This window comes from Aquarana catesbeiana, linkage group LG03 (assembly GCF_042186555.1).
Source record: "Aquarana catesbeiana isolate 2022-GZ linkage group LG03, ASM4218655v1, whole genome shotgun sequence".
In the NCBI taxonomy this organism is placed as follows: domain Eukaryota; kingdom Metazoa; phylum Chordata; class Amphibia; order Anura; family Ranidae; genus Aquarana; species Aquarana catesbeiana.
In genome coordinates, this window is record NC_133326.1 from 608,051,916 (window position 1) to 608,196,094 (window position 144,179).

The 144,179-nt window shown below is 43.4% G+C and overlaps 1 protein-coding gene across 1 annotated transcript; it reads left to right on the top strand.

Moving 5' to 3' along the window:
• Positions 1 to 43,316: 43,316 nt before the first annotated feature.
• SLC25A37 (solute carrier family 25 member 37) lies at positions 43,317 to 82,861 on the top strand. The gene is made up of 4 exons (XM_073622214.1): positions 43,317 to 43,619; positions 70,159 to 70,387; positions 70,737 to 70,793; positions 76,348 to 82,861. The coding sequence occupies exons 1-4, from the start codon at positions 43,440 to 43,442 to the stop codon at positions 76,842 to 76,844; spliced, it is 963 nt and encodes a 320-aa protein (XP_073478315.1). The 5' UTR covers positions 43,317 to 43,439; the 3' UTR covers positions 76,845 to 82,861.
• The last annotated feature ends 61,318 nt before the right edge of the window (positions 82,862 to 144,179 follow it).

Below are 144,179 nucleotides of genomic sequence, written 5' to 3' on the forward strand. Positions count from 1 at the left end.
CCTCTTATTTGCCCTTTTACTCGAGCCCGTCGCCCAGTACATTAGAACAAACCATACTATAACTGGCATTGAAGTAGGAGATATTACACACAAAATATGTATATTTGCAGATGATATATTGCTTTTCCTATCATCACCACAGGTTTCAGGTCCCAATCTATTGCCCGTCCTTGATGCATTTGCAGCCATCTCCGGCCTTATGATTAACCCTAAGAAATGCCTAGTGTTCAACATTTCACTATCAAACCCTGTACTAATTCCGGCAAAGGTTGCACTCCCATTTACCTGGGCAGAGAAATCAATCCCATACCTTGGAATTCAATTAACAGCATCTCATTCTGACTTATTTTCAGCCAATTACACTCCTTTACTGAGACAGATAACAATCTTATTAAAACAATGGTCACAACTTCCCTTATCCTGGATAGGAAAGATTAATGCAATTAAAATGACTATCCTGCCTAAATTACTATACCTGTTCAGAGTTCTCCCTATTCCAATTCCTTCCTATTTTTTGAGACTAGTGCAAAAAAGAACAACATCATTTATATGGGGTTCTTCCAAACCACGTATACCTATACACACATTACATCTTCCCAAAACTAAAGGAGGCCTGGGATATCCTAACTTTACAAACTATTACAAAGCAGCTCACTTGGCCAGTCTCTCCAAATATCACGCAAAACAGGAAATCCCATTATGGGTATTTATAGAGGCTTCAGAATGTGACCCTCTATCAATATCAAACTTGTTATGGCTTGAACCCAAAGACCGTTCCAAAATACATAATCCCATAACTAAACACTTTTTATCTCTCTGGGATAAACTAAAAATCATATTTCAATTACAATCTCCACACAATCCCCTCCTATCATTTATCAGAAATCCGGCCTTCTATCCGGCATGGATCTACCCGAAATCAGTTAAAGCTTGGACAACAACAGGTATTCAGACACTACACGATTTTGTTGCATCTAAATCATTCCTTTCATTTCCAACGCTTAAAGAAAATTATGATCTACCAAACTCTGAGATATTTAGATATCTCCAAATTAAAAACTTCTTTACACCATTCCTAAATGTGGAAATACCCTTGTCTCAATTATCCACTTTTGAATCAATCTGTAAAAAAGACCCATTTGCTAAAGGAATAATTTCATCACTTTATAATCAACTATTTGGAGTCACAAATTTCGACAAACCTACTTACGTTCGGAAATGGGAGGAGGATCGGGGCAAACTTTAGAGGACACGGAATGGTCAAGTATATGGCTCACATCTAAATCATCTTCGCCCAATGTTTTGGCATTGGAAGCAAACTATAAAGTTCTAACCCAATGGTATCTTGTACCTGCCAGAGTTGCTAAATATTCACCTAATACCTCAGCCCTTTGTTTTCGAGGCTGTTCAGACATAGGCACACCCTTTACATATATGGTGGACGTGCCCATTAATCCAAATTTTCTGGAAGGAAATTTTTGTGATTGCATCTAAAATGTTCAAAAGGGTAATACAACCAGACCCATTCATAGCTTTGCTTAACTTGAAACCGGAATGGTTAACATTTTCTCAATACAAACTTATGGTCCAACTACTAACGGCTGCAAAACAAACAGTGGCCAAGGCATGGAGATCCCCTACATTGGTACTGGCTGAAACAATTCAAAGAATGAATAACACAATGTCTCATGCCAAGATGGCAGCTATCGATCATAACCAAATCCCAACATTTGAAAAATTATGACATCCTTGGATAAAACATCAATTTCTGTCAAATTTCAATGACTCTGTCCTTTTGCCATGGTAGCAGATTATGTGACTTATAGAAACATTCATTTCTATGCTTCATGGAGAAGCCAATGGACGATAAACTGACGAACGGATCGACCTTGTGGACTATATCTTTGTCTTTCTATCCTTTTTCTTCCTTTTCTTTCCTTTCCCCCACCTTATGATCAAAGCTCTTTTTCAGAATACATCTGATCCGTACACATATTACTAACAGTTAATACTTATAGGTGGTATAGATTTCTCAAATACCTCCAAAAGAAATTGATGTATTACTTTCCACCTTTATTTTAGGTTTTGTGTACCTGATTTTTAATATTTGAAAATTTCATGTTAAATATTTATATAAATTCTAATGTATAACAATAAGCTTACTTTATATATCCTTGTAAACGTACTTCATGCATCTTTATATTACTGTATGTTCAATAAACTTTTTTGACAAGGAAAGGAAATTATCAGAGACCACACTCAATGAAGAGCAAGAAATCCCCTCTTGTGACCCCACTCACCAGAGCCTGTAGACCCTTAGCTTTGCAGTCCAGGGGTCAAAAAACACTTAGTAGAGTCACAATGGTAAATCCAAGGTCGGAGGAGCTCCCACAGATAATTAGTATGCAGACCAGGGAAGAAGATATACAGTATCTCACAAAAGTGAGTACACCCCTCACATTTTTGTAATTATTTTATTCTATCTTTCATGTGACAACACTGAAGAAATGACACTTTACTACAATGTAAAGTAGTGAGTGTACAGCTTATATAACAGTGTAAATTTGCTGTCCCCTGAAAATAACTCAACACGTAGCCATTAATGTCTAAACCGCTGGCAACAAAAGTGAGTACACCTAAGTGAAAATGTCCAAATTGGGCCCAAAGTGTCAATATTTTGTGTAGCCACCATTATTTTCCAGCACTGCCTTAACCCTCTTGGGCATGGAGTTCACCAGAGCTTCACAGGTTGCCACTGGAGTCCTCTTACACTCCTCCATGACGACATCACAGAGCTGGTGGATGTTAGAGACCTTGTGCTCCTCCACCTTCCGTTTGAGGATGCCCCACAGATACCTAAAGTTTAGGTCTGGAGACATGCTAGGCCAGTCCATCACCTTTACCCTCAGCTTCTTTAGCAAGGCAGTGGTCATCTTGGAGGTGTGTTTGGGGTCGTTATCTTGGAATACTGCCCTGCGGCCCAGTCTCCGAAGAGAGGGGATCATGCTCTGCTTCAGTATGTCACAGTACATGTTGGTATTCATGGTTCCCTCAATTAACTGTAGCTCCCCATTTCCGGCAGCACTCATGCAGCCCCAGATCATGACACTCTCACCACCATGCTTGACTGTAGGCAAGACACACTTGTCTTTGTGCTCCTCACCTGGTTGCCGCCACACATGCTTGACCAAACCAAAGCTTATCTGAACCAAATAAGTTTAACTTGGTCTCATCAGACCACAGGACATGGTTCCAGTAATCCATATCCTTAGTCTGCTTGTGTTCAGCAAACTGTTTGTGGGTTTTCTTGTGCATTATCTTTAGAAGAGGCTTCCTTCTGGGTTGACAGCCATGCAGACCAATTTGATGCAGTGTGAGGCGTATGGTATGAGCACTGACAGGCTGACCCCCCAACCCTTCAACCTCTGCAACAATGCTGGCAGCACTCATACGTCTATTTCCCAAAGACAACCTCTGGATATGACGCTGAGCACGTGCACTCAACTTCTTAGGTCGACCATGGTGAGGCCTGTTCCGAGTGGAACCTGTTCTATTAAACCGCTGTATGGTCTTGGCCACCGTGCTGCAGCTCAGTTTCAGGGACTTGGCAATCTTCTTATACCCTAGGCCATCTTTATGTAGAGCAACAATTCTTTTTTTTTCAGATCCTCAGAGAGTTCTTTGCCATGAGGTGCCATGTTGAACTTCCAGTGACCAGTATGAGAGAGCAATAACACCAAATTTAACACACCTGAGACCTTGTAACACTAACAAGTCACATGACACCGGGGAGGGAAAATGGCTATTTAGGCCCAATTTGGACATTTTCACTTAGGGGTGTACTCACTTTTGTTGCCAGCGATTTAGACATTAGTGTCTGTGTGTTGAGTTATTTTGAGGGGACAGCAAATTTAAACTGTTATACAAGCTGTACACTCACTACTTTACATTGTAGCAAAGTGTAATTTCTTCAGTGTTGTCACATGAAAAGATATAATTAAATATTTTCAAAAATGTGAGGGGTGTACTCACTTTTGTGAGATACTATATATTAAAAGAAGAGAGAAAAGGCATATAGTGAAGCACTGCCGACACTGGCTGACTGCGCATTGACACCACTCAAGTCACTGCTTGAAAAACAGGCATCAGTGTGTCCCGGGTTCGCAACCGCAGCGTAGGTTCCGCATGCATTCCACGGATACCGGAAGATGATGCCCTAGAGGAGGGGCAAAACGCATTGACGCATTTCTGGTTTTATGTACCAGTGACGCTACTTCTGGTATCTGTGGAACGCACGCTGCGTTTGCGAACCCGGAACACACTGGTGCCTGTTTTTCAAGCCATCTCGTGAGTGGCGTTTTGCAAATGCGCAGTCAGTCAGTGTCGGCAGTACTTCACTATATGCCTTTTCTCTCTTCTTTTAATATATATTGTCTTCCCCGGTCCGCATACTAATTATCTGTGGGAGCTCCTCCAACCTTGGATTTACCATTGTGACATTGTGAAGTGTTTTTTGACCCCTGGACTGCAAAGCTGAGGGTCTACAGGCTCTGGTGAGTGGGGTCACAAGAGGGGATTTCTTGCTCTTCATTGAGTGTGGTCTCTGAACATTTTCTTTCAAGCCTGATACTTGAATTGCCGCTGGAAGCACTTGGCACTTTACACTTATATTTTCACTGTATTATTCCTTACCATTGAGTACTTGCTTTATAGCACTTTGCATTTATTATGTTACACTTTTTCCATGAGTGTGTCAGAAATCTGTACTCACCGAGGCCAAGATGCAGAGAGTGGTTCACTCTTGCGATTAAGTGCACTCCACCCCCTGGAGATGGTACAGAGGGTGAATCATACAAGAGGCACAAGCTACCAGCAGGACGGGCAGATCTTGCATGAAGGTCAGCGAGGAACTTGATAGCCGTGCAAGGGTTGGCAGGTGTTGGACCCAGCAGGTAGGCAGGAAAACAGAGTCCAGGGTAGGCTGGGGGACCAGCTTTAGAGACAAGTCCGTAAACAGGCCGGGAGCCAAGATACAGAGTCAAGAGGAAATCCAAGAGCAGGCCGAGGGTCAAACACAGGAGACAGCAGACAATCCGGAAACAGGCAGAGGGTCAAGGCACTGGAGACAGGAGACAATCCGGGTCACAGGCTGAGGGTCAAGGCACAGGAGACTGGAGGCAAAATCCGGGTACAGGCTGAGGGTCAAACACCAGAGATAAGCAGAGTCCATTAAACAAGCCAGAATTCAGGTCCAGGGGAGAATCAGAGTAGGTCAAGCCAATCCGGGTCACAACAGGCAATCGAATAGCAGGAAACAGGAACAAGTTCACAAGGAAGCTAAGAGATAAACCAGCAATTTGTTTGAACAGTCAGGCAGCTTTTATAGGCCAGCAGGGGATGCACGTTATGCGTGCGCTAGTGCGCATGCGCGCGCTGTTCAGCTGAGCCGCGAACGCGCATGCGCCGGGAATCGGCGAGACTGACAGGGTTGATTCTGGCTTTTTCTCTGACAGAGCGCTGTTAGGCCTTATACATCCCTTTTTAAGGTCTAGTACCTTTCCAACAGCTGCTGTGGTCTCTATCAGTTATTAAATTTGCACTATATATAGTTGCGCGAGTTTTAGTTTGTTTTATATATACTTATATTAGATTGGAGGCTCCAGCTCTGTCTACTTCTGTCTAGTCTTGTAGGTTGCCCCTATACCCCTAGATACAGGTTCACCAGACAAGCATACTGTATATATATGTTTTCTGTTTTGGTTTGGTTGTTGTTTTCCGTATGTGTTGTAATGTCTATATGTATCTCTCCTGGATATGTGTTAAAGTAATTACTGTTGTGCCTATACAGATGTATACAATATGTAATATTTATATACACTTCTTTTTTGCTCTGTTTTTAAATATACCAGCACCTACCCAGTATACGTCCTGAGGAAGCTAATGTCTAGCAAAACGCGTTGACAAGCAAGTTTTGGAGGCGATATTGGATCGAACCTTCTCTATTAGACATACTACTAAGTCAATTTTTTCTAATTTAGATCCAACCTTCATAAATGCATTCTTATTGGGTAACTGGTAACATGTGTCCATATGGGGTGTTGTTTGTATATTTTCTATGTTTTTTAATCATGTTGTAATAAAATTTATAATTTTTTAACTAGTTCTTCTCTCATTTTGTGCCCACAAAGTCCACCTATTTTTTGAGTTTCTCAATCCTTTTATATATATCTCGGAAGTTGGCATGGTGAGGGTCTTCCCTTCCTAATTAAAAAATTTACCTATTCCGACTTACAAACAGATTCAACTTAAAGGGGTTGTATACCCTCATACCCTGCCCGTTGTCTCGGCTCATGATTGGATAGATTGATAGCAGCACAGCCATTGGCTCCCGCTGCTGTCAATCAAATCCAGTGACACGGGCACCCGGGTGCTGGGCCGAGTCCTGCATTCTGTGTGAATGGACACAGAAGCAGGACTCGGGAGTGTGCCCGCACGGGTGTCCACCTTAGGAGAGCCCCTCTCCAACGTGGGCACTCAATGCGGGGAGGAGCTACCAGCCCCGCCGGGGGACCCCAGAAGAGGAGGACCGGGACCACTCTGTGCAAAACGAACTGCACAGTGGAGGTAAGTATAACATGTTTGTAATTAAAAAAAAAAAAAAAACGAGGGTTTACAACCCCTTTGGGAACAAACCTACAGACCCTATCTTGTTTGTAACCTGGGGACCGCCTGTCTTTGGTGTGTGGGAGGAAACCGGAGTACCCGGAAGAAACCCATACAGACACAGGGAGAACATGCAAACTCCAGGCAGGAATACATGATGCACTTACTGTACCAGCTTATGACAACAAAAGTTTAGTGTGAAGGAAATCAAATGGCCTACACTTATAAAATGTCATCGTTAGTACCTGTCCTCAGAAATAACTGAATGAAGGCAGATTTCTACAGGCAATCTACAGAATCACGAGAAACCTTCCCAGAAGAGTGAAGGCTGTCATAGCTGCAAAAGGAAGGGGACAACTCTTTATAAGTTCCCATGGTTTCAAATAGGATGTCAAACAAGCTCATATAGGAGTGACTGCACAAAGGTTTTTGGCCATATAGCGTAGGTCAAGGCAACCTGTTACCAATAAATTCAGTGGCTTCATGGTTTCGATAGAATTTGTTGGTGGTTTTCTTAAACTCTTCAGTTATTTTTAGTTTACTAAAACCTTATTGAAAATGCATAAGTAGAGAATTCATAAAAGAGCAGATACAGCACTTCTACCACTTATAAAACAATCACTAAATCTAACTAAATTGTTAATACATCATAGGTAAATATGTAAGAATGTAAAAAAAAGGCCCATATTGTGTGGTAGGCAATTAAAAATGCAATAAAAAAAAAAACAATGTTAGCACTGAGGTGCTGGTGCATATCACAAATCACATATCATCACATATGAATCTAACCACTTTACCTTTATATTGGCAAGCATGACTTAATGGCGCTTTCTCCCCAGCCGGTGCGTTTCATCCTTTAGACTCTGTCAGGGTCAGTGTGCTGCTTTTCTTGAACATTTCCAATAAATTACCTACTACACTATATGGGCTTCTTTTACAATTTTTTTCTCATAAAGTTTTATTGAATTTCCAACATCACAAAAAATAAAAGGACACTGAACATAGGTTATAATACAGCTTAGGTAGCTGACATTTCAAAAGATGACATATATATAATACACTTTAGGTAAAGAAGCATGCATGTCATGTGAAAACAGACTGTACCCATCCATTGGTAAATATCAACATATAATCATTACAGTAATTAAAATATAAACCTTTTACATGAAAATGTAGTTAAACTTACTTTTACAATATTTTTTTATTGGAACATGGACGAATTCTGTTCAGTTGGATACCTATATGACATTTAAATGTGCATTAAATTGGCCCTAATATGTGTATGTATTCATATGAGATAGGGACCTTAGATTGTTGGGCAGAGACTGATGTGAATGTACAAAATGTAAAGAGCTGCATGAATTGTCAGGGCTATTTAAATACTTATAATAAATCATTTGTTAGGTGTATTAGTGGTAGAAGCACTGTTTCCGCACTTTTACAAATCATACAGAGAGAGAGAGAGAGAGAGAGAGAGAGAGAGAGAGAGATGGTGCAAGGAATCAGAAGAAGCAGTTCGGTTTAGGCCTGGTCCACCTTGGCAGGTCTGCCTAATGCCGTTACTGGATTCTGGAGGGCCAGTATCATACTGAAGTCAGAGCTAGATTGCAGACATGGACTCAACCAATATTGGACTTTTGCTCAAACAAGTATGCTGGACCAGTCACAATCCTGTAGTTACATACTTGCAGACAGTCACAATTTTCCCGGGACAATCCCGATTTTTGGGACCCTCGTCCCGATTAGAGGCCGTCCCGACTAAAATCCCTGGATTTTGCTTTTGTCCCGGGAAATCGGTAATGTTTTTGGCACCACAGCTGCTTCTGGCTCCAAAAAAATGGCCGCCACCACGAGATCTCGTTCTGGACTAGCAGGTTCTTTCCCCCTGTGTTCAGTGGAGAGGGGAGGGGCCTCCGATCCATGCAGCCAATGAATCGGCTTCTCTCTTCACAATTCACTTGTACACTGAAGCCGGGGTTAGCTGCACGGATGGGCCCCTCCCCTCTCCACTGAAGGGAACGAGACAGACAAATGGAGCTGCCGCCAACCCTCTGTCCCATGGCCTGCTGCTGCGGTTGGAGTTTTTGACGGGTTGGAGCTTTTGACAGAACACCGATCTGTGAGAGGCAGACTGCACTGAGGACACATGATGTAAAGAGGCACTCCACTGGGAACACATGATGTAAGGAGGCACTCCATTGGGGACTCATGATGTAAGGAGGCACTCCACTGGGGACACATGATGTAAGGAGGCACTCCACTGGGGACACATGATGTAAGGAGGCACTCCACTGGAGACACATGATGTAAAGAGGCACTCCACTGGGGACACATGATGTAAAGACGCACTCCACTGGGGACACATGATGTATAGAGGCACTCCACTGGGGACACATGATGTAAGGAGGCACTGCACTGGGGACACATGATGTAAGGAGGCACTCCACTGGGAACACATGATGTAAGAGGGACTCCCCTGGGGACACTGATGTAAGAGGGACTCCGCTGGGGACACCTGATGTAAGGAGGAACTCCGCTGGGGATGCCTGATGTAAGGAGGAACTCCGCTGGGGACGCCTGATGTAGGGAGGGACTCCGCTGGGGATGCCTGATGTAAGGAGGGACTCTGCTGGGAATGCCTGATGGCATCTGGTGGCAGGCGACGTGGCAAGTGACACTCAGGGCTCCCACTGATTCTATATTATGGTGAGCTGAACTATTTAATTTTATATTACAATGTAATTATTAGATTGTAAGCTCTTCTGAGTAGGGCCCTCTTAATCCTCTTGTATTTTATTGTATTATAACTGTATTGTCTCACTTTTATATTGTAAAGCGCTGCGTAAACTGTTGGCGCTATATACAGTAAATCCTGAGTAATAATAATAATAATAATAATAGTAATAATGCGCTTTAATCATCCTGACACCATAACAACCATGGTGCTGGGATGATTAAAGAGTTAACACTAGGTGTTTGGATTATCTTTATTTGCTGATTGTTAATCTTTATGGAATACACATTTCTATTGTGGTGTAGGATCTGGGCCTGCTGTCCCTCCATTCCTCTTTATTTCCTTCCTTCTCTTTCCTTCCCTCCCTATTTCTTTCTTTCTCCCTCCATCCTTCGTTCATCTCAGACTCGGTCCACACCCCTTTGAGTCACACCCCTTTAATCCATGCCCACGATTCCATTGAAACCACGCCCATTCTTCGTTACACCTTAAAACGAATGCCCCACCCCCTAATTATAATAAGACTCCGCCTACAGACAAAGTGTCCCTATTCATTTTTTTACAGTAAACCTTTTGAAACTTTGCCTTTGCCTGATCTGAAGTTACTAAAGGGGTGCAATACAAGTAACCGGCACATATAGTCAGCAGCTTGGGTCACTAAACACACTGGAGTATTAAGACATCAGTACAAGAGTTAATACAGTGTGAAGATACAGTGGTTACGAAGGGTAACAACGTTTTCTCTAGCAGCCTGTCATAAGCGCATACATGTGGCAGGTGAGATAGCCTCTTGCAGCGAGGGAGATTTTGTCGGTACTCCTTCGGCAGCGATCAGTTTCCCATAGCAACGGGAGCAGATCTGCACTGCCCTCATCCTGTACACAGGTACGGAAGAGAAAGAGTTAAGTGAAGTGCATGCCTGGAGTCCACGCTAGGTGCTCGAGAGGACTCCATACAGTTACTGGGAGTGATGTAGTGGTGATGCGCTGGACAGGTGGAGAGGGCAAGGGCTCTGTGTGTCCATCATAAATGCACAAGAAATCGTGGTGAAGCTTAGTACATCAAGAGAATTTATTAGAGTTCATTTATGTTTAGTCATCTGCCTGGGTTGTGAGCGTGGCTCACGTAAAGGCACCCCATGTGTAGGAGAGTGACCCTGTACAAAGTGCCTAGCATAGCCCAGGCTTGCTTGGTGCCCAACAAGAAGGGAAACATGGAGGACGTGATGACCACCTTGTCAACCTGACCTGCCCACATGGTGACCTGCTTAAATAAGATATTCAATTTATATGTAATCAGGTAGTTACATGTATCCATGTATCGTTCCCATATAGACTAATAAGCAATATTGGGGACTAGTCCTTTGCCATATTTTTTGGGCGCAGCTTTTAGGGTTCTTTTCTATTTTGAGGTTTTATGGTGTTTTTAAGAATAAATTTAAAGTTTTCAGAGGGTTGCTGAAGCTGCTTTCAAATATCTTAGACCTGTGCTTGTGACATATTTTATATAAATTATAAAACTACTATATTTTACTATTTTCACATAAAGATAGAAAGTAACAGACAGTGAAAAAAAGTTAAGTACAATTAAACACAAATGAAAAGACCAACTAAATTACCCTAAATGCCCCCAAAATGTAATACTCTTTAGCCCTGGTTCACATTGATGCGATTTGGCATGCAATTTGACATGTCAATTCACATTCCAAATCGGCGGCAGTTCCGAATCGGTGCGGCGCCACAACGTTTCCCAAAAGTAGTTTCTGTATTACTTTTGGCGATTTCGGGGTGCGATTTCCATTGACATCTGTGCAGAAACCCACACAGATGTCTCTGAAATCGCCCACGAAGTCGGAACTGACATGCGGGAATGAAATTGTGCGAGTTCAGCTGAAATCGCGCAATTTCATTCCCGCTGTCAGTGTGAACCTGGGCTTGATTAAATTTTTTTCTCATGTAAGTTTTGCCTAAGTAGCTTAATGAGCAGAACTGGGAGTTTCCACTTCAGCAAAAATTTAGCAGTATGAGAAATCAGTAATTTTGCAGTAAAATCAGTTTTGATGAATCATTTTGCTTATTCCTAATTTGAAGACAGGACACAGGAGACATGCTTGGTTCATCCAAACTGTATTGGCAACAGGACAAAGATGACTCCAACTCTGCTGACTACAGACATCACATGTTCACCTCAGTATGTTGACAATAGTTGACATTTATCCTTGTTATCCAGGGAAAGTACCTGTTCTGAGGGGCCTGTCCCCAGCAAACAAACATCCCCGGTATGTCCCCGGCAGCAGTGGTGTACAGCAGAGCTGCACTGGTCTTGGAGTAATAGCAGTCACTCAGGGTGGCTTGGCTGAGACTATTAGTTCCACTGCATTCCACAGCAGATGAAGAACTACATTGCTGTGGTACATTAGTACCTTTGCAATGGGTAGAGTTCACTATCATTGCCAGTCCATTAGCAGCTGAGCTGATGACGCTGTCCATTCAATAATTTCAGGGCCATGCTGCCCATGAGGCCAACTGAGGCAGCATTCTCAGGCAGCACCCATACAGACACTCAGTCCTCAGCGCAGTTCAGTAAAATGTACCTTTGAGAAAGCCATGGGCGGATGTCACGAAACGCGTCAGTGTGGAGCATTGTGGCATCGCCATGTTAACCCTGAAGTGACCCAGTAAGGTGATGCCGAATCCCCAAGCCTTAAGGGGGAAATCTGGTGACATTTAAAATGAGATCATCATAACGTACTCGAGTATATAGTGCACTTTGTGAGTGGCTTTCTTATTGTGCTTTATTATATTAAAGGGTGAAGTGCTATGATGGTCTCCCTTTGTATTTTGAGCTGAAGAGCTGTTTTTAGATACTGATTCTGGGTGTTGTGATAAAAACCAACTGAAGAAAAGGTGGAGGTGGATGATACATTTGGCGATAACATCGAAATAGCCCCTTGAATAGGGACCAATGTATGGTGACCTACTAAATCTATAGGTTTTGGCAGAGAAATTCGATTTAGTATAAACTGGACAACATTTCTGTGGATATGTTAAAGCGGTGTTCCAGCCGTAATTTTTTTTTAAAACAGAGAACCGGGGTGTTCTTATCACTACGTTTTTTAAAAAGCTAACTATATGCAAAGTCGCTGTAGTATTATAGTATTTTTTTTTATAAAGCGAACCTTTATAATCCTTTGGCTGTGTGCTCCCATCTTAATTGTGGGCATGTGAAGCCCGCTAGTGTAGTCTTCCGGGATAAGGTGCTGCTGGTTACCCAGCATGCACCTCCCGATCTTGCGCATGCGCATAAAACCCGAGACGCACGATTATATTTCTGGTTGCCATCACAATGGCAGCGTCGTAGGAAGGTCCCGCCCATTGTTGACTCCTGGGAATGATGACACACATCTCCCAGGAGCCAGGGCGCCGCAGGATATGACGTACCTCGCCGCGGCGCCCTGTACAGCAAGAAAAAAGAATACACCATGAAAAGAAGGTAAAGAAAGCTCAAAAAAAAAATATGCCAACGTTGTTCTAACTTGCTGGATTGAAGAGGATAATGGAAAGTAGAAAATGTGGGTGGAATTCCGCGTTAAATGAGATAATAACATAGGTCTCTAATAATGTCTGTCTTTCATTACAGAGAGATTAACAAAATTGTTTCCTGTTGAGAAGAGTAGTCATTCTGTTCTAGCTTCATATGCTTATGCCAGTGATATTTATCTTGTGGACCAAGCTGTCCGTCCACCCCAGCATTATTCATATCTGCTGGAGCAGGAGATGGAGCTGAACCAGCACTGAAGGGCTCCGCCTAGATACTCTTCACAGGACAGAGATAAAAGAACCACAAGAGCTGACTTTTGGCTGTTCAGCAGAGTATGGCGTCCATGAACCCTACCAGTTTTCTATAAGATACCATCAAAACGAGCATGTATGAAACACAAACAGTTATGCTGGAGCACAAAAAGTTGACCCCCAAAATTGCAGTTTTGCAAATTTCAATCTATATTTTCTTTGATCTGCTGGTGTATTTGTTTGTCCCGTGATTTCTGGTGTATAATTTTAAAGTGGAGTTCCACCATTTCATTTTTTTTTTGGGGGGGGGGAGAGTGGGTACCTAGTTTTGACAGGTACCCAGCTCCCACTTCCACTCAGGCCACCTAGGCAACTCCCCCTCTCCCCCTAGGCGGCCCCTTCCTCCCTGCAATATTCTGGGACATGTCACAGGTCCCAGAAGATTGCACGGCCATTCACGGCACGCAGCACGACTCGTGCACGCGCAGTGTGCACCCGGCTGTGAAGCCGCAAGCTGTCACAGCCGGGTGTCCACAGTACTGTAAATTATAAACAAATATATACCGCGCTGTCTATAAAAGAAATAAAAAAAAAAACTAAAGCAGCCAGCACAGCAATGGATAAAGTTGCAAAAATGACAAATTGGGTGAAATGTGCAGCGCTTATTATTATTAATATTATTATTCAGGATTTATATAGCGCCAACAGTTTACGCAGCGCTTTACAATATAAAAGGGAGACAATACAGTTATAATACAATAGGATTAAGAGGGCCCTGCTCAGAAGAGCAAGCTTATGTGATCATATAAACCATAACAAATAATATGAGTACAAAAAACGTGAATAATAAATGATGCGCTCAAAAATACTCCAAGCAGTCCTCTATTATGACATGTGATGTCTATAAACAGAGGAACTTGGACGTGTGATGTCCAAAAAAGAAAAAAAATCAGTGACAAGCTTCAATCGTGTGATGATAATCCTCAACCACATGTGGATATAATATAGTGAGTCTTTAACTTCAAATATGTATGATGTAATAACAGTTAATAGGGTGTCCAGGGTGTCCACAGTAGATGCAGATGAATATATATATATATATATATATATATATATATATATATATATATATATATATATATATATATATATATATAGTAGGTTGTATTGATAGTGCTATGTGGTTATGCCTGTGGCCTGGAGATGTGTATCCACGCTATTGGGTTGTCACCTTTAGCCACTTATTATGGTGGCTCTTGGTGTATCCAGTGGTGGGATATTCTGCTTTGTATATATGGAAATGTTTAATAGTTAGCCTATCGACCCGCTCCCTTGTTATCTACCCTTCCTCTTTCCTCTTTTTCTTCTATATGTTCTTTCTTCTCTCTTTTTTCTTTTCTTTTTCTTCCTTTTCTTTTTGCCCCCTCTTTTTCTTTCTATGATCTTGTATGTCCCTACATATATGATGATATATGTTTGGCCCTATAGATAATCATTGGTTTAATACTATCCTGCCTTGGATACGATCCAATGCCCAACAGACCATTGCGGTGACTCTGACATCACCGTTCAATTACCGGATGAGGGTCCATTCACTCTACTTTGATGATGCAGTCGGTACAGAGTTAATGTTATAGAATTTGGTGAGCACTGATATTACTGTTAAATATATTTTGTATATATATATATATATATATATATATATATATATATATATATATATATATATATATATATATATAATGAGTACATTCATTGTAATTGATACTAATGTTATCTTTCTGTAACTTGAATAATGATATAGATTTATGTTGAGCTGCCCAGAAGAAGCAGATAAGAAGTCTGCGAAATGCGTCGGCTTACTGTACATACAAGCATCTCTCAAGCTTTTATGGATTGAGTATCATTTTTGGTCAACTTTGTATATGGCCTAATGCTACCATCGATTAAATTGTTATATTGTGTATACTTTGTAATAAATTCATATTTTATTATCATCCATTGTGTATGTGCTTACCTCAGAGACAGTGACATATCTCGGAAAGTCCCATCACCTCATGGGGGGGGGGGTGCTTGCTCTAATTTTGTTTTAGTAGATGCAGATGAATTGGAAAAACAGCGCTTGTAGGATAAGTGCAACAAAGCCCTAGGGCAATGTATAATGAAAACAATATTTTGCAGCAGCTATCACATGGGTACTAGACCCTAGAATATGAAAAAAACAATATAAACAGCGCTTGCAAAAACATGAATAATTACAATTAATACACCATAATATACATGATTTGCATGAATAACTCTATAAATAAAGTGCAAAGTGCTCAAAAAGTGCTTCAATGTTATCCAATCGGATCAATTAGGAGACAAATGTTTTCTCTGGAGTCTCTGACTGTGCTGATTTCCATAAGTGTTCAAAGGTGCTCGATCATAATTATGTGAGAGACAGAGAAGGAACCGATAGTGAAGTACTGTATTTAAAAGTAAAATTTGCGCTGGCTCGGCTCTACTTACAAGAGACCAAAACAAAACAGGCATCAGCATGGAGCTCCGGGTGTGCCACTGGTCAGCATGCATTCTACGGAGGGCGGAAGTGATGTCAGTGGTTCGGCAGACCGGAAGTGCGTCAACGGGTTTCGCCCCTCCTCCAAGGCATGATCAGGGACATGTGTAGTAATGCCGGCACCGCGAGGAGAGGAGCAAGACTTCGGACGTCCGCATCGCTGGACCGTGGGACAGGTGAGTGTCTGTTTATTAAAAGTCAGCAGCTATACTTTTTGTAGTTGCTGATTTTAATAAACACAGAATATGGTGGAACTCCGCTTTAAGAATGTGCTTATAGAGCAGAGATAATAGGAATGGCTGTAGTGCCGGTTCACACTGATGCTGTGCAAATTCTCTGCGAAGTCTGTGCAGATTCCTAACCGCATCCCAATCACACCCTACGGATGTGTATGTTAAAGTGATACTAAAGTCTCATTTTTTTCTTCTATAAAATTAACAAACATGTTATACTTACCTGCTTTGTGCAGTGGTTTTGCACAAAGCAGCCCTGATCCTCCTCTTCTCGGGTCCCTCGCTGGCTCTTCTGATCCCTTCCTCCTGTTGAGTGCCCCCACAGCAAGCAGCTTGCTATGGGGGCGCCCGAGCCGAGACGCAGCTCCGTGTATCAGTTCAGACACTGAGCCACGGTTTGGCCCCGCTCCCTCTCTTTCCTCATTGGCTAGCTGACTTTGGTTGACAGCAGCGGGAGCAAATGGTGCCGCTGCTGTGTCTCAGCCAATCAGGAGGGAGAGTCCTAGATGGACGAGGCACTCGTGGACATCGCTGGATCGAGAGTGGGCCAAGGATAAGTATTAGGGGGGCTGTGGGGGTCTGCTGCACACAGAAAGCTTTTTATCTTAATGCATAGAATTCATTAAGAAAAAAAAACCTTCTGCCTTTACAACCACTTTAAGTTAACGATAGCCAGAAATTGGTTCGCAAAACGCAGTGCAATTTGTAGAATTTGTAGAATCGGATCGTATGGGTGTTCAAAAAAAGGGTCCTGTAAGTTTTTGGTGTGGATTCTGTGCAATTTGAGCTATACAGAATAATGGCTCAAATCACACTGCTGAAGAGTTGCATGTGATTTGAACAGGAATGCGGTGGGATTCCTGTTCAAAATTGCATGCGGTTTCCGTACTGCATAGTGCGAACCAGCACATTGATTATAAAGGTAAAATAAAAAAATAAAAATGAAATGACAAACATGTAATACTTATCTGCTCTGTGCAATGGTTTTTCACCAAGCAGCCGCAATCCTCCTCTTCTGGTGTCCTCCAAATCCGATGGCATTCCTGGCTCTTCCTTCATTCCAAATGTCCCCACAATAAGCCACTTGCATTGGGACATTACCATGGGCTCGGTCCCGACACACACAGCGCATCTCTGCCCCACCTCCCGCTCTCTCCTCAAAGGTGTGATTGACAGCGGCCGAAGCCAACATGGAGGCTGGAGCCTGCTCACCTCCTGCTCTAACCATCAAAATGCTGACCCATCGTGCCACAACCTCATGCATTGCAGGCATTCTAATCGCAGTAGGTTCCTGCTGAACTGGCCCAGATTCGAACCGTCTATGGCCGGCCTTAGTCAGTAATAAAAGTCAGTATGCTCAATTCACAAAAGCATAACATAAACGGTATTTTCTTTCTCATGTTTTGTTTGCTTTTTTTTTTTACAGTCATAAATTAATATCTTCAGTTTGCTAACGCTATTAACCCGCAGATCACCTTAATTTACGCAAATTAGTTATTTCTTTTAATAATTATAAAGTTGGTCATACACCGAGAGAACCTGGGTGGTTTCTGATGAACCTGCAGAAATTTTCTTCATGGATTGCTGTGCTGGCACCTTCCCACCCAACATACTTCGACTGAAAAATTTCTCGTGCATTAATTCCCCTCAATGAGTTTCTTGAGTGTCCTGTCTGTGATTGGTGGATTTGCTTGATATAGAGAAAGCACAACAGCATGCCTAGAGTGGGGCTGTCAGTTGCAGAGACCTGGAAAACAAAAATGTATGTGTTTAGTCGTTCAAGACAGCAAGTTCATGAGAAATTTCCATTTAGTTGGTGTTCCCTCAACCCAGGAGAGTATGGCTTCTTTGGGTGTGTTTTCCCTGGAAATAGATTAACAGGCTTTCTCTGTGGAGTTAAGGTAAGGAGGAAAAGTCATAAGTTCTCTGAGTAAAAAAGTGGATCCAGTGGAAACAGTGGTCCTGATACAAGATTATTATTGAATCTTGAAACATTGAAGAATTGTTGTTCTGCCAACTAAAGTTCCACCAAAAAATATTTGATAGTTAAATGCATTTAGGTGGACACTGATCTCTTCTAACTCACCATGAAAGAACACTATAGTAGGAGACATGATTGATATTTGTTACAGGTAGGTGAATGACATTATGGGGTTGATTTACTACAGTATAAGCAAATAGTAAAAAAGTATCCCAAACAGGTGGGGAAAGAGAAAAGCAGGGTTAAATGGAAGAGCAATGACCAAGTTTAAATAGAAAAAAATAGCAATTTATTGGCATGAACACATATTAACAGGTAGCAGGGTGATGACCCAGTGCAGTACTGTGATTATAAAAAGTGCCGCCGACCACCTATGGGGGTGGATCTGCCGCGTCCACAAACAGGGGGAATAAAATGACATAGAACAAAAACATATAACAAAACAAAACCAGCGTCCGGACGCATAATGAGTTGATGTCAGTCCTGCTGTCAAATGGGGCGTATATGAGCCAATGCTCAGTAGGGCTACAGGGCTGACATCAATCCCAGAGGTGGAGGGGCACAGGGGGAGGAAGGGGAAGGAGGAAGGGCAGGAGGCTATTGTAGGGATCTTGAACAGTCCATGAAGCATCTGAAAGCTGATGGTTATATCAAGAGATTGTTGACTTGCTGATGTGCATCAGATAATATGTCCATATAGTCAACAGTGAAGGCCATATGGTATCTGAGTATCCTGCTGTGTGGAAATGCATCACATTTGCAACAGCAAGTAGCAGGAAAACGTTCATCAATTTATGAAGATTTCAATACATTGGGCTGTATAGACAGAGCAGTAGAAAGACCGGATTACTTTACCATCTCAGACGGGTGCCATCGTATATGTACAAAAGCTGGCGTCCACCGCGCAGAATCGCTGCACCGCTATGCGGTATTCAAGGTCCTTGCGCTGAGTGCAGGGTGCACATAGCTAAACATTCCTGAGAGGTTCAAATGGTCGTTTCGGTATGCAGTCTCAGCGGTCTCCTCCTCCGTTCCTCCTCAGTACCCTGTGATCACATGATCGGATTCCTCCCATTGAGTCATGTGCCCCTGAGCACCAATAGGGAATGGTGCCTGAGCATGGCGTCCGGGCGGAAATGACGTAACGCGTTTCACAACCAAGAGTGTGTAGCTTCGTCTGACGTGTATAAGCAAATAAACTGTTCACTTTGCAAGGGAATTTTCCACTGAGCTTGGTGAATGTGGTAAATTTTCACTTTGCAAGAAATACCCAATCACATGGAAGAAAAAAAAAAACAAAAACATTTTTGTTTGCATATAACTGGGTGATGCACATCAGCAGAACTTCATCACTATCACTTAAGCCTTGTACACATTAGTTTTTTTTTCCGTTCAACCCAGCAGGGCTGAAGGAAAAAAACCTGAGAGGTCCGGAGGAGCCACTGTATTAACCATGCGATGTTAGTACAGCGATCTCCCCTGCTGTATTATTGTGTTCTGACAGGGGCACGGACCCCCGCCAGAACACTCCGGACAGTGCTCCCAGCCATTTGCTAAGAACACTGATCTCGGGCCGATCGGCAGAACTTTTTCAGTTAGGCCCCTTCTTTCGGTCAAGCACCGGCTGCAGTACACACGGGCTGAATGTTGGCCGGTTTCTATTGAACCGGCCAATGGTGCCCGACATTCGGCCCATGTGTACTAGGCTTAAGCTTTGAGGAAAATTTCCCTTGCAAAGTGCAACTTCCCTTCCAAAGTGAGCAGCCTATTTGCCTTTAGTAAATCAACCCCAATAAGAAATGCAGCAGGGTTCAAAAGACCTGAGAATGATGGCTGACATGCTCTCTATGGGAGAGGTACAGGTGCAGTGGGAGGATCCTGTAGCCTTCTGGGGTCCTATCCAAAGTGAGAAAGAAAAACATAAAGTGTCAGACACACTAAGGAGGTATGGCCAAAAAGTTCAAGAGACTCATCTGGGTTACTGCAGTGAGAAGATGCCTTTAGAGAAGCATCTGGAAAAGAATGCTATGCCATGGCGTAGGTACCACAAGAGATGGCTTTCCCTCTGCTGTACCACCTTCCCCATCCTGTAAATCAAGGGTTACATAAATATCAGTAGTAGGGAAGGATATCAGGTGATGGGGAGCAGAGGGCAAGCTTATAAGGTGACCCATAAGAGGAGATTCCACCAGTGCAGGAACAATGTTCACAAAGAACTGGAAAGATCAAGAGAGCGGCTCGGTGGTTAGCACTTGCATTTCCATATAACAATGTAGTACTGTGATCAGTTACCTTTAGAGATTCTAAGTGTATGCAGTCTTGCTGTTTTCTCTGACTATGTTGGAGTTTGCTCTCCTTTCCTCCCAAATCATACACAGTGGAGGTTTTTTACGAAAGGCAAATCCACTTGGCACTGAAAGAGGGGGACATGCAAGGAAAATAAAAAACAGCATTTTAGCTTGCACATAATTGGATGATAAAATCAGCAGAGTTTCCCCTCATTTCAGATCTTCCCCTCAGATTTACAGCGACTGCACTTCCAAGTGCACTTGCAGTGCAAAGTGGATTTGCCTTTCGTAAATGACCCCCAGTGTTCTTTAAGTGTATTAGGGACAGTAGAATGAAAAGTCCTAGGGGGGTAGGGACTGATGTAAATTGTCCTTTGTACTTGAAAACCCTGTAATAAAGGAAGCTTGAATAAAGCCCTGAATCATGCTGTGTAGGGTAAAAAGGCTGCAGTATGTGGAAAACCTGTCTAACCTGAATTTGCAAGGTAGTGAAAACATCTATACATCCGACTGTAAAATGCAGGTTTTGTTGCCCTTATGTATCAACACTAAGCATGACTAGTAACGTGTATGGCATGGCCAGGTCTTCATCATTGTTAAAACAGAAAGGGGCGTTTTTGACCCCTTCAAACCTTGGCTAGCTTCTGGATCCAACCGCCAAAAAGCTCAGCTCCACATTTAACAAGCTTTGGGGTTCATTTACTAAAATCGAAGAGTCCAAATTTTGGTGCAGCTCTGCATGGTAGCTAATCAGCTTCTAACTTCAGCTTGTTCAATTAAGCTTTGCCAAAAGAACGTGGAAGCTGGTTTCTGTGCAGAGCTACAACAAATTTTGCACTCTCCAGGTTTAGTAAATCAACCCCTTTGTGTCACTTTCTTCTTCTTGCAAAGCACAGGCTAAACCACCCTATTGGTGTTGATCACCCTCAGAGCATTAAAAGTGTGAGTGAAGCAGGACATTAATATGGGTACTGCATACTCTGGTTTTGTAAATACTATCTCTGACTATCTCTGTAGATCCAGCCTAACACAAGTCCGTGTAGTACAACTGCTTGAAGCCTGGAGTGCCCAGAAGCCTTTTGGAGATTTTGTTACAAGGCCCTGCCTAGGTGCTTTTAGTGAGTACAGAAAATCAAGATGATATATATTTTTTTAGATTGTGATATTTAATACACCTGCTTTTTTAAAAAAAAAAGAAGATATTATTTGTAAAAGCCAGTGTTGCAACTCACTTTAAATCTAAACAGTGCCCTACATAAATCTACAGGTGCCCCTACATAAGATTTTACAGTGGTGTGACATCCGGTTCACTTATTTTTGGCACATGTGGCTTTAGAAGTTTTGGCCACCTGACCTGAACAATGTTAACATTTCTAATGCTGTAAATTGAATTCAGCCGCTCACGAATCCCTACACATTAAGTATGTTTAAGTCTATCTGGATTTTTCAGTCGGTAAAATGTATTCTGACGTATTGCACATTTTCCCTGTGCCTGTCCCACCCCTGTTATCTCCAGCACACATAAGAAGGTGCACTGTATGTTCTTTGGACTCTCTGTAGGTCCAGATAAGTTAATTGGCAGTGCACGCCCAACTTTTGGTATCTGTCAATACATGGAGCATCTGACAACCATCATTACCCCCACCTGCTGATGTCAGTCAGTTTAAAAGAGACTCCCAATTGTCCCTCCTTTGGAACAAAATCCATCTGTCTTTTCCTCCTCAATTTTTCAACTTTAAGCCTTTCATAAAATCACTTTAATTTGTCCATACAAATACTATTTTTTTTTACATTTTTTTATAAAGTATGAAGGAAATGGAGCAGTGAAAAAACAACGTAAGCAATTATTTTGTATGCTAATTCTTTGGGGTTGCATAATTGTGGACGTAGCCCCCCCCCCCCCCAGTGTAGCTCTCGCCTGTATAGATCTCCTCCTCTTAGTCCAGCTCTTCCCTAGAACAGATCCCCCCAGCCTTAGTACAGCTCCCCCCAGTACGGATTCCCTTCCTTAGTACAGCTCCCTCCTCCCCTTTAGTATAGCTCCCCCCCAATACAGATCCCCCCCCCCTCCAAATACAGATCTACCCCACCTCCTTGGTAAAGCTTTCCTTGGGAAAGATCACTCTATAGATATCCCCCTCTATGAAACCCACTCTCCTGTCAAACCAGGCAGTTCAGAGTGAAGGGAGGTCCTCTCTCTGCTGTGTCATGTGACTGGACTCCCTTTTTTCCCCTTTCTATTCCACTGCTTCTTGACGCTCTCACTTCAGCAGACTGTGCAGGAACTTATAGTCTTGTTCCTTCTAAATCCTTGCAGTATCCTGCTTCCCTAGTATACAGTGTCATCCCATGTGACATCAGCCTCTGCTGTTACTCCATCTCCATGAGTATATTGTGTCTCTTCCTGTTCTCAGATTGTCGTTTTCAGCTCCATTTTGCTAGCTTCCAGTGTCTGCTGGTGACCCTCAGGGAACCAATACCTTGCTGTGTCTCCTTTGAGGTCTGAACCTTGATGCAGTGTTATGTACCTATGCATGGAACTCGAGATGATGAGGGTGGCTGGCCTCTCCTACAATTCCTGTACAAGCAACCCTGGAAGTGGAGACAGGGACAGCTAGAGCAGCGAAAGTGTGCAGGTGCCAGGAAGCTGGATCCGCGAATTTGAAAGTGCTCATGTCAAAGGGGCAGTAGCATACAGTCAGGTCACAAGCCAGATTCATTAAAAGGTCGGGTCGGAGAGGTACCAAATTATGAACAGAGTCCCAGTCAGGGTTAGGCAGGGGTTGGCAGCATGCTGGCAATGAAGTACAAAATCGAAACATAGAAAACTCATCAAAAGTCTAGGTCGGGGTTGGTAACACAGATGAGCAGCAGACATGAACAGGCAAGGGTAATCCAGAGAAGAGTAAATCATAGCCGAGTCAGGAACGGAGGCAGTCAGGTTTCAGGGACACAGATACCAAAGGGAATAAGCTGAAAGACCATTTAGTTACAATGCAGGCCTCAGGTTTAAATAGGCCATCAGGCACCAGGATCTGTGTCGGACGCACCTGTTCATCCACATGTTCATATGTGCGTACCCATGTTTGCACGCTTAGTTAAAGTGGTTCTAAAGGCAGAAGTTGTTTTTTTACCTTAATGCGTTCTCTGCATTAAGGTAAAAACCTTCTGTGCACAGGATCCCCCCCAACCCCCCTTATACTTATTACCTGAGCCCGATCTTGATCCAGCACTGTGTGTGATGGCAGTGGATTTTTTCCTCCTCACTGGACAGATAAGCAACAGTGGGAGCCTTTGGCTCCTGCTGCTGTTAATCAAATCCTGTGATGAAAGAGTGAGGGCGGGGGCTGAGCTGTGCTGTCTGTGCCAATGGATGTAGACAGTGCAGCTCGGTATCGCCACAATAGAAAGTGGCTTTCTTTGGTGGCACACCAAGAAGAGGGGGAGCTAGGAGTGCCGGTGTGGGACCCTAGAATAGGATTGGGTCTTCTCTGTGCAAAACTATTGCACAGAGCAGGTACTGTAAGTATGACATTTTTTTTTTAAAGGTTTACAATAACTTTAAGCGCTTATGCCTAAGAGTATGTGCACATTTGTGCACACATGCATAAAAACGAGCACAACTTTTCCGACGGCCAACATGAGGTTCCAGACATGCCGCCCCAGTTTCCAACCACCTGATTACTGGATATCCTGTTCCTAGTGGACACAGATTACTGTCCTTGCCAGTGAAAGTTATCCACCCAGTGGCGGAACTACCAGGGTCCCAAAGGTCGCATTTGCAATCTGGCCCTGGCTTCCCACCGCTATCAAGGGGCCCCAACGGGGTTGCTGCACACAGAGTTTGGAGATAAGAGCGTCTCTCTTATATATCCAAATGTACATATCTAGATTTGGACACAAGGAGTAGGTAGACTTCATAACAATGATTCTCTAAGGCTCCATTCACACTAGCGCGTTTTTTGATGCATTTTGCATTTTGCAGAAATGCACGGGAATTTTTTAACATGGGTTCCTATGGAACATGTTCACATCAATGCCTTTTTGTTTCTCTGCATTTTTGGAAAGGGTCAGGGACTTTTTTTCATGCAAAAAGCAGCGTTTTGCATGTAATGGATTTCAATGGACAAGCATCAAAAACGCAAGTGCACCGTTTTTGCACCGTTTTTGCACCGTTTTTGCAGCGTTTTTGCAGCGTTTTTGCCGTTTTTTTTTTTTTTTTTTTTTTTAATTTTTTTTTAGACTAAAAAAAACTGTAAAAAAAAAAAAAAAAAAACGCAAAACGCAAATCGCGGCAAAAACGCGGCAAAAACGCCACAAAAACGCTGCTCAAAAACGTGGCAAGCATGAAAAAAAAACCTCCAAAAACGCTCAAAAGTAACATGCATAGGTGTGAATCGAGCCTAAAACTATTAACAGTAGAAGTAAATGCAAAACATTTCTTTCCTTTTTAGCTAGGGTAAGAGAGGGTGTCAGGATTTTCTTGCCACCTGTGTCCGATTGCGGAGATACCTTCACTTCATTCCCCATAGTCAAAACAGAAAGTGAGAGGAAATCCCTCCAATGTGAGGAAACGCATGGAAATGCATGGCTGTCCCTAGGAATGTACCAATACCAGTACTGATACTTTTGGTCAAGTACTCGCCGATACCGAGTACTGATACCTTTGCAGTGCGATTTGAGGCCATACAAAAAGAATGAGCTCATATCACACTGCAAAGAATCGCATGCGATTTGACCAGGAATGCGGTGCAATTCCTATACGAATTGCATGCGGTTTCCCCCACCGCTCCTGTGTGAACCCAGTATAGAAAGACAGGGAAGCACCATTTAAGTGCAGCAATGCTTCCTTCCTACATCTTCTCCAGTCCTGTGAGCACCGCAGGCGGCTGTGGTTTTCCATCATTGGTGGGACGGGGACACTATGACGATTCAGATTTGGATTTGACATGCAAGATATTTACTTTTAATATATGAGTTGCTTTGTCACTGAATAGGCAACACAATAGCAAAAAAGCCCCTGGAGGTGGCAAACCGATCCATGCATCTGGGCTACATGGCTTTATCTAGGCAGATGGCACATTATGACCATGCTGGCACCACCAGCCCGATTCTCTGCCATGCCAGGCTAGCCCTACTACCAAGGAACTGGGGGGGGGGGGGTACAGCTGGCAAAGTGGGGTATAAAATGTCCAACATGGAGCAGGAGGGTAGGGGCAGGCTGACATGTAACAGAAGAGGTTGAGTCTTGAATACACAGGGAGGGAGATCACCAGGGCCCAAATTGGGCCCAGAAGAAGCCCAGAAGATTGCACCTCAGCCAACTTCAGCATCCCCACATCTACTTGTGTCACCAGCCCCTTTGCCAAACCCCACCCCCTCCTCTTTATTTACATACAGCAGACAACGCTCCCCTCCACCATATCCCCACCCCCCCACCCAGGAGGGTGCACATAACAGGGGGTGCAAATTCCAGGCAGGTGGTGTTGTGGTCGGGATTTGAACCAGTGACCCTATTACTGCAAGGTGAGAGTGCTACCCACTACAACACTGTGCTGCCCCTCAGTGCCCTGTGTGCCGCCCCCTATCCCTCCACGCGCCTGCGACTGCCTCTCCCGGGCTGCTTGGGCACTTCACTCATTGGAGCCTCACACTGGAAACTATCACCCTTTTGCAGGTGCCTTCTGCATACCCAAAGCGCCATCACTGAGAACCGCATGCGATTCAGACATGAATCGCAGGGCTTTCCTGTTCAAATTGCATGCAATTCTTTGTAGTGCGATTTGCACCCATTTATTTTGTACGGAAACAAATCACACCGCAAAGTATCGGTTTCAGGAATCGGACCATTTTCACGAGTACTCCACCTGTCCTGTCCTCAGCTTGCCTTAGTAGACTTTGCTTATGTTCATCTGCCTGATATCCTGTTGCCAACCTCTACCTGCATCTTGATTATTCTCTGCCTGCTGTGTATATTTTTACCTGATCATCCATTGCTGACCTGTTTGGCTGACCCTGCATCCAGTCATCCGTCTGTCCTGCTCTGCATTGTGCCTGGTGACGCTGGTCCTCCATTCGCTGTGTACTGCCAGCCTTTCTGCATATGCTACCAGCTGCTACCTACCCAGCATGGGGTCTGCTGTTCCTGTTGCCATCCGCTGCTTCAGCTATCCAGCCCAATCTGGTGATGCACCTTCCACGCACCTCTGCAACCAACGGAAGACACTCTTACCTCACCACGCCCTCACGGCCACTGTTGAAACATCAGTGGTCCTTGAGTCGGGGCTGTATGAATAGTCTCCCTCTACACGTCAGGCTCTGCCACAAGGTACGTGACACCCCTGCACTCTGCATTACATCCTACAGACCCCTGCACACTGCATTACATAATATTGACCTCTGAACTCTACTTTACTACTGATCTCTGCAATCTGTGTTACATACTGTTAACCAGTGCTTCATATTCTACTTGTAGCGGTGTCCCCGACCCCTAAAGGCCTAATGGTGACCTCCAGAGTCAGGGATTGCTGACATCCTTCCTCAAAGTGTGGGTTATTAGGCATGGTGGGTGTAATACAAGTTGGAAACATTGGTGCCAGTCACTTTTTGAATGCAAGAAAAAGAGATTTATTGTCTCTTATTTATTGTTTATTGCACCTCAGCCAACTTCAGCATCCCCACATCTACTTGTGTCACCAGCCCCTTTGCCAAACCCCTCTGGTGGAAAGAGGGTTAGGGCCAGGACAGAAAAACAGGAAAAAAGCAGAGCTATATAAGTGTAGCAATTAAGACATTTAATGAATTAAAAACATACTGGGAACACTCACAAACTAGTAGTATTAAACAGCATAAATATTGGGGTCATCAGCGCCATCCCAGGGACTGCCTGGTGCCTGGTGTCGCTGGCTATAATGTTCGTGTGACTGTCCGTTATCCGGTTGCCATGGTGGAGCCCAGCGCTCCCGGAAGGCTGGGACAGGGATCGGCGATGCACAGGAACACGGCAGGGTTACGTCACTTCCGGGTACCCCCTGACCCTTTACCCAGAAGTGACGCTGTGTTCCTGTGCAAGGTGGCGTCACTTCTTGGATAAGCCCTCCACCTGCAGACCCCGACAATCACCAGCCAGGGTTGTCGGGAAGAGGCCCTTGTCCCCATAAACAAGGTGCTCACTCGCCCCCCCCCCCCCCATCCTGAACTGACAGGCTGCATGCTTGGATAAGGTTCTGGTATGGATTTTGGGGGTGACCCCACACCAAGTTTTTTTCTACATTTTGGCATGGGGTTTAAACCTTAAACCCCTTAAAATCCATATCAGACCCGAAGGGCCTGTTATGGACTAGGGGAGGGGGGCTATGGCATTTTTTTCATCTATATTGCCAGGAGCTGGCAATACATTTCCAGCCGCGAGCAAGTTTAAATGACATTTTTTCCTTTAGAAATGTCATTATTGCTGCGGCATGCTTTATACATTGCACAGATGCGCCACTTTACAGGCAGACCAAGGGGACCCCCCAGGCACGATATTTAAAGGAATATTTCCCTTTTAATGTTTCACTTTAAGCATCATTAAAATCACTGCTCCTTTAAAAACAATAGTTTTAAAAACATTTTCTTTGCATTTGCATCTTGTGGGTATAGGTAAAAATTGGGCATGGTCAGTAGGGTGTCCCCAGGTTTCATTTTGAAAATCTGGTAACCTTAGTCCAGAGCAATGATGTGCAGCTGATGGTAGATCAAATACATGTGGGCAGGAAGTAGCTAGAGGAGATCAACAGCACTGAGATGGAAAAAAGTTTTAAAAAGGGAAAACAGAATTGCATAAATAAAAAGGCATGAAATTTTTATGACTCTTAATATACTCAGTGTTGTCCAGTAAGGGATTAGACCTACTGTACTTACTGATAGCGTTAGACTAAAAATTAAGATTCTAGCTCAATCTGACTCATTCTCTTTTAGATTTCTTTAGTACAAGGCACCAACATTAACCTGAATAAGCCCTTCTGATGCCCTTTCACCATTAAATGTCGTGTTAACCTACTTACAAGTTCTCAAACAAAAGGGCATTTCTCCAATAACACTCTCCCATAGGATGGAATGCAGCAGGCCATATAATAATCTATCCTCATCCTCCTTTACAGGGGCAGACATGTGAGCATGCCTTGTGACCTGCATAGCATTTAAAGGAATTAATATCTTTACTGACCTCCTTGAGCATAGAGAATTGTTGTTTTTATAAATCTACATCTTGTTATAACGTGAATAAAATGGTGACACAATAAGCAGATATAAGATCACTTATATTTCATAAACCACCTTTGTATTAAAATATAAAACCTAGAAACTCACTTGTGGACTTATGTTGTGTTTCAAGGTGTAGATCAACTCAATTTAAAATGGAGCTCTGGGCAGTAAAACAAATAAATAAATACTGGTATTCCCCTTTCCCCACATATACTAGATATACTTCTTTTAAGTTTAGGGGGGCTCCAATACCCTCCATGGTTCCTCTCCACCAGCATTCCTCTCCATCAGACCACCGATCCTCTGAAGCTGATCCTCTTTTCTGGTTGTGTGGTGGCTCTCAAAGCTAATGAAAAATAAATAAAGCTAAATAATAAATAAATGAATTAATAATAATAATAAAGCTAAAGAAATTGCTACCAGGGGACCAAGATGGAAGATAAGTATTTGTTTCTATATGTTATGCATAGGAGATATGAGGGTATATGGGGTAGGGGGTTTACCATAAACTATATTTAGCATACACCCAGAGGTAAAATAATAAAATGTTTAGTTTTGGAGAGAGTTTAGTCTGTGACACTATAGAGTAGACTACCCCCTGACTATGACACTAGGACAATAAGTAAAGGCACAGAAAGCAAAAAAAAAAAAAAATTATCTAACCCTTTCTCACACTACTAAAATGCTACTGGGTTTTGTGGAAATCTCTCCATGCTTGGTGATGGTGTTTCTGGTCTTGGTGCCTCTAGTACATTCTGTGCAGTTGTTGTAAGATCTTTTTTCCTGTATATCCATACATAAGCTGCGGCTCAGGGAATGAACTGGCTTGCAGCTCATTGAAGCACAAAAAGCATAAAGTTGGAGTTCAGCTTAGATATTAGTTCAGAAGGCACCTGAGCTCAGTTCTATTCAAGATGTACCTGGTCCAGTCTATCATTCCCCTTATACATAGACTGGCCATGCATGGCTCGAATTTCAGACCATTCCTGCTGCATCGGAGGAAATTCAAGCTGCGGCTCTATTGGCACTTATGCCAGCTTTAGACCTTGGGGGGCCTAGGGCACTTCAAGTTCCGGGGCCCCTCAAAATAGAAAATAAATTTGTTTATTTGACAAATAAAAAAGTGAACTGAAATGAATGATAAACCACATTTGTTCTAAAAAAAAAAATAAGTTAGGTTCCGAAGAAGAAAAGACAAGATTCTTTCTCAGTTTTATTGATTGTGAGAATACACATTACACAGGTAACTGGAACTGGCAAGTGATACAGTACATCACATGTATTTATGACACTACAATATTAACAAAAAGTCTTTCTTCCTGTACTTAGCATCTGAAAAATATTTAACCAACTCATCAAACTGTATTATCTTGAGGACACTGCTCTCGACAGCCAGATGGTTCTCAGATAATTCTTTATCAGTGCCAATTTTCTGAATGACCTTTCTCCTGAACAACTAGTGGTCATCATGCTAAAATATATTCTAAGAACTGCATTAACTCCTGGAAAGGTATAAGTAAGCCCTTCATCGTGTAATAAAACTGCCTGTTGGGATGGATTCTATGCATTAAGGTGAAAAACCTCCTGTGATGCAGCAGCCCCCCAAAGCCCCCCTTTTATGTGCCTGAACCCGGTCTTTCCAGCTCCCGCTGCTGTCAATCAAATCCAATGACGCGGGAGCTGGGCTCGGGGCTGAGTCCTGCTGTCTGTGTCAATAGATGCGTGCAGCAGGACACAGGGGCCCGCACCAGTGCCCTGAGGGAGAGCGGCTCTCCAACAGGGCACTCGAGAAGTGGAGGAGCTAGGAGCGCCGCTGAGGGACCCCAGAAGAGGAGAATCGGGGCCACTCTGTGCAAAGAGAAGCAGTGGTGTACCAAATGGGGGGGGCGGGCCGCCCCTGGTGCCACACACTAGGGGGTGTCAGGCCGGCACCCCCCCTCCATAACTGAAGCGGTAACAGCGGGGCAGGTTAGAGCAGGGAGAAGCGAGCTGCAGTGGCGTTGCAAGCGCGGTGACACCACTGCACCAACTATCCCCTTCTCTCGTGGCCGCAGGTTGTCTGAGTGGTCCCGGATGTCTCACACAACCGAGCAGAGTGAAGCCCTCTCCCCCTCCTCTCTGTTTATGTGTACACAGGGGGAGGGGACCTGCTGTGAATGTGCCGCGCTGATCTCAGGTACATTATGGGTCTGTACTGTACTGAAGGGGGCGTCTGTACTGAATAGGGGGTCTGCACTGAATGGGGGGGTCTGCACTGAATAGGGGGTTTGCACAGAGTGGGGGAGGTTTGCACTGAAGGGGGGTCTGCACTGAAGGGAGGGGGTCTGCACTGAAGGGGGGTCTGCACTGAAGGGGGGGTCTGTACTGAAGGGGGGGTCTGTGTAACATGCAGGGGGTCCAGAACTGTTAGGGGGGGTCTTTGTAACATGCTGGGGGTCCAGAGCTTTGGGGGCTGTATAAAGTAAAGGGGTCCAGAGCTGTGGGGGCTGTATAATGTAAAGGGGTCCAGAGCTGTGGGGGGCTGTATAATGTAAAGGGGTCCAGAGATGCAGGGAGCTGTGTAATGTAAAGGGGTGCAGGGGGCTGTGTAATGTAAAGGGGTCCAGAGGTGCAGGGTGCTGTGTAATGTAAAGGAGTCCAGAGGTGCAGGGTGCTATGTAATGTAAAGGGGTCCAGAGGTGCAGGGGGCTGTGTAATGTAAAGGGGTCCAGTGATGCAGCGTGCTGTTTAATGTAAACGGGTCCAGAGGTGCAGGGTGCTGTGTAATGTAAAGGGGTCCAGAGGTGCAGTTGTGGAGAGGGGGTACACAGTAGTGGCAAAGAGATATTGAAGTATGCAGAGGTATGCAGGGGGCACAGTGGGGTGTTTTTACATTTTACCGTGGGGGGTGCCAGATATAAGATCCGCCCCGGGTGCCAATGCTCTAGGTACGTCCCTGCAGAGGAGGTAAGTATGACATGTTTGTTTTTGTTTTGTTTTTTAAAACGAACCTTTAGTGAACACACAACTAAAGTCTCAAATAAAAGCACTAATACATTTCTTAGCCTCAGTTTTTATCTCTGCATCAGGTAGACTGCATAGGTTGGCTATTACTTTGAACCTGTCGTGCAATGATTGGTATGCTACCCTGCACCGGATATGCCAATTCTTTATTAAAGTATCAAAAGTTTAAAATAAGAGACATCACAACGCAAGAGCACGACAGGTAAGAGGGTAATCTCCTACCTGTGTATGCCAGTGTGCTGTTATGTCTTTGATATTGAATTTTTGATACTTCAGTAAAGAATTGGTGTTTCCAGTGGAATGTGCGGCCATCCTATCTTCATATATGTTGCATCTCGGAGGTGAGTCGGATGAGCACCTCTATTTACCCTTGTGTGGACTGGTATGCTAGCCTGCCCTCTTGTAAGGCAACAGACAACTGATCTAAAAAAAATGTAAAGTTTCACATCTGAATTTTCCTCTGGGAGAAAAAACTGATGCAGATCCATAGGCTGAAAGGTTCTCCAAATGGAAAATCACTTGTTGGAAGTTTAGTCAAAGGATTCGGGACACGGAAAAACCCCACTGTTTAGGAGTCAACTTTACTACTACACTTGGTCCAAGAATTTTGGGAAAAAAGTGCTAACAAAGTTTTACCCTTTTTGGGATCATAGAGTGTTGATTCACCCCTTGACCCAATCAGGGTTAAGCGGGGGATTGGGCTTGTCTCACTGCAATAAATCAATGCTAGTCATTAACCACTTGACCACTGGGCACTTAAACCCCCTTCCTAACCAGACCAATTTTCAGCTTTCGGTGCTCTCACACTTTGAATGACAATTACTCAGTCATACAACACTTTACCCATATGAAATTTTTATCCTTTTTTTCACACAAATAGAGCTTTCTTTTGGTGGTATTTAATCACCGTTGGGCTTTTTATTTTTTGCGCTATAAAAGAAAAAAGACTGAAAATTTGGTAAAAAAATGAATTTTTCTTTGTTTCTGTTATAAAATTTAGCAAATTAGTAATTTTTCTTCGTAAATTTTGGCCAAAATTTATACCGCTACATATCTTTGGTAAAAATAAGTACAACTTGGTGTATATTATTTGGTCTTTGTGAATGTTAGAGAGTCCAAAAGCTACGGTGCCAATATCTGAAAATTGATCACACCTGAATTACTGACGGCCTATCTCATTTCTTGAGACCCTAACATGCCAGAAAAGTACAAATACCCCTCAAATGACCCCTTTTTGGAAAGAAGACATTCCAAGGTATTTAGAAAGATGCATGGTGAGTTTTTTTGAAATTGTCATCTTTTCCCACAATTCTTTGCAAAATCAAGATTTTTTTTTTCTTTTTTTTTTTTTCACAAAATTGTCATATTAGAAGGTTATTTCTCACACACAGCATATGCATACCACAAATTACACCCCAAAACACATTCTGCTATTACTCCCGAGTATGGCGATACCACATGTGTGAGACTTTTACACAGCGTGGCCACATACAGAGGCCCAACATGCAGGGGAGCACCTCCAGGCGTTCTGGAGCGCCCAGGCCAATTCTGACATTTCTCTCCTACATGTAAAAATCATAATTTATTTGCTAGAAAATTACATAGAACCCCAAAACATTATATATATTTTTTTTAGCAAAGACCCTAGAGAATACAATGGCGGTTGTTGCAACTTTTTATCTTGCACGGTATTTGTGCAGCAATTTTTCGAACGCGTTTTTTTGGGGAAAGAAACAGTTTTGTGCTTTAAAAAAAAACAAAACAGTAAAGTTAGCCCAATGTTTTTGCATAATGTGAAAGATGAAGTTACGCCGAGTAAATAGATACCCAACATGTCACCCTTCAAAATTGCACACTCTCGTGGAATGGTGCCAAACGTCGCTACTTAAAAATCTCCATAGGTGACACTTTAAAATTTTTTCCTGGTTACATGTTTTGAGTTACAGAGGAGGTCTAGGGCCAAAATTATTGCTCTCGCTCTACCGATCGCAGCGATACCTCACATGTGTGGTTTGAACACCGTTTTCATATGTGGTCGGGACTTACGTATGTGTTCGCTTCTGCATGCGAGCACACGGACATGGGCGCTTTAAATTTTTTTTTTTTTTTTTTTATTGTTTATTTTACTTTATTTATTTTAGTTTGACACTTTTTCCCCCCCAAAAAAATTTTTGATCACTTTTATTTCTATTACAAGGAATGTAAACATCCTTGTAAAAGGAATATGGCATGACAGGTCCTCTTTACAGTGAGATATGGGGTCAATAAGACCCCACATCTCACCTCTAGGCTGGGAAGCCTGAAATAATAATAAAAAAAAAACGATCTTGGCTTCGATCGTAGCGGTGAGTCGGTAGAAGCACCGGAGGGTGGCGGGAAGGGGGGGGCGTCCCCTCTCGCCTCCCATAAGAATGATCAAGCAGTGGAACAGCAGCTATGATCATTCCTATGGTGTAGGAAATCGCTGGCTGAAAAAGCTGATATCTGAATGATGCCTGTAGCTGCACCCATCATTCAGATATACCCGCTCAAAGTCAGGGATGTCATATGACTGTGGGCGGGAACTGGTTAAAAATTGCGGAGTATTGCGGGCTATTGCAGAGTATTGCGGGGTATATTGCAGAGTATTGCGGGGTATATTGCAGAGTATTGCAGGGTATATTGCAGAGTATTGCGGGGTATATTGCAGAGTATTGCAGGGTATTATGCAGAGTATTGCAGGGTGTTATGCAGAGTATTGCAGGGTGTTATGCAGAGTATTGCAGGGTGTTATGCAGAGTATTGCAGGGTATAGTGCAGAGTATTGCAGGGTGTTATGCAGAGTATTGCAGGGTGTTATGCAGAGTATTGCAGGGTGTTATGCAGAGTATTGCAGGGTGTTATGCAGAGTATTGCAGGGTGTTATGCAGAGTATTGCAGGGTATAGTGCAGAGTATTGCAGGGTGTTATGCAGAGTATTGCAGGGTATAGTGCAGAGTATTGCAGGGTGTTATGCAGAGTATTGCAGGGCGTTATGCAGAGTATTGCGGGGTTGGCTGAGCATTGAGGGATGGATGGATGTGACTGTATTTGTCACTGAGCACCGCTGTGAGCACTACACATGCAGCCCACAGCGGTGCTGCCATCCGATCCCTCCCCCTCTCCCCTCGCACGGTACAGAGAGGGGAGGGAGGAACCGGCGTCATGAGATGACGCCGGTCTGTTGACATGTGATCGCTCCGTCATTTGACGGAGCGATCACATGGTAAACGGCCGCGATAAGCGGCCGTTTACCGTGATCCGTGATGCGCCGGGTCCTCTGGACCCGGCGGTCACGGAAGTTCTCGGGTGCGCGCCCCAGGGGGCGCGCGAGAGCAGTATTCTGGGAGGACGTCCATGGACGTCCACCCAGAACTAGCCGACCGCGCTGTAGACGTCTTTCGACTATGGCCCGGTCGGCAAGTGGTTAACTTCACTCCCACACGATGGGTTCAGGGCTGTTGCCTGGCACTTTCTGAACATTTTTGGAACTTTTCCCTTGTCCCAACCACTTGTCTCTCGTAAACAAGGCAATAAATTCCATGACACAGTCATGGTAAAACAAACATCTTGAATAGTAAAATAATATGAGAAGTTGAAATGTAAAACATCTGCCAGAAGCCCTCATCCTTTTCTTTTGCTCCTGAAGTCAGGCTTAACCACTCTGGTAGGTGGGCCCAGGGCAATTGCCCCTTTTGCCCTCTTATAAATCCAAGACTGGTTGGCATCGCTCAGCTTGACAAATGATGACTGAAAAATGGAAGGTGCCACCATCCATGCTTTAGTGTAGGTGGCTTAACAAGAGAAAATGTGCATGGCTAGCTTAAGATTTTTAAAGATCATAAGGGATACATACATGAAACGGTGACTGCAAAGGAGTAAGTATGCAAGAGCATGTGGTAAGAAGGGATATCACTAATAATAGCCAGCCTTCTGGAGATAAAAGAATCCAGTTAGTGTTTTCCTACCACCATCCACTCATAACCGAAGTTTTACGTGGAATGCATCTTATGTTCATATCAGCATCAATAAATTCATCTGCAAAATGCCTGCTTGTATAACATCATAAGCTAATTTGCACACCACTGCATCTAGGAGTGGCCTTACTTTCAATCGACTGGATTACACACTCATTCAGGCAGAATTAAATATTACCACGTGAGGAAAACAGGTTTTCAGGTACAGCTGCTGTTTGTATGTTATATAAATCATGTAGTCTTTTATAAGACATGACATTACAAAATCGTTTTATAGTGCATTATTCAACACATAACGCTGATGGGGAGTATTTGTTATTTCCTCCTGCCATAAAAACACATTACCTGCCAGATGCAATTCAGGTGGAGGATATGCAGCATCTATTGGAGGGGGAACAGTACTATACAAGAGAGCAATAGCCGCAGAGCACAGGAGTTGGAAGACTTTGACCGACTTATTACCATGATAGCATAAAACAGAAACTATTATATCAAGTACTGTATTTGTACTTTAATTTATTAGCAAACAACTAAATACACAGATTAAATACACATGAGGGAGCTGCTGGTTTTATTGCATTTATGACTATCCAGTGCTGAGATTTACACAGCTTTACTACAAGCAAAGCCTAGTCGAATGCCGCGTACACACGATCGGAAATTCGGCCAGCAATAGACCGATGAGAGCTTTTGGTCGGAAAATGCGACCGTGTGTATGCTCCATCGGACTTTAGCTGGCCGAATTCCAGCCAGCAAAAGATTGAGAGCACGTTCTCAATTTTTCGGTCAGAAAAAGTTCCTATCCGAAAATGCGATCGTCTGTAGCAATTCCGACGCGCAAAATTCCTACGCATGCTCAGAAACAATTTGACACATGCTTGGAAGCATTGAACTTCATTTTCTCGACTCGTCGTAGTGTTGTACGTCACCGCGTTCTTGACGGTCGAAAGTTCAGCGAACTTTTGTGTGACTTTGTGTATGCAAGGCAAGCTTGAGCGGAATCCCGTCTGAAAAGCCATCATATCTTTTTCCGACGAGAAGTCCGATCGTGTGTACGCAGCATAAGAGGGCAAGAGTGCTGATTTTTTATTTCCTCTGCCCCAGGTAAAAGACACTTAAAGGTCTTATTCCTCCCGTACTGTCTGTAGAAGAAATAGCACACTAATGGGCTCTACTCTCTGTTCTCTCCTCCTATCAGTATGTCCCTTGTTAGAACATAAGCACTGCAGCACAACTTACAGACTCTTTTTGCTGCTTCTCCTTTTCTTAGTCTGAGAAAAAAAAATGTAGGGCCCAGCCACGACATTGCATTGTAATAGCACATATGTTACTGTAATACTGCATTGGTGCATTGCAGTGCCATTTATTTTGAAAGGCTCCACGATGCCGCTACTGTGTGTTGCGGCGCACTGCATTAGACAAAACGGTGCTTGTGCTTTCTTATGTGTTAGTAGCCCATTTAAATGAACTGTCTGCATTAACGCATGGTATACGGTGCTTTAAGACAACACACCAGAATATGAACCAGTATTAAGTCGGATTTTCAGCCCCCCCCCCCCCCATATTTTTTTTAACAACCCCTGCTTACCTGGTGGTGTGTTTAGCACATTTCAGATACTCACTCACCCAGTGTTTCCCGCACTGCATTAGTGTGAACCTAGGCTAATACAGGAGATGTGTTACTGGCCAAATCATCAGATGAAACCAAAGGGAAAAATCCTAAAAAAAAGTAAACTAATGCAGTCACCATATCTAATGATTGGTAATATGCAATATATTATATTTTTGGTTTTGGGTTTTATACAGCGTTAAGGACTGTGACAGTATGTTTTCCGTCATGGTGTTTGTTGCCCAGGATCCTCAACAAGGCAGGTTAAGGGGCTCCAGGACGATTGTGTAATTTGGATGAAACAGTTTTTTCTGTTTTACTCCATGGTTGGTAGAATTCGGTTTGAGACCTGGAGCCTGGAGATTTCATAGTGATCCGTGCGGGAGGAAATCTCCAATCCTAGGACCAGGTCTTGGGAACAGCCAGCACACTGATTGTTCAGGTGTGTGTGGGTCTTTTTGTAGAGTCAGGACCAGGGTTCTGTGTTCCACCATCCCGAGGATTCCATGCATGCAAGCAAGAAGATAGAAGGCTGGTGCAGTCTGTTATAGAAGGTCCAAGCCTGAGGGCCGGAGCAGCAGGGAAGCTGTGAGGAAAAGAGCTAACTGAGGTACAGCATTCGTACAGTAACGCATGGATGCTGTTACAGGGTCAGAAGGACCAAGGCACATAGCCTGAACAGTGGTGGTGCTGCATGGGCAACTATTTGTTTTGATTGACTTTATTCTTTGTCTTTAATAAAAGTGGGCCAACAAGCCCTTAAACGGCATAATTTGTGTGGACTCTGCTCACTGGTAATCTCTACATTGAGTTAAACAACCCCTAAATGTTACAGAACATGATACAAAGCTACATTCACTTGGGACTATTATCTGCCTTGAGTTCAGCTTTACCTCAGGGTGTTTGGAATTGTGTACCTACAATAATTGAGGGTATGGGAAAAGCAAAGTGAAAGTAGTAGGGTATTGGGAGATAGTAAAATTAATGTCCGATCCTGACTGGAACTTCTGCCAGCCATTTGGTGCATACTTTCTTTAGTATAAACTCATCTGAGCTATCCTGCCAGGAAGCTGTAAAAATGGACAGCCAGTCATAGGTGGGGAGGCATTCCCTGCTCCTCGCCTTGTATACGTGTAGCAGCAGGTGTGCAGCATGCCTCTGCCACCAATGATTGGCTGTCTGTACTGACAGTGGAAGGAGCTGCAGGACCAGTGAAACCCAGGAATGCATTATACCAATGGACTTTCATTAAGTCATGCAAGTGATCTTATAAATCAGTGTTCTCCAAATTGCACCCCGGGGGCCCGATGCAGCCCTTTGATTGATACAAGACACCATTCCTTCCACTAATAGAAGACACTATTCCTCCCACTGACACCAACAGTGGGGCATAATTCCTGTTACTGACACAACAACAGGGCACTATTTCTCCCACTGACACCAATGATGGGGCACTATTCCTCCCCCTAAAGCTAGAAATGCACTGTTTACTCCCACTGACTCCAGGACTATTTCTACTCCCAATGGCCACAGTCCAGCCCCCCTAAAGTCTGTAGGGCAGTAAACTGGCCCTTTGTTTAGAAAGTTTGGAGTCCCCTGTTCTAAGTCATGCAAGTGATCTTTTATGTGCACTGCAATCATTCATTTTCTAAAGAAGTATCACCACTACATAAAGAATCCTTGTTGAATTCCCCAGGGGAATCATTGCATGTAGCACTTGATCCCATTTTGATTTATAACCCCCCATTGTGTATTAAAAGCTTGTTTTTTGTCTGTTTGTGCTGACTGTAGCTCCACCCCAGGCTTTAGCCCAATTTATGGCTGTTCCTATGAGGAAGTTACAGCACAGCACTAGGCATTGCCCCCTTCGTAAAAAGGATTTTGTGCAGTGTTCCAGCTTGCCCTGCCAGCACTGGCTGTGTGTCAGAACAGTTTGTATAACTTCCCTGAGACATATCCAGGCAACTGAGGTTGCTGAGAAGGAAGTTAAACAAACTGTTCAGCTGCTGGCAGGGCTATGTGATCGGCTGCTATTAAACATCCGGAATCCCCAGTGACCTGGACGTGTCTCAAGGAACTTCTGCCAAAGTCAGCACAGCGTATGTTTTACTAGCAGCAGGCCAATCACACAGCTCTGTCGGTACTCAATGTGGCAGAATATTTTACATAGCTCCCTCCTCAATTGTCTGGACACACCTCCAGAAGTTATCTGTTTCCTCCCTTCATTATCAGACCATTTTTCAGTTTTTAGGGCTGTGATACTAGGGTGACCACATTTCCAAACTGCCATTCAGGGACAATTTTGCCAAGGACCGGGGGGGCGGTTGTGTTGAATGTAGTCTAGGGGGTTGACGGGATTTCGGCAGCGAGTGATTTGTCGGGTGAAACACCTTGCTTTTATCATCACTTATATCATCCCAACACCATGCTTGAAATGTATTTCTATTATTACATTGTAATAATAGACCTCCCTCCCTTAGTACAGACCCCCCTCTCATAAACTATAGACCCCCTCCCTCAGTATGGACCCCCTCTCCACTATGTATAGACCCCCCTCCCTCAGTACTGATCCCCTCTCCACTAACTATAGACCCCCTCCCTCTCTACGGACCCCCTCTCCCTCAATACGGACCCCCCTCCACTAAGTATAGATCCCCTCCCTCAGTACGGACCCCCCTCCACTAAGTATAGATCCTCTCCCTCAGTACGGACCCCCCCTTCACTAAGTATAGATCCCCTTCCTCAGTACGGACCCCCCCTCCACTAAGTATAGATCCCCTCCCTCAGTACGGACCCCCCTCTCCACTATGTATAGACCCCCTCCCTCGGTACTGATCCCCCCTCCACTAACTATAGACCCCCTCCCTCAGTACAGACCCCCCTCCCTCAGTACGGACCCCTCCTCCACTAAGTATAGATCCCCTCCTTCAGTACAGACCCCCCTCCACTAAGTATAGATCACTATCTCAGTACGGACCCACCCTACACTAAGTATAGATCCCCTCCCTCAGTACAGAACCACCTCCACTAAGTATAGATCCCCTCCCTCAGTACGGACCCACCTCCACTAAGTATAGATCTCCTCCCTCAGTACGGACCCCCCTCCCTCAGTACGGACCCCCCTCTCCACTAAGTATAGATCCCCTTCCTCAGTACGGACCCCCCTCTCCACTAAGTATAGATCCTCTCCCTCAGTACGGACCCCCCTCCCTCAGTACGGACCCCCCTGTCCACTAAGTATAGATCCCCCTCCCTCAGTACGGACCCCCCTCCACTAAATATACATCCCCTCCCTCAGTACGGACCCCCCCTCCACTAAGTATAGATCCCCTCCCTCAGTACGGACCCCCCCTCGACTAAGTATAGATCCCCCTCCCTCAGTACGGACCCCCCTCTCTCAGTATGGACCCCTCCTCCACTAAGTATAGATCCCCTCCCTCAGTACAGACCCCCCTCCACTAAGTATAGATCACTATCTCAGTACGGACCCACCCTACACTAAGTATAGATCCCCTCCCTCAGTACAGAACCCCCTCCACTAAGTATAGATCCCCTCCCTCAGTACGGACCCACCTCCACTAAGTATAGATCTCCTACCTCAGTACGGACCCCCCTCCCTCAGTACGGATCCCCCTCTCCACTAAGTATAGATCCCCCTCCCTCAGTACGGACCCCTCTCCACTAAGTATAGATCCCCTTCCTCAGTACGGACCCCCCTCTCCACTAAGTATAGATCCTCTCCCTCAGTACGGACCCCCCTCCCTCAGTACGGACCCCCCTGTCCACTAAGTATAGATCCCCCTCCCTCAGTACGGACCCCCCTCCACTAAATATACATCCCCTCCCTCAGTACGGACCCCCCCTCCACTAAGTATAGATCCCCTCCCTCAGTACGGACCCCCCCTCGACTAAGTATAGATCCCCCTCCCTCAGTACGGACCCCCCTCTCTCAGTATGGACCCCCCTCTCCACTAAGTATAGATCCCCCTCCCTCAGTATGGACCCCCTCTACACTAAGTATAGATCCCCCCCCTCTCAGTGCGGACCCTCCTCTCCACTAAGTATAGATCCCCCTCGCTCAGTACAGACCCCCTCCACTAAGTATAGACCCCTCGCTCAGTATAGACCCCCCACTAAATACAGACCCCTCCTCCATCAGTTTAGACCCCCCTGACTAAGAATAGACCCCCCTCCCTCAGTACAGCCCCCCCACTAAGTACAGACCCCCCTCCCTCAGTATGGACCCCCCCACAATACTGACCCCCCTCCTTCAGTAGAGACCCCCCCACTACTGACCCCCTCCCACTTGTGCTAGTAGAGAGGCGGGGGTCGGAAATGTGCTGGGGGGGCACTTTTTACCTTTTTCCTGATCACTGTCCAGTGTCCACAGAGATCCTAACCCAGACTGCAGTGGCGGTGGATTGGTGTCTTTAAGGCTAACTTCTCCACCAATTTGCATAATGGGCAGAGTGAGTCGCGGCTGTGAGGTCACTGGTTGTTAGCCACCAGGCGTCTATAGCAACCAAAGGCCCGAGTCTCAGGTGGAGCTGGAGGCAGAGCGAGCGCCGATGCTATGGCGGGGTTTGCTCTCTCTGTCAATTTCATTCCAGGACACTGTATTGTCCCAGAATGAAGGTGCCCGGGACCCAGGACAGACCTGCTAATTGCGCACATGGGCACCCTATTTGATACTTTGACTGACAATTGATTTACTGTACTCCAGTTAACTTTATAAAATTTTTGGAGACAGAGATTTTTTGGTGATATTAAAGCCACAAGGTATTATTGTTTGACTATATATAGGGAAGAAAAACAAACAAAATATAAAAATGAATTTGGGGCCATGGCCTCAGGCTGTTTTTTTTTTTAAACTATCAATTGCTTACATGTCCTGGGATCTCCCGCCATACGTAAATGGGGCTGGTGACATCACTGGCTTTTAAAATTGGTTGTAAACCCTGTTACACCACTTTTACCTACAGGTAGGTACTGTAAATATCTCCTAAACCTGCATGGTTTAGGAGATATTTACCATATACGCTTGCGCCAACGTCATTGGCGCACTGAAGAAACGGCTTGCTCGTGACGTTTCATCAGCAGCGTGCCGTGACCGGCAGTTCCCCCGCGCATGCGCAGGAGTGACGTAATCGCAGGTCCAGCCGATAACTGCACCGAAGCCCGCAAACACGGAAATAACTCTGGGAGACATGTTGCCGATCACATCGGTGTGCGGGGCTGCTGCACCAGCTTCGATCTAAGGTGAGTATTTCATAATAAGCTGGTATGCGATGCATAGTAGCTCATAATGCCTTTGTCTTACAAGGTTTGTTTTTTTGTTTTTCGGGTTTACAACCACTTTAACTTTGTATTGACGCCTGCAGCAGTTTGCAGAGGGCAGTGTGAACCGCTGGCCATTCATGTGCGATGCGGGAACCCACGCTGGAATTGCGCTGGTTCCCGCATCGCACAAGTGTGAGCCGAGCCTTGGTGCTAAATAAGGATGAGCTGAGGCGTGTTCGCAAGCTGCACGTGCCGAGCCCGCCAAGAAGTCGGCACTGCACAGCGCTAATCACAGGCAGTGAGACATTGTCCTGATGTGCGGCTGCAGAGATTGGGAAAGGTCTCCCTGCCTGTGATTAGCGCTGTGCGGTGCTGACTTCCTGGCGGTCTCGGCACGTGCGGCTTGCGAACAGCCTGAGCTCATCCTTAGTGCTAAAGTATGATAAATGCACAATTTTTATTTCATTCATGTGGGTACATTTGTTTAATCTTTACGTGAGGTGGACTACGCCTTGAATTTTTTGGGCTGATGGTACCAGGTGTAAGTGAAATTATGAGGTGATCTGTATAGGAAGTGCCATTTATTTTTGGCTTATCTATAACTACAGTGAAAGCCATGCCAGGAGTGCTCTCTCAGAGCTCAGTCCCTCACAGCCCTGGTCTTCACATTCCTGGCTTATCTGACTTTCCTTTACTACAAGGACGTCACTGAAACTTTTCTGAACTCTCCAGCTTCCCATCCCATCGCTTTCCCGCCCTGCAGCCACGTGACCCATTGAAGCCAAGCGCTAAACCTACAACGGGCGTGGCCTCAGTGAGTTGTAAGGCGTTTTTTTTTTGTGGCCAACCAATGATCGCTTCCCCTTGTCTCCAAGGGAGAAGAGACGCCGTGGTTGCTACCGTGTTGTGTAGGGGTAGCCCCGCCTCTTGTCCTGACGTCACGCCGGACTGTGTAGGGATGGTGTGCGGCGATTTGGCTTCATTCAGCGGGCAGAGCGTGGCCTGCTCGCTACTTTAAAGGAGGAGGGGGTGTTGTCTCCGCGCGTCCCGGCTGCTCCATGGACCTGCGAAGCGCCGGGCTTGCAATGGAGGCGAGGGACGGGGTGGCCGCCCTTCCCGGCGAGGGGGAGGACTACGAGAGCCTGCCGCCAGGGGTCTCCCCGCTCACCCACATGACGGCCGGGGCCGTGGCTGGTATCCTGGAGCACACAGTCATGTATCCGGTGGACTCTGTCAAGGTGAGAGCTGGAGAAGGGGGCGGGGCCTGTTGACAGGTGTCATGGCGCTGTGCACAGCCCAGGCATGGCATGGGAATGTCTCCTCAGTGTGTCATCATCATCATTACACAAGCAGAGAGGGGCAGCCTGCAATATAGTACAGAGCAGGAATAAAGCGCTGTTAAACTCAGACATGTCATCTATTGCAGCTTATCAATCATTATATGTGGGGCTGCATTGGTTTTCTTTTTTTTAAAGGCTTTTCTTCTGGTGATCTGGCCAGTAACTACCCTGCTGAATTAGTGAGACACAACTCTGGAGGAACAGGAGGTACAGCAGCATTGTCAGTCGGGGGAGGGCGTTAGATGTACTGGCAGATTTAAAGCGAAGTTCCAATTTAAAAAAAAAAAAAAAAAAAAAAAATGTAAAAGTCAGCGGCTACAAATACTGCAGCTGCTGACTTTTTTTAATAATCGGACACTTACCTGTCCCAGAGTCCAGCGATGCGGGGGAACGAAGCCTCGCTCGTAACCCTCTCCTCTCTGCGGCGCCGGCATTGTCACTGTGGGGCGCCCAGCTGTGGCTTCACAGCCGGGCACACGCTGCACATGCGTGAGCCCCGCTGCGACTGGCCAGGCAATCATCTGGGACCCGTGACGTGTCCCAGATTGCCAAGATGGAGGGGGGAGAGGTGAGCTTCCAGCGCCGCTGTGCCCCGGAAGGAAGTGGGAGCTGGAACCCTCTAAAAAGAGGGTACTGGCTCAAACCCCCCTCCCCCACCAAAATAAAGACGTGCCAAATGTGGTATGTCGGGGTCACCTTCCCTTAAAGCGGAAGTTCCATTTTTAGGTGGAACTCCACTTTAAATACACTAACAAATTGAAGCCAAACTCCAGCTAATAAGCAGTTAGCAAACGTTTTTTATTTTTTTGTTTTTTCTTTGAGGATAAAGGTTTTATATACATAAAAGCTGATCTTTGTTGATGTTAAATGGTTGGTGGTCTCCTTCCAAAGCTGCATTCACACCTTAGCGTTTTGGATCGTGGGCAGATACCGCGCTTTCAAAGCGTCGAGATGTGAATGACAAATTGCAGAACGCACATTTGAGAATCCATCCATTTGAATGGCACCTAAAATCGCACTGTGGTTCTGCTGAGATTGACGCGTGATGAATCATGGCAACCCACATCGTGTGAAGCTCCTGCACTTTTTTTGGGGGGGGACAAGCTTCACGCAATGGGGGTTTGCCGCGATTGCAGTGCGATTTATTGAGGCTGAACTGCACTGCGATTTTAGGTGAATGGTATCTCAAATGTGCGTTCTGTGTTTTGTAATTCACACCTCAGTGCTTTGAAATCGTGGCCAATCTGCCCACGATTCAAAACGCAGTGGTGTGATTGCAGCCTAATTGTTGCATCTGCATGGCAACATATGCAGGATCACCAGGAAAGAAAGCTTTTGCCAAAAATCCTAACAGTGACACTAAAGCTTGTTAAAAATACACCCAGACTTATATATATATATAAATTTTTTTTTTTTTTTTTTAATTGAGAAAATGGGCTGTAAACACTAAAGATGCGTTTACAGTGAATCACTATAGACTTGAATCAAGGGCGTTGACGATCTTCAGCTTGTTCCAGACTCAACATGTAGCTTAATTTTTGCCGCAGAGTGAAACAAATGCTTCATTATTTTCAGACGTGGACAGATCTGTCCATATTATCCATTGCAGACTGCTTTATTAGGTGTTTGCAGAGGGGCAAATGTGCACCTCCAAATGCCTGTTTCTAATCTCTGTGTGAACATGGCCTAAAAGAAAACAAATGCAGCCATCATATCTAAGAATTGGTACCCTGTAATATAATGTTTGCTTTTGGGTTTAATACTGCTGTAATGTCAGCATGGACAGTAACGGTTACATTGTTACACTGTACCGGTGGAGGAAATGCATGGGGGCTGCACATGGCTAAAAATACTCAGACAAATAACTACACTGACCTCTGCAGGAGATGAGCTAATCCTTCAAGGGCAGGATGTACAGAATGGACAAAAGAATGGAAGCCCCAAGGTTAAGTTCACACTGCAGCACACTCTGAAAAGATAGGTGGGGTGGATCGCTTTTAACAGGGTGGCGTTCAGGCACTTAGGAGGCAATCCTGTCACCTGTTGAATATCGTTTGGCTCAGTTGCAGTGTGGCCCCATTGAGTTAATAAGGCAAGTTTTACAGGCGTAGCCACCTGTGAGCTCAACATGCTACCTTTTAAAGTGGTTGTATACCTGCAGGAGAAAAAAAAAAAAACCCCTAAGGCAAAGTCATAATGAGCTAGTTTGCACTGCTATGACGCGATGACGTCATTCCCGCACATGCCCTCCAGATTTGTTCTATGCAGATCAACACACCTGGGGGGGGGGGGGAATTCAGTTGTCTGAAAAAACCAGTGTGGCTGCACTCAAGTTGAGACAGTTTCATGGACCCTTTTTTTTGGTGAAGAAGCTCTAACAGTGCAGACCCTTCTATTACGTAGTTGGCTCTAGATCTACAGGTGGTTGTAAAATCTGACTACATTCTTCTTTAAATTCACTAAAACAATGTTGTAAGAGAAATAACTGTAGTGTAGACCATTCAGTATGTATCTCTTGGTCAGACTCTTACATTACAATAGCCTGCTTTAGGACATGATGGCGCCGAGGGACAGCCCACTGCTGGAACATGGGGGAGCCATGGATCAGGTAAGTAAATATTCTTTTACTCCACCGTAGACTAAATGAGCGGTTAATCTTTGTGGTGCAGGCACATACCCACTGTATGGGGGAATTTCCAGATTTCCCATCATTGGTGGGCTTTTAGTTTGGGATTGTTTTGTCATATAGCAGAGTCCATCCGTGACCAATACTGGCTTATCTTCAACGGCTTCATCATCCATTGTCTTTTTGTTTACTGGCTTAGGTCATTGCTGGTTTCACATGTAGTAAATGCTGGCCATACATTATCTGAAAAATCGTCAGAACCCATTTTCAAAAAACGAACATTTGGTCCTGAGTGCAAACGATAGTGCCATCATGTAATGACCAATCGTTCAGTGGACATAAATGAATGCTTTTTTTGTTTGTCTTTTTTTACATATACCTAGTGCAGACAGTTCAGACGGGAAACACATTAGCGTTTCAATTTATCGTTTGTTCGGGAGAAACATTTACAAACTTGTCCTTCGCTTTTTGTCTCAAAAACGTCCCAATGATTATCAACTTTGTGCTCATTAACTGGCCGAAGAACGAACTGTCTAAATGACTGAATTTCGGCCGATTTTTCGTATTGTGTATGGCCAACAAGGGTGTACTTACATCTATGCTTAGGAAGGTGGCAAAATGGATGGGTGGTGAGTAGCACCTTACAGCACATATACAGTGGTCAGAAGTGTACTTGCTCATTACAGCACCACAACCTGTAAGTGTGAATACTCTGTTCATTATGATGTATTGCAGTGCCAAAAATAGTTCTCACCCCCCACCCCTCCATCGCCACCACCTTCACACCAGGGGGGGCATTAAGACCCTCCTAACAGCCTCCTCACTGCTGCCGTCACCTGTGCACGTATCTGTCTTGTGTAAAATCTGCCACCACGCCGCCCATGGTCGCCGTGTGCATCTCCATATACTTCAAACATCTGTACACAGCCCTGGAAGCTGTATATAAGCATAATCTTTGCAAGGGCTGACCAATAAGTCTGTTCTTTCTTCCTAGACAAAAGAACAGATGTCATGTGACCGTGCTGACCAATGAGTCTTTTGTCTCAAAAGAAAGCACAGACTCTCTTATTGGTCAGTGCTATCACACGCTAACCAATGGCTGGGAGCCCTTGCAAAGATTATGCTTCTACACGGCTTCCAGGGCTGTGTATGGATTTTTCAAGTGTAGGGAGATTCACAATGGCGACGGATGATGTTACCCTAGACCAGAGGTCTCCAAACTTTTCAACACAAGGGCCACATTGTAGATTTTACAAGTATTCGGGGGCCGAAAACTTCTGCGCGCCCATCAGAATCTCCCCAATATCAATGTCCCCCATATGTGTCCCCATCAGAGTCTCCCATTATTGGTGTCCCCAGCATAGATGTGCCCACTACCAGTGTCCCCAGCAGATGTATGTGTGCAGATTTATGCCCATTTGACGCTTGCCTGTACAAGCTGACTTCTTTACCGTAGGGGCCGACTTCAGCTCTCCTGCACACTGCTACACCCGCAGGCTGTAAGGTGGAAAGATTCCTAATGCAAACAACATGCGGGAAGCCGAGAGGTGCTGCTCTGATGTCACCTCCTAACAGCCAATCCTCAGCTCAGCACAGCAGCCAATCCTCTGGCAGCACGGGAGGGTGTGCGGGGAGCGGCTTTTTGTCCTGGGCCTGGCAGACATGTATGCTGATAACAGCAGCTGCTTTTAAAAGCCAGCAGATCGGCAGTGCTGGGTTGGCAGAGTCTGGGCAAGCTGGGGCTGGACAAAACACACCTGCTTGCTGGATGTGGCCCGCAGGCCGGGGTTTGGAGACCCCTGCCCTAGACGGATAGGTGTGCAGGGGATGACAGCAGTGAGGAGGCTGACAAAAGCCAGGATGCAATTTATAGACGTCAAGCCCTGGCCCACAATATGCCTCTAAACGTCCTAATATGCATGGACACATAGGGTAACATTGCGCTGCTTCTACAGGCAAAACGCAAAAATCCTCTAGATGCAGTGTTTAAGCCCAGTGTGCATAACCTAATGACTAAGCCCTGGTTCACACTGCAGCGACTTCTCATGTGACTTTCTGCAGCGTGTGACAGTCGTATGACAATTCAAAACATTAATTTCAATAAGAGCGATCTTTTTTGCTGCGACTCAGGTCACAACGACGAAAAAAATTGTTTTGCACTACTTCTCTGCATCTTCCTTGAATGCCATAAACTGCAATGTTAAAATCACAAAAGTTGCAAGGAAGTTTATTTCTTTGCAACTTTGGCTGCCAATTTAGAGGGTTTTGTAAGTTTAGTAATGTCACACTCCTGTATTATTCTGATTTGCCAAAGTCTCAAAGAATCAGTTGCATCAAGTCGCAATGCAGAGTCTGACAACTTTGCGGTCGCAGCAGTGTGAACCGATGCCGAGTACACACGACCGGATTTTACGTCAGAGTAGACTCTGACAGTCTTTCTGATGGAGTTCCGCTGAAACAGACTTGCCTACACACGATCGCACCAAAGTCCGTTCATTTAGAACACGATGATGTACGACGGGAATAGAAAACGGAAGTTCAATAGCCAGTACCCCATTTGTGTCGTTTTTGGTCCGTCGGACTAGCATACAGACTAACGGTTTTCCCGATAGGAATGGAATCCGTCGGAAAGATTTGAAACGTGTTCTATTTCTAGGTCCGTCAGAATTTTATAAAGAAGAATTCCGATGAAGCCCACACACGATCAGAATGTCCGACGGAATGATTCCGTCTGACCTTTTCTGCTGGAAAGTGCGGTTGTGTGTATGCGGCATAACTCTGTTATTTGCTGGAATTGTAACCCACTGCAGAGGTCTTCTGCCTATAAAATATCAGATTTATTTATTGCTAAGATAATTCGGATAAATACTTTCCTTAATTTTTATTTGCTGTGTGTGTGTGTGTGTGTGTGTGTGTTTGTTTTATTTTAGGCATTCTAAACCTGCTGCTTGCTCAAAGTGTTTTCTGTCAAGTCTGTTAATCATACACAACCATTTGATTCTTTCAAATGAGCTCAGCCAGCTAAGTTTTTTTTTTATTTGTATGTGTTTATTGCTTATATAGCCCAGAGGCCTTTAATTATCTTTTGCAATGCAGTCTTGTGGAAGTGTCTGGACACGTTGTATTAAACTGGAGATGTATGTCATATTTAAATTAGTCTCGTTTTTAATAGAGCAGGGCTGGGGTTAGCCTCGTGGTTTTTGTGTGTAGACTTGGTGTAAAGGAAAGTTTTGATGGATGGGTTAGACTTTGAGAGATCACAGATCTTGTGTCATATGGTGGTCACCCCCCCAGGAAGTATACCACATTACAGCTGTCACTATAGCTGTGAGCACTTCCCTGACAAATGCAGAAGTTTCGGTGGATGTTGAAGAAGAAACAGTTACATGTAGCAATCCTCAGGTGTTGTATCCTCCCTGTGTGTACAGAAGGAATGTGTGTGGGTTGTGTGGTGTTTTTTTTTTTTTTTTTTTTTTTTTCGCTTTTATAAGCATAGCGTCCTCTTATAGCAGGTGTGATCAGCTTACCAGGGGTAGGGGGCCACAACGGCAGCTCCTAACATTACCAAAGGACCACATGTAATGTTCATTGTATGTTTTACTACAGAAGACTGTTGTGGACATACCCATAGGAGATGATCAGGGACTCAGGTCATCCCATAGGCGAGAGCTGGAGACACTAAGCATGCTACATGTGTGGTTGGAGACTTGGTGCAGAATATAGCCAATGTCTGGGAAATGTTACAAGTGACTTCCAGAGATCACTGTAATTAGTTTCTTCACCAGTCAATGCTCTCAATGCTGACCGCTGGGTCTGAGGGCTGCATAAGTACCAAAGGGTCACATTTGGCCTACAGGTTGTGCACCAAGATGTCAGATACTGAGCCTTGTATCTGTGAAGTGCATGAAAAAAACCTACTCGTAGGTTGAGCACATGATAAAAGTATCAGTCTGACAGTTGTACACTTGCTTTAGTTCTTCTAAACTGCAATCCAGACTTGAGGAAAAGTTGAGGGTTAAATGCATGTTCTGTCTAGGGGGATAGGAATAAGGTGAAATACTTGCTATATTCATTGCTCTTCAGGCTTCCTCCTTGTCATCTGAAGCAACTTTTTTTCACTACCTGGTCATAGCTCTCTGGTGTCATCCTATACAGTGCGGGACCAGTAGTTCTGCATTGTATGTGAGGACACCGAGGGCCCACTAACATCCTGGGAGCATAGGGTAACACTTACATCATGCTGCAGACCAGGGGTCTCCACACTATGTGAACAAAGAGCCAGTTTACTGCCCTTGAGGCTTTCAGGGGGCCTGTCTGTGGCCAGTGGGATTAGAAAGTGCTCCATCTTTGGTTTTAGTGGAAGGACTAGTGACCTATTGGTGGGAGGAATGGTGCCCCATCTTATGTGCCTGTGGGAGGGATGGTGCCCCAAGGGCCAGATAAAGGCAAGCAAAGGGGCACATATGGGCCGCAGTTTGGAGACTCCTGCCCTAGACCATTGGTGGTTGGCTTTCTTGATATGGGGGGCACTCAAGTGCGGCCCCTCACATCAATGGCCGCAGATAAAATTCAGTGAATATTCATTGTCAGAGACAGCAGACATACAACAATATAAAGTCAGACTGTGGACATACAGGAGATTGTCAATCTCTTGCATTATGTCTGCAATCTGACTGTCTCCTGCAACTTGCCTGCAGTCTCTGACCGAGATTGTGAACATGCTATATAAGAATTGTTGAGGACATGCTTTAAGAGACAGTCATAGAATGGAGATCTGTTACATGAGGCTGCTAGTTTAAAAATCGCTGCTATAACAGGGCAATAGGAAAAACAGATTAGTGTCTGCAGGGGCTCAGCCTGCTGGATGAATAGGGGGGGGGAAAGACAACTGTGTATAGCCAGCTTTGGGGTGTGTTAATTCTGGATGGAGGTGCATTACAGACATCCTTTTGACAGCAAAATTGTCAGTCTGCGGAGAGGTTTGTGTAAAGCTGTCCATACATGAATGGACGTTCAGCAGGAACCAGCTGAATTGTAATCCATGTTTGGGCACTGTGGTTGAACAGAAGACTGTCTGCTGATTGCCCGTACAACCGTTCTGTTTGATTCTGGCCGCTCGATCAGCACTGAAGGCTCTATCTGGCAGCAGTGATCAGTGTAATCTGATGGCAGGGAAGTCTCCCAGCTGTCAGAATACAATAGCTCAGCAGGAGGATTCACCCATCCACCTTGAATGTGTGGAATGGAGTCAGTTGTGTTTTTTTTTTTTCGTTCAACCTACTGGTTCGAAGAAAAAAAAAAATTGGCTAAAGTATGAATCTAATACTGCTTTGATAAATCTGCAACACAATTCTCTAATGCCGTGTACACGCGGTCGGATTTTCTGACGGGAAATGTTGGATGTGAGCTTGTTGGCTGAAAGTCCGACTGTGTGTATGCTCCATGGAACTTAGCAGGTTCTCAAATTTTCCGCCAACAAAACTTTGTTGTCGGAATTTCTGATCGTGTGTACACAAGTCTGACGCATAAGTTCACGCATGCTCTGAATCAAGCAGAAGGAACCACACTGGCTAGGGATGCACCAAATGGGTTTTTTGGGGCCGAAACCGATAGTGAAAATAAATCTTCCTTGATCCCGAAAACAGATACCGAAACAGCACCGATACCGAAAGTGACTGGTTTTTAAAAATATTTTTATACAGGAGATGGTCAGAGACTGCGGACGTGGTACAGGAGATGGTCAGAGACTGCGGACGTGGTACAGGAGATCAATGCAGCCTCACCGGTGCCCGTCAGGTGCAGCCTGTGTCCCCAGTAGTGCAGCCTGTGTCCCCATTGTAGCCAGTGAAGGTAGAGGAGAGCCGCCGCCGCCTGTTTGATTACAGCGCCGGGAACATCACAGCTTTCATTTCAATAGCTGTGTGTTCCCCGCTGCGCGCCGTCACATACAGCCCCTCCCCCTTGTCCGGGCACTTTGATAGACAGATCACCCTGTCTATCAAAGTGCCCGGACAAGCGGGAGGGGCTGTATGTGACGGCGCGCAGCGGGGAACACACAGCTATTGAAATGAAAGCTGTGATGTTCCCGGCGCTGTAATCAAACAGGCGGCAGCTCTCCTCTCTTCTACAATATAGGAAGCCCCCCTGATAAGCGGCACCAGGGGCAGAGCCCCGCCCAGGCCCCACCCCTTTCGGTATCTGCAAAAATTCTCTTTCGGCTTTTTGCCAAAAGGGCCATTTTCGGCCGATATGTTTTGGTGGCCGAAATTTCGGTGCATCCCTAACACTGGCTATTGAACTACCCATTTCTCGGCTCGTTGTACGTCACGTTCATAATTGTTGGCCAACATTTCTGTGACCGTGTGTATGCAAGACAAGTTGGAGCCAACAACCGTCAAACAAAATTCCAAAAGTCCGATCGTGTGTACATAAGACAACGGTTTTCGTATGAAAAAAAATCGTAAGAGCAAGACTATACATACTCAAACGAAAGAATACATACAAAACTATTCAACACATTACATCACTTCTGACGTTGTATTCTGTCGTATGAAAATTTTCATATTGTGAGTAACCTCTTCACTTTCGATTTGAGACTAGCATGCCACAAAAAATGGGAGTTTGGTCGCCCGAAAATCTAAGCGTGTGTATGAGGCTTTAGATGCAGGTTACACATCCGTGTATATGTTGAAATTATATTGTCCTGAATTATATTGTAGTGAACTTTTGTCAACTGTGCTGCTAAAGCGGAATTCCACCCATTTAAAAGTCAGCAGCTACAAAAAGTGTGACTTTTATTAATCAGACACTTACATGTCCAGCGATGCGGGCGCACAAAGCCCCCCTCCTCTCCACCGACATTCTAACTGGGCGCCTGGCGTGCACTGCGCGAGGCACGCTGTGAATTGCCGGGCAATCTTCTAGGACCTGTGACATGTCCCAGAAGATGGGAGGAAGGTGGAGGTAATCTTCCTTCCGGCAGTGCCAGGGGAGGAAGTGGCAGCTGGGTGCCTGTAAAAACAGGGTACCCGCTTTTCCCCTGCCCAAAAAAAATGACATGCCACATTTGAGCCACAGGGGGTCCCCAACACTTAAAGTGAAAGTTCCATTTTTGGGTGGAACTCCGCTTTAATCTGGATCTAATGATTGCTATTGCAGAACATGATCATATCTGATTGTTGCCCTGTGCTCTGTATCACCTGCATTTTCCTCTGTGCTGTCTGTAGAGGTGAGTTTTCAGGTAATAGGTCACGGTCATAGCTGGCAGCTTTGTGCGTCCTTCCTTTTTTTGCGTTCCAACCTTTGTCCTTTACTTCAGTATTATTTAACATGCAGATTATACAGGTACTCAGTCACGGCTAGGACTTTTGCTTTAAAGGGCTGTAAGGGGGTCTGCCCCCTCCTGGCGCTGTTCCTTGGCTCTCGTGTTCTACCGGGGAGCCTGGGACCCCTGCAAGCAGTAAGACTGGCTGTCTTTGTAGCAAATAAAGCCAGAAGTAATGAGGACTTCATTGTCTTTGGTTTCAGTGCTCATTCCCTGGCTGCTACTGGTCAAGGAAGCAGTTGATCAAATCAGTCTGTTTAACCACTTCCCTTGGTTCTGTTATCCTGACTGGGCATCAAATGAGGTCCAGCAGGATAAGCCACGAACACGCACCCACCCGGGGTGGCACACAGCGCAGTGATCAGCGGTGTCAGTTTGACACACCGCATCTCTGAGGTAAAGAGCCTATGACGTAGGCTCTTTGGACACGGCTGATCACGTGGTAATCACAGCTGATCATTGTAAACAGGAAAAGCTGTGTATTGGCTTTTCCTCTAATCGCACTAACAGATGCGAATAGAGGAGAGCCCTGGCTGCTCTCCTGACAGGGGGGTCTGTGATTATTGATGATCATCAATGCACTTCCTCCCTCAAGGATGACCACCAGGGATGCCCACCCATGACCACCAGGTAAATCCACTAGAACCCAACAGGGAGGCCAATCAGTGATGCGTGCCGGTGCCTTCTGATCAGTGCCCATCAGTGCTGCATATAAGTGCCTATCAGTGCCAATCAGCGAAGGAGAAAACCTACTTATTTACAAAGTTTAGTAACAGAAACAAACTTTTTTTTTTTTTTTTTTTTTTTTGTGGTGCAAAGAAATACAAACCCCAGAGGTGATCAAATATCGCTAAGAGAGAGTTCCGTTTGTGGGAAAAAATGTTTTAAAATTTTGTTTTTGGGTACAGCGTCGCATGACCGCCCAATTATCATTCAAAGTGTGATAGCGCTGAAAATTGGTCTGGGCCGGAAGGTGTAGAAGTGCCCTGTATTGAAGTGGTTAATCGGCTGCCCTGGAGGACAGAGGATCAGAGGTCTAATAGACACCTAATTTCTCAATAATAATAATCTGTCACTGCCAAAGCTGTCACAAGGGATGTTACATGTTCATTCCTTGTGATAGCAATAAATTGGAATAACTTTTTTTTTTTTTTTTTTTTTTTTTTTGAATTAACACAATGAACACTTACTGGGCAGAGTATCACAGTACATCTGGTAGGCTCCTTGGGCTGCTTCAACCTCACCTAGTCTGAGCTGTGCTGTACAGGGTAATGCAAGGTTACTTTTTTCTTTACTAGTGTACATTGCTTGCAATAAAAAAATGTACATAAATTTCCTTATCTTTTAATACAGAACTTCATTCTGTGCCTTTGTCTGCTTGCAGTTCACCTTTAAATAAGCCAGTCATGCAAAACAGACGGCCATTGTCGAACTCATCTACTGAAAATGCTGGTTGCCTGGCTTTCATGCTTTTTATATGCAGATTAGTAATTTTTGAGTTCAGTGGCTGTATAATTGCTGCATTTTCAGAAGGAAGTCATTAGAGTCCGGCTCTGTATTCATTCCAGTGATGGTATCCTTAGTGTAGAGCCATGTACTTGCGTCTTGGAGCATAAATGCTGATGAAAGCAACTTGTACCACACACTGACACTTCTCGCCATCTTGTATTACAATGTAGGTGACCGGGTCCCTGAGATTCTGCTGTTAAAGGTATTTAGATTGCCACCTAAGCAGATAGAAAGCATAATCCTAAACCTGGCCAATCTTTTATTGCAGCATTGCTTCTTGTTGGCCTGAAATGTGCAGTTATGGAGTGTACTTTCAATCTGAGGCTGGGTTCACACTGCTCCGACATGGAAGTCATATGACTTCCGATCCGACTTTGCCCTCCGACCTCTATGCCTCTTCAATAAACCGGATCCGACCTTTGAGATGATTGCGATGTGTCCTTTGACCAATCAAAACAATTCCTTTGCTGGTATGGAGGAAACCTCACGCCAAATTTATAAAAAATAAAATAACGTTTTGGTGTGGGCCCCCCCCAGATCCAAGGAGGTGATGGACAGCCGCCGAGATTTTTCCCCCCTTAGGCTCCTTAGCCAGCAGATGGTATTTTTAGGGACCCATCTGTATCCAAATGGTCTCACCTGAGTTTATACTAAATATTTTTACATTATGTGAATGAACTGTATACATTTATGAGAGTTCAAAATTTTTTTTCTGATCGTGGCCCTTTAAGCCTGCTGTAATACTTTGTCTTGCCAAATTGAATAACTTGTTCAGTAGTAATACAAAAAATCTGACCAAAGGGTCTTACAAAATCCCTGCAATTCCAACTGCAGAAATGTTGTAAGCAGCTCCTGTTTTGAAACTTAGAGGATTTCCCAAATTACAGTCTAGATTGGCTTACAAAGCAGTGAGCATGTGTCTGGCATGGTTAGCATAAATTCCTCTTGGCTAGAGCCTTTGTTAGTGGTTAGATGTATTTACAGCGAGTTCATAAAACGCTGAGTTTATGCAGGAGATGAATGGCTTAGCGGCATTCTCAAGGCTGCACTTTGTTTTCATAAGTACTTTGGTATCGCTGTGATCTCGCGAAATGCCTATTTAATTCCCCACCCAATCTTTCTGGCTCAACGCTCGATGTAAAAATGCCTCGTCATAGCTGCTGTGTGCTAATGTGCGTTATGAAATCCTATCTGCCGTGGACAGCAGGACAGGTTGCTGCCACTCTAGCTAGACTGAATATTGCAACTTCTACAGATCTGCAAAGATGTCCAATGGAAGCCCTCCAAGGTTATTCATTAACGATGATTGTATTCCTGACCTATTGCACTGAAATTTTTTGTGTTGGTTATTGAAAGAAACCATCACAATTGAAATATGGGGGCAGCCATTGTTGATGGTTTTTGTTTAAGGTGCAGAATACCATCCCTGTCCTTCCTTCAGTGCTTAACTATAACTCCAGCCGGTACTTTGTGAAAAGTATGTGGAACGGTTTCTATTGCTATGGTTCAGGCTGGGGAGAGCCACCCTCGATGTTAGGACTGTAACCACTAGCACAGGAGCAGAGGGGAAATCTACCATTGAGTACAATTGTTATGGTCACAACTGTGATTTTCACTCATCTTTGAGTGATTTTTTTTTTTTTTTTTTTTTTTTCTCTCTGATGTCGCATAAATGACATCTATGTTCAGACTTCTTCCTTTTTTTTTTTTTTTTTTTTTTTTTTTTTTTGGAAAGAACAGACCTATATAATATAATCTCTATGGGTGGCTGTATGTAAGTAGACTTGCATCCACAAATATCCACCCACAACCGGTCAGGTCAGTAAAAGCAGACCTGGATGCAAACTTTTAATGAACCTGAACAGACCCAGTGGGCCGATTATAGATTAACACATGTCTGCTTACATCTGGCCACCCATAGGAATACATTGCAATTCCTTTTTGATCCATGTAATCGCTGGTCAAAAACTGACTGACAGCTGCTCATGTGAAAGGGGCCTTGAGCTGGCCATAGAAGGTTTGAATCTCAGCCGGTTCAGCAGCGATCGGCTGAGATTCGGACCATGTATGGGCAGGCTGAGATTCGGACCATGTATTGGCAGGCTGATTGTATCCAAAAAGGTTTAGTCTTTAAACTTCCCTTATCGACAGGGAGAATTTCATTCTTTTGATCTAAGAAGAAATGTTGTTTTGTTTATACTTATCTGCCATTTTGTAATAAAACTTGGCAGGCTGCCTGGATTTTTTTTTTTTTCAGCTGTGAGAACTCTCTGCATTTGTTAGAAAGAATTGTGAAACGCTGTTTTGAAGATCGGGAAGGGAAAAGAATCGCGATTTCGATTCTTAACGATTAATCGTGCAGCTCTAATCCAAATTGTTCAATCAACTTGGGTACAAAAAGCATGTTAGCATTTTCATGCGAATGTTTCCAGCGGCTATAGCTGCTAGCAGTGATCACTGTATGTGCTCCCAGCAGGAACCGCTCTCTGTACCCCCACCGGGAGGACACAATGGCTCTGCGGGAAGGATTTCCCATCAACACTGACTGTGTGCTGATGGGGGAATTGAGCGGTATTTCTTTCCTACAACATGAGGTTGCAGAAAAGAAAATCGCACTTCTATGGCTGGCTTTAAGCTGGCCATACATTATACTGTTTTGTTGTTCAATTTTTTTTTTTTTCCATTAGATTAACCAAAACCATATAATGAGGTCAAACATAAACCCTTTCAATTTGTATGGAATCGGGCAGGTCATTACACTACATAGTTGAAGGTAAATCCTTCCCTTCCCTTCCCTTCCCATGTACTCCTGTCTTTGGGCCAAACGCTGCCGAATTGTGTTTGATAGCGATGGAAGTGGAATCTCACTGACTCAGAGCGAGAGATTCCATAGGAACAAACAGGCAGCCTCTTAGACAATTTCAACAAAATTCCAACAGCTGGATCATTAACAGCAGAGGTGCCTGTCTGTCATGAGGTTTAGGGGAGTTGGGAAAGAGTGGTTAGGGGATCATTTTAAAAAGTCTTGATGGCCCTCTGAAGGAGATCTGAAGTCGCCTGGTTTTCAGGTCACATGAACAACAACCATCATTGGGTCACATGGCTTTCAGCAAAGCTTCCTAGATGCTAATGTCAGCAGAACTTTTATTCGCATTGACTGACTGCGCAGATTTCAATTGCGGAGACATGAGTTTACATCAGTTTTTCGTTTCAGTGAGATTTTTATGCACGTTGACTTCTGTTTCAATGTCTGTCAGTTATGCATTGTGAGGATATTTGCCAGTAGCCTCCAAACAATTTTTTTTTTTTTACATTTTTCTGAAACATGATTGTCACGGAACGTCCCACACTCCGCTTGAGTGCTTCCGTCATATACCACTTCCTCCCAGTCTGTATACAGATATCAGCTATTCCAACCTCTCTGAGCAGAAAACAAGGCGACACTTGCTTCACTGCTAACATGGACTGTTTACTATGAATCAAAGTTACAAGACTTTATATGCCGTTGGAACCTCCTCTAACAATACAACTGTAACTTAATTAACATGAGCTAATTATCTAATCCTTTATACAGCCTAGGTGACTGAGACATGACCTTTTGCCCAGACTTGTGGTCACCGAGCTTCACACAGTTAATTAACACAAACAACAATGTGTGAAAAGACTCTTAGAGCCACACTAGACTTATTTACAATAAACACATTATAGCAGAATTGATGACATTAGCATTTAACAGTACGAGTCCCAACGGTATAAATCAGTCACCATTCTAATATGGCATATAAAGGGTTCCCAGAGTCTGTGTGTTTTTGGGGGGACATGGAGCTGAATCCAAAGTAACACCAACCCCAGGGTCCCCAGGCATACAGCTCACAGAGAGCACCATTCCCCAAATGCTAGGGCCCATAATCAAAAGGCAACAGGCCCGCACCCAGTCCTCTCCAACAGCCTCTGTCCATGCCAGGTCCGTCACAATGATCATATCACCAAATGGGTAGTGTAACGTTTCGGACTCGCGCAAGACCACTTCGTCAGGTGTGTGATCATCACATGCCTGATGAAAGGGGTCCTGTGTGACTCTGAAACGTTGCACCACCTATTTTGTGATGTGATCATGCTTCAGAAAAATGTTAAAAAAAAAAAAAAAAAAAAAAATTGTTTTGGACACTACTTGATGATCCGTGGTGTGCTGGCAAATATCATCATTGGGACTTTCTGATCCACTCTCCAGTTAATGGTTGCTGCAGCACCCAAAACTTTTAGAGCTTTATCCGGGAATGTGTGCTGTGGGAATATAGAATATATTTTTGTGTATATATAATATTTGCAGAAAAAAAATCTGCACGTAATACCAGTGTTGTGAACAGGGCACATAGAGAACAATTATTATTATTTATTTTATTTTTTTGTGTGCCCTTGCATAAAACCGACATCTCTGCACCACGGTGTGAGCGAGGCTTTAAGGCCAGTTCACACCATAGAAATGCAGTCCAGCTAAGGAGCCGGGGCTTAACAACTGGGGAGGCTGAGTGTTCCATGAAAAGGGGGAGATGGTGGTCTCTCTCTGATTCCGCAGCCCGGTAGCTACCTGTATGGTTGCATCTTGCGCACCCCCGCTTCTCTTGGGGAAGCCTGGTGAGGTCCGCTATTCTTCCGCCCAGGGGAGGCGCTGCGGAAGATGCGCCAGGTCCCCCCTGCATTATGCAGCCAGCGTTGGAGCTCTAGAAGCCAGGCCGGATGACGGGCGATGTCGGTTCCGGTGGGGGTGGGCACTTCCGCCGGACCCGCGACTTCTGGTTCTGGTTCTGGATGCTGGATACGAAAGCGGGCCGAGCGCCGGGCTAGTGCTGCCTTATTTGCAGTACAGACAGCTGTTGGAGTCATGGATGACCATTCATTCTCAGCGGGAGATGTTTGAAGCGGAGGCTTCATGAGCAGCTCCAGAAGATAACAGCACCAGCCACTCCAAGGTAAGAGGAACCCTGGGGTGGTGTTTCTCCTCCCTTGTGGTCGGGGTGGAAATGTGTCTGGGACCCTGGGGGGACACTCCCGGTGGTCCTCTGTGGTTGCGCTGGTGGGCTTAGGCAATTATTCTCTCTCCCTCCAAGTTCCAAGAAAAAATGTCCCTTTTGCAGAGTCACCAGAGAGGAAATTGGGGAAGAGCCAGACAGTTACGCTTCAGACTCCTAGGGGGGGTCAGAAAGAGAGGGGGGGGAGTTGGGGAATCCACAAGAACCTCTTGTTAATAAGCTTTCCCTTGATGAAGTGGAGGATCTCTTAGGAGCTATCCATACTACTTTGGGAAGAAAAGAAGGTGACCAGATGCACAAGGGCCTGGGGGAACAAAAAGTGTGTTCCCGGTCCACAATGTCTTGGTCGAAGCCATCAAGAGGGGATGGCAAGATCCTGAAAGGAAACATCATCCTCGCTCTTGAAGTCCTAGGAATCGTCACAGGGAAACCTTAAGCCTGCCATGGTGGTCACAGTGGTGGCCCGCAACATGGAATATTGGCTTACACGGATTAGGGAGCACATTGAAATATCCTGACTTCCTTCCCCATGCTAAAGGGGTACATTGCGGATGCTTTGGCTGAATCGCTGCGCATGTCTGCAAGATCCGCAGCCCTGACCAACTCAGCAAGAAGGTCCCTATGGCTTAAGACGACACAGGGAGATGGTGCGTCCAAGGTCAAACTCTGTGTGATTCCCCTCACAGGTGACCTATTGTTTGGGCCAGGTTAGGAGGCCTTTGTGGATCGGACGGCCAACAAGAAAGGCCTTTCCCATTAAAAGGAAATTTGGAGAGCAGACTAAAATAAAGTCTCGCCCTCAGGGAGTTTGAATCCCCAAAAGCTGAACGGCAGAAGAAGGCTTGGGGACCGAAGGGGTGGGGGGGGGGATTTTTGCCCTCCTGAACAGCCCAAAATGACCCAGTGACGGGTTAACCACTGTGGGAGGAAGGTTGGGGGCTTTCCTCCCACAGTGGGAGATGATCACCTCCAACCATTTTGTGTTGGGGATCGTAAGAGGATACCGGCTGTAGTTTTCAAAACCTCCTTCACACAGACTTCTTGTCACCGAGCTGCCAAAGTGCGCAGAAAAGTCATCGGCTCTTCTATCTTCCCTAGAGGAGTTTGAGGAACAGGAGGTGGTGGTACAAGTCCCAATAGGAGAGACTGGCAGAGGCTTCTATTCCCACATCTTTGTGGTCCGCAAGCTTTCGGGAAAGTTCAGGCTTATCCTCGACCTGAAGCCTCTGACTGTCTCAGTAACCTACAGGAGGTTCTGAATGGACTCTGTCTACTCTGTGAAGGCACTTCTTCCCCCGAACTGCTTCATGGCATTAATAGATTTAAAAGACTCCTATCTGCACACCCCTGTCGCAGAGGGCTACCAGAAGTTCCTCAGGTTGACGGTAAAAACCAGAGAAGGGACATTCCATCTACAGTTCAGGGCCCTCCCCTTTTGGTCTATCCTCTCTCTCTTCCCCTGATCTTCACCAAAGTCATGGTGGAGGTCCTGGCTTTTCTGTGGCTCAGAGGCACCTTGGTGGTCACATACTTGGACGATCTACTCCTACTCCTGTTTGCCTCTTCCCCAGAGCAGTTGTCCCAGGATTGGGAAGAGTTGGCAAGAGGCATCCTAGAAAACTTGGGGTGGCTCTTGAACCTGGAAAAATCCAACTTGGTTCCATCCCAAAAGGTCACCGTCTTGGGCTACGTGTTGGATTCAACAAAGCAGAAGGTCTTTCTTCCCTTAGAGAAGATCCAGAAGTTGGACAAGGCAATGTTGTTCCTCCAGGGCAGCAGTCAGGTCTCAGTAAGATAAGCCATGTCAACTTTGGGCTTAGTAACGCTCCCAACAGTGCAGTGGGCAGGGCTGCATTTTCGCCCTTTGCAACTGTTCATCCTGGGGGTTTTGTGCCGAGTCAAGTCAAGAGGTCCCTTTGGTGGTGGAGAAAGGAGGCAAATCTGTCACAGGGCCTGGAGTGAGCCCTACCGGTCTCCAGGACTGTCACGATTGATGCGAGCAGTACAGGTTGGGGGGTGCACCTTGATTCCCGGATGGTGCAAGGTACCTGGGTGAGAGAGAGGAAGCGAAGAAGTCCTCGAACTGGAGAGAGCTGAGAGCAATAGCCTTAGCACTCGGAGCCTTTCAGAGAAAACTCCAGGGACAGCACGTGCGAGTCTGCTCGGACAGCTCTTTAGCGGTGGCCTATATCAACTGGCAAGGGAGTACCAGGAGCAGATCCCTGTGGGTCCTGGCAGAAACCATCCTCAAGTGGGCTGAAGCCAACATTCTATCCCTCTCGGCGGTACATTTGAAAGGGGAACAGAACCAGGTAGCAGACTTTCTCAGCAGGAAAATGCTGAGGGAGGGAGACTGGGTTTTGAACCAGGACATCTTCGAGATGGTCACTCGAAAGTGGGGGGTGCCATGTGTGGACCTCTTTGCTTCGAGGGAGAACACAAAGGTGCGCCTCTCCTCCCTGAGCAGATGGGGCATAGTGGACGCACTGGCTCAGAGCTGGTGGTTCTCCAGGTGTTATGCCTGCCCCCGCCCCCCCTCCTGTACTGATACCAGCAGTATTGAGAAAATTTTAGTTGGAAAACGCGACTCTCATTCTAATCGCGCCACACTGGCCCAGGAGGCCGTGGTTCTCCATCTTGAAGGACCTGTCTGTGGAACCTCCCTGGATTCTGCCTGTCCAGGAGGATCTTCTTTCTCAGGGGCCAATCTGTTGTCCCCAGGTGGAGCAGTGGAATCTCGCAGCCTGGCTACTGAGGAGGAAATGCTGAGGGGTAAGGGTTTCTCGGATGGTTTAGTGGCGACTGTCCTATGTTGCAGAAAAAAGGAGAAGCAGGCTATCTACCTAAAAGGGGTGGAGACGCTTCAATAGCTGGTGCACAGAAATCTCCTTCGACGTACGCAGCTCAGTAGCAGTGTTGGAATTTTTGCAGTCGGGAGCGGACAAGGTGTTAGTCCTTAGCACTTTGAAAGGACGGCTATCCGCCTTGAGTGTATTCCTGGAAAAGCTGCTAGCAATAGATCCATGGATAGGCAGGTTTTTTAAAGCCTTTGGCAGAGACCAGTCAGAACCCCAACCCCCCCACCCCCCCCACCCCTTCCCGTGTGTGATCTCTCCTTATGTCCAGTACACACAATCTGACTTTCCGACAACAAAACCGTAGATTTTTGTTCGAAGGATGTTGGCTCCAACTTGTCTTGCATACACACGGTCACACAAATGTTGGCCAACAATTACGAACGTGGTGACGTACGACGAGCCGAGAAAAAGGAAGTTCAATAGCCAGTACGGGTCCTTCTGCTTGATTCTGAGCATGCGTCGGACTTGTGTACACACGATCGGAAATTACGACAACAAAGTTTTGATGGCGGAAAATTTTGAGAACCTGCTAGCCAACGTTTGTTGGCGGAAAGTCCGACAACAAATGTTCGATGGAGCATACACACGGTCGGACTTTCAGCCAACATGCTCACATCCAACATTTTGTTTTTGGGAAATCCGATTGTGTGTATGGGGCATTAGTGTTACAGACCCTCACTGGGGGGCCATTTGAGCCACTGGGGTCCTGTGCGTTAAAATCACCCTCAAGATGGTGTTTTTGTGGCGATCGATGCAGCAAGGAGGGTTAGTGAACTCTTAGGCCGCTCCATTAGGGCACTTTTTTTTTTTTTTTTTTTTTTTTTTTTTTCAGATTTTCCCGGACAGTGTGGTTTTTTAAAAAAAAAAAAAAAGTCTTTTTACCAAAGGTGGCCTCTAAGTTTCATAGAGGGCAGGAAATTATTTTGCCTACCTTCTGTTTTGAGTCCTGTGAGGGAACAGGAAAATATTTTTCATAAATTGGAGGTTAGAAGGTGCATCCTTCAGTACTTAGTACAAAACAGTTTAGGAAATCTGATTCCTTTTTTTGTTATTTTCAGGGGCTAGGAAAGGGTCCAGAGCCTCTAGACATGCAATAGCCAGATGGTTGAGGTTAGCCATTATTTAGGCCTATGTGGATCCCCCGTAGGGGGTATTAAGGCACATTCCACCAGGGCAATAGTGACTTCTCAAGCAGAGTGGGCTGGTGCTTCTCCAGAGCAGATCTGTAGAGCTGCAACATGGTCCAGCTTTGCCACCTTTTGTGAAGCACAGCAGGTCCAACCTGTAGTGCTATCTGCCAAAAGCCAGGCCCTTTGGGTGTAAAGTGCTGCAGGCAGTAGTCCCACCCTAAGGTAAGGTGCTCACTTATCTTCCCTATGGTGGCTGTCCTGAAAGACGAACGGGGAAAAACGTAGTTGCGCTTACCGGTAACATCCTTTTCCAGGAGTCTTTCAGGACAGCACTGGTACCCACCCAAATTGTTGGCTATGCCTGAGAGCTCATCACATTAGACCATCAGGTTAGATAGTTAGTATGATGTATTCTTGTGTCTCCCAGCTGGCTGGAGGAGGTACTCTTGAAGAACTGAGGGGCTGACGGGACAGTGAGGCTTAAATCTTGCAGTACGAGGCGGTGTTTCCTGAGATGGGAGGAGCCAAGGTTTCTCTATGGAGACCGTCCTGGAAAAGGATTTTACCAGTAAGAGTAACTCCTCCTTTCTTTTTGGATTGCTGACTGAATGGTCTATGTAGGTGTCACCTAGTAGAAGCTGAAGGGTAGCAAGGTTTCTTCTAAACAAGGGGTCTCCAAACTTTCTAAACAAAGGGCCAATTTAGTGTCCTTCAGACTTTTTAGGGGGGCCGGACTGTGGCCAGCGGGAATATAACATTTTTCTGGCATTGATGGGAGTAAACTGTGCCCCATTTTTGGTACTAGGGGGAGGAATAGTGCCCCATTGTCAGTGGCAGGGATTTTGCCCCATTTCTGGCATCAGAGGGCAGAATTGTGTCTCATATCGGTGGTATGAACTGTGCCCCAAAGGCCAGATGAAGGCAAGCAAAAGGCTGCATCTAGAATAAGGGAAGGTTATAACCCCAGTCAGGTTTTTTCGCCATCCTTGTCCAACTGGGGAGATCTCCCATCACTACTTGTCCCATAGCCGAAACAGGAAGTTAGAGGAAATCCCTCCAAGGTGAGTGAATCCCTGGTTATCACCAGAACTAGTGTCCTCCATTGGAAGACATCCCCTTTTTAAGGCCAGTTAACACCAGAGCCATTGTGGTGCCTTGGGTAGCATTGCTCAACACAACATCAAGTGAAATAACATTGGCGGCAACTGCTGTTTACACCCATCTGCTGCATTGAGTTAAAATGATGCATGCATGCTCTGGGATTCACAGGCAGGTCTGTCACTGATTGCAACAGTGCAGGCAGCCTGTGCATCCTGGGCAGCTGAAGACAATCCTTCCCATAGGCGTGCAGATCGGTACACCTGTGTGAATGAGGCCTAAAGCTTGGTACACTTCTTCCCCTTCTTCTTCTTTTTTTTTTTTTTTTCCCTTCAACCCAGCAGGCTGAACGCAAAAAAAGACTGCTCAGGAGGAGCAGATGTACTAACGATCTAATGTTGGTACAGGAATCTCCCCTTCTCCCCCTGCCGCCGTTGTCTGAGAGCGCTGATCGGCAGGCCTTTTTCGGTCATGCTCCTTCAACAGAAGTCGGACCGGCTGTAGTACACATGGACCGAATGTCGGCTGGTCTCTATTGAACCAGCTGATGCCGTCTGACATTCGGCCCGTGTGCACTAGGCTTAAGGAAAAATGTGTTTACTGGCTGGATCACCAGGTGAAAATAAGGGAAAACCAGCCTGGGTTTAAGGTGTGTGTGTGTGTGTGTGTGTGTGTGTGTGTGTGTGTGTGTTTGCAAAAAAAAACAAAAACCCAATGGGCCTAAATAAGGAAGGAGCTGCTGCAATCTTATCAGTCTGTTGATCGGTTGCTTGCATAACAAAGTATAGCTTAAATACAGGATGAATTGCACAAGTGCACGCTTTATCTTTTTAAGCTCTTCTACCTTCTATTTTATGTGCACACAGGCCTATTTGCTGTGTACAAAGCCATCATTTATACAGATCTGAACACAGCTAAATTGTATGTAATGGGCCCATGCACACTGGTTCACCCCATCATTGGTGTCGGTGGGAGGAGTAGTGCCCCATCATTGGTGTTGGTGGGAGAACTAGTGCCCCAAGGGCATGATAAAGGCTAGTACAGGGCTGCATACGGCCCTAGGGCCACAGTGTGAAGATCACTGTTTTAGAGAAAAGTACACATTCTAAATAACACTTCAAAATAAATCCCTAAAGTGACCCTTTCTTGTGCCGGTGAGACGCATCATTCAACCTGGAAGACTGAGGACATCCTGTAAGTGCAGGGCTTCATGGACCCTTTCCCTAATGGGGTTTTGGCATGGCACCCTGCACTCTCGTATGCAAAAAAAAAAAAAAATACTGTCCGGAGGTGGGCCTTAAAGTGCAGAAAGTGTCTTTATATACTGTATGTCCCTGAATGTGTTTTTACACTGTAACTCCAAATGGGAACTGTGGACATTTTATGGTTTTGCACAGAGCAGTCCCAATCCTCCTCCTTCTCGGGTCCCCCTGCTGATGCTCCTGGCCCCTTCCCCTGCTGAGTGCCCCCATAGCAGGCTGCTTGCTCTGGAGGCTCTTGTGCTAGCTCGCCCCCCAGCCCCCACAGATTGTGGCTCCGCTCTGCCCTGCTTTCTCATCACTGGTTGAGATTGACAGCAGCGGGAGCCAACTGTGTCTTGGCCAATAAGGAGGGAGAGACCCGGGAGAGTTTCTGCTCTCGTGCACATTGCTGGATCGAGATGGGCCTCAGATGAGTATTAGGAGGGTGGAGCTGAAGGTTTATTTATTTTTTAATTACCTTTTTTATGTGTAGTGAGCCTTTACCCTTTAGAGCTACTTTTAAGTTTGCAAACTGCACATTTTCAGTTTTTGTGATTTTTGCTCTCATTTTAGTGTATCTGCATTGTATGGTTCAAAACAATGCTTTTCTTTCCCCAATGACATACCAGCAGCTATGCAGAGCAATAAAGGCCACCTCTGGGTGTGCCAGGTAGGTCTCTTCTGCTGTCACATTCTGTGTTTTGAGTGTGTTGAGAGAAGCTTTCTGTAATAAATGCAGTCATTCTACTCTTTTAGGTTACGTAATTCAGTAGCAGTATACTTGCTCAGAGTGGACAAACCCAACAGGAAGTCTTTCCTGCTGCTCTGTTTTTGTTTGATGTGTTACATGTCGCTGGATGGTGTTGATATCCTAAAGCTTGTATTCCCTCCCACATTAAACAGATTTATGCAGTTCGGAGATGCTGGAAAAGACTTCTAAGCTCGACCCAAAATGGAAAGCCTGGATGTTGTTTGAAAATGAGACTTTCTTCCCTACTTTGCAGAGGGCGATGCTGATCTGTAATACTGGACCTAACAACCTGGTTAAATGTCCCACTCCTTCCCTTATTAACTAACAGGACAGCTAACACGGCATCATGGCTGCTGAGCTCTTTTTGATCCTCATGAGGAGGAGGAAGGACAGGCCCAAAGGCTCCTGGGATGTGTCCAAGACCATAGAATGAATTGCTTTCGAATGCAAGTTAATTTAGGAACACAGGATTCCTGGCTCCGCTTAGTGTAATCTTATTTGCACACTTAGCAAGTTTAGCAGGTTCTGGTGTTGACCATCTGCAGTCTATTGTTCTATACATTTGCATTCTTTACCATTTAATTAACGGCCTAGCACAGTGGTGGTCAGCTTACCTGATACAAGAGATCTAAAGTGTGGCACCTAATGTACGGTGTATGTAATGCTGCAGAGAATGGTCAGCGACTGGACATGCTACAATGGATGGGAAGACTGTGAGCATGCTGTATCGGTTGTCTCTAGACTCCAGTATGGCTAGGGTCAGGCTGTAGGAAACTCAGACTAGGGGCGTGTTACAAGAAACTGCTGGAGATCATTGCCATTGCAGTCTGTGTTCCATACAGCACAGCAAAAAATGACTGGCATATTTGATAGTCCTCTGGGCAAGTTCCTCTGTATAATCGATTCATGCCTGTGGTTATGCACAATCCTCGTGGTGGGTACTTGTGCATTATGCAGTGTTCTGGCAACTGCGCTGGAACAGCAGCAGCATTATTTTGTGCTTACCTGGATTCTCTTGCACACTGAGTTTGCAAACATAGAAGACCCAAAAGGGGCAGCCGTGGCAAGATGTCACCGACTCCACAGGAAATATGCAAGGCTGGGGCCTCTAAGAGGAAGGGTATTGTGATGTTAGGAAGTTGGCCCCTAGTAAAGTGAACTTAAATTGGAGAGGTGCACAAAAGATTTTTTTATATTATATTATATTATACATCTTTTGGTATCTGCTCTAAGGGGCCCATTTTATATTGGCGTGTGGATGCTGCTTTCGGATCTCTGCTGTGCACCACAGAATTAACTTCACACTATGTGCTTTTTAGGGATTCATTCCTATGATTTCATGACTTTGAAATGTTCTGTGCATAATGCTGTATACTCACTTCAAAACGGCATTTTCACCCTTCCTGCCCAGGCCAATTTTCAGTTTTCCGCGCTGTCGCACTTTGAATGACAATTGCGCGGTCATGCAACACTGTACCCAAATTTAATCTCCCCCCCCCCCCCCCCCCCCAAACAGAGCTTTCTTTTGGTGGTATTCTATCACCTCTGCTGTTTTTATTTCTTGCGCTATAAACAAGAGTGGCAAGTTTGAAAACTCTTATTTTTTTACTTTTTGGTATGATAAATATCCCAATTTAAAACAAAAAAACAAGTTTTTCCTCAGTTTATCTATTCTTTTACATATTTTTGGTAAAAATCGCAATAAGCGTATATTGATTGGTTTGCGCAAAAGTTATAGCATCAACAAAATAGGGGATAGATTTATGGTGTGTGTGTTTGTGTTTTTTTTTTTTTTTAACTAGGTAAAGACAGCGATCTACGATTTTTATCGTGACTGACATTGCGGCGGACATTTCAGACACTTTTGACACTATTTTGGGACCATTGACGTTTATACAGCGATAAAATGCACTTATTACTGTATAAATGTCACTGGCAGGGAAGGGGTTAAATGTGTTACCTAGGGAGTGATTCTAACTGTAGGGGGAGGGGACTTGCAAGGGGAGGGGTGTTTCTCTGTATTGGGAACATGCAATCTGTCTCCTCTCCCCTGACGGGACGTGGATCTGTGTGTTTACACACAGATCCATGTCCCTGCTCTGTTACCGGCAATTGCGGGTGCCCAGCGGATATTGTGGCTGCCAGGCATGCGCATCGGCTTAGTTTGAAATTATGGGGGCTTCACATTTTGTAAAGTAGAGAGCCCTGCTTTTAAAAAATATTACTTTTTTTACATTTTTTTTGTTTTGTTTTTTTTTTTTTTTTTTAAATGGCAATATTGCCTTTATAACCGGGCCCCATAGTTTAAAAATCCAGACTGGTTTAGTTTAAGGTATCTAAATGTTTAGTGATCATTGCTTGACTGTCACCAAAAAACTGCCTATGCTGGTAAGGGGTGTCAGTAGGTAAAAACAAACGATGGCGGTAAATGGCCTACAACTATAGCAGGAAAATAATTAACTTTGGTCAAAGCTGCACAATTTATCTACAAAGTTCCCTTACTTGCATAGGCAGCTTTTGGTGAACTATGCCTTTAATATCATGTCTATGGGCAGTATGCGACCTATGAAGATGCTCCCTACATCTGGTCTTGGGGAAGAAAAAAAAATTAGGCCTGGTCAGGAAAGTAATTTTTATACAATCCTTTTTTTCTAGAGATAACATCACAAGTGTTCATTGCATGAAAATTGTTTACTTGGCCAAAGGTGCATGTATGTTTGTCATGGCTGGACTTCAGTGTCTATTGGCACTAACAGCCTTCCTGACTTCCAGTGTCTAAAGGCGAGTGCCTGAATGATTAATAACTTGAATTGTTAATGCAGAACTACAGTAATTTTAAAGTGGTTTACTAATGTTCCTCCTGTTTTCAGACCAGAATGCAGAGTTTGCAGCCAGACCCCAAGGCTCAGTACAAAGGCGTCACGGAGGCTCTGAAGAGGATGGTGCGGACAGAGGGCCTATTCACGCCATTGAGGGGGATTAACGTGACCATGCTTGGAGCTGGACCGGCACATGCACTCTACTTTGCGTGCTATGAGAAGATGAAAACCACTGTAGGATCCATGATTAACCATGCCGGCAACAGTCACTTGGCTAATGGTAATTTCTTAATTGTTGCATGACTGAAATCTTAGATAATCTTAAATTGCCAGATGTTAGTTTTGTAAGCCCAGCACTATATACAGCTCATCAGTCACTGGCTCTGCACTGTATCAGCATAACACCCACACCCACCACAAACATTTTCGTCTAATAATCTGTGTATATGTTTGGATTAGGAAGGGACATTGGAGCAAACCCAGCATTGCGCTAAATGCAGACCTGATTGGAATCCAGCACCAACACTTGGCAACAATTGAGATTTTGCTAACATGCATATGTTTATTTCTTGTGACTTTCTCTCAATGCAGTCATTCAGAACTGTGATTAACACTTTGTTTGTCTGTAGGGGTGGCAGGAAGTCTGGCAACTGTGCTGCATGATGCCATCATGAACCCAGCTGAAGGTAATTTTATTTTGTCATGCTCTCGTCGTCTTGGTCTTCCATTAGCACTAGGTGTTGTTAAAGGAGAAGTATGGCCAAAGCCTTTTGGGCCCTACTTCTTTGGATCACAGGAGTGCAGTTCATTCTGCATACCTTCCTGCTAAAGCCCTCTGTTGGCTGGTCCAGGCTGCAGCAAGTCCCCCACTTTACTGTTAGGAATCACCCAGATTCCTGGACTGACAGCTGACTTGGCCTTGCAGTGAGACGCTGAGAGCTTGACTCAGCCACTCCCACCGCCCAATTTCAAACCAGTGTGCTGGAGGAGCTGAGTGCGGTAACTGACAGTGCTCAGAGCAGAGGGGAGAACTGAGTGATCAGCAGTGTTTGATCACTCAGTTCTCAGTACAGAGCCAGCGAGGGACAGATGCAGCATCGAACCAATGCTGCACTCACCTGCTTAAGTTTAAAATGTTTGTTTTTTAATAAACCACATACTACTTTTAAATTAAACTATTTGTTTATTTAGACAAGGCTGAGACAACAGTGCATAAAGCTAGGCCTTTTTTTAACCACTAGCTGTTGTCATTATACTGCAGCAGGTTGGCTCTTTCCCGCAAATTACCGTAGCTGTACGTTGGCCCTTTAAACAGCTATAGCAGACGCCACTGGCCACGCGCGATCAAGAGCATGTGTGCGTACACAGATCCCCGTTCTGTCCGGAGAGACAGATCGCCTGTTCCTACTAGTTAGGAACAGCGATATGTCTCCTCCTCCTAGTTAGTCCCATCCCCCCACAGTTAAACACGAGGGAACACATTTAACCCCTCGATCACCCCCTAGTGTTAACCCCTTTCCCCACCAGTAACATTTATACAGTAATCGGTGCATTTGTATAGCGCTGCTCGCTGTATAAATGTCAGTGGTCCCAAAAAATGTGTCAAGTCTCCGATCTGTCTGCCGCAATGTCGCAGTCCTGCTAAAAATCACAGATCGCCACCGATACTAGTTACAAAAAAAAATTATAAAAATGCCATAAATCTTTTCCCTATTTTGTAGACGCTATAAGTTTTGCACAAACAATCAATATATGCTTATTGTGGTGTGTTTTTGTTTTTTTATATATTATATCAAAAATAGAAAAATAAAAACCGCAGATCAAATACCACCAAAAGAAAGCTCCTATTTGTGAAAAAAAGACGTCAATTTTGTTTGGGTACAGCATCGCACGACCGTGCAATTGTCAGTTAAAGTGACGCAGTGCCGTATCGCAAAGAATAGCCTGGTCATTAAAGCGGGATTCCGGCCAGCGAAATTTTTTTTTTTTTTTTTTTTTTTTTTTAAATTCAGCAGCTACAAACACTGTAGCTGCTGACTTTAAATAAGTACACTTACCTGTCCTGGGTGCCCGCGATGTCGGCCGCCCGAGGCCGACCTGTCCCTCGGCTCTCGGGTCCCGGCACCGCCATCCTAAGTAAGGGAAACAGGCAGTGGAGCCTTGCGGCTTCACTGACAGTTTTCTACTGCGCACGCGTGAGCGGCGCTCTGAATGGCCTCATGGTTTTCTGTGAACACACACAGTTCCCAGAAGGCAACGGGGGCCGCTCACCGAGGAGCAGGACACGCCGCGGAAAAGGAAGAGGCAGATTATGAAAACTGCCTAGCAACAAGGGTTTAGGTAAGTTTAAAAAATTTTTTTTTTTTTTTTTTTTTCAAATGTTTTTTTTTTTATTTTTTTTAGGATTTTTCATAAAATTTTTTTTTTTTTTTTAGGGTGGCCCTCCACTTTAAGGGGGCAAATCCTTCCGTGGCTGAAGTGGTTAAAATGTATCTTATTTTGCTTGCTTATTTTTACTTAGTCTATCCAGCTAAAGGATTCCATGATTAGCTTCACTGCATCATCTTGAGCCCATGCAGACATAAATGTATTGTATTTCCTGCCAGCAGTGTAAATGGATTTTAACCATTTCCACTTATGTATGAGTAAATATTCAGACAAAATAAATATATATCTAGCTAGCACAACTGCTGTTGTCAATTTCTAACTAGCTTTTTAAAGATGCACTCTGGTATAAGCGAACTCCTATATTTAGACTAAATGTCTAAATATAGGAGGCATGTAGAATATTGTGTCCATTGTATATTTCTTCCAGATCTGTACATATTTCCAGCATGAAACATGGCCTTTGTGTAAGAAAAGGAAGGAAGAGGAAGAGTTTGCAGGGGCCTGACATTGCACCTATGATATACTGATCGCGGGTACAATTCTTTTGTAGGCGCCAGTAAAAAGGGAAAAAAAGTTTTTTTCCTGTGAAAATACATGGCCCTTTTTTTTTTTTTTTTTTTTTTTTTTTTTTTTCAGAGGTGAACCTAGGCTTTAAACAATGGTCCTTTTGCTTGAATGCTCGACCTTCAGATTTTAAAGTAGGTTGCACTTGGACAGGGCAGTTTACAGTACAATACAATTAATTTTGCAGCACACTAGCCAGTTAAAGTAAAAAAACAAAACAACCCCCCCTCCCCCCAATTCTGTGTTTAGAAACCCTATATCTTGTACATCTTCTAGTGTAAAAGAGGTTTAGTACTTGCCTCCACTGTAGACCACACCACAGAATGCTGTTTTGATGCAGAGAGCTTGTCCCTGAAGGTAGACACATTTTCCTTCATTTTGTGCATCTTGCTGTAAGAGCTGCTGGGAATCGCAGAAATTCACACTCCTGCAAGTATCTGTTGTCCATCGGACTTTAATGGGCCGGTTTTATGCAATGGAGCAGTGTTAAGTGGTGCTTTTTCTTAACAGGTATGTGATTTCCTGATAGCATTTTGATACATGACAGGCAGGGCCCAGGGCAATGCCACTGCACCAATCTGCATCTCTCGCGGGCTGTCTGATCGGTCCCCGCTGGCCGTTGACGCTGTCTCACGGCCGAGTAGAGCAAATCCTCCTCCCACTCCTCTCTGTTAACATTCTCACAGGAGGAGGACACTGCTGTGCATGTCCCGTGCTATGAGGTATGTACTGAAGGGGGGGGGGCAGGGGATCTGCACTGAAGTAGAGGTCTGTACTGAGGGAAAGGGGTCTGTACTTAGTGGAGGGGGATCTGTACTGAGGGGGGGCTATAGTTGGTGGAGATGGGGTGACGCCATGTTTTTCCACACCGGGTGACATCAACCCTAGTGACGCCACTGATGAAAGGGTCTGCTTCACGCCCATCTGTAGTCTCAATTAATCCTCTTACAACTTTCTTGTGTTAAACGAACTTCACAATGCACTCTTAAAAAGTTTAGTTAGAAAAAAACGTTTTTAAATCACACTTTGTTTTTAATAAACTTGTTTAAAAAAAAAAAAAAATGGTAGGGGGGACTTGATGGACAATTTTGGTATTTTTCTGCCCTTTCTTGTCTGTACTTTTTATGTAGTTATCGGTTTGCTTAAGTTAATGTAAACTTTTTTTTTTTTTTTTTATGGTTTGGTTTTTAGCCCTTGTTCACACTTGTCCAACTTGTCATGCAATTTGACAGGTCAAATTGCTTGACAAGTCACACCCTATTGTCAGCAACGGAACGGTTCAAATCGGTGCGATGCCGGCTTTGTGGTACCGTTCCGATTTGAAAAAGTAGTTCCTGCACTACTTTTGGCAAATTTTTTATTTATTTATTTATTTATTTATTTTCAGGTGTGAATTTCAAAGCTGCATTCAGTGTGAACCAGGGCAAAGTCAAGTAGGCTCTGATTCCTGCTTGGTAGTGACTCTCCTTCACCAGTCATGCTCTTTGTGCTGATCTGTGGGTCAGGCCTGACTTGATTGGAGACACTCTCTAAAAGGATTAATGAGTTTATCATAACAGTTGCTATTCATATTCACTTATGTTGATGCCCAGTAGAAGAGGCTATTACAAATTTGTATATGAAATCCAATATTCATTATAAAGGGCAGCAAGTAAAAATGTGGCAAAGTATACAGGGAAAAAAGTATTTGATACCCTGCTGATTTTGTACGTTTGCCCACTGGCAAAGAAATACGGTAATCAGACTAATTTTAATGGTAGGTTTATTTTAACAGTGAGACAGAATAACAAAAATATCCAGAAAAACGCATTTCAAAAAAGTTCTAATTTGATTTTCATTTTAATGAGTGAAATAAGTATTTGATCTCCTATCAATCAGCAAGATTTCTGGCTCTCAGGTGTCCTCTATACAGGTAACAAGCTGAGATTATGAGTACACTCTTAAAGGGAGTGCTCCAAATCTCAGCTTTTTACCTGTATAAAAGACACCTGTCCAAAGAAGCAATCAATCAGATTCCAATCTCTTCACCATGGCCAAGACCAAAGAGCTGTCCAAGGATGTCAGGGACAAGATTGTAGACCTACACAAGGCTGGCATGGGCTACAAGATCATCGCCAAGCAGCTTGGTGAGAGGGTGACAACAGTTGGTGCGACTATTTGCAACTGAAAGAAGAACAAAATAACTGTCAATATCTCTCCGTCTGGGCCTCCATACAAGATCTCACCTCGTAGAGTTTCAATGTTCATGAGAACGGTGAGGAATGTACCCAGAACTACACGGGAGAATCTTGTCAATGATCTCAAGGCAGCTGGGACTATAGTCACCAAGAAAACAATTGGTAACACACTATGCCGTAAAAGACTGAAATCCTGCAGCGCCCGCAAGGTCCCCCTGTTCAAGAAAGCACATGTACAGGCCCCTCTAAAGTTTGCTCATCTGATTCAGAGGAGAACTGGGTGAAAGTGTTTTGGTCAGATGAGACCAAAATCGAGCACTTTGGCATCAACTCAACTTGCCGTGTCTGGCGGAGGAGGAATGCTACCTATAAACCCAAGAACACCATCCCCACCATCAAACATGGAGGTGGAAACATTATGCTTTGGGGTGTTTTTCTGCTAAGGGGACAGGACAACTTCATTGCATCAAAGGGACGATGAACTGGGCCATGTACCATCAAATCTTGGGTGAGAACCTCCTTTCCTCAGCCAGGGCATTGAAAATGGGTGGTGGATGGGTATTCCAGGAAGACAATGACCCAAAACACATGGCCAAGGCAAATGAGTGGCTTAAGAATAAGCACATTAAGGTCCTGGAGTGGCCTAGCCCTCCCAACCTCCTGAGATGTGTGCAAACCTGGTAGCCAACTACAAGAAACGTCTGACCTCTCATTGCCAACAAGGGTTTTTCCACCAAGTACTAAGTCATGTTTTGCGAAGGGATCAAATATTTTTTCACTCATTAAAATGCAAATCAATTTATAACTTTTTTGAAATGCGTTCTTCTGTTTTTTTTTTTTTTTTTGTTCTGTCTCTGGCTCAAAATAAACCTACCATTAAAATTATAGACTGATAATTTTTTTGGGCAAATGTACAAAATCAGCAGGGATCGAATACTTTTTATATGTATGTATGTATGTATGTATGTATGTGTGTATGTGTGTATGTGTGTGTATGTGTGTGTATGTGTGTGTGTGTGTGTATGTATATATATGTGTATATATATAAATTTATTTTTATTGCCTTTAACTATTGCTGATATCACAATCTTGGATTTTTCTCCATCTACAGTGGTCAAGCAACGAATGCAAATGTACAACTCACCCTACAGCGGCATGCTACATTGCATTCGCACTGTAAGTAGGACGGAAGGAATTGGAGCTTTCTACCGGAGCTACACCACCCAGCTGTTCATGAACATCCCTTTTCAGGCCATTCACTTCATCACCTATGAGTTCACACAGGAGCAGCTGAACCCACAGCGCCAGTATCATCCAGGATCACATATCATCTCAGGTGCCATTGCTGGAGCAGTAGCAGCCGCTGCCACCACGCCACTGGACGTGTGCAAAACTTTACTGAACACCCAAGAAAACACTGCCCTCAGTTCTGCTAACATCAGTGGACACCTGTCTGGTATGGCCAATACCATAAGGACGGTATACCAAATTGGAGGCCTAGGAGGCTACTTCAAGGGAGTGCAGGCCAGGGTCATTTATCAGATGCCTTCTACAGCCATTGCCTGGTCTGTATATGAATTCTTCAAGTACTTTCTTTCCAATCGTTGAGCGTGTACAGGCTGCCAAATCTTGCAGCAGTGGCACCTTTCTCTTTTGGAGAGCCTTTCCTCCTAGGGTAATGTAGAACAATAATATGGCACCTTGTGAACCCTCATAAGGAATCTGTCATGTGTGGAACCTCACCAAAGACCTGAAGCTACATGGAAATCATAACTTATTTTTAATCAGAAAATTCCATTGATATTTAAATTCCATTTTGGAAAAACTTGTTGCCTCACGGAAAGCAACTTTCCCAATTGCATCTAACTGGAGACCATTTCTATTTACCTTTTTAGTATTTAAAGTGTTATTTCACTTTTACACAGAATTGAATCACTTTGTAATGGCATTCCTATAAGCAGGCTGTGGGGAAAAAGTAAATGCTTTACTTTTACTTTTTTTTTTTTTTTCACCAGTCATGAAAGTTTGGTTTTTAAAGTGTGATGCCCAAAGCAGGTATTGTACAAGCAACTTGTACGATGGGGGGAGTGACACAGAACCTATCACCCTAGTAGTAGCTTTAGCTGTCCTCCAATTTATAGCGGAGCTGGTTTTACCCTACACTCTCAAGCAAAACGTCACACCTTGTTTGAGGGGAGGTAATGGTGTTACATTTTGTGTTTTGATGTAAGTTTAAAAATATATAGAGAAGCAATATGGGCTCATTATACAAAAAGCCCTTTCTATAAAACTAAGGCCCCTTTCACACTGGGGCGGTAGGGGGCGTCGGCGGTAAAACAGCGCTATTTTTAGCGCTGTTTTACCGCGGTATTCGGTCGCTAGCGGTGTGGTTTTAAACCCCCGCTGGCGGCTGAAAAAGGGTTAAATCCACTCGTATAGCCGCGTTGTCCCATTGATTTCAATGGGCAGGAGCGGTGAATACACCGCTCCTTCACCGCTCCAAAGATGCGGCTGATAGGAGATTTTTTTTCTTCTCCTGCCAGCGCACCGCTTCAGTGTGAAAGCCCTCGGGCTTTCACACTGAACAAACAGCGGAGGCTGTTTAGGGGCGGTTTGCAGGCGCTATTTTTAGCGCAATAACGCCTGCAAACCGCCCCAGTGTGAAGGGTCTAAATGAGCCTATCTCAGCAGCAGATAGGCAAGTTTTCTAATTGCATTCCTGGCTGTAAAAGGAAACTACGTTAGTTATACACAAATCTGTATATGAGAGGAAAGAATTAAAAGGATAGAACATTGAGTGTATAAAAAAAAGCAATAATAAGGGCTTTTACATAATGGGGTTCTTGGCAGATGGTTCTGACTCTCTCCAAGCAGAAATGGATTCAGATAGTAGGTGGGGAAGCTTCCTTGCAATTTTTTTTTTTTTTTTTTTAAATTGGCATTGATAAGGATTGCAAAAGGCACTGAGAAGCTGTCCAGTTTGCATTGTCTGTACTGGCATGGCCAGCTCCATGAGTACTAGTTTCTCCCCCTTGTGAAGTGATGGGTAGGTGCAGTTTTTTTGAACAGTTGCACTATTCTTCTGGTTTGCTGCAGAAAGGTGAAGGTTGTAGTTGGACATCCAGCGAGCCCTAGGCCCCTGCCTAGGCTGCCTTGTGGATGATCAAGCTCTTCCTCTAAGACCCCTTTCACACTGAGGTGGACTTCAGGCGTTTTAGCACTAAAAATAGTGCCTGTAAAGCAGCTGAAAATTGCCTCCCTTTCATTTCAGTGTGACTTCACACTGGGGCGGTGCGCTTGCGGGACGTTAGGAAAAGTCCTGCAAGTGCCATCTTTGGGGCGGCTTGTGGGTGCTGTAACGAAATGAATGGGCAGTGCTTCAAAGCGCCTGAGAAGCGTTTCGGAAGAGCCGTAACACTGTTGCTTTTAAACCTTCTTTGCGGTTAAAAGCGCCCTGATAGTGACCAAAAAGCACCGCTTAAACCGTGCTAAAGCGCCGCTAAAACAAGCGGCGCTTTAGCGCTGCCACAGCCCCAGTGTGAAAGAGGTATAAGTGCCTTGGAATCGACAGTTCAGATATAAAGTTCAGAGCTATTTAGCTTGGCACCTGTGGGTTGTCAGTGGGCAGTGTATTGTGGAAGCCTAATGCTATGTGCAGGTTTTGGACAGCAACTTCTCACTGAATGTATTCCTTCCCACTAGGATGGTAGTCCTACCTCTGCTTTGTTTCACCCCTACATTTGAGCAACCCCTACCTCGAGATGTGTAATGATTGAAAATGTTTACCTGTAAGCCACAGCTCTCCAAACTTTAACAAATGGCCGGGTTAATCCACTTGACTTTAGGGGGGTCAGACTGGCCATTGGGAGTAGACAATGGTGTGGATTTACTAAAACTGGAGGGTGCAAAACCTGGTGCAGCTGTACATGGTAGCCAATCATCTTTCAACTTCAGCTTGTTAATTAAGCTTTGACAAAAACAAAAACTGGAAGCTGATTGGGTTCTGTGCAGAACTACCCCAATGTCTCAGGCTTGGTGGTCATTGGGAGTAAAATAAATTACATAGCACCTGTGGTCATTAGGAGGAATAGTGCCCCAATATATTGGTATTAGTAGGAGTAGCTCCACATTGTTATGCTGGATACAAAAAATCCACTGAAAAATGTCGGTTCTGCAGGAAGTGGCCAACTCTTTTGTCTCGTGTGTACAGCTCGTCATCTGACAGAAGCCGTTCTCACTACTAGCTTCTGTCAAACGAGCATGCTGGAAAACCAGCATCCGATCAGTGCTCACAGCCAATGGCTGCAAGTGCTGATCGGTATGTTCTGGCAGGGCGGGGGGCAGTGCTCCTGTCAGATTACAATAGCTCAGCAGTGGAGCTTGCCGCACTAACATTGCATAGTTAGTACGGCGACCTCTTGTTTTGTGTGTTTTTTTTTTTTTTGTTTTTTTTTTTGTTTTTTTTTTTTAAATTCTTTTCTTCGGCCCGTTTTGGTTGAGTGAAACAAACTTAACATGTGTACTAGACTTAAGTGTGAGGAATGGTGCCTCATTGTTAATTGATTGGGAGGAATAGTGCATCATATCAGTGGAAGGAATGACACCCCAAAGACTGTATAAAAGCAAGCAAAGGGCCGCAGTTTGGAGATCACTGCTGTAAGTTGCTATTCTCTTATCAGACCTACAGGCACAGAGAGGGCTTGAACAGTGCTTAGCTGTCACACTTTAATACCACATTAAAACTTTCATGACTGAGAATAACATAAGGAAAGTGTTTTGCCATCCTTGCAGTATTGCTTTGTGACAAATGACAGGTCCTCTTTAAATCTTTAGTGCCTATTTTTAAGTAGGATAACCATTTTTTATTATGTATTGTTTCTTGTATGCACTTTTTAGTGTCTTCTATACACGGCATATCTGTATGCAGTCTTCAGGGGGAAGGAAGGGGGTTGTATCTGACAATACTAGGTCTTCCTCTCCTGTCCTCCCTAGGTCTTTATACTGAGCAGTATAGATCAAATGCCGTTCAGATGTTAAGGGAAGCGTTCACAGGAGGTGGAGTGAGCAGTGACTATAAACGCACCTCTCTGCACTACAAAAAATAAAAAAATCTGTTTCCTTTAATTGTTCTGCAGTGGAACATCCTATAGAAGCTTCACAAAGTGGAGCTTGACTTTAACGCGTGGAGCGAGAGTAATGTATACTGGAGCCCAGCAATGCTGGATAGTAGTTTTGCTGTAGCAGCATATAGATAAATGATTATGGAGAGCTTTTCTCAAGTACTGATCCCAGTCAGTCTCCAAGATTCCTTTATTTATGGTATTATCACTGCTATACAGGAGAACAGTCAAGACTACGCACAAGTCATAAATCTTTATTTTATAGAATATATTATATTAATATTGTAATGTTTCTATTTACTTGGATGTATTAGGAAGAGTGAAATGTAAATAGTTTTATGGCATATTTTTCTATGTAGAAGTTATTAAGCAGACAAGGAAATTCCGCTTTTATCTTGAAGTTTTGTTTGACATCATGAAGAGTTTTGTATTTAAAAGTCTGAATTTTGCCTTAAAAGCACACACCAGGTAAATTTTTTTATTTATTTTTTTTTCTGCCGCTGCCAATATAGATCTGCTTTGTTCATGTAGATCTATTTTTTTTTTTTTTTTTTTTTTTATCCGATTTTTTTTATTTTTGAACTTAACAGTGTGGGCAAATTCTGCAAACTTTCTATGTTTTACACCAAACATTCCTATAACAATAGGCTTTTAGATGTATAATTTGCTTTGTCCCAATTGTTACAATGAACCTTACCTGGCCTAACCCGTTTCTGTTTAAAGGATAAGTTCACCGTTCATATTCAGGGTGTAAAATGTTACGAATGGATCGGCTCCCCGATCTGACAGCTAGCGGGGATCGTCTCACTCTCCGCTAGCTGTAACAATTAAAAAAAAAAATATATGGCTGAGCGGGGCTCCACCCGCCTGGCCTTGTCACTCATTCGGTGTCCTGTGAATGGAAAACTACAATGTCTGGCAGCCTTTGCGGCTGCCTTCTTTTAGTTTTACATTAACTACCACAGCGTTGTGAACCACCTTCCCCTTTTTTTTTTTTTTTTTTCTCCCCCACGTTGCAAAGTTGAATTTGCACCGATTTGAGCAGTTCCATTGTCAACAATAGGGTGCGATTTGTCATGTGGTTTGGAACTGTCAAATCGCATGACAAGTCACACCAGTGTGAAAAGGGGCTTAGGAACATTTAGGCTCCATTCACACTCGTACGACTCCAGTTGCACTGACTTTTGAGTGGAACTTTGGATGGTGCAACTTGGATATGACTTTGGCTTTGACCAGTGATAATGGACAACTGTTGCTTTGAATAACATTCAGGCATTACTTTCATTCAACTTTTGAGGGTATGGCCCTCAAGTGGTATGAAAGTTGGACCAAAGTGGTGCTTGAACTACTTTGAAGTTGCATGTATATGAATGGTTATCATTGGAAAACATGGGGAACAGCTTGTCATGTGACATTGGTGTCCAAAGTTACATGACAAGTTGCACAAGTGTGTATGGAGCCTTAGTAGAACATTTCAATTTGATTTGAAACACTGCCCCAAAATTTCTAATTTTGAGAGGAATTGTCAGGAAATAATCCATTAGGCATTCTGTGACAACCAGGCCTCTTCCTCCCTTTTTTTTTTTTTTTTTTTTTTTTTTTTTTTTTTTTTGCTCTGTAACCCTCATTGTGGTAGGGATAGGTGGATAATGTGCGCTGAGAAGATCTAGAATGTAGATCAGGGAGACCTGGTTGTCACGGCAGGTATGAGAGATGGAGGAGATTAGCAGCTGCATTATATCCAAAGCTTTGGGGGAAAATAAACACTTTTGGGCAAAGTCCTATTTAAAAACGCAACTTCTTGCAGTACAGGGACAGGCACTGTATCCTTGATCACTATTCTCTTGCTTGATATCACTGATCTTTGAGAGACTTCCGCAGCCCTGTTTATGGGGCTGCTTTTGGACCAGGACTTCAGGAGATATAAGGGAGGTTCAGAATTGTGTTTTTTAAATGCACATGATCCCATCCCCTCCTCCGCCCCCCTCTGTCAATGTAAATTTGTTTCTTCCTCCTTTTTATAAATTAAAAAAAAAAAAAGAACCTTGCCTAGAACTTACCCCTCAAGAAAATGAAAGGGACTTCACCCTTTACGGAAGACTCCTATGCTGCTGATTGTCTTGCTAATTTTATAGGCTTTTAAAGCCTACTATATCGGGCTACCCATGCCTATGGGCACTGCAATGTTGGTATGAACAGTTTTAGTTCTCCGTGCCAATGTAAAGGGGATCAGTGTCTCACCCCTGCTTACTAGTGTTCAGTAGTGGTGTTACACAGAAGAGTTCCATTCCACTAAAAGTGGTAAACCCCTTTTTGTGTCTTCTCTATTTTATATTTGTGTGATTTATTGATGATGATTATTTTGTTTGATGCTGCTGCCACCTGCTGGTTAATGTACTATGCCTTAGAATCCAAGACATGCTGTGAGCCGAGGGAGGTAAATACTGGATTAAAAGAATATGCCAAACAAAATGACACTTGATAATAAATGTGCTTCATGGCGAATTACTGTCTGTTTATTTTTTTTATTTATTTTTTTTTGCTTTTTAGTAGATAAAGATGCCTCATCTTGGCCTATGTCCTTGACCTGCTTTGTTTTGGTAACTTATTTCCTGTTCCTTTTTTGTTGATGCAGTTAGCTTCAGCTTTATTTATTCTATGAATCTGTGTTTCCTCCACCCTTCCTGCTGCATCTTGATAATTACTCCTAGTCATCAGGGGTCTGCTGACGTGAAGAAGCAAAGCTATTACTCTACCAAAATGACCATCCCCACTTAGAGACACAGTGCAGAACAAGGCGTGGTATATCGGTACTGGGGGAAAGGATCAGCTGCAGGGAGACCACAGGCAATGCTGATGACTAGTCCTTTTTGGCACAGCTTCCACAGTTCCAGGTCCATTTTTTAATCGGTAATGCAGACCATACATTATTAACAGGATTGCTTTATTGAAGTAGTAAAAATGGTACATGGCAGAAAAGAACATTTTGACATGGTAAAAAGTAATGGTCAGTACAATGAAACGCAAGGAATCATACAAAGCAGCAGTGGCAAAATGGTTACCTTCAAAACATACAGGAAAGTTGCCAATAATTTCAGAGTGAGAAAAAAAGCTTTTCTCTCCAGTGAGAATGACCTGACACCTCAAATGTGTGGGTGGAGGAATTACTCCTGCTGAGCTTTTGTTTCCTGACAATGGAGAGACTTTCCAGCCATAAGAATGCGCTGAACATCCAGAAATTTTCCAACAGGCTCGTTGTACAGAAGTCACTCTTCAACTTCTAAACAATCAGCCTGCCCTGTTGGACCGCCCAAATTTTGATCCATGTATGGCTGGCTTAAGCTATCGCTTGGTTCTTACTAGTGGTACTTGTGAGATTCAATGGGTTGTCCATTGTAAAAAAGTTTGAAAAAGTTAGCAGGATACAGCTATACTGAATCATAGGAAATAGAGGCAGTTTATACAAAGAAAAAAAAAAAATCACATCCATTTATTTGGAAACTGAATATATTCATGAGAAGAGGGGGGAAAAAAAGAAATACCTGTGGTTTTACTTGAATATCTTAGGCAGGCAATAGACTTTTTCTATCCTATAGCCATACGTTGCAGGACAGAAATTCACGCGATTCCCCCATCAACACGTACAGTGCTGACAGGGGAATCCGGCTGAGCAATTGTCTTCTCCCGGCTGGGGAAGCTGTCTCCGCCGGGAGCAGATGGTGATTATCATTAGCAGCTGCTTGTAATAATAGGAAGCAAATCCGGTAGGCTGGTTGTACCCAAGTTGATCAATTGATCAGCTTGGTACATTCAACCTTTTACATTACCTTTTTATAGAGTTGCGCTTAAAATTGAGTTCCACCCACTTTTACAACTTTGTCTTAAAGTTATGACAACCCCTCCACCACTCGATTTTGGATAATTATTTTTTTTATTTCTCTCCTTACTTAACTTTCGTCCTAGCCTTGCCGTGGCCTAGTGCGTCACATCCTCTTCTCCCCCGCTGCCTTCTGGGACCTTTTTGTGTGTCCCAGAAGATGACGGGGCCATTCAGGAAGTGCTGCGCGACTTGTGCATGCACAGTAAGAAACCGGCAGTGAAGGCTCCACTGCCGCTTTCCCTTAGTTTGTAATGCCAGCGCCTGCACCTGATCCGATGGGCGGGGGGGCTGACATCACAGGCTCTCTGGACAGGTAAGTGTCCTTATTAAAAGTCAACAGCTAGTGTTTGTAGCTGCTGACTTAAAAAAAAAAATTGTTGCGGCTGGAACTCTGCTTTGCAGACGGAAAGTGCACCATCCATCACCAGAAAGTGCATGATCCTGAGTAAATGTGTCCACCTTACAAAGTGCTTGCTTAACAGCTACTGATAACCTCCTATTACAGAAGGTCAGTGGCTCAAAACCCAGCCAACGACTCTATCCATCCAGGGGGACTTTGAATTGAAGGTAAAGAAATCCACCACTTTAAGACTCGGTCATAAGAGATCCCCAAAAAAGATACAAACTTCATCTTCCAGCTCCAATTTTTCCAGCATGCCTTCCATGGTGCCTTGAGCCTGTGGTGCATTCAACCTGCTCATTAATGGTTTGAATCTTATGAACTGGCCGAGATTTGAACCATGTATGGCTGGCCTTAGTATATTGACCCAATGTATTTTACAAATTCCCCACACTTGTAGCCAAAAGTAATGCTGCACAAATATCAACCATTATTGTGACCTTAAACAAACCAACTTTTGAGTAAGAATAGTGAATGACAAACCTATGCGTTTTATTTACTGAAGAACTGCGGCATATAAGTTCCATACTGAACTGCTTACTGCTGTAAAATATTGGCGAGGATCCACGTCCTTGCTGTCTGTGTTTTCATTGAAAAATTGCTGTGCTTGAAACCCTTGTGCTTTACACTAGCACAGTGACTGCGGCATGCAATGCACAGACTTTACACGGGTAAACGCTATTTTGAGGATCAATATACACAACAATAGAAAATAATAGAAATAGACCCATCAGTCCTATGACTGAGCTCTCCTGTTATCTCAGAAATAGATCCGCAAAGTTCATGTGCCTGAGCTCTGCTCCTATACCAGAGTGTTATGCAGAGGACATCTGAAGGACAATGCAGCTTTTAACAATACAGGCTGCATTTTTCTGGAAGTTCAGTCTGGATCAGAATCCATAGTGTCCTACGAATAGCCGCATCTCCTTTCCTTTTATAGATCTGGTCCAAAGTTAAAAATTAATTTCCTCAAAGTTATATCAATTGTTTACAAAGAATAAATACAAAATGATTGACCGCATAGGTATACACCCTCTAATATGACACAACTAAATCATCTCTTGTCCAGAAATTTATTTTCCAAAGTCTTGTAATCACTTTAAAATAGTATTAAACTCTCAAGGGGCGGGGGGATGAATAAAGCTGTTGTGCCACTTTTCTGGGCTTAATCCCATTTGGTAAAATATTATGCCAAATTCATGAAGCATCTGTGACACTTTTGGTTCTGAGAGACTCGTGCACCAAATTCAGGTAGTTCTAAAATGCGCTGCTTTTACATTGTGTTGCATTCAGGGCTGCCATTAGGGGGGATACAACTGTAAGGGGTCCCGTCCGGACCAGAAGAAGGCAGGATGGGTGAAGGGGACCCCTGCTGTGCATTACAGAAACGATCTCAGAGTGTGATCTCTGTGGCATTGAGCTCAGTCATTGAGCTCTTTACTGCCACCTCTGGCTACTATGTGCAAGTGCACCCCTCATGTACTGGGCTTTTCTGTGTCAGCAACATGTCAGCTTTGTGACAAGCTGGGACCAGGTAGGAAGAAATTCTTTACAAGTATGGGCTGTGAAGGAAAGGGAGGGGGGCTGTTTGTGTAGAGGGGGGCCCAGAGCCTTGTGTGTTTACAGATTTGTGTATGTGTGGGGATGACCTATATACAGGTGTGTGTGTGTGGGGGGGGGCACTGCCCCCTCTCTCCAGCCTCCCACCCTATGTATTATGGATAGATTCATGCATTGCATTGCATGAATCTATCCATGGCCGCTGTAGCCAGCCCCTTTTCGGGCGCCTAAATTACAGCGGCGGGCATGTATTTTTGAAGCACCTGATTAGAGCCACAGGCTCTAATAGGCTTCAAAAAAAGTGAACTGCGAGTGAAGAGCATTGTGCTCACAGTTCACCAAGGTGTGTTAGAACAGCGAATTAATATTTGCTTTTCTAACACTGAACCGCCTCTCTGCCAATCAGGAAGCGCAGGTGTGTTACCAGTCACCTTATTGGCTAAAAGGACAGATGCTGTGATTGGACGCCTATCAGGAGGAGGAGAGGAGACGTGTGGAGGACACAGCTTGCCACCCGCTGCCCCATTGACATAGGGTAAGTGCTGGGCAGACAGTGGGTGGGGGGGGGGGCGTCACACTGTTAACATTTGATGGGCACAGTGGCTGCGTTTAATGGGCACAGTGAGGCTGCAGTTGATGAGTTTTTTTCAGTTTGTGCCCCCCTGAAAAATTTGGGGCACCAGCCACAACTGTACAGGTGCGTGTGTGTGTGCGCGTGTGCGCGTGTGTGTGTGCGCGTGTGTGTGTGCGCGTGTGTGTGCGCGCGTGTGTGTGTGTGTGTGTGTGTGTGTGTGTGTGTGGGGCTGACATTTTATATAGGTATGTGGGGGGGGCTTAGATAGAGGGGTGAGTGGGGCTGAGTGCGTATAGGTGTGGTGGCCGGTGTGTGGATTCTAAGTAATTTTCTAGCAAATAAAAAAAAGTAGATTTTTACATGTAGGAGCGAAGTGTCAGAAATGGCCGTAGGCAGATGGTTAACTTTTGTGCTTTGTCAGCAAGCTGAAAACATACTACCCCAATACATTATTTAATTTCAAGTGTTACTAAACCCACAACAGTAAAATCAGTCTGTATATGCATTAAAGCATACTTGTTATACTTACTGTGGAACCTAAGGGGTTAATCCTCTACATTGTCCAAAAAGGCAGTTTGATCCTGTCTTCTCTGAATCTCCCCTTTTTTCATTTTCACAGTCTCCAGATAGTACAGAGCCTTGAGGATAAGCTACACATGCTCAGTTTGGTGTGTATTGCTAGTTTTTTTTTTTTTTTCTTCTTGGGAGGGTGCATGTGATTAGCACAGGGCCAATCGGCACCGTCCAGACAGAGGGTCAGGGGTCCTGCAACCTCATAGGACAATCAGGGGAGAATGAAAACTCCTCCTACAAGCTTTAACCAGACACTAATAGAAGTCTCAAGACTCCTGATGCGGGATAAAGCCTTGTGAGTACAGACCCATGCAGTGGATCCTGGGGACTGGTTTTGTTAAGCCCCCTTCTGAGTGCTAGGAGTCAGCTATTGGGTGCAAGCTAAAGGGGACACCGGCTAGTGTCTTGAAGAAGCATGGCCCACTAAATTCCTTCTGCTACAAAAGGACTTGCTTTAATCTGTTCAGTTGATGCATACTGCTGCTAAAGGTCTGCTGCATAGTTCTACATAGAATCAAGCCTTTGCTATTCCTACTAAGGAGGTGTAGAGCTCCTGCTAGAAGATAACTGTTTTCAGTGGTGGCTGGTAAGGATTTTGGATGGGGGGGGTGCCAGACCCTGCCCTTCATTTATAACCCCTCCCTCTTCTCAAAAGTCCCACCCCTTATAGCATCCACCCACTCCGTCTCCTGTATTCCACTTGCTTCTACCCATAGTGTCAGGAGTATATAGCCCCAGCATCACAGACCAAGGTATACAGATCAGACTATACAGAGTAGCCTCACAGACCAGGGTATACAGTGGGAACAGAAAGGATTCAGCCCCCCTTAAATTTTTTACTCACTCTTTGTCTTATTGCAGCCATTTGCTAGAATCATTTAAGTTCATTTTTTTCCTCATTAATGTACACACAGCACCCCATATTGACAGAAAAACACAGAATTATTGACATTTTTGCAGATTTATTAAAAAAGAAAAACTGAAATATCACATGGTCCTATGTATTTAAAGAGTGAAAAATTTAAGGGGTCTAAATACTTTCCATCGCCACTGTACAGATCAGCCTCACAGACCAGGGTACAGTAGAAACCATCGCCTCTGGCTCTAATCACGTGCTTCAAAATACAAACCCCTGGCTATCCCCGCCATAGTAATTCATGTGTCCGGTGTCCTGAAAGGGGCCGGGCACATGGATAGGGAGGGTGGCGGAGGTGTCAGGGGGGCCGGTGCCCGTGCGTCCACAATGCACGGGCCGCCGCTGCCTGTTATTGATTTATCAAGAACTGATATTATTCCAGAGGGATTACAGTCCAGGATTCATTTGCTGCAAGTTGTACTCAGAGATAGTTGTCCTCACCTGTGAATAGTTAGTTTGGAGTATCCTACTAAATACCTTCTCTTCTCATATCCAAGTTCTCCAAATAAAATACAAAAAACAAATCCCCTAGACTGGTCATTAAATATAACTAGCGGAAGAGTGTGCACCTGGCTGTGTGAAAATCCCCTGTGACTGGCTGTGGAGTAATCAGTGGGAGGCCCGGGAAAACCAATATCCAAGCGACTCCTACGGGGGCACCACTACAGCTGCCTGTGTACAGTATGGAAGGTCCAACTTTCAGGGAGTCAGTGTTGTGGCATGTAACCCACTCCATAAAGATACAGTGATTGAAAAAGCACAAGCTACAGGATGGATACAGTAAAATTCCCAGCTCACTAAATATCAATTTTATTACAATTGAATTAATCATTAAGAAATGGAAATAGAAACCTTTACAGTTGGTCAGAAAACATTCATTACTATGTCCACTCTCATGACAGCCCCCAGTCAGCCAGTGGAGTACGTCTTCAACCACAGGAATGAATGAGCTGAACAACATGCATGTGCACTAGCAGCTGGATGCGGCCAGGACTTCTGTAGACCAGCCTTTCTCAGCCTTTTTACCATGGAGAAATCCTTGACACAATTTTTAGGTTTCAGGGATCCCCTGCTTGAAATGATAATTTTTACAACTCAGGGTACATTAGCATAGTTGCCAACATTGCAAAAAAAATATGTGGGACACTTTTTTTGGCTGTAGGCGGAGCTGTACAATAATTAGGGGGCGGGCCAAGTGTTTGTAGGCGTGGCTTAGCAAAAATTACAAGTGAAGTGTGCTGTGGCGAAAAATGGGCGTGGCTTATGTGAAAGTGGGCATGGCTTAAATGAGCGTGGCTCAAGAGGGTGTGGTTAGAGTCTGAGATGAATGAGGGATGGAGAGGGAAAGGGGGAGAGGGGAATGACGGGACAGCAGCCCCAGATCCTACACAATAGAAATATGTGTATTCTAGAAAGTTTAACAATCAGCAGATAAAGATACTCCAAACACCTGGTGTTAACGCTTCAATCATCCCGGCACCATGGTTGTTATGGTGTCAGGATGATTGAAGTGCATTATTTCTATTATTTCATTGTAATATTAAATTAAATCATTCAACTCACCATAATGCCGAATCAGTGGGATCCCTGAGCATGTCACCTGCCACGTCGCCTGCCACCAGCAGAGTCCGTCCTTGCATCAGGTGCCCCCGGCAGAGTCCGTCCTTGCATCAGGTGCCCCCGGCAGAGTCCGTCCTTGCATCAGGTGCCCCCGGCAGAGTCCGTCCTTGCATCAGGTGCCCCCGGCAGAGTCCGTCCTTGCATCAGGTGCCCCCGGCAGAGTTCGTCCTTGCATCAGGTGCCCCCGGCAGAGTCTGTCCTTGCATCAGGTGCCCCCGGCAGAGTCTGTATAGACCCCCTCGGTGCAGCCCCCCTCCATCAGTGCAGCCCCCCTCCATCAGTGCAGCCCCTCCTCTATTAGTGCAGACCCCCCTCTATTAATGCAGACCCCCCTCAATGCAGCCCCCCCGCTCAGTGCAGGAGCGGCCGGTGTTCTGCCAAGAAAGTTCCCCTCGACATGTAAGGACCCCCTGTACGGCGCAGCGCTTGCACAGTACAGGGCTGGGGAACTTTTTGGCAAGACATGGCGCCGGCGGCGCTGTGTCTTCTGCTTCAGTGGAGAGGGGAGGGGGCCAAAGAAGCTCATTGGCTGCACAGATCGAGCCCCCTTCCTCTCTCTACTTACTCAACACTAGGGGGAAGATCGAGCGGCGGCGCCGGCCGCCATTTTGCTGGAGCCAGCTGCTCCAAAAATAAAAAAAAACATTCCCGATTTTCCTTATGGAAAATCCCGATTCGGGACAGCCTCCAATCGGGACGAGGGTCCCAAAATCGGGATTGTCCTGTGAAAATCGGGACTGTTGGCAACTATGCATTAGCATGATCAGTAAGATGCAGTAGTAAACTCTACCACCATTTTTTTTAAAAATGGGCCTCCTGCAGTGTTTAACATAAAGGCATAAGATTTATGGGTGATTCCGCACAACTACCTAGGTGGAGTATAAGATCTAGGTTTAATAGAGTGTAGGTGTGCGCTGTTCTTGTGTTCTAAAGTGTGGGTTGTCCCAACTCACTTTCTAATCAATACTTTGTATATGTAACAAACTTGAGTGCATTAAATCGGGGTTCCACTCAAATTTTTAACTTAATCTTACCCCCTTCAGTTAATTGCATAGATGTTGAAATGCCGCACGAACATTTTTTTTTATCGCTGTAATTACCGTATATACTCGAGTATAAGTCGAGGCCCTAATTTACCACAAAAAAATGGGAAAAACGTAGTGACCCGAGTATAAGACGAGGGTGAGAAATGCACAGCTACTGTAAGTGGAAAAGAGGGTCAACAATGCCCATTTGCAGCCTCACTGTGCCCATTTGCATGCCTCACAAAGCCCATTTGCAGCCATAGGTCCCCCAAACTTCAAACTCGGTAGTTAAGGGTTCCTAGATGCCCCCTAGCTGCAGCCATAATTTGGGGTCTCTGAACCCAAATGGTCCCGAAGTGACATTGCTGCAGATGGACACAGTTGACCGAATTTGGGGCCCCGTATCTCGGGGCCACTTAGTGCTAGGAACCCCAAATTTGGTGTGCAAACTCAGTGGAACTAGTACCATAAAAGATCCAAAGCTGAGGTTTCTAGCACCAAGTGTCCCCGAGATACAGGGCCCCAAAAATCGGTTCAGAAAATGTCAAGCACTTTTCTGCAGCAGAGAATTACATTTTCCGAACCGACTTTGGGGCCCCGTATCTCGGGGCCACTTGCTCCTAGGAACCCCAGCTTTGGATATGTTGTGGTACCAGTTCCACTGGGTTTGCACACCAAACTTACACACAAAGTGGCCCTGAGATACGGGGCCCCAAAGTCGGTTCGGAAAATGAATTTTTTTGCTGCAGAAAAGTGCTTGACTCGAGTATAAGTCGAGGGGGGCACTTTCAGCACAAAAAAATTTGCTGAAAAACTCGACTTATACTCGAGTATATACGGTACCTTTTATATTGTACTTTATTGTGGCACTTCCTGTCTCTCCTCCCATGGGAGTAGGCGTGTTTATTGCCTTTCCCCGACGCTGCACTGTCTCCTGGGAGCTTAGTGTCAGGCTTCCCAAGATTCAGTGCGGAAACAATGATCATGCGCATGAACAAGCTGATCAGCATCAGATTTTTTAAGTTATTCTTCAGTACGAAAACAGACAGAGGCGGAAATATTACACCCAAACTGTGAGTATTATTTTGGGATTAGCAAAGTGTCTCAATGACCTAAAAAAAAAAAAAAAAAAAATAAAAAATTGGTCGCCGGACTCCCGCTTTAATTCAATGCCTCGTACATAATGTGCAAACAGTGCTCGCATAAAAAAAGTGACTAGTGCTGAAAATCAATTAATATACACAATAGTAGATAAAAAATCCAAAGTGACAAGTGCACTTCATTCATATGTGACTTCCGTACTTAAAATGAATATATACAGTCATATAAATAAATACAGTCCTTAAGAATATATATATATATATATATATATATATATATATATATATATATATATATATATATATTCTTAATGCAGTCCTTCAGTGTGTACAAGTATTCCAAAAAGTGACAGGTGCTCTTCAATCATATATCATAGTATTCCAAAAGTGAAAGGTACTCTCTTCAATCCCATATCATTTGTACTGGTGCTCCTTACAGTGCCCCTAGAGGTATTGCACTCACCAGAGATCCTCACTCCTCAAAGGGGTATTGTGCATTCACAGTATTTGCCACTGTGCAGCAGTATGAAGATCCACGCCTTGCTTTGTTCCTAATGTGCGATCATTCGTGCCTCCCACATGTAGAAGAAAGATGCTCCCATAGTATAATACCGTTTTAAAAAGTTTTATTTGGGCCAAACAGTAAAATCATACTCACATTTACTCTGTATGGAGCCCAGATGATGTCTTGATGATGAAACACGTAAGGTGAAGTTTCTAGCGTCTTTGCATCACTTCCGGTTAAAGCCGCGGATCGTGGATTATCCCGGCTTACTGTTTTTAACAAATAGCTTTAACATACAGAGTAAATGTGAGTGTGATTTTACTGTTTGGCACAAATAAAACTTTTTAAAACGGTATTATACTATGGGAGCATCTTTCTTCTACATGTGGGAGGCACGAATGATCGCACATTAGGAACAAAGCAAGCCGTGGATCTTCATACTGCTGCACAGTGGCAAATACTGTGAATGCACAATACCCCTTTGAGGAGTGAGGATCTCTGGTGAGTGCAATACCTCTAGGGGCACTGTAAGGAGCACCAGCACAAATGATATGGGACTGAAGTGCAGCTGTCACTTTTTGGAATACTAAGACCCCTTTCACACTGAGGCGCTTTGCAGGCGCTACAGCTCTAAAAATAGCGCCTGCAAAGCGCCCTGAAACAGCCGCTGCAGTCTCTCCAAAGTGAAAGCCCCGAGGGCTTTCACACTGGAGCGGTGCGCTGGCAGGACGCTGAAAAAAGTCCTGCAAGCCGCATCTTTGGGGCAGTAAAGGAGCAGTGTATACACCGCTCCTGCCCACTGAAATCAATGGGGCAGCGCGGCTATACCGCCGGCATAGCGCTGCTGCATCGGCTTTTTCGGTTAAAACTGCCCCGCTAGCGGCCGAATAGCGCCGCTAAAACGACGGTAAAGCGGCACTAAATATAGCACCGCTTTACCACCGATGTCCCCCCCCCGCCCCCCCCCCCCCCCCCCCCGTCCCAGTGTGAAAGGGGCCTCATACACATCTTTCTTAACATAATGGCATAACACTGCAGGAGGCCCATTTAAAGAAAAAATGGTGGTAGAGTTTACGACTGTTTTATAACTACATCTTACTGATCATGCTAATGTACCCTGAGCTGTAGAAATGATCATTTCAAGCAGGGGATCCCTGAAACCTAAAAATTGTGTCAAGGATTTCTCCATGGTAAAAAGGGACCACCCACACTTTAGAACACAAGCACCACGCCACACATACACTCTTTTTTAAACTTATGCCATAATGTGCTACTAAGCACTGCATATTATTACATTATGACAGACTTACCTTTTAAAACGAAGCCCTAAATGCAGAGTTCAGTGCACATGCGCAGTGACGTCATCAGCTAGAGCCAATGTGAATATCTCCTGAACGGAGCACGTCTAGGAGATATTCACCATACCTACAGGTAAGACTTCTTATGAACTTACCTGTGGTTTACTACCACTTTAAAGAACACAGTAAAAATGTGGCATACCTAGTAGTGTATTTGACTTCTGCAGCAGATCATATTTTGAACAGCAGTGCTAAAGATGCATATTTTCCTGCAATACCTCTGGAACTTCAGAAAGATGATTGCTGCTAAGCAAATTTGATCGAGACATTCTCATGAATCGTAAATCACAGCACAAAATGTCTACTTCCTCAGTGTGTAGGCCACACATACATTTTAAGGTCACCATGAAATTGTTGACTACTGTTACAATAACAAAGTAACATGCTGTTACATTTGGGACACTTGAGCTTCAAAATAAAAACTCTGCATTCTGAGATGTGCAATGTCTTGTTTACATGTCATAGGGTTGTTTGCATACTGAAAGTTCACCATTTGTTGGGAATGGACAGAAGCTGAGGTTCCCATTATTATGTCTGTTTATTTGTCTTGCAGTCCTTGCTCATGTTTTATCTCAAGCCACTAGGTGGCGCTCTCTACCCTTCTGAGATGAATAATATATGGTGCATACAAGGTAGGACAAAAATCAAATTAGGCAAAATATTTACTCTGCCAAATTACTTATCTGCGATTATCTGCTTACATGATAAAGGGTGCATTTAGAAATAGCTTATGACCCAGCTTCCATATTGCATGTTTCTTTTTTTCCTGTCAGGATAGAAGGAAATATGGATGGGGCAAAATACCATCAAATTCTCGAGGAAAATCTACTGCCCTCTGCCAGAAAGTTGTCAATAGGAAGGTTTACCTTCCAACATAACAATGACCCAAAGCATGCAGCAAAAATGACCACACAGAGGTTGAACATGTCATACTTACCTCCACTGTGCAGTTAATTTTGCACAGAGTAGCCCTGATTATCGTCTTCTGGGGTCCCCCGGCGGCGTTATCAGCTCCTCCCCGCATCGTATAAACCCCTAGGAGAAGCGCTCTCCGGGGGGGGGGGGGGGGTTACCTTGCAAGCTCGCTCCCGAGTCCAGCATTTGCGCCCATAAACGCAGAGTGCAGGACTCGGCCCTGCCCTCTGGTACCTGCATCATTGGATTTGATTGACAGCAGTGGGAGCCAATGGCTGCGCTGCTATCGATCTATCCAACCAAAAGCCGAGAACCCCGGGCAGAGAGGTACAGCGCGTATCTGCCAAGGGATCGAAGGGCTCAGGTGAGTAAAATGGGGGGGGCGGTCACTGTCAGAAGTTTTTTCACCTTAATGCATAGGATGCATTAAGGTGAAAAAACATGAGAGCTTACAACCCCTTTAACCCTTTCATGACTAAGCCTATTTTTGAAATTTGGTGTTTACAAGTTAAAATCCATATTTTTTTCTAGAAAATTACTTAGAACCCCCAAACATTATATATATTTTTTAGCAGAGAATCTAGAGAATAAAATGGCGATTGTTGCAATATTTTATATCGCACGGTATTTGTGCAGCGGTGTTTTAAACGCAAATTTTTGGGAAAAGGGACACTTTCATGAATTTTTAAAAATCCAAACGGTAAAGTTACCCCATTTTCTTTGTATAATGTGAAAGATGATGTTACGCCGAGTAAATAGATACCAAACATGTCACGCTTTATAATTGCACGCACTCGTGGAATGGCGACAAACTACGGTATCTAAGAATTTCCATAGGCGACGCTTTAAAATTTTTTTACGGTTACCAGGTTCCAGTTACAGAGGAGGTCTAGTGCTAGAATTATTGCTCTCGCTCTGACGATCGCGGCGATACCTCACATGTGTGATTTGAACACCGTTTACATATGCGGGTGCGACTTCCATATGCGTTTCCTTTGCTGCGCGGGCTCGCGGGGACGGGGTGCTTTAAAAAAAAATTTTTATCCTTATTTATTTTATTTCATTATATATTTATAAATTGTGTTTAAAAAAAAAAAAAATTGATGACTTTTATTGCTGTCACAAAGAATGTAAACATCTCTTGTGACAGTAATAGGTGGTGACAGGTACTCTTTATGGAGGGATCGGGGGTCTAAAAGACCCCCGATCCCTCCTTTGCACTTCAAAGTATTCAGATCGCTGAAAACGGCGATTCTGAATACTGTGTATCTTTTTAAAACCGGCGCCATTGGCAGCCGAGTAAACGGGAAGTGACATCATTACTTCAATTCCGTGTTTACGATTAGGAGGCTGGAACTAAGCTGCCCACGGCTTCGTTCCAGCCCGTCCCCAGCCGCCGGAGGCAGCCGATTGGTCACTGGGCCTCCCGATCGAACGGGAGGCCCGGTAAGAGCGGTGGGAGGCAGCGGGAGGGGGGGATGTCCCCTCCTGCTCCTCCAGTATAACAGCCAAGCGGCTTTTAGCCGCATCGGTTGTTATATTCGGATAGCCGATCGCCCGCTCTAAACAACGGTACCATCACATCTGCGTACGCTCGGCGGGAAGGGGTTTTTAAACCCCACTGTAAATCTGTGGAATGACTTGAAGACTGCTGGCCACAAATGCTCACTATCAAATTTAGCTGAACTTGAGCAGTTCTACAAAGAAGAGTGGGCAAATATTGAAAAGTCTAGATGTGCAAAGTTAGTAGAGACATATCCCAACAGAATAAAGGCTGTAATTAAAGCAGCACGTAGTCTGACAAAATACTGAGATAAGGGGGTAAGCCTTTTTCCAGCTCAGTGATTCTGTTTTTGAGATTTTTTTTTACTGATATGTTGGTGTTATATCTTTCACTTGGATGTTATAAGTTGCACTAGTAAATACAGCTGGATAAAACAAAAACTGTGGGTTTTTTTTTTTTTTTTTTTTTTAAAAGCCAACTGTGCATGTGCCAAAAATAAAAAATAACCAAAAGCCTTTATTCAAATAACTGTACCCTTGTACCCTAACCCCAGAATGAAATCCTCAAATTTAAATAAAATCCACCATATTCCCTGGAGGGTACAAATAAGAGATGGTATAAATGCTATGACAATACCCATGCCCAGTGAAGTCTTATAAAATGAATAATTTGAGACAAGCTATTACTAAATATGTTAAATCAAAAACTTGATCTACAAAGTCATAATCCATCAGTGCCAATCCCTATAAAAAAAAAAAATGAATTGCATGAAAAAAGAACAAAGGAATAATGAACAAAGCAGAAGTATAAACAATTGGGCAAGCAACAATGCAATAATAGCAACAGAACAGAATTAATGCATAGCAAGGTCTTGAAAGCGTGGAAAAGTTCCAAATGAATAGCTTTATAGGACTTAAGTAATCATAAATGATCATAGCAGTTTTACCATCCTACATTGGTTCCCTCCAGGGGATATGGTGGATTATATTTTAATTTGAGGGTTTAAGTCTGGGGTTAGGGTACAAGGGTATAGTCATCTGAATAAAGGCTGTGGTTACTTTGGTGTTCTTTGTTTATTTTTGTATTTTTTGCCACTTGAACAGTTAGGTCTTTCTCCTTGGTTCTTTCTGTTGAAAAGTTTAACATTTTTTGGGGGACACCTAAAGGTTCATACATTATTATCCTTCGAATCAAGTTTAAAATGCTGTCTGTATCCCCAAAATTGTTCCTCATTGCTATTCTGTTTGGTATCTGGCCAGGAAGTGAGGGGACACAGACAGCATCTAAAACATGATAGAGGTTCCCTTCCCAATTACTTAACTGGAAACTTTTGGAGACATGGGCATCAGCACTGTAAAATAAAAACAAAAAAATGTTGGCTAGTTAAAAAAAAAAATCATCTCAAGTGGAGAAGTTGAAAAGACACAGCCAGGTTTAAATACAACCAGCCCTTTTTTTTAATAAACCTCACTTATTTTGAACCTTGCCAACAGATTTAAGTTGCCAGAACCAAGATCCAACAAGCACACAACTCCACGATCAAAGGGAATTCCTGAAGAGATCAGACAAAAAAGCTGTTGATCTATCAGTCTGGAGATGGCTAAAAAGGTACTTCTAAGGACCTGGGATGCCACTTAATGACAGTGAGAACCTTATCTCCAAATGGAAAACACTTGAACAGCAGTGATTCCTCCCAGGATTGGCCGGTTGGCCAAAATGTCTCCAATAATGCAACCAAAGTCACAAAGCTCTTAAAACTACTTCCAAGAAAATGTTTGGAGTCTCAGCTTCAGCAAGTGTCAATATTTTCTACTTGATCATCAGAAAGACACTTGACAAATGGAGAGTAGCAAAACAGAAGCCCCCTGATAACAAAGAATAATTTTAAATGTGTGTCTTTCACTTGATCTCCAAGTATTTGGAGAGAATGTTCTATGGATCTAACCCAATAGTGCTTGACCAGCTCTGCTGCTTTACAGGCCTTGTTGATCACCCCAGTGTGCCTCCAACATCTGCTTAACAGGAGATTCACTTCTTGCATCAAAAGCTGTGGCTAAAGCTGGCCATACACTTGAAGATATTCTTTTAAAAAAATGTATTTCAGGAATGTTCATTTGATTTTCAAATTATTAGAGGGGTTAAATCAATGGCCATTTTCGACCACAGTGATGATAAAATTCAAAGGAGTAACATTTAATAATTTTCTTGAATGAACAAACTTCTAACAGTGAATGTGATTTTCATTTAGAAAATTACATACTGGTAAATTCCAAAATAGAATGTTAAAAACAAATGATACTTTGAAGTAATTTCAGTACTGAGGTACTGATGAGAATTTTCATACTAATCTACTTGTGTATGGGCAACTTTTGTCGAATGGTCAACCTAATACATGCCTTTTCTTGCAGCGAACATATTTGGCTTTCCTTCACATGTACTCCAGCCCCCTTTTCTGCCCAAAGGATACTCCTGAGCTTTTTGAAACCAACTACAGTACAGTTTACAACATGTTCACAAGGAATAGTGTAAGCCCTCCTAGACCAATTAAAACAGCAAAGAAGCTATGCTCTTTCTTAACACCCATACATTAGTATCTATGTAACTTCTTTAAAGCTAAAACAAATGTTTCTGTATAAATGTGATGTTCTAACTAAGATAACTAAATTACAGTATCTTCCTATGTATTATTTTAACCCATGGAGGTGCTTAAAGTAGAAAGTAGAAAAACACAATTTTAGTTGAAACTGTCAAGTTTACTATTCTCCAGTTTTTGTGGGTCCTGACAGGCAGTTCACTCAAGATTATGTCCTCACTTGGAACATCTGATGAGCAGCTTTTCACAGACTGTATTGGGATTTGGGGGGGGTTATGGGTAATGTGCTCTCCTCATTTCTTAGTTGGTGGTCTGAGAAAGCCAATGACAAGGGGCCAAGCCAGAACCATAGAAACCGTAGACCCAAATGTATTTAGAAGGCAGATAATTAAATCCAGCAGGGTCCTTCCAAAACCGAGATCTTCAGTAACTGTCAAAAAAAGGGTCATCGCCCTCCCAACCAGTGCTGGTTTCTTCCTGCAATAACACATTTAAGCAGTTTAGGTGAACCAGTGAGGCTAAAAATATAAGAGCTGACATGATTTTAAAGATTCAGGCCCAGGGACCATCATCTGCTGGCTTCTACTACCAAGCAAGTCTTGGAATTAGAACAAAAATATAGGATGCACGTTCAGAGGTTTCAGACTTCACAGCCAGATTAAAATCCTGTCTGTGCTTAACCACTTCCATACCGGGCCATAGTAAAATGACGCAGGCAGGAACACCCTCCCATCCTGGGTGGACATCATATGACGTCCTCCCGTTCTCGCCGCTCCTGCAGGCCCCCGGGGCCCGCAACTCATCGATCGGGGATGAGGCATGTCCCTCGGACACAGCCTATCCCCGATCAGGGTAAAAAGCCAATGAAAAAGTCCAATCACAGCCCACAAATGTCAATAATGGTGTTTCCGGGTTCTCTTCCTCACTGTGTGAGGGGGAGATCTGGAAGGAAAACGGAAAAGTACAGTGCCCGATCTCCCCCCAAATCAAGAGTACCTGTCACTGCCCCAGAGTACCTGTCACCAGCATCAGAGTACTTGTCACCAGCCCATCAAAGTACCCGAGTACCTGTCACCAGCCCATCAAAGTACCCGAGTACCTGTCACCAGCCCATCAGAGTACCCGAGTACTGAAGATACTACTTCAATGTTGGACCTTTCTATGTGGCCTGGCTGTGTAAAAGTCTCACACATGGTATCGCCATACTCAGGATGAGTAGCAGAATGCATTTTGGGGTATAATTTTTGCTATGTACATGCTATGTGTTAGAAATATCTTATAAATTGACAACTTTGTGTAAAAAAAAAAAAAAAAAAGTTTTCATTTTATTTCCACATTTTTCGAAGACTTGTGGAAAAAAATTAACCGTTCAAAAGACTCATTATGCGACATAGAATATATGTTGGGGTGTTTGCTTTCCAAAATGGGGTCATTTTGTGGGTAATTCCATTGTCCTGGTGCTCCAGGGCCTTCAAAATTGTAATAGGTTGTTAGGAAATTAGATGTGTAATTGGTGCTCCCTGCATGTTGGACCTCAGTATGTGGCCAGGCTGTGAAAGAGTCCCACACGTGTGGTATCATCATACTTGGGGGAAGTAGCAGAATGTATTTTGGGGTGTAATTGGAAGTATGCATATGCTGTGTGTGAGAAATAACTTGTTATGACAATTTTTTGTAAAAAATCAATAAATAAAAATCATTTCCTAATTTTCCCAAGAATTGTGGGAAAAAAATTACAACTTCAAAAAACTCGCCATGCCTCTTACTAAATACCTTGGACTGTCTACTTTTCAAAAAGGTTTCATTTGTGGGGTATTTTTACTGTCATTTCATGGCCTCAAGAAATGAGATGAGATGAAATGAGGCCGTCAGTACATCAGGTGTGATCAATTTTTAATGATTGGCACCATAGCTTGTAGACCCTATAACTTTCACAGAGACCAAATAATATACACTTATTTGGGTTATTTTTACCAAAGATATGTAGCAGTATAAATTTTGGCCCAAATTTATGAACAAAAATGACTTATTTGTAAAATTTTATCATAGAAACTAAAAAAAAAAAATGTTTTTTTTCAAAATGTTCGCTCTTTTTTTCACTTATGTCGCAAAAAAAAACCCAGTGGTGATTAAATACCACCAAAAGAAAGCTCTATTTGTGTGAAAAAAATGATAAAAAAATTGTTTGGGTACAGTGTTGCATGACTGAGTAATTGTCATTCAAAGTGTGAGAGCACCGAAAGCTGAAAATTGGTCTGGGCAGGAAGGGGGTATAAGTGCCCTGTATTGAAGTGGTTAAAGCTGGACTCCAGGAATTATTTGTATTGCAAACGTACATTGTCCAGCTTGGCCCAATGTAAGTTTGCATATTCCATACCTGAGGGATTACTGGGGGAGCTGGAAATCATTGTAGTAGATGGTACTGCTCCAGTGATATCTGCAATCTCCCAGGTCCCGCTCATCCCCTCTGCAAATGACCATGGGGGTTACTCTCTCGGCAATGCCGTCATTTATAGAACATACAGGGCATTCTATGAATGACATTAATGCTGAGCGACCGAACCCCCAAGGAAAGTGTGCAGAGGCAAAGATGCTTGCACAGTATATGAGCAGGGCCTGGAATAATTCAGCTACCTCTGCTGTAGTGTCAAATACTACAGTGACTGTCAGCTTCCCCAGCAGCCCCTTGGGTACCATAAATACATTGTTCAAAGCTAGACCAATGTACTATAAGTATGCAATAAAAATAACTCCTGGAATTCAGAGCTAAGCAGCCATGGAAGTCAGCACATTTTACAAAATGCACAAGGTAACTTAAAAGGAATATAGAGTCATCATCTAGGACTTCTAATGAGTATGATGTACAGTTTAGGAACGTAGAACTGTGAGACTAGAATATTGACCTAAAGCTGGACTCAACCTTCATACATAATCCATCATTTCTCATGTAATGATGTTACCTTCCCAAAAAGTGGTTACATTATTGTAGAAGTAGATACGATGCAGCTGTACGCCAAATATTACAATATATTACAAGGTTTAGAAGGCTAGTAAGACACATTAGACCTCCTAGGAGAAATACACATAATTTGCTCATGTTTGGTTTTCTAGCAACTCATAATTTTGTTCTGATAAACAATGTGCTGGCTTACAGATTGTGAAGCCTTGTCCTATGGAAGTACACACTTACCCAGCTTAAAGGGGTTGTAAACGCAATTATTTAATTTTTTTTAAATAACAAACATATTATACCTCCACTGTGCAGCTCGTTTTGCATAGAGTGGCCCCGAACCTGGTCTTCTGGGGTCCCTCGGCGGCTGTCTCAGCTCCTCCCCGCAAGAACTAACCACCTTAATGCGAGCTCTTTCGCATGGTGGTTAGTTCTTGCGGGCGCGCTCCCGTGATACAGCCGGCTGCTATAGCCGCTCACTGTATTACTGGGCCCTGCCCCCCGACGCGCCTCGTCATTGTATGTGATTGACAGCAGCGTCAGCCAATGTCTGCGCTGCTTTCAGTCCATCCACTTTAGCCAATCAACAGCCAGGCTGAGCGGCAAAGAGGACATTGGGGGCAAGCGCAGCGGGTTTAGGGGCTTAGGTAAGTAAAACGGGGGGCTGGGGGGGCCGGTATTATCGGATGTTTTTTTACCTTAAAGCATAGGATACATTAAGGTGAAAAAACGCAAACCTTTACAACCCCTTTAATTGGAATTAAAGTGTATTTCCACTTTTTCACCTCCTATATTAACACCTCCTTTATTTTGTTTTAGATTTTCTCATTTACATAGCATAAGTGCAAAAATTAAAGATTTCTGCTTACATTTTACTTGCTTTTTCTAGGAAAACTCCAAAACAGAGGTTTTCCTCTACTATGTAGAGGAAGCTGGGAGTTAAAGCGGAGGTCCACCAATTTATTTATTTATTTATTTATTTATTTTTTTAAAGTCAGCCGCTAAAAATACTGCAGCTGCTGAGGTCCTCGGTCCTCGGATGCTGCCACTGCCATCTTCGGTAAGGGAATCAGGCAGTGAAGCATTGCGGCTTCACTTCTTGGTTCCCTACTGCGCATGCGCGAGTCGCACTGTGCAATCCGAATGGTCCCTGCTGTCTCTGGGACCCGTGTGTCTCCCAGCAGACAGCGTGGGGGGATGGGGACGGGAAGTGGCGTAGACCCCTGCGGGGGTCTATGCCCAGAAGTGGGTGCAAATACCTGTCTTATACAGGTATCTGCACCCCTTTCCCCCCTGAAAGGTACCAAATGTGACACCGGAGGGGGGGAGGGTTCCGAAAAGCGGAAGTTCCATTTTTTTGTGGAACTCCGCTTTAATGTTTACCATCATTACCATGTCTGCAATGTGCTGACAGAACTCATTATCTGTTATAAACTAGATTTGAACACTGTGGGGTTTAGCTGGAGCTGGAGAGTGCAAAATCAGTCTCACTTCTGCATAGAAACCAATCAGCTTGTTAAGCTTTGGCAATAAAACCTGGAAGCTGATTGGTTTCTATGCAGAAGTGAGACTGATTTTGCACTCTCTAGGTTTAGTAAATAAACCCATCTGTCCTAACAAAGTGCACAGGTCAAGATATTTTTTTATTATTATTTTTAGGTATGCTGTGTGAATGGGAACATATAAACATATTGTGGAGTTTTCTCAAATTTGACTGGAAAAGTAAAAATACACTTTAACCACTTGCTGACTGCCCGATAGCAGTTTTACTGCTACAGGGTGGCTGCGCTCTGCAGGATCACCTATATATAGGTGATCCTGCACTTCCAGGTATCGGGTGCGAGTGCGTGCCACCGCCGCTAGGCACACAGTTAACCCTTTGATCGCCCCTGATGTTAACCAGTGTCATTAGTACAGTGACAGTGCATATTTTTTGCACTGATCACTGTAATGTCACTGGTCCCCAAAAAAGTGTCAAAAGTGTCAATTTCCAATTTTTCCACCGCAATATCGCAGTCCTGCTATAACTAGCTGATTGCCGCTTTGTCAAGTGAGTGACCTCCTGTGTTCACTAAGCAGCAGGGTAGACACTCAGCATAGGACCCGAAAGCTAGCAGTGATTTCTTTAATATTGAACCCTCTTACAGTGATCTTCTGCTTCCACAGGGATCCCTTAGATATGAAACATGCATACTTACATTGATCCAATATGGACCATGGTAACCATAAAAAATATCTTAGGCTTATATAACCTTTTCTGTAAATATTTATTTAATCATTTTCCTTTTATCTTTAATAAACAATATTTAAAAAATCATTAAGTTGACTCACAGAAATGCTCTAACTAGAAACTCTGAAGAAGCTACTGCAATGTAAAATGCGATACATTCCTGTCTGGGCATTTGTCAGGACCTGGATTTGAACCTATAACCTCTGCTGTATCTGGCAGTGTTTCTTCCTGTTGAACCACCTTGGAGGGCTCCCTGCCTGATTCCTTAGACAACCTTGTCTTGTGTCTTGTTTCTCTTGAACTCTTTGCTCTTCCCATGAACTTCCTAGTTAAGCCATGCCTTTATACTTTCTGTTTGCCAGATTATTGTGCTCTCTCCAGCCAATATCTTGCTCTTGTCACTCCCGCTACACCTTGTTAACGAGCTTTGGCTTGTTCCTTGACTACGCTTCTGCTTGATCCCAACCTGCAACCACTTGTTAGCGACCTTTGACTTATTTACTGACTACACTTCTGCTTGATCCCTACCTGCTACATCTGCTACTGGACCCGGGTTTGCGCACCTCCTGGTGGGGCGATCCTGAAGACAGCAAGCTGATACTAACATGCAGCAAAACTCATAGCCACTGCCAGGAGGTCTGGTGAATACTGGTTAGTGTTTAGACCTCACACCTCGGGTGAACCCACGTCATCCGCCATGGTGAACTGCTTGTTTACTTATCCTGCTGGTCAGAGGGAACCTCTCTACTGCTATAGCTACTGGTCTCCTAGCCTGACCCCTGAATGGCAGTGAGTGATACAGACATTTTTAAAGGTCAGAATAGTAGAAGCAGAATGGTGAATGGTGCTGTTTCTGTTATAACGTGCAGTGACCACTACTGAACTAAAGGCAAAACTAATGCTTGTCAGTTTTTATTGCTGTCTGAGCCTCCCGTTAGGGAGATCCACCTTCTCTATTTGTCTTGTTTATCATTATCATTGAAAGTGAAAGTAAAAGAAAATCCCAATTTTTGGGAAAAGTAATAGAGGGGAAATCTTCCAATGGGGACACTAGTTCTGGTGACCTGGGGGTCCGCTAGGAATCCCTTAATTTGCAGGGATTTCCTCTCACTTCCTGTTTGGCAATGGGACAGGAAGTGAAGGGAAATCTATGCAACAGAGCACAGATAACGAAAAAAAAGATCTGACATGGATTATAATCCTCCCTTATTCTATCCAAAAGGTTTTCCCTATAGATCTACTTTAAGTGCTCAGTTGATCTTCCCGAGTGACAACTACCCTCAGTCTGCTGGTGCAAAGATTGTTGTCCAGTGAGCTAAAAAATACTTTTTGCAGGGCAAGGCTAAGTATGTGTATGTCACACCCCTAGCTGAGCTTTGCAGCTTATTCACCCTTTAATGGGTCCGACTCCTTTAAAAAAGGATTTATTTAGAGGAGTTAAGTGCTGCCACTCCCTTTGCATTGGAGTTCTGAGTGCACTCTTCTGTTGAAATGTGATTGGTGGCTCTAGTGTACTGTGCTTCCCTGCTCAATCTGATTGGTTGCCATAGGTTTCACCACAGAGTATTTCCGATGTTGACCACTCTTATTTCCTTCCAGATCCAGGCAATTATTACAGTTGGAAAAGACATGTGTTCGTTCCATCTGTACTATTTCTAAGAATATTTAGTCTAGGGGTTGAACTTCACAGGAGTGAGGTTGGCAGGTTCTCAAAATCCATCTGGATGAGTGACACCGCTGATTAGGACATTGTTCTCATTTTAGGCTTGGCAGAACAATGAACAGGATTCTCTCCTCCCCGTTGTTCTGTGTTTACATTGCACAACATGCAGTAATGGATCTCCTACCAGCGCAGTGCTGCTTTCTCTGACACTTCACTCCTCTAGCGATCTTTCCATAGGAAGATGTAATAAAAAAGTATTCTTCAATTTGGTCTTCCTCCAAGTATTTCCAACTCCCCTCCTAAAACATATTATACTAAAAAAAAATTGTTTCTAATGGGCCCACTGATGCTTTCCTGTGGAACTTTGGTAAGTGGTCTATCTAAACTGTTCAGTATGGAAATTATAGCAGCCTACTGTGCCCAATTTGCCATAATAGCCCCCAGCTTCTAGACATTTGACTTGTTAATGTTCCAGATTGTTATCACTGATCATAGTTTAACAATATACATACTATACAATTGCTCCCACTGTCCAATATTTGGAGGGACTGTTCCTTTTTTGGAGCCAAACCCCTCTGTCCCTCTTACCTGCAAATGGATAAACATTTCTAGAATTGTACTTTAACTATAAAAAATGCTTACTGCATCAAACTTTCTAACCAATTAATTATTGTACTTGTTATTTTCAAAAGCCAATATAAAGGGAAAAATGGACGTGTTAGCTTAACCAGCCATATTTAGTGTATTGATTCTTCATGTTTGGCCAAACTGGGTTTTGTGAAAAGAATATTGTGATACATGGGCTTTATAGGCACCACTTGTTAAAATAAATAGTTTTATTGAAGCAAATTAATAGAAAATGCAACCAAAGAAACACCAGTTAAAAAAAAAATATATATATATATATATTAGATAAGGCTACTCGCGTAAGTATGAACCACCTAGAATACCTCATAAGGGAATACAACAGCAGCTGATAAATTTGGTGAGGTCCAGAAGAAATAGGTCTGGGCCACGGTAGCCTGCTATGGCTCAACATGTTTGGTAAAGATTTGTTCCCTCAGGACCTTGGGTAAGTATTATGAAATCTATAGTGGTATATGTTTGATTAAGAAGGATCACTCAATAAAACCTGGTTATTTTACAGGTCCTAACAGTACATCACCCAGGTAGCCAAATCTGAATAATAATAAGATGATAACAGCAGCCTATCGCTAGAAGGGATAACTACTGTCTGTTAGAAAAACTAAGAGCACCAGAGGTTCCCATTGCACATGATCACAGCATTGGTCTGCTTCCAGCAAAGGAGAAATAGGAGGCCATATCATAAAGGTTACAGGTCCATTGAGAGGGTCAGTCATCCATTGAGCCACTATCCGTGGTGGTGTCTGCCCCTAACTGGGGATGTGTCCATTGCCTACATTGTGCTATATTGTGTCCCTCTTTCTCGGAAAGGGAGAGTGGGAGGTATGTTAGATCAGGGTTCTAAATTTCAAGTCCTGAGCTACTAGCCAGGCCTCAAGGGTTACTCAAAACCAGTTGCCCCGCCCCACCCTTACCTTGCCCTGCCCCTAAATACGCCCTCATAAATTATATCATGAAATGACACTTAAATATTTTATGTAGAATTAAGTTATACAAATAAATATTAACGACAACTTTATCCGTACCCAACAATGCAGCCTGCCCATGCCCGCCAATGCAGCCTGTGTCCGGCAGTGCAGCCTGTGTCCGGCAGTGCAGCCTGTGTCCGCCAGTGCTGTCTCTGTCACTAATACAGCCTGTGTCCGCCAGTGCTGCCTGTGTCACCAATACAGCCTGTGTCCGCCAGTGCTGCCTGTGTCCACCAGTGCAACCTGTGTCCGCCAGTGCAGCCTGTGTCCGCCAATGCAGCTTGTATGTTATTTTACCTTAAAGCAGTGAATGCATTAAGGAAAGAAAACCTTCTGCCTTTAGAACCACTTTAATCACAACTGAGAACGTCTTCAGTTCTAACAAGCATGTTTGACATTTGCTAATAATAAATGTACATGTTGGGTGAAAAAAAATATTCTATAGCTCTTCAAGAGAACTGACCATGTTCCTTGTATGGTCTAAATTGACAGTACTGTGATGTGTGTGAGTAACGTAAAGTGACACTAAACTCTGGTTTAACTAATTGCTGTGGGCAAAATCATGTATACAGTGGGTATAGAAAAGAATTGCCCCCCTTTAAAATGTTCACATTTTGTTGCTTTGCAGCCTAAAATGAAGACAGACACAGTTTTTGTTTTATCCTGCTGTATTTATTAGTGCTACGTATTACTTCCAAGTGAAAGATATAACACCAGCATGTCAAAAAAAAATTTTAAAAATTCAAAAACAGAATCATTGAGTTGGAGAAAGGATCCCCCTCCCCATTTTTCAGTACTTTGTCAAACCACCATTTGCTTTAATTACGGTCTTTAATTTATTGGGATATGTCTCTACTAACTTTGTACATCTAGGCTTTGCAATATTTGCCCGCTCTTCTTTGCAGAACGGCTCAAGTTCAGTTAAATTTGATGGTGAACATTTGTGGACTGGAGTCTTCAAGTCATTCCACAGATTTTCAATGGGGTTTAAGTCTGGTCTCTGACTAGGCCATGCATTCACCCTTTTCTCCTTCAACCACTGTGTGGTCATTCTTTGCTGTGTGCTTTGGGTCATTGTCATATTGGAAGGTAAACCTTCTTCTCATTGACAACTTCAGGGCAGCAGATTTTCCGCAAGAATTTGATGGTATTTTGTCTCATCCATTTTTCCTTCTATCCTGACAAGTGCCTGACAAGTCCCCCTGCAGAGAAACACCCCCATATATTTCCACCTCCATGCTTTACTATAGGAATGGTGCTATTTGGATGGTGATCTGTATTGGATTCCCGCTAGACATATCGTTTGGTGTTGAGGCCAAATAATTCAATTTTAGTCTCATCTGACTATAACACCTTTTTCCATGTGGCCTCAGAATCTTCAAGGTGTGTTTAAGGTGGTCAGATGAAACTAAAATTGAGTTATTGGGCTTTTACACCCCCAACGATATGTCTGGTGGAAATTCAATACAGCTTGCTTTTCAAAGCGATTTCTCAATAAAATAAAGCATGGAGACATGAATGGATGGGTGAGTTTACTCTGAATATTAAAATTTCTTTAAGAGATTGACATGAGAATTTATAGATAGGCAATTCCTATCCTCATATTGATCAGTAGTTCCAAATTAATAATAACTACTGCAGTAGGGAACAGACACAAAAGATACACTCCAAATCTTTCCAAATAACTGTTCTGCTTTATTATGATGCAATTGAAGGTTTTTATACACATGATTACGTAGGTATCACATTAATATTACAATTGTACTTTTATGGTAACAAGGGGCGTAACATAGGCAGACTAATTCTAATCAGGACTCGAAAGAATGTAAACATGTACTGAAAACATTATTAGTGCCGTGTGCACAGTGAGGGCAATGTGCAATACATACAAAATAGAATACAATTATATACAGAACTTACAAATTTCCTTTACAAGATTTACTGCTGAAAGTGCTGAAATATATACCTCTCCTGAAGAAAATGCTGCTCCGGTCTCCTTTTAGTGCTAGCATCATATGTGAAGGTCTAGGCCTTAGGTCATATGACCACCGCAGTAGAAGTGCCTCAGCTAGTGTGAATTTTGATCCACCAGCCGAGAATGTCATCATTTATGTTTTGATATTCATCAACCATTTTACACACAAAAGCCTAATCACAACAAACCAATTACAACAGATATGATCTGCTCTTTAAAATGACTTTAATATCATCTCTTGTATGGAGATCATATGGCAGGGGACGTGCAATTTTACAGGTGCTTTGTGCTGAAATCTAAAACCTCCTTCTGCTGCAATGCTCATTGCTGGAACCATTGAATTTGTCTTCCGGAAATTCGTGTCTTCCATTAGTTTCTCCACGTACAACTTGGCACATGCCATGTCAGCTAACAGAAATAACGGGATTTTTTTTTTTTTTTTTTCCGTATTGCTGGGAATTAGGCATCAGGTAGGAGAAAAAGTAAATAAACAGTACTTGTTTATGATTGAGAGATTTAATTGATGGTGTTTCGCAGTAACACTTCTCGGAATATAAACATCCCCCTTGGGGTGAATTGCCCTCTTCCTCCCAATCAGAAGGTTTTTGTGTGGCGCACGCTTAAATAAAAGAGAAAATTATGGTAACCAATATTATTATTAGGACACGCTTCTCTGCTTCTATATAACTGAAAGCAATGTTCATAAAACAAATGGAACAAAACGCACATCCTGTATGTACTACACAGATGATATAAACAAGTTATTAGCCTCATATTTAAAGTGGTTGTAAACCCATTACAACCACTTTAACCTACAGGTAAGCCTAGGTTAAGGCTTACCTGTAGGTGCAAGAAATATCTCCCAAACCGTAGACATCGGGCGCAGGTGCACTGAGCGTGCCGTTTCTAATGGAGATCATGACGTTAATGGCGGCACCAGCCCACATTCGCGGGAGTGTCTTCATTCCGGCTCCGGCCAGTCAAAGCGCCGGAGCCGCGATACCCGGAAGTCACTCCGGGTTAGATGGCGGCGTCGGAGGAGGCGAACGAGGGCCGATGCAGGGGTTTCGATCTCAGGTAATTTTTCAGTTTTAAGAGGCTTTACTTCCTCTTTAAAATACATCTAAATTTAAAAACTTTTTTTTAAAATTATGGATAAAATAGGGAATGATTCGCTTTAGCTCCAGGCCTTTTCTGGCACTTTTTGTTTACATGTAACAATCAGTATTTATTGCTAGAAAATGTCTTAGAACCCCCAAACTTTATATATTTTTTAAAAGCAGAGGCCCTAGAGAATAAAATGGCGGGTGTTGTAATTTTTTTATGTCACACAATATTTGTGCAGTGTTTTTTTTTCAAATGCCATTTTTTGGGAAAAAATGTAAAAAAAACAATACATAACCTAACGTTTTTGTAAAATATAAAAGATGCTGTTACACCGAGTAAATAGATACCAAACCTGTCATGCTTTAAAATTGCACATGCCTGTACAATGATGACAAACAACATACATTTTACTATCAATAGGCGATGCTTTAAAAGCCTTTACAGGTTATCACCTATGATTACACAGGAGGCCTGGTGCCTATGATCTGATGTTTATGGTGATATCTCATATGTGTGGGATGATCGCTGTTTGCTTGCTTGTGGAACCGAAGCATGTGTTCGCCTTTGTGCGTGAACATGGGGGAGGGGGGGGGGGCACTTTAAATAGTTTTTTTGTTTTTTTTTTATCACTTTTATTGCTGTTACAAGGAATGTAAACATCACTTGTGACAGCAATAGGCATGTGACAGGAGACTCTTTATGTGACTCTTTATGGAGAAATCTCGGGTCTATAAGACCCCAGATCCCTCCTCTGCCCTTAAAAGCATTTGAACACAGCAAGATCAGTGTGATCAAATGCTTTTCATTTTTGAAAATGGCACAGTTTGCTTCTGGGTGATGTAAGCTCATCGCTTCCAGGTTCATTGAGGCGATCAAAGCTGGTCTTTAATTGCCTCTATGATTTGGTCGATCCTGACTCCCAGTGAGAAGGGAGAGTCAGATAAATTCACGTGTAGTGGTACCCCTGTAAGGGCTGCTGAGTATTGTGGTCCATCTGTCACCCTGCCCAGTCAGGCACACAGTTCTCCTTCACCCTCAGGCAGAAAACCAGTCCTTGAACTTTGTTTTTGTATTTTTTTGGGGGGTATTAAACTTGGGGTTTGGGGTAAGGGTGTATGGGATGCCCACTTGATTGAAGAAAGTATATGGGACTCAAACTATATACACTTCCTGTATATACTTCTCTACACTTCAGCTCAAGCACAGCACTTGCTTGCAGACTATCCCTCCTTAACACCTCCAGCACTTCACTTGCTTGTTCTTACAGAACCAGATAGCACTGTGATTTAGACCTGACACTGGCTCAGCCAGGCCTTAGCAAATGCCCTTTGCAGGCAGGGACTGTGGGCCCCTCTGGTGTAGCAAAATATGTAGGTAGTCCTGGTGTTAGCTGTCCTCGTGGCTACTGATCTCAGCATCACCTTTTCAGGCCCTGCCAGCCCTTCTGGCTGCAGCTGTCTCTCTCCCCTGCCCGTGCCACCACAGTCCACTCCACTGGCTCAGCACCTATCCCAGACTGCAATCTCCCAGTCCTTTCAGGCGTGCCTCCCCAGTCCTTTTCTGACTGTGTGTCACTCACCATCCCTCCTGGCTGCAACCAGTTGTTCCTCCCTGGAGACTTTGCCTGGCAGTGCTCTCCTGCTGTCCTCATCTTGCTCCCGTGCCTCCTGTCCAGGACACTTCCACGTCTTCTTAGAAGGTCCTGTCCACACCCGAGCCCAGGCCCCAGACTGGGGGAGCTCCCTCAAGGCCACAACAGCCTAGCACTCCATTTCCAGCTTCCTTCTCAACAACTCCTCTACAGGTGAGCTGACAATGGGTATTTAAGGAGGCCTGCCCCCTGCCAATCCAGATTGGGGATTGGTCAGGGCTCCTTGGGATACTCCAGGCAGCTCCAGCTCACCGCGGTCCCCCCAAAATCCACACTAGACCCTTATCCAAGCACACAGCCTAGCAGGGCAGGAAAGGGGGGGGCGAGTAAGTGCCCACCCTTCTGAACTATACCAGGCCCCTCAACATGGGGGATGGGTGCTTTGGGGCAGGGGGGACTCATCCCCACAACCCTGGGCTGTGGTTGTGGGGGTCTGCAGGCAGGGGGCTTATTGAAATCTGGAGGGCCCTCAGTTCCTCCCCCCTATGTGAATGAGTATGGTGTACACTGCACCCCTACTTATTCACTAATGTCAAAAATAAAGAAAAACAGTAGACGATTTTTGACAAGTCCTTTATCAAAAATCGCCTAATACTTACTCCGCCAGGTGACAGCTCTTAAATAGGTAAGGGGCGGGTGATGTCACCTGATGGCCCCGCCCACTTGTGATGTCACCGATCCAGCATGCCTCGGCCGGGGACGTCACAAGGGGGTGGGGTCACCTGCTGACGTCATCGGGTAGCGTTCAACGAGGCCGGAGTTTTCTTTTTCTTTTTTCAGGTCTGCCGTTGTCAGCAGGCAGCGTGATTGACGATGGATCTACATCAGGGGACTTTCTTTTTTATTTTAATAAAGGAATTGTCGAAAACTGGTGAATGGGTTGGGGTACTACGTACTCCATACGCCAAAGGTTTGGAGGAAGTGTGGAAATAGCGGAGTGTGACCTTTCTTTTGGTTATACCTATGTGTTTGCAGGCATAGATGGAGACTGGTGATTACTCCCGCTCACCCACTGCTGGAGATGTGGGACTGACATGGACCTTGGGAGCGGTCTCATAAGGTAATAATAACATCACTGCTTAGCTGGGAAAGAATGCATTCATGTAGGGAGAGAGACAGAGGAGCTGAGACAGGTTGAGTTCTGTAGTACAGCAAACAGAGCTGGCAACACTAGGTGGGATTTCAGTGCAGCAGAAGTACTGTGTTGTCAGCAAACAGGAAGTTAGGAGCACACTGGATTTCTGGTAGATCAACAAGTATTTTTCCATACTTGCTGCATTTGTAAAGGGATAAAACAATGGAAAATGGCATGTATTGTATTTATGTACTGCATATTTTTTGTTTTGTCCTGACATACGCTAAAAAAATTAAATAATAATACATTTTTTACATTTAATTTTTATTTTCTATTTAAATTAAATGCTATATATTGCCTTTAGGATGTGTTGGGCTCTTTTTTCCCCACAAGACTCTGTAGTTGCAATAGATGCTCAGTTTATATATCCTTGACTCTCGTAAACAGATACCTTGAAACCTCCAAAGTATCATTCCAGGCCAAGCACAGGTTGTCATCATTTTTTACTAATCTCCTAATTTGCTTTGAGAAACCAATATGACTTCTTGCAATTTAAATCTCTTTTAACCTTTTCACGGGTCACCTAATGACTTGTGGAATGAAGCTTCTCTCAAGACAGGTCATGGAGGAATGGAAATGACAGCAGTTTATGGAGTATTAATCAGCTTAGCATAAGAAATAGACAAACAATGTGCAAATCTCACATTTAAAGCAAAGGCATTTGAAGCAAGTCCTTTTGGCTGAAAAGCACAGCATTTAGCATGTCATTGGCATGAGGTCACTCTTCTGACAGCGCTCTAGTGTCACAGATACATGGCTCAAGGGACACAACATAGCTGACACGAGTGTCTAGAACGAGCAATATAATTGTCTTGGTGAAAACGTAATAAAAAACAAAAGTGATGTCCTTAAGGGCAAAACAACCAAGCTGTAACAACAGACATGGTCTGGAAAATGTTGGGTTAGCTGTTTCTGGGAAGAAGAAAAGAAGCACAGGAGAAAATTTTCTATGGAGTAGACTCCAAAAAAGTTGTTTGGCAACCAGTAATAATGCACGTAGAGAATGTGCCTGTCTTCACGCAGACCTTTTTGGATGGATCGTGTTATAAGTATTGGGATACCTTCAGACCTTGTCTGATTGTTGCAGACTTAGTTGAACAGAGAACGTTGGTTTCATTGAAAAAACTTTTCCCACGGTACTTCAGATGATGTGTATTGTAGGAAGTGGAGAATCTGGGATGGCCCGATGATTTTTATATTGAAAGGAACTTTATTTGTGAACATAAAATACATTCAACACATTTCTACTCAGGCCACTTCATCAGGTAAGGTGCATCTAGACCCCTCTGCATTTCTTTCAGTAGCATGGAGAGGAAAGAAAAGAAATCTTTAATCACCATACCTAATTGTTCTGGAAATTTTATAAATAGACAACTCTGATCTTCATATTAATCAATGGTTCCAAACTAATAACTATTGCAGTATGGAACAGACAAAAAGATACTCTCAGCATCTTTCCAAATAACTATTCTGTTTATTCGGCGCAATTGACGTTTTAATACACATGCTTACGTAGTTATCACATTAACCACTTGAGGACCAACCGCCGCAGTTACACTGCGGCAGGTTGGATCCCCTGGACAAATAGCTGTAGCTGTACGTTGGCCGCTTTAAGGCCTCTAGGGGGCGCGCTCGTGCCTGCAGCGTGACGATGGAGCCGATGCTCATGCCCGGCAGCCGCGATGTCTGTCAGGCACCCACGATCGCTCCTGAGAGAGACAGAACGGAGATCTGTCATTGTAAAGAGACAGATTTCCGCTCTGTCAGGAGAGAGGAGACAGATCTGCTGTTCATACTAAGTATGAACAGCGATCTGTCTCCTCCAGGCACTCCCATTCCCCCACAGTTAGAATCACTCCCTAGGACACACATTTAACCCCTTGATCACCCCCCCAGTGTTAACCCCTTCCCTGCCAATTACATTTATACAGTAATCAGTGGCTATTTTTAGCTCTGATCGCTGTATGAATGTCAGTGGTTACAAAAAAGTGTCAAAAGTGTCTGATCTGTCCCCCGTAATGTCGCAGTCCTGCTAAAAATTGCAGATCACTGCCATTACTAGTAAAAAAAAAAAAATAATAATAAAAATGCCATAAATATATCCCCTATTTTGTAGATGATATAACTTTTGCACAAACCAATCAATATACGCTTATTGTAAAACATTTTTTATCAAAAATATGTAGAAGAATACGTATCGGCCAAAACTGAAGAAGACATTTTTTTTAATATTTTTTGGGGGAATATTTATTATAGCAAAAAGTAAAAAAATTTAGCTTTTTTTCAAAATTGTCACTCTTTTTTTTGTTTATAGCAAAAAAAATAAAAACCGCCGAGGTGATCAAACACCACCAAAAGAAAGCTCTATATGTGGGAAAAAAAGGATGTCAATTTTGTTTGGGTACAGCGTCGCGCGACTGCGCAATTGTCAGTTAAATTAACGCAGTGCCGTATCGCAAAAAATGGCCTGGTAATTAAGGGGTCAAATTCTTCTGGGACTTAAGTGGTTAAAGTGATTATGAAGTCTCATTTAAAAAAAAAAAAATAACAAACATGTTATACTTACCTGCTCTGTGCAGTTGGTTTTGCACAGAGCAGCCCAGATCCTCCTCTTCTCGGGGCCCTCTTTGCTGCTCCTGGCCCCTCCCTCCTGTTGAGTGACCCCAAAGCAAGCAGCTTGCTATGGAGGAACCAAGCTGCAGTTTCTTGTGTCCATTCAGGCAGGAGCTGCCGTTTAGTCCTGCCCCTTCACTCTCCTGATTGGCTAACTGACTTTGATTGACAGCCAATGGAGCCAATAGCGCTGCTGTTGTGTTTCAGCCAATCAGGAGGGAGAGTCTTGGACAGCCGAGAGACTTGTGGACATCGCTGGACAGAGATGGGCCTCAGGTAAATATTAAAGGGTGCTGGGGAGGCTGCTACACACAAAAGGCTTTTTATCTTAATGCATAAAAAAACCTTCTGAATTTACAACTACTTTAATATTATAATTCTACTTTTATGGTAACAAGGGGCGTTACATAAGCAGGCTAATTTCTTAACAATACTTAAAAGAACGCAAACACGTAATCAAAACATTATTAGTGCCTTGTGCAGTGTGCAATACATAAGCAAAGCATACAAAACAGAATACTGTTTTATATAGAATACAGAGTTTACAATTTCTTTCACACTGATGAAGTAGCTTGAGAAGTACGAAATTTAGTAGGTGTTTTATACCTTCAAATTAAGTTCCTTTTAAAATAAAGACAATGAGGTTGATTTACTAAAGGCAAATAGGCTGTGTACTTTGCAAAGTGCAGTTGTACTCTGCAAGCGCAGTTACTCCAGAGCTTAGTAAGCCCGGGTTCACACTGGGCTGCGGGAATGAAGCGGTCACTCCTGCATGTCAGTCCCGGGGACGATTTCAGAGACATCTGTGTGGGTTTCTGCACAGATGTCAATAGAAATCGCACCCCGAAATCCCAAAAAGTAGTACAGAAACTACTTTTTGAAATCGGTGAGGCGCCGCAAATGCAGCTTTGCACCGATTAGGACGGTGCCATTGCTGGCAATTGCCGCCGATTTTCGCATGTCAAGTTGCATGTCAGATCGCACCAATGTGAACCAGGGCTAAATTAGGTAAATCTTCACTTTGCAAAGAATACCCAATCACATGCAAGAAAAAAAAATGCATTTTTGCGTGCAAATGATTGGATGATGTTAGTCAGCAATGCATCTGCTCATTTACTAAGCTCTGGGGGAACTGCACTTGTAGAGTGCAATTGCACTTTGGAAAGTGCACTGTCTGTTTGCAATAAATCAACCCCATTGTGTCATCTTGAATTTTTTTTTTGTTCAATAAAACCAAAGTTAAGAGGGGAAAGGTGTGCTGGGAAAGTGCCAAGTGAGAGTGAAGTTGTCTCCTAAGGTGTTTATGCTCCCATAGTACCCCTGGGGGGCACCTTGCCAATCCAAAGGTCCCTGACTGTCTGTGGTACTGAAGTAGATAATCTTTTCATAACTCAGCACATGTATATGTAACAGAAAATTCATCTACTGACAGAAAAAGTCTGTGTGCACAAAGTTTAACATGTTATTATTATTTCTATAATAAACAAACTTACTACACTATTGTGGTCTCCTGGCGCTTCTCCCTCTCCCCCCCTCTTTACTATTTGCTGAGATTTGTTAAGTGCTTTCGGATTAATCAGTTAAAATGTCATAGTTAAAGTTGACTAACTTCACCGCACAGAAGTGTGTGGAACTTCTGCAAAGTCTGGCAGGTTTCTGTTCAAAAAAGTTAAAGAAGATCTATGATCACAGCATACATTTTCATTTTAAAATATAAGCGTCCTAACAGCAATACAAAAAAGAGTTATTTTTTATTAATCCAATATAAGCTTAATTGAAAAATCTCCTTTCATGCTGAGAGTGCTGCCTATCTGCTGGCCATCTCTTCCCATCAATTCCTAGATTCCAACTGGCCTTTTCATGGTAGGGAAGGCTTCCTGTGGGCTACCGAAAATGGTTGATTTACTAAAGGCAAAACAACTGTGCACTTTGCAGGTGCAGTTGCTCCAGTGCTTAGTAAATGAGGTAAAGCGTCACTTTGCAAATAATATCCAATCACGTGCAAGGAAAATTTTGAAGAAACTATTTTTGCTTGCACATGATTGAATAATGAAAGTCATCAGAGATTCTGCTTATTTACTAAACTCTGGAGCAACTGCACTTGCAAATGCCATTCTATTTGTCTTTAGTAAATCAACCCGATAGTGTACCACATAAAGTGTGTCTGAAATATATATATATAGCCAATCAAAGAGTTGTTCACATTACACATCTATAGGCAACTCTAAAGGTGATTGTACAAATGTAATGTAATGTGTGGCCAGCTATACAGTACATTATGGTTTACAGGTATGGTATATTTATGATTCAAGTATTCTTGCTCAAAAGCACATATGTATTCAGTGCAAGCTTAGTAAATTTCTTTTTGTCGATGCATTATCTCTTTGAGTTTACTTATGCTCAGCTTCAAATATCTGTCTTTTATACGCAGTGGTTCTCAACCCTCTCCTTAAATACCCCCAACAGTCCACGTTTGGGGATTTCTCATAGATAAAATAGCTGTCCAAAATACCAAGCCATTGACTCTGATTTACAGCACCTGTGCAAGATAAAGGAAAACCTGCAAACATGGCCTGTTGGGAGTACTTGAGGACAGGGTTTGAAAACCACCGCTTTATATACCCAGGTCCTAGACTGACTGTATGGGCTATTTACTCATTGAGCCTGTGGGGTGTAATCTCAGATTTCTACTTCAGAGCACTGACATTTCCATCACTCTCTATTAAGGTGTGTACTTATAAGCTCCTAAAGGTTGTTATAGGTGAAGATAGATAGATAGATAGATAGATAGATAGATAGATAGATAGATAGATAGATAGATAGATAGATAGATAGATAGATAGATAGATAGATAGATATCTCTGCCGTCAAAGATCAGTTTTGAAAACATTTCCCAACACATGTCAATCTCACTATATGTTCTGTTTGTTATGCCAAACAGTTCCACAATGTGTAAGTGCTTAAAGCGGAGTTCCAAAAATGGAACTTCCGCTTATCCGCCCCCCCCCCCCTCCGGTGCCACATTTGGCACTTTTCAGGGGGGAGGGGGGAATCAGGGGCAATGAAAAGGTTAACTGTGTGCCTAGCTGGTGTTTTACTAAACTGTGGGAGGTGCTTGTACTAGGGGAAGGCATTGATCCGTGCCCGCGCTTTGCAGGAACACAGGACCAATCCCTTCCCTGCCGACAGAACAGCAATCTGCCTTGTTTACATTCTGTTACAATTCTGCCTGTGTAATGAGCAATTGGTGGTTGCCAGTGGAAATTCAACTTCGCGTTACCCGCCGATTGGCTCCCACTGTGAATAATCACAGTGAGAGTGGGCCACCGGCAGCGCGCCTGTGTGCCCCCAGCCCAGAAGTGCTGGATCACGTACTAGGTACGTGATTCAGCGCAGGAGAGCCGCCGTATATGTACTGTATGCAGTCGGCAAGCATAGGAATGCACAGTTTGCCTGATGATGATTAGCAGTTCATTCATTGTTGGTACACAAATATACTATATGTTCTGATCTAAATTCTACCATTGGTACCCCTCTATGCTTTGATCTTAATAAAACTCAATAAAAAGAGATTATATAAAATATATCCCTTTAGTTAACCCCAAAAAAAGTTAAGTCATGATCTGAGCAAAGCCCAAAACTTTTGCATTGTTTGTTTTTGTCCCACCTTGTATGGCCATGACATTAGCAGTTTACAGGCATTCACTATTGATTTATGAGCATTGATTTCTGTTATGCCGCATACACACAATCGCACATTCCGACAACAAAATCCACGTTTTTTTTCTGACGGATGTTGGCTCAAACTTGTCTTGCATACACACACAAATCTTTTCGGAAATTCCGAACGTCAAGAACGCGGTAATGTACAACACGTACGACGTGCCGACAAAAATGAAGTTCAATAACCAGTGCGGCTCTTCTGCTTGATTCCGAGCATGCGTGGAACTTTGTCCGTCGGAATTGTGTACACACGATCAGAATTTACGACAACAGATTTTGTTGTCGGAAAATTTGAGATCCAGATCTCAAATTTTGTTTGTCGGAAATTCCAACAGAAAATGTCCAATGGAGCCTACACACGGTCGGAATTTCCGACAACAAGATCCCATCGAACATTTCCCGTTGGAAAATCCGACCATGTGTATGCGGCATTATTGTTATCAATGCAACTGCTGGATATCCATCAAAGAAGTTCCACCAGATACAGTGTATGAGCAAAAAAATATGTGGGCTGTGCCACCCATGAAGCCAAATAAGTATGAACTCGTGGAGGCATGGAAGGAGGCCCTGTGTACACAGGTGGTTCGGCACTATGTATATTCAGCTCCTAGTCCAGTGATACTATACAGCTCAGTCATCTGCTTCCTAGCAAACAATAAGGCTGTGTGGCCCTGGTCCCCAGTGTCTTAGCATCCAATAATGTCATGCAGCCCAGACTACCAGCATCCCAGCAACCAATGATGTTGTGTGGCTTGGGCCTAGCAACCGATGGTGAGGGGGCGCCAAAAAAGGCTGCCTCGGGTGGCATCCACTATTGGCACGACCCTGTGGACATCCCTCCAAATTCTTGAGTTCAGGTGCCAACCCCATAAAGACATGGCTGGACGAGCTTGGTGGGGAGGAACTTGAGTGGCCTGCACAGTGCCTGGATCCCAACTAAACACCTATGAAATTGGAACACTGATTGTGAGCCCAGTCTTCTCATCCAGCATCAGTACCAACCACATAAATGTTCTTTTGGCTGATTACACATGAATTCTTTTAAACACAAAATCTTGTGGAAAACATCCTAGAAGAATGAAGGCCGTTATAGGAAGGTCAACTCCATATTAATGCCCATGGTTTTGAAATGGGATGTCCAACTAGTCCATTTATGTGTGATGGTTGGAAAGAATTATTTACAGTATCTGTTATTCATTCTTGACATCCCCTGACTGAGTATGCTTGGGACAGTAATTGATTGGCTGGGCTGGGCGCTCTTTGTTTTCCCTGATACCGCCTGAGCATTTCCCTACCAACAGACTGACGTCAAGAGAAAAATTAGATTTTGAGTTGGATTTTTTTTTGCCTATTTTCCATTAGTCTTTTCACATGCCTAATAATTATTGCCATGATCGTATAAAGTTCACCTGAGGTTCTAGGATATGTACAGTTAAAAGTTTTTTTTTTTTAGATATACTATATATGTAAAAGAGATCTGCCTAAAGCAAGCTATTTTATCAGTGTGCTTTAATGTTTTAAAAGCCTAGTTTTTATGAATATTATGCAATTATATATGTACAATGGGGGCAGCCATGTTTGTTAACTACATATCCAGGCACTGCTTTCCAATACTATACAATGGTTGTGCATCACAGTGTAAGGGTCCTTACACATTACTCCATTAAAAAAAATGTGGTAAAAAGACATGCAATATGTGACTTCTGACTCCAATTATGCATCCTGTGAAACTTGGGGCATGTGACTCAAAAAACGCGCCGAAAGCACACGCGGGTGTGTTTCTTATGCCTTTTTGGTGTGTTTTCTATACAAATCAATGAGAAATGCATTTTTGGTGCACATTTGAAAAGATGCAGGACTTTTAAAAAATGTGGTGTGAAGAGTTCCATTGGATTTAAAGTAGGGTTGCACAGATACCACTTTTTCAAGACCGAGTACAAGTAACAATACTTTTTTCAAGTACTTGCCGATACCGATTACTGATACTTTTTTCTAATGTCAATGTGACAGTGGCACGCACATGTGTCAGTAGTTTTTTGTTTTAATTTTTTTTTTTTACAATTTTATTTTTTACAATTTATTTTTTATATTATTAAAAATACAATTTTATAGTTTTCTGTTATTTTTTTTTACAATGCTTTCTTTTTTTAAAGTTTAACTTTGAAATATTTATTACAAATTTTTTATTTTTTTTAGCCCTGTTGGGGTGGGGGGGGCTTTGGTGAGATAACAGGGGTCTAAACAGGCCCCTGACATCTCCCCTTTGAGACAGGGAAAGGGACTGAGGACAGAGATTCCCCAGTCCCTTTCTCTGCAGCCTCAGCTGAACTGAAGATGAATGGAGAGGAGACAGAGGCTCCTCTCCATTCATGAACTGAAGCATTGTAACCACAGATTATGATGTTTCAGTTATGATGAATGGACAGAGTCAGTGATCACTGACTTTGTTCATTTGGAAATGGAAGGAGCCGGGAAATTACAGCTTTACCGGCTCCTTCCTCCGCTCTCCATCCTGACAGATCCGGGGCAAGGGGAGACTGGTAAAGGAGCCGTGGAGGACACTTGGGACCTAGAGGAGGACAGGGCGGACCGAAGGAGGACATGGGGGGGACCAGAGGAGGAGCCAGAGAGCCATGAAGGATGCAGGGGGACCTGGAGGAAACATGGAGGGACCGAAGGAGAACATGGGGGGACATGAGGAGGACATGGGCGGAGTGGAGGAGGAGCCGGAGGATGACACAGCGGGGGACTCGGAAGATAAAACAGATCGGGACATGGAGAGCCAGGGAGGATGCAGGGGGACCCGGAAGAGAACAAGGGGAGCACAGAGGGGGACAGTCAGGGATGATCGGTTTAGCGGTGGGGGGAGTTACAAGCACTGATCTCCTTGACAGCAGCGGGAGGGAGAGGAGGAGAAGCAGCTGTCAGGAAAGCTATACAAGGAGATCAGTACTTGTAACGCCCCCCCCACCGTCGCTCCAATCACCCCTGAGGCTGCCTAAGTGTCGGGTCAAGCATCGAAGCATTTGCACGGTACAAGTACTCATGCAAATGCTTGGTATCGGCACCGGTGTAACCCTAATTTAAAGGGATACTTTTTTCATGCATTTTTCTCCCGTCATTTTTTTTTACCCCAAAACACATAAAAAACTGTGTAAAAGGTCTCTTAATTGGCTGACTAATTGATAATAATGCACACCCAATGTGGCTGATATCAGTTTTTATGGAGAAAAACAGAGTAATTGCACTGAAGCAATGAAAGCTCCCCCCCTAGAGGCTAATTTACAAATATCTATAATTAATATAATTAATCAATACAATTATAACACAAACTATGTGGTCATATAAATATACTGTTATAGTGATTATATAATCAAGAACCACACTGATTGGTGCTGATTTCACTGTGGAGCAAACATTATTGTCACCCTATTACAGGAAGTGGGAAAACCACAGATTTACTGACTGGTTTAACGGGTAATAACACTATGGTACAGGGGAGAAACAAAAAAACAAAAACGCATGTGTGGCCGAGTGTTGGCCATTTTGGTTATTAGAGGAAGACCTATTTTCGAATTCTGGCAATTTGTATATGCTGTTTTGCAATCTACATGGATGTAAGTGCAATACTTTTTAATAAACCCCTGTGTTTTTACAATATTACACTATGTTGAGCCCTTATTTTACATATCTTATGATCCACTGAGAGTGGCCCAGGATCCCTTTTGATTGTTTGCCAAAGCTGACATCCTTGTTACTGTCACGGGAATCATCTTTGCTGTGTAGCTGAGAGTTTTCTGACCACACTTTTGGGTGTCACATCCGCTATCCCTGGATCCCTTTCCAATCTAGCACGGAGTTTAAATGGGACTTTTTTCTGCTCACTTTTTTATTTACATCTATAGTGTTTACATTAGTACATTTCACTGTTTACCTTTTTGATTTGTTATGGTCATTACTTCTAAGTGTATCACTTTATATGGATATGTATCATTTCATATTGATATTATTTGAGTGTCAATTTCAGTTATATGTAGATTTGATTCTATGCGCTGCACTTTTTTATGACTGCTTCATCAATGTAGTTTTCTACTTTGTCTATAGTTCTACTTTAAGATGTGTTTTTTAGGTAAATTATACATGTACATGGGGAAATTCCCAATCAGATTTGCCTTAGCGAGCAAATAGAGGCCACTGGATTATAAAAGCAGCAGACAATAATGTTTTTAATGCATATCAGAAAAACAATTATTATGAGAAACTCATATTCAGTAGTATTGATTAACATACACTTCATTCTCCCGCCCTGAAACTGCCGTCTCGTAGCAAGTTGTTGGGTTGGATGGTGGGATCTGTAAGTGTACTGTATGCACATCCTTAAGTCAAACAAAGCCTTATCCCATCCATACAGTTCCATATGTACAGTGTTCTGTCCTGGGGCTCTGGGACACTGATCCTCCTTATGACAAGTTTCGGCAATAATCTTCTTGAGTTTTAGGGTGTGGGCAAAGCCAAGTATAGGTCACAGAGGTGCTTGTCCTTAAAATGGTTCAGATGCCTGACAATTAGAGAAAGCAGTTGTGTAACAACATTTTATCCCTCTGATTTGCTGCCCAGAGGAGAAACTCAGAGACCTTTCAAAAGCTTAGCCGGAATTAGGCTTTTTCACAGCAGCAGAACGATATGGCCTGTCTCTTGCCAGTATGTGTATTTTACGATGAAATAAAGGTATTTTTCACTGAGAATGGTAGAGGACTTACCAGAGCAGTGATTGATGGGTTGGACACTTATTAAGAACCTGGTATCCTCTGTTCTTCCTGGCTAGGGACCATTTAATCATACATAGAGAATGATAAAGATGGCAACTAATCCCAACCTGACCTGGGAAAGAAGGAAAGACGTGAGCATAGTTGATTGAAGTACAGAGGGCCCATCACAGGATTGCAAATAATACATTGTGTACAAAGTAGCAATGTTACTCCAGAAGGTCAAAATAATTAGAACAATTACTAGACTTGGGTGACTCAGGCAGCTGTCATTTTTAGAATATTGATGGGCCATGTTTAAGTGGAACTTTTTGAAAAAAACAAAATGACATATATGATGCAATCTGCCTCTAGCTTTAACACAGCATATTTAGTTTTTCTGATTACCCCTAGTAACGTAGTTTTATAACCTGTTGATCCTGCCGGTAGATCCATTAAATATATAACAAACATTTTAAAATGTATTAAAACATGGAGGGTGTCAGTAGAGCAGTGGACAGTGTTAGTAATGCATTGGATGGTGTCAGTAGTACAGTGGACGATATCAGTAGTTTTTATTTGTATTATTTTATTTTTTTACTGTAGCGGTAGCTATGCATCTTCATTACGTTGCAAAGCTGGCCCGGACTACAGAGACACAGCTTGTCAGCATTTTTTTCTTCTCACAGGCTTGTTCACAGGCAAGAACATATTTGGGGGGCACACCATACAATGCATTTAAATTCAAGATGGTGCTGCTGTAAGACCTATAAACAGTACAAAATATTTTACAGCGCACACATACAAGAATGACATTTCCTGCAGGGCTAGTTAAAAACACCTGAACACCTGAACATATTCAAAAAATACGGGGGTTTGGTCACACTATATGGTCATATAGTGCTAAGCCCACTTACTGCGACAAAGTACCCCGAATTAAAATAAAATATTTTGTATTGTTCACAGGCAAGACACCCTGCGATTTCACCTAATTCTTCAGAGTCAGAGTCAAATTGAGGGAGGACTAGAGGAGATGAAAAGAAATTTGGGAGATAGAGTTCCCAGCTCAGACTGCTTAATTGAAATCAACACGCAGAGAACTACATATCCCAAGAAGCACTGTTGCATGGGAGAAGTTTTTACCCCTAAGGCTTTCTGAGAGAAGGAGGAGAGCTACCACCAGGCAGGGGAGAGTTTGGATGTGGGGACAGAAGGCTGCGGGTTTAGACCTTGGGGATCATGCTTGCCATAGCCAGGAAGTCAGCGGTGGACATCTGGGGCTAAAAGAGGACTCTGAGTGCATCCCCAGGCATCCCGATCAGCATTCGATGTCCCCATGAAGAGGTGTTAATCGGCACTTGCAAGGACCAGTACCACAGTGTCTTCCCCTGCGGCCTTTGGACACAGGAGTTGGTGAAAATCCTCTTTAAGTAAGTGGAAGAACAAATTAAAACATTACTTTAGTTAACAATTATTAAGCAAAAATTTAACACATGTATTTGTTTAAATGTATAGAAATAGTCAGCGCTTGTGGGGAAGACAGCTAGCAATCGTACAGGTTGGTACACAGACCTTGATCGTGAACAAGACAGAAAATTTTACAACGCCAAAGAGATGCGATCAATATGTGAGAAATTGACATCAACAATAACAAAAATTAAAAAACAACATTGATCGAAGGTAACCAAATGTCTGTTTATTAAAAAATGATTTTGTGCAGAAAAGTTCACTGTAATGAAGAAATCCACCACTCGAGGAGAAATCTTCTAATGTGTTTCCACACCACACCACCCAGTGAATTGAAAACTCACCAAAAAATGTTTGCTGCAAACCATGCAGCACAGCCAGCCTGAGTCATTAAACAGAGCTCGCTCCTTCTCTGTCATCACACACTTAGCCCAAGGGAACCACTTCTTTTTGCCTCCAAGTGACAGCGGGAAAATGACAAGCCTGACAGCACTGTCAAATGAAGCTCACCACAACAACAAGCAACATGAAGCCATAGTGTAGTCGTTTTATTTACAATTGCGTAGGCACACATGTAAAATATCCAGAATGAGAACAAATCCAAATTAAAATTCACATAGAAAACTGCTGCTTGGCATCCGAAGCAGCGGTGTAACGTCAGAACTAGGACTGTCCCAATATTTTTGCATTTTTTTATCCCTCTTAACCTGCCCATCAGAGAGAATATGGAGGTTAGCTTGGATTTCAAATACCCAGACTGCTACAGCAGCTGTGTAGGCATTGACAGCTCATCATCCACACAGATAAGTACAGAGGAGACGTGTGCGTGTGCGTGTGCGCGTGCATGCGTGCGTGCGTGTGTGTGTGTGGTTGTGGGTGTGTGTGTGTTAGTTCACTTTCTCATTTTTTCTGAAAAGGTGTACTTACACTTTAAATATTACTGTAAGTTCACTGTTCCTCTTTTGCAGCTCCCATGAAAAATAACAACACTAAGATACTTACCTTTCACTATGTCACCTTAGTTCTACTTCTTTGGCACTTTCACTTTTACTGAGGGTGGTGTGAGACAGAGGCAGTAATTGGTTGCTGTTGACTGAACAGCCACTCAACGGGTTTGATTTACCAAAGACAAATAGACTGTCCACTTTGCAAGGGAATTTCCACAGAGCTTAGTGAATGAGGTGAAGCTCTGCTGACTTCTATCATCCAATCATGTGCAAAGAACAATGCTGTTTTTTTTATTTTTCCTGTATATGATTGGATACTTTTTGCAAAGTGAAATCTCACCACAATCACTAAAATCTTTGAAAAATCCCATTGTAAAGTGCAACTTCCCTTACAAACTGAGCAGCCTATTTGTTTTTAGTAAATCAACCCCCGTGTCTCTATGTAAGAATTAGATAGTCTGGCGTCAGTAAGTATTCCATACATTAACTTATTAGCTGTAGTTTTTTTTTCTATTATTAAAGCAACAGTCAAGAACATGGAACCTAAAGTCAATTTGTGACTTTGGGTCCACTTTAAATGGCCACAATGTGGAAACCTTGCATAGAAAACCCCAGATGGAAGCTTACATTTTCTGGCTATTGGGCCTACCTTAGAAATAAAACTCCTGCAGCTTTCATCTGAGGCTTTTCCTTCAGCTGTTTGCATACCTCCCAACATTTTGAGATGGGAATAAGGGACACCTACTAACAAACGTATGTAGGCATAGGACAGGCCCCCTGCCACACCCCCTTAAAGGAGAATTAACCAACAAAAATGGTTAATTAAATCCAGAATGGCTTTTTTTTACCACTACTATTCTTTTATATTGGCTTTTAAAATGTACACATGCAGCAATTTAAAAATTGGATGAAAGGTTTAGCACTGGGAAACACTTTTTGAAAGATAAAAAGTGCATTTTATATACATTTATATAGATCAGACCAAAATGAGGGACAAATGAGGAGGAAGGAGGGACAGAGGGACATTGTTCCAAATCAGGGACAGTCCCTTGAAATCAGGGACAGTTGGGAGCTATGTGTTTGGAGTTTGATCTTATTGATCTTATGATCTTATTCTAGAAATGCTGCCACCTGGACATGACAATACCGAGACTTTTATTTTTAAACTGAGAGATCAGTAATAGCAGCATCCATGCTTTCTCAATATATTCTTCCTTTAGGCCTTGTACATATAGGCTTCAGATTTGGTAAAATCAATGTGTACAACAAATGTAAAGCATTTGTATATCTTTCAGCAAGATTTACATAGATTTCATGAAGCCTAAAGTAACCTTCAACTCTGGTTTGGGGATGTCAAAGACAAGTCACAATGGGAGTGGGCATACCTCCCAACTTTTTGAGATGGGAATGAGGGACACCTATTAGCAAAAGTATGCAGGCACAGGACACACCCCTTGCCACGCCCCCTTAAAGGAGAATTGTACAAAAAAACAAGGTTGGTTAAACCCACAAGTACTTTTTTACCACTACTATTCCTTTATATTGGCTTTTGTAATTTACAAATGCAGCAATTTAGAAATCAGATGAAAGGTTTAGCACTGGGAAACACTTTTTGATAGATAAAAAGTGCATTTTATATACAACTATATAGATCAGACCAAAATGAGGAGAAATGAGGGCTAGAGGGACATTGCTCCAAATTTAGGGACAGTCCCTCGAAATCAGGGACAGTTGGGAGGTATGGGAGTGGGTCACTTAAAACAAACTGCTATGTGGCTACATGCAGACCTTTATTCAAAGCATTTCATTGCAATTCTGCTCCCCTCTGCAATCTAAAAAGCCAACTGTATTTTCTTTTGTTTGTTTTTCAATTACCTTTTTTTTTTTTAAACACTCCAGCCCACCTCCACCTCCCATTCTCCCATTCTCGCCTAGGCAAGAAGGACATGTACCCTACTCCGGAGGCATCAGCTTCCACATAGTGGCTAGAGGAAGTGGGCAAAGTAGCAACTGGAAGAGAGTGGCATGTCATCAGGGGGCTGCAGCAGCTGGCTCCCATGACAGCAGAAAAGATGGCGGCCTAGGACCCAACATGTAGCTGGGCTTTATTGTGGCTAATCCAAGCAAAAAAAGATAAGAGCTGATCTAAAAAAAAAAAAAAAAAAGGAAACATGGAATGCAATTGCTTTCTATGTGCCCTGTTCACACTACAACATTATGTGATGTGTGGAATGATGCAGATGCAGTGCACTGGATGGCAGCGCATGTCGCTGTGCTGCTATGTGAAGATATCAATAAAAGGTCACTTAGTGTGCTTCAAATAAAGCTTTTGAAGAGTAAATAATGGGGATTATTTACTAAAGGCAAATCCACTTTGCACTTAAAGTGCGCTTGGAAGTGCAGTCGCTGTAGATCTGAGGGGGACATGCAAGAAAAATAAAAAACAGCATTTTAGCATGCACATAATTGGATGCTGAAATCAGCAGAGCTTCCCCTCATTTCAGATCTTTCCCTCACATCTACAGCGACTTTCAGTGCACTTGTAGTGCAGAGTGGATTTGCCTTTAGTAAATAAACAACAATGTGATGCATCACCCACACGCATCACACCACCCCTCACCACAGCTCACTGCAGGGAAAAACTGACACCTACCTGCATGCTAAAATAGAGCATATTAGCAGGGGAGCATGAACAGAATTCTTAAAGTGACAACACTATGGGGTTGATTTACTAAAGGCAAAAAGACTGCGCACTTTGGAAAGTGCAGTTGCACACGGCAAGAGCAGTTGCTCCAGAGTTTAGTAAATGAGCAGAAGCTCTGCTGACTTTCACCAACCAATCATGAGCAAACAAAAATGCATTTTTTTTAAATTTTCCTTGCATGTAATTGGGTATTTTTTGCAAAGTGAAGCTTTACCTCATTCACTAAGCTCTAGAGCAACTGCACTTGCAGAGTGCAATTGCACTTTCCAAGGTGCATAGTCTATTGCCCTTTAGTAAATCAACTCCTATATGTGTGCCGGGATGACTGCACTTGTGCTCAGGAGTGACGTCACCCCACACACTGAAGAAGCAGAGAAGAAGATGTTGGAACCAGTGCGGGACTTTACAGGGAGGGCCACCTGTATCGGTCTCGAGCCTCAGTGGGCCATTGAGGGGGGGGGGGCTGGGTTGCGACTTTCCGTGGCTCTGTCCTCTTCCCAGAGTTCAGGTTGTCCCTGGTGCCCCATGCAGAGAATCCAGGGGCACTCAGCAGCTTCTTCCCTGGCCGCTAGAGGTAGTGGGCAAGGCCAAGATTGTGACCACCTCCTATACTCCTCTCACAGCTGCCACTTTATACCGGTTGATCCAGCAACTGAAGATTGGACAAAAGGAGGAGCAGATATAGCAGCCTGGGAAGACAGCTATCTGAAGGCCAGTGGCTGTACAATGCCCCGTGATTTCTAAAGCCAACCCTGCTAGCAGGTATCAGACCTTCGGAACTAAGGTAACTATTTTTGCTTTCAGGTTTAGATTTAAGAAAGCTGCTCTTAGCTGGCTGAAAGCTTTGGAAATGCTTTAGAATAATAATAATAATAATAACTTGCTGTAAATACTGCTTTTATACATACTGAAGTCTGTGTGTAAAAGAATAGAATGCAATGCCACTATAGGGAATAGGAAGCCTTGTATTTGGGTGCAGTCCGCAGGTCACTGCATCCATACCTCCCAACCTTCTGAGATGGAAAAGAGGGACACCTTTGTATGCAAGTAAAGTACATACTCTTTCCATGCCCTCAGCTTTGCAGATTGTAAAGAATATATAAGCAGAAAATGATTAGGTAAACCCACAAATCCCTTTTTGCACTAATTCTCCTTCTTACTAGCTGATCAATACAACAAATGAAAGAATTCAGAGGATAGATGAAAGGCTTAGCATAGTAGCATTGGTTGTTAAATAATACGTTGCTTAACAAGGTCTATACCTAGACCAAAAAGAGGGATGATTGAGGAGTAAAGAGGGACAGAGGGATTTTTTTTAATGAGAGGGACAGTCCCTCGAAATAAGGGACAGTTGGGAGCTATGTGTATCACCACTGTTCCCATGTTCAGGGATGTTCTTCTTATCACAGCAATACAAGCCAACATGCTCTTTGGTTCCCAGTCACTATGCAATGTTCTGTACCTGAAGTCCAGGATATGTCATGGGTAACCTACCCATAGTACAGCCGCGTTAACTTAATGGCATCCTATTGTAGTAATAGCCTTACAAGGGCCTAATTAGAGGGTATAAGTACATATCCTGTGTAAATATCATCACATCTCCTGCAGGGAATAAATATTGACCCCCCCTGTCTTGAGGATTAGTAAGTCATTCTCTGGTAAATGTGGCTGCTAATTGCACATTCATACTTTCTTGGGTTGAATTACTCAGTCGGCAGATGCTGCCAAGCACAACTGTACATTAAATAGGATTTGAATATTAACCTGAAGGCAAATATTGGCTCGCTTTACTCCAAGAGGGAAATTCCAGTTAGCATAATATTTCCTTTTGACAATTCACACATAGGATGGGTTAATCTTATCAACCTCAAACTGACATCCCAGAGACATCAGTGGGATAGCACACATATAAATGGTAAGGAAACTGTACTGGGAAAATACGGGGGCTGCTGAATTCTTATTGAATTCTTATTGAAGATGCTAATTACCTGGCTGTCTCTGGCTTCATCCAGAACAAGCATACAGCAAATTAAGTCAGAACTGCCAATCTGCATTCTTCTGCTGGGTCAATGACTATATGTACTACAAGCAGCCATAGCCAGGCAATAATCTTTTCAGATGGAAGGGCCAGCAATTGCAACTTACATATTTTTTCCCCAGTATTGGTTTCCATTAATGACACGAGGATAGAGAATAGTCACCTTCATGTTCATGAGATCAACTGACTTGTTTAAAGGGAAAGTATATTGGAGTTTAGTCATTTATATTAATTAAAAAGTATAAAATTATTTTCTGTAATTAATTATAAAATATCATTTTTATATTGTTTTACATTTCTAAACACCAAATCAATGCAAAGTGCATCCTGGGTAATTTGCAAACAATGCTGAGTTGTATTAACCTCTCACTAGTTGCACTTAATTAATTAAGAACTAATAATGGACGATATTTAATTTTTACCCTATTACCTTACTAAATATATATATATATATATATATATATATATATATATATATATATATATATATATATATATATATATATATATATATATATATATATATATATGATTTTTTATTTTTGTGCATATTTCTCACACTTAAATGATTCAGATCATCAAACAATATTACACAAAATTATATTAATATTACACAAAGATAATCCAAGATGCGGTTTTTAAATTATTATTTCATTTATTAAGGGAAAAAAAGCTGTTCAAACCTGCCTGGCCCTATGTGAAAAAGTAATTGCCCCACTCCCATGCTGAATCATGAATGAACTGTGATTAACCACAATTTTTTGGAAAGCTGAGTTATATTTCACTTGCCACACCCAGGTTTGATTACTGCCAGACCTGTTGAATCAAGAGATTACATAAATAGAAGCTGTCTGACAAAGTGAAGCATGCTAACAGATCAAAAAAGCCACACATCATGCCGCAATCTAAAAAAATTCAAGAACAGATTAGAAACAAAGTAATGTACATAGATCGGTCTAGGAAGGGTTTCAAAGCCATTTCTAAGGGTTTGGAACTCCAGTGAACCACTGGGAGAGATGTTATCCACAAAGGGACATAACTTGGAACAGTGGTGAACCTTCCCAGCAGTGGCCGGCCTACAAAAATTACTCCAAGAGCATGACGACGACTCATCCAGGAGGTCATAAAAGAACCCAGAACAACATCTAAAGAACTGCAGGCCTCACTTGCCTCAGGTAAGATCAGTGTTCATGATTCAACAATAAGAAAGAGACTGGGCAAAAATAGCATCCGTGGGAGAGTTCCAAGGCCAAAGCCACTGCTGACCAAAAAGAACACAAAGGCTCAGCTCACCAAAAAAAATCTTGATTATCCCCAAGACTTTTAGGCAAATATTCTGTGGACTGATGAGACAAAAATGTAACATTTTGGATGGTGTGTCCCGTTACATCTGGCATAAAACGAATACATTTCATAACAAGAACATCATACCAACAGTCAGACATGGTGGTTGTAGCGTGATGGTCTGGAGCTGCTTTGAAGCTTCAGGACCTGGATCACTTACCATAATTGATGGAACCATGAATTCTGAGCTCTACCAGAAAATCCTAAAGGAGAATGTCCGACTATCAGTTCATGACTTCAAGCTGAAGTGCACTTATGCAGTAGGACAATGATCCGAAGCACAACAGCAAGTCCACCATCAAATGGTTCAAAAAATTTAGGTTTTGGAGTGTCCTAGTCAAAGACTTAAATCCAATTGAGATGATGTATCATGACCTTACACAGGCCGTTCATGCTGGAAAACCCTCCAATGTGGCTGAATTAAAACAATTCTGCAAAGAAGAGTGGCCCACTCATTGCCAGTTATCGCAAACGCTTGATTGCAGTTGTTGCCGCCAAGGGTGGCACAACCAGTTATTAGGTTTAGGGGGCAATTACTTTTTCACATAAAGCCAGGCAGGTTTGAACAGCTTTTTTGCCTTAATAAACTAAACCATCATTTAAAAACTGCATTTTGTATTTACTCGGGTTATCTTTGTGTAATAATAAAATTTTTTTTGATGATCTGAGCCATTTAAGTGTGACAAATATGCAAAAAAACATCAGAAAGGGGGCAAATACTTCTTCACAGCATTAAAAAAAAAAAGAAAACATTTGTTTTTAGTTTTTTCATCCTTTATTGCATCTCAGTGCTGCTGGCCTCCTCGCAGACAATTAAGTCTAGTACACACTATTATTTTTTTTCCGTTTAACCTGAATGAAAACTAAAGAGCTCGGGAGGAGTTGCTGTACTAACTATCTGATATTAGTACATTGATCTCCCCCACTGAGCTATTGTGTTCTGACAGGGGACACACTGGTCAGCACTCTCATCGGCATTCGATCAGCGCTCTCAGCCAAGGCAGACCCTTTTCAGTCATGCCCCTTCGACAGAAGCCGGCCATTCAGGGCGGCTGCCATACACATGTCGGATGTTTTTTATTGAACCGGCTGATGCTGCCCGATATTCGGCCTGTGTGTACTAGGCTATAACCTGTCTAAATACACTATATTGTCAAACATATTGGGACACCTGCCTTTCCATGCACATTAAATTTGATGGCACCCCAGTCTTAGTTCGTAAGGTTCAATATTGAGTTGAACCTACGGACTAAGACTGGGATGCCAGTAAAGTTCATGTGCGTGTAAAGGGGGGTGTCCTTAATACTTTTGACAATAACTTCAGTGATATCTGCATGGCATTTATCAGAATGGGTTTCCTGATGGTGACAACAGAAAACCATAGCTGTGTAATGTGTGTTGAAATGGCCAATTGTAGTCTTCATTGGACAATGCAGGAGCACAGCCAGGAGACAGGGACAGAGTTGTCACCATATAAGGAAGTGTCCGATCAAGGTCCTTCCTGGCAGGATCACAAGGTATTATTTTAAGTAAAGCAGCGGATTTAGAAAATACGTTAACATGTTAAAATGACACTGTTGGTCGTTACAAAAACTCTATTGGAAGTTCCCTGCAGCCTCTGTCAGACTTTTCAACAACTTCGGAACATCCTGAAGTGTCAGATGGTTGTGACCTGCAGAGAAGTTGGGGTTGGAGGATGGAACCACAGTGTGCAATGGGGAACATAGACAACTGGTGCTCCTGGAGGTGTTAATGAAGAGTTCAGGAACAGGAGACACAAGCCACCATAGAGGTGGGTATAATACTCGTACCTCTTCTTTAGCAGGGAGTTGTCAACTGGATTTTTTTAAAAAGACTGACAGGGTTACTTACTTTAGAGCTTATATGAGATTTTAGTAACAGGGTTTACATTATCCTTTAATAAGGCAGTGCACGGGAGAAGAAGCAAGGATAATATGGTATATGCTATCATGCATACCAACCCACATCCAATCCAATCAAATGTGGAGTGAAATTCATCTGCAGGAAATGATAAAGAAGAGATTCTCTTCGAGACAATGGAATTGATAACAGTGTGTTTTGTAAAGATTTGTTCAGCCTCCAGAAAAATGTATGCACGTGAAAAGGAGTGCTTGCAATTTTTGACACAAAATCACATACATACATGGCTGTATAAGAGAAGTAATTATGTGTATGAGCTATATGATCTCTTCTCTTCTTCTCAAATTCCTATTTATCATTTTCCAATCTTAATCAGCCATGTCATTGTATAAAACAGTTTCATTACCCACAACAAAGGTATGCTTTATGAAACTGCTTTTAATAACACAGCTTTGCATTTCTAGATAATTGTTCTGTTCTCCATACTGAGATGATTTGTGAAATACTCAGCACCCCTGATCCTGGACTGGAATATCCAAGATTAAAACTAAACTGAAGTAGTAAGACCCCATACACACTACAGTAAAACCTTGGATTGTGAGCATAATTCGTTCTGGAAACATGCTTGTAATCCAAAGCACTTGTATATCAAAGCAAATTTCCCCATAAGAAATAATGGAAACTCAAATGATTCGTTCCACAACTATTTATTCATAGGTCCTTCAGTTTATAGTCCATATAAAAAGGTTATAGCAATGTGATGGTTTGTGTAACCATAAAATGTACATCCACAAATGGAAGCCTCCACAAGGGGATTAGAAGCAAAATCCAGCAGGAGCCACAGAGTATAAAAGAGAAGAGAGGCGCCTCTAAGTGTAGCAATATGTTGCTAAATGTTGTACTTTCATTAAATGTAACCATATTACTACACTTAAAGGTGCCTGTCTTCTCTTTTATACTCACTTGTGACATGACGCTACTTGTATATCAAGACATCGCTTGTATATCAAGTCAAAATTTATTTAAAAATTTTGCATGTCTTGCAAAAACGCTCTCAGACCAAGTTACTCTCAAACCAAGATTTTACTGTATTCGGTTTTCTGCAGATCTTTGTCTTCAGATTTACCAAAACCATATAATATGAGATCAAATCTTAAGAGTTTCAATTTGTATGCAGTCAGGCAGGCCCTTGCATTACATGGTTTTGGTAAAATCTAATAGTGTGTATGGGGTCTTACATTGTACGTGTTTCACACTCAGCAGTCTTTAGTGCTATGTAAGAATAAATGACGGATCTGTCAATATTTGAGGAATAGAAGAGGAACTCGCAGCCACTCGTGTCAGAGAACCCTGCAACCATTCTCCCTTTATGTTGGATTCACATATCTTCAATGTGTTTGATGGGAAGGCATGTTTGGGTTTGCATTGTCATTCATTCCGGTAAATGGTTGGCTATTATTTAAAAAAAAAAATGAATAGAGGTTACAAATTCAATAACTTGGTTTTGTTGGTGGAATGCAATCAAACAAGCTTTTTTTTTTTCTTACTGCTGACATGTGTAGCGGTACTCCCACTTCACTGCCCATGTCATCACAGTCCACTCCACTGGCTCTGCACCCATCCCAGACTGCTTGCTCCCAGTCCTCTCAGGCGTGCCTACCAGACCTCCTGACTGTATGACACTTACCAGCCCTCCTGGCTGCAACTTGTAGTTCCTCCTGGAGACTTACCTGGCAGTGCTCTCCTGCTATCCTCTCCTTACTCCCGTGTCACCTGTCCAGGACACCTCCATGTGGTGTTCTCAGAGGGTCCTGTCCGCACCCGAGCCCAGGTCCAAGGTCACCCCCCCCAGACTGGGGAGCTCCCTCCATGGCCACGACAGCCTAGCATTCCATCTCCAGCTTCCAACCTGAACCAATCCTCTACAGCTGGGCTGACCCTGTATATTTATGGAGGCCTGTCCCCTGCCAATCCAAGTTGGGGATTGGTCAGGGCTCTTCAGAATACCCCAGGCAGCTCCACCTTTCCTCTCCTCCTTCCTTTCCAGATGATACCAGAATATTCTGGAAATAGGTGGGAGGTCTTGGTGATGCTGCCTGTCAGTCACCAGCTCTGCCTGAGTCACTCAACCCTGACCCAGAAGAAAAACACACAGGCTTGGCTGACAGCCATGCCTGACAATTTACCTACTCTGACAAAAAATGCTCTCTCTCTAGCACACTAACTAGAGGGTGCTACATAAGTGAAAATTAAAGTAGAATTTAATACTAAACCTAACTACTCTTGAAAATGCTCCCTCCGCACTCCTGACACCTCTGCTGACTAGAAAAAGAAAAGAGGGCGCACTCGCCTGGTGCATTATCCAACAGATTTATTGCAAGATATGAATGAAATCATAAAGATGTCTACTCACAAACATAAGTTACAAACACGGTAATCAGGGCACATGGGTGGCTATCTCTCATCGTTTGCTCGAATCTCCGAACCTGGGAGTGGGGGGTTCTGGATGAGACCCCTCAGGCTAATGCCTTTCAAAGGACTGGCCTTCTTCTTCAGAGCCTTAAGAAGAAGGCAGTCCTTCAAAACGCATCATCCAGGACCCCCCACTCCGAGGTTCAGTGATTCAAACAACCGATGAGAGATAGCCACACATGTGGCCTAAAGAGCGTGTTTTTAACTTATGTTTATGAGTAGACATCTTTATGATTTTATTCATATCTTTTAATAAATCTTTTGGACAATGCACCAGGCCGGTGCGCCCTCTTTTCTTTTTCTATTCTCACAATACTGTCAGGGCAACCCCAGTCCTAGAGGGCAGCAAGGCTTCTATAAGAGTTGTTCACCTCTGCTGACTAACCCGTGTAACAAAAAGATGCATATACAACATACAGTACTTACCTATTTTCAGTCTGGTCCGGTCCGGTCATGTACTCCCCTCTGTCAGCCAGTGATGGCTGCAAGGGAGAGGAGAGAGCGCTCGAAAATGTCTAGTAAAGCCTAGAGCAGTGGCATCACTCATAGTCTCCTATGGCCCATCTATTGTCAGTGCTCCCTCCTCTCCCCTGCGGCTGCCGCTGACTGTCACAGGAAGCTAGATCACAATACTGGACCAGAGTAAGCTGAGAATAGGTAAATATATACATCTTTCTTACACAGATTAGTCAGTATAGGTGTTGGGAGGGAGGTGGGAGCATTTGTAAGACTAGTTAGGTTTAGCATGGAATTCTATTTTAAAGAGGAAGTAAACCCTGATGGGTTTTACTTCCACTTTATTTCCCTGCAAAGGTAAAGCATAATGGGCTACTATGCATTGCATAGTAGCCCATTATCTGTCATTTACCTGAAACCGAAGCCTGCTATGTCACCGCTGTCTCCACTAGCAGCCAGCATTCATCTTCACCCCTCTTTCTTCGGGGCCGCAAACTCCGGCTCTGTGACTGTCCGGAGTTGCGTGACGTCACTCCTGTCATTGCGCATGGGAGCCCTCAGTCACAGCATGACCCCCTTTAGAAACGGCACGATCTGGCCTTTCTAAAGTGTGCATGCGCCGTAGACATTGGCGCACGGCTTTATTGTAAATATCTCCTAAACCGTGGAGGTTTAGGAGATATTTCCAGCACCTACAGGTAAGTCTTAATATAGGCTTACCTGTAGGTAAAAGTGGTTGTACAGGGTGTACAACCACTTTAAGTAATTGCTGTTTGACACATCACACATTTTTTTACACTTTTCTTCGGCAAGGAAAAAAAAGTTTAAACACTGCTGCTCAGAGGTTTGACAACAGGGGCAAACTGGCCCACTGGAGGAGCCAAGAAACCAGTGGGCCCTGAGTGTGTGGCTGAAAATGCATTTAAAATTACATAGTGAGGGGTCTGTCATTAATGACTCATTTCTATTTGTCATTTCTATCTGTCATTTGTAATCTCAATAATTGACTGCCAAAAAATAACAAACTATATCCCGTGGCACTGAATGAAGAATGCTATAATTTATTTGTGGGTGAGTCTATTTTGGACTGGTAATGCTGGTCACATAGTATAATGAGAATGTTATAATTCATTTGGGGATCAGTTCCTCACTTCTGGACTGGTAAAACTTGGATTTGTACTAAGATTACACATTTTGACCCCACGTCTTGGTTTAAAAAAAATACATATCAATTTCTAAAGAAACCATGCCCTGCTCAAAAAATATAAATAACAACGTGGTTCTGAATAAAAGATCTCAATGGCAAGCATATAGAATGTGAGAACTGTCTTCTTTATTCCTATAGTATTTTCTATGACCATAACATACTACATATACAAACCATTTGGCAGTACATAAAGTAATGGTTACTCTGGCATGCATTCAAATGTATTGAGATAGAATTTTTTTCAAAATAGAAAATTGTAATATACAGATTAAGGTCTTAGACTGAACAGGATCTTTTACAATTTTTTATTTTACCAAACACTAAGAGGGATATCAGTTAAATATTAGTTTATGATGGCATCCTTGGTAAAAGTGCACATTCTCCACCCTTACTAGAGAGACATGGCTAACATCTACTTACCTAATGTCAATACCTTGAGGACTGCTTAGCACAATTATTTCAGCTGTATACCATTGGTCATCATTCCTCATCATACTAAGTGACTTTTGTTTAAACAATTGCTGGTTATCCCTCCTTACTTGATCAATTACTGAGTAATATATAATTTTCCTGTCATTTGTTTCTGTGCAATTATTTGCATCTTGGATGTTTTTTTACTGAGCACACCAGTGTAGAAATCAAATGGGATTCTTTGTCTGATTATATTTGTATGCTTGTGTTACAAATTGTATATAACTAATGTCAGCATCCTGGGGACTGGGTGATACAATAATTTCATCTCTGTACCATTGGTCATCATTCTCATGTAGCGCCACCCCCAAAGGGGCCACTAGTCAAAATGGGTCCTCTGTTGCTGGCCTCGATCTTCCCAAATACCTCAGCCAATCTGACACACCAGGCTGAGTACTCAAACACATCACAAACACAAATTTCGCAGCACACTTACCAGCTAGCCTGCAAAAAAACCCACAATTGTCCCTGTCTAAAAATTCACGTTAAAAACAGAGGGTTTGTTTGAACAAATTTGCAAATATATGTGGAAGCCACAGTGCCTACATCAAGGCTCCTGTGTATACTTCGGTCCTAACTCTATAATTATCAGAATCTCCAAACTGGAGCACATATAGCAGTGGATAGATTACGGGCAGGTTTGCCTGGAGGGAGCCCACCGCTTTTGTTTGTTTGTGATGCGCATTGCCCTTCCATGTGCACCTTACTGCAAAGGCTAATTATAGACTGGGGTGGTTGCCACTTTTTTGTGCAGTTGGTTAACTTAGATCCGGGGACATATTGAATGCCTTCAGCTGCCATTGTGCTCTTGCTGTGCATCCCATGCATCCCTATGCCCTCCAGGCAAACCTGCCCTTAATCTATCCACTGCTATATGTGCTCCAACTGGAGAATCTGAAAATTCTAGAGTTAGGACTGCAGTACACAGAGGAGCATGGACACATAGGCAGGGCAGCCATCAGAAATTTTGGGGTTTCTTACACAGCTAAAGACCTGGACCCCCCCCCCCCCCCCCGGACCTGATCACCAACATTCCATTCCCCAGGGCCTTCCTACTGGCCGTCCCACCTAATCCACCCACTGGCCATCCAACTTTTATTTTTTTTATTTTGACACTCTTACAACTTAATATAGCCTCCATCCCACACCCTCCTCCTCTTCTAGACCCATCTCGTCCTCCTCCAGTCCCATCTCCTCCCTTCCACATCCTCCTCCAGTCCAATCTCCTCTATCCCATGTTCTCCTCCTCCTCCATTCCATGTTTTCTTCTTCCTCCAGCCCCATCTCCTCCTCCTCCTCCAGTCCCATCTCCTCCATCCCATTACCTCCTCCTCCTCCAGTCCCATCTCGCCCATTCCATGTCCTCCTTCTCCTCCTTCAGTCCCATGTTCTTCATCCCATGTCCTTCTCCTCCTCCATGTCTGATTATATTTGAATGATTGAGTTATATTTACTATGCAAATTACTATTTATTTGTGTATCACAAATAATTGTTGCTGGATGAAGACTTTAGTTGTGTAGTGTTGAAAACTTTGACAGGTTGGCCCCAAGACCTAACTTTAATCAGTGGGCTCCAGAGTCCTAGTCTGCCCCTGTTTACAGTTTTAGGAAAACTTAAAATATATCTAATGTCAAAAATTTTTTTTTCATTTTAAATAGATCAGGGAATAGTTAAACCCCTTGTTTTGCCATTGTTTCCTTGGGGAAGATTTCCCTTCACTTCTTGTCCCTATGCATATCCTCCTGCGCCCTCACTACAAGGCTTAACTGCTTGTCCAAGATGATCCTTCACTCCTACAGACTCCTTTGCACTGCTGCACTGATCCTCACAGCCTTTTCTCTCCTATGTTTTGGCAGAATAAGGTTCTCTGACATCATCAAGACTGAAGCAGGGACCATAACGCTGCATTGGACATAAGGATGCAAAGGGACAGTCCACTGTTGGAGCATGGTAGAGCCTGCCATGGGAGGAAAGGATTGAGTGATTATTGCTGTGTTTTTGTCCCCTAGACTTTAAGTGGAGCTATACTCACCTTAGATGCAGTGATGTGGCGTCCTAGAGCTCCCCGCCAGCCACTGACATCTTCGGGCAGCTGGCTTCCGGGTCCCAGTCGCTGACCACTGTCATTGGCTGAGCAGGGGTGATGTCACTCCTACGCAAGCACATAAGTGCACTAGTGCAGTCAGCTTTAATGCTGTTGAATCCCTACATCAGGCTGCACACATTACAGGAAAAGACAGGCAAAAGACTCTAAGCATGTCTCTTCTGCAATAAAAATCCTGCTTGTTTGTCTATTTTTTTTAAAGCTATAGTTCCACTTGAAATGAGCAATTAACTCTAGCAGTGCACCTTTTAAAAAAAATATATAAATGCACATTTTTTTGCATGTGCATTTATAATTTTTTTTCTAAGGAGCCTCCATAGTACTGCATTGCCTGGCTCCTGCAGACACTCAGACACGGCCTGTAACTCCAATATGGACAGACAATTACTTGAGAGCTGGAAGGTCAATGAACTAAGAGAGCGCTCACCAGCACCCTTGTAGTTCATTGAGAACTACAAGCCCTCAGCTGCAATGGCCGACAGCACTTGTAGTCTATTTGTTTACAGGAAACTGTGAATGAATGATGTGGCTGTGTGGGTGGAGCACCGCACATCTGCACTGTATTCAAATTGTGGGTGCGAGGGGAAGAGCCACTGCTGGCTGTCATAGGGGGAGATGGGGGGTGGGGAGGAGAAGGCGCAGATGCTAGGACATGTTACATGTTCCAGCCTAAAAATGGGTGGAACATGTAACATGTTTCAAAGGTGGACTTATCCTTTAAGGCTTCCTGGAATTGGGCTTTAAAATTATTGAAGATATTGAAAAAAACTTTTAAAATGACATTAACATGTTAAAGAAAGCTTATATATTATTTTAGTGGTTGAATTTACATAGACTTTCAAACAAAATAATATTTGATTAACCAGCATTCACGTTCAATAACATTAGCACCACTGCACCATCTATGATAATTCAATTTCTTTATTGGTGTCATTAGTCACATTTCACAAAGCCCTTATAGTTGGGTTGCTGTGGACACATGTACCCTATGGCATCTTTTGTTGCTGGTTCGGAAAGACGTTAGTCTCAGTAGTGGATATACATTGCTTATATAATTGTACTTATGCCAATGAACTAATATCATACTCACTGGATGCCTCCTTCAAAATCATAGAAGATATATAGGGTACATTTTTACTCTATCCAATTGAGACACATAGGCAATCCTTACTTTACATATCAGATAAACTGGGTTTAATGTGAAAAGGAGAGAGAGAGGTGTGTGCTAATCTCTATCCAATTATCTGCTTTAGATTGTATCAGTTGTGTGACAATTATCATGACAGAAAGTGATAAAGGAACATAGTGGAGTGGACTAGTCAGGCCTAAAGATGTTTGCACATTTCTTTTTTTTGCACATTTCTTAAGAGAAGTTATGTATATATATATATATATATATATATATATATATATATATATATATATATATATATATATATATATATATATTGCGGGGATGTTGTGTCAGTTGTATCTTTCAAACTGTCATCATTACACTTACTTCTACAACCCATAATAGGTCCTGTCACATACCTGTCTAATTATTACTTGCAGGCTTTTGAGAATATCTTCTATGGACTCTATTTGTCAAATTATTGTAGTTGTATGCTCACATCCCTCCTCAACATCTTTATCCACTTCAATTGGTTGTGTCACCAGTATCAACATGTCGATCATTCAGTCACTGCCTGGTTTCCAAGTGGGTGGTACCTCTGATAGTAATTTCAGTGAGCCAATTTAGGCTCTGGGTCTCTTGTGAGTCTCCAGTAGACAGTGAGGTTGATTTACTAAAGGCAAATACACTGTGCACATTGCAAAGAGCAGTTGCTCCACAGCTTGGTAAATGAGCAGAAGCTCTGCTGACTTCCATCATCCAATCATGTGCAAGCAAAAATGCATATTTTTTTTTAAATTTCCCTTGCACGTGATTGGGTAGTCTTTGCAAAGTAAAGCTTTACCTCATTTACTAAGCCTTGGAGCAACTGCCCTTTACAAAGTGCACAGTCTATTTGCCTTTAGTAAATCAACCCATGATGAAGAAAACATGGTCAAATAATAGGATCATTGTTTTAATTAAATTAGCGCATTACTGGTAGATGTATAATGTAATAATAGACTTTGTGTCCTTCATCTTATTATAAATCTTATAACATAAAATAATAAACACTTTTCATGTATGACTTCCTCTTAGAAAGTTTTAACATCAGCTTGGTATGTCCGCGTGCAGATGTCCCAGTTACATGATCTCTTAACCCAAGCCTTAAAATTACCTATGCCAGCCTTTTAATGTAAAGCTGCGTTCATTTCAGGTTTAGTAAACTAAACAAATTTTTCAAGTTTTGCAGCAGAGACCCTGGGGTCCCTGCTGTAACCTCTACCAGAGTTCTCTGGTGCCATCACCTGCCACCAAATCCTCCAAGAAAAATCTAATACTTCTGGTTATGGAGAATATGCAGCACTTAGGTCTGCCCAAAGTCAAGTTCAAGTGTTATCACCTTAGAAGAGGGAGGTGGCGTGTTTAGCCTAACATAAATATCAATTTTTAAAAGTCTGCATTAGCATAGGATTTTCAGGGCCATACAGTAGTGGATGTGGTTGGTAAAATGTACAATAAAAGGAAGGCAGATACCTTGGATCATTTGCTTCAAAGTTTCAGAGTTAGTTGGTGAAACCAAAAAGGGCTCCTTTACCCCTGCATTGGTCTGTGAGAAGCGATCCGTGGTGTATACTGTGGCTTCCTGAATGTCTTTTTTTATTTTTACAGCCAAATGTCCATTTTCATTGGGAATACTGCCTAACATTT

Excerpts from the sequence above, each read along its gene's own strand:
- SLC25A37 (XM_073622214.1), top strand. The coding sequence starts at position 43,440 with ATGGACCTGCGAAGCGCCGGGCTTGCAATGGAGGCGAGGGACGGGGTG. Across the intron at positions 70,388-70,736 it reads CAACAGTCACTTGGCTAATG|GGGTGGCAGGAAGTCTGGCA; the intron begins GTAATTTCTTAA and ends GTTTGTCTGTAG. Across the intron at positions 70,794-76,347 it reads CATCATGAACCCAGCTGAAG|TGGTCAAGCAACGAATGCAA; the intron begins GTAATTTTATTT and ends CTCCATCTACAG.